We start from the raw sequence: 144179 nt of genomic DNA, 5'->3' as shown, positions 1-144179 counted from the left end.
CATGTGGAAGTATTTTAGATCCCTTAGGACATTTGAAGTGGCTCTGGGTGTCTATGTTCAGGCAACAAAATCTCACCCCAGATTTCTACAGGCTACGATGACCGCTTTAACAACTAGCTAACATACAAACACCTCCATTGCAGATGTCAAAATTTAGATGTGGGAATCTGGAGCTGAATCCCACCCTCAGAGTGATGTGTTACATGGGAACAATAGCCAATAAAAGTGTAGCCTGGATTGAAGTAGATATACTGCTGTCAGGAAAAAGGAAAACAGTTGAAATACAACAATTTAACTAATACGCTGTTGTAGGAATGTAGCTGCCCAGATAAAATGAATTCATTTTCATCAGTATAAATAAGTAGAGCTGTTTGTGTTTGCAGTCTCAGAAGAAACATAACCTAGGATGCAGCCTTAAAGACAAAAAGAATAATCTTGATTGCTAGCATTGGTCATGCTGTGCTGTTGTTAGACTAGCAGGTGTGAATTTCAGAAAATCCGATGTGGATTCAGCTTAGACCTTTACTTCTCGGAAATCTTGAAATTCCTTGAAATTTTTGACCAATGCTTACAATGCATGAGTCAGTGCATGACATTTTAATTTTCATCCTATATGAAGTGCTGTATGTATCTCTACTCATGTCTATATATGTTACTGATAATAATTTTAGAACAGAAACCTGATTTCACTTATAAGGGATTAATCAAGAGAAGGTTATTTGAGGTCAGTGGTGCTGCACCAGTATAAAGCCAATGACAAGTGGAACAAAATTGTTTCCCCAGAATTTTTTCATTGATGTCAAGAATCACACTTATGCTTAAGTGACTGCAATACTAGAGCCTGAGTTGTGCGTTGGGTATTTCTTTCTTACTAGTAAGCGGTCACTTGATAAGGTCCTTCTTGAGTAGGTCACTTAGAGGAATGTGAGGTTATCAGTCTGGTTTCCTCTGATTTTTGCTATGAGAGGATTATGTTTTCTGTTTTATTAGTATTCTTCAATGCAGTTTATAGATCTAAGCCTAAAAACACACATCCTTCAGCATTGTTTGTTGCACAGCAGAGATTAATCTTGCTGTCATTTGGATCACTACTGTAGGTGGAGTGCTGCAGGAGAGCAGTCCTCTCTTTGCGAATGTTATTGCTCAAGATAAGGGTGTAAAAAGCAGAGTAGGAGATGACGTGACGTGTCCTTCCCTCAGTCTGAAAGTACAGGATCATGGGATGAAGTTCACCTGACTGGTTACGCAGAGAGTGTGCTCACATTTGTAGCTCTTACGGACAAGACTGCAAAACAAAAACATAAAATGACTCTCATGAGCTCCTTTCTCAGTCACTGCATATGTGGAGACCCTTTACCTGTGTCTGATTCTGAGGTAAGAACCTTATTTAGCGTGTCATTTTGCTGCTCTGACCTCGGAGGGGCTGGTTTAAGGGACAGCTTTGCTGAAGCTGTGTCGGTGCTCCAGCCAGGGAGTCGCTCTCTACTGAATTGCTTATACTGTTAAACCTGGTCCTGAGCTAAAATCTGCAGAGAAGCTGAAGCATGTTTGAGTGGCAGGTGTGACGCCATAGAAATCAGAATTTATGCAAGTGCTCTATTTAGAATAAATTTAATGCTGTAAGTGAAATAATTGAATGTAGAGCAATGTATGACATCATTGATAATTTTTCATACCTTAATTGCAGTAATCATGTTAAAATGCTGACTTTAATAACTCCGCCTCCTAGCTGAAGTGGCTTCATGTGGTGAAATTTGTCTTAAGCTGCTTTTCAAATAAAAAGAGAAATCTGCCCACTGTATCAGGTGGCCTTCTAAAAAAGGCTCATTGGAGTTGTACTGGCCTGATTGAAAACGGTAAGTGGAAAAGAAGGTGACAGAAGATAAGTCCTCTTTCACAGGCATCATTGTAAAAGGCTGATTCTAGGCTCCATGTTTGCTTTGCATATGCAATACATGTAATGCCTTCATCTGCTCTGAAACAGATGAACAAAATGTAGCCAGAGACAGACAAAATGATGCCTCTCTTTTTTGGAATAGTTATTAGCTTTGAACATCGTCAGAAGTTCACTTGGGTAGTCTAAAGATGTCCTAATAAAGAAGTAGGCTGATTTTTTTACAAAATAGTCAGAATTAGATCATAAATTTGTATGAGAACTTGGGGCAGGGTTCACTTGCTCAGCAGTGCTTTGGAGTTTGCCATTCGCTCCATCATGCACACTGCCACCCAGCCCAGAAACACCCATCTTCCTCTCTCTGTTTCTTTTCTGTTCTTTATAGAGGAGCCAGGAGAAGCCATGGAAATGCTGAGAGTTTGGAAATTTGAGGAAAAAGCGAATACAAATTTTTATGTGCAATATTTTTTCTCAAAATATAAACGGCAGGGGTTTTGCTAGAAAAGTTTATGGCAGTATTACGCCAAATGCATTGAAATTCTTAAAACATTCCCTCTAACAAGTATTTCAGTTGAGGTTATTTTATTTCCAAACTTGCAGTACCAGTGCAATTATGATACCTGTAGGCATTAACCTCCATGAGTCAGACGGGCTGTTAAATAGGAACAACATGCTCATTTTCCAAGCTTCCTCTCCAAAACCATCAGTTTTTCCTGTAGTTGTGTTATAATGTATCTCTGGTTCTACTCCGTATGACTATAACCTTCCTGAGTATATAGAAAATCAGCTCCTCCCTTCCAAACTGGATGAGCTCACTCACCCAATTTGCACATGGCTGCACAATCTCTAGATCTGATCCAAGTGAGAGTGTGGGAGTGAGTGGTAGGAGGGGGTGCAACCGCCTGTTTTGGTATCGGCTTACCGTTACGTGGGATCGGCAAGCTGTCAAACTGCAGCCTTACTGTTTATTTTCATCACTGAATAGAGGTAAAGCAGAGGAATATCATAGAGTCATAGAATGGTTTGGGTTGGAAGGGACCTTTGAAGATCATCTAGTACAACCCCCTTGCCATGGGCAAGGACGTATTTCACTAGATCAGGTCGGTCAAAACGCCATCCAGCCCGCCCTTGAACACTTCCAGGGATGGGGCATCCACAACTTCTCGGGGCTACCTGTTCCAGTGTCTCACCACCTTCATTGTAAAGAATTTCTTCCTTATATCTGATCTAAATCTACCCTCTTACAGTTTGAAAGCATGGCCCCTTGTCCTGTCGCTACAGGCCTTGGTAGAAAGTCCAGAAACACAGTGTGCTGGTTGAATTATTTTTACTGCTGGTACATGTAGCATCCTACTTGTGCATAGGAACAAGTCCTGTGCGTGCCAGAGCTGTCTTTCCATGACATCATTCAGTGGCTTCAGTGTTTATGATAGGGCCTGTCTGTACTGCTGAGGTAACAGGTGAGTTTTTAGTGTTATGTTTGCCTAAGAGGTGCTGATGGTTGGATGTTAACCTTACTCAGCAAAAGCATCATAATGTCTTTCCTTTACAAAGTTACTCTCTTCCTGAATTGTCAGTTGCATTTATTGTATTACTATGGTAATATTTTCTTTTTAGCAATGTTAAGGTGATCTGCCATATGAAAAACTCATAAATTATTAAGTGTCAGAAAATTCTGTGGCTTATTTGACTTGTTCACATTTAAAAAGGTTGTTTCTGATGACCACTGGAAGAGGTCCCCATCCCAAGATGAAGAAAAGACAGACACGCAAAAGGTCACACCCAGGAGATGGGGCTCTGGAAAAAGATCTCGTCCCAGACCTCTCTCAGACTATGGCCAAATGTCGATCAGAAGTTTCTCTATACCAGAAGATGCAGTTGCAGTGGAGTCTCAGAAGACAGACTGCACGGATGAAGAAAATCAGCCAGGACTGGCTTCCGTCGGATCTGTGATCCAAAGCAATACAGTAGGCTACCACAGAGGACGAAAAAAAAGACCCATCTCCGTAATAGGTGGGGTCAATTTCTATGGAAGCGGTCCAGCAGAAGAGATAGAAGGTCTGCTGACACAAGTAAGATAAGAGATGTGCTCTCTGCAAACTGCAAAAGACCCTTTCACTTCCTTGTCTCTGTCTTCAGCCTAGAAAATAGAATGGATGCTTCCTTCTCTTCCTTCCCTTCTGTCAAGTTGACATTGTGTACTTATGATTCTGCTTCCCTGGTCACTAATTACTTTGTCTTGTTGTTAAAAAACAAAACAGCATGGAATAAAACTGATGCTGATTTTGGGATAATATTTTTCATATTTTAAATTAACCGTATGTCTTTCTTGGAATGGTTGTTACGTCTCATATTGGTGTATAAGAGCTGATTTGTGTGTAATACAGCTGTGTGTTTAGTCACCTTACAGGATGTAGGGCCTGAGGAACAACAATATGATAGTAACACATTATTTACTGATCATTTCAAATTCTCGAAGAGCAGGCCTGTTCAAAACCTGTGGCATTAGCTGTGGTGTTCAAAATCTAGGAATTGGCATAGCAACGATACTTAAAATGAATTAGGAAGTAGCTTTAGAAACTTGCTAATAAATTAAGGAATTCATGAAATAAAGAAAGAATCTAAGAAAACTGTGAATATGAAAAAAAACCCCACCCTGTTTATGTACTACTAAATTGACCTGATGGAACGTAGGAAGCCTGTAAGAAAACAGCGACTGGTTGAGTTAGTACTTGAGCAGTATCTATGTACTTACTTGCCATCTCTGTTGGCTTAGGTAAGAGACTGAGAAATAAAAAACTTCTGAAAGATAAAAATAACTCCTTTTTTCCTGGAGATAGTCCTGAGCAGGTACGATGTGTAGAGGAACTTACTGTTCTGATGGTAGTGGTGGCCCCATCTTGTAGTTGGTTACAGAGCTTCAGGCTCATGGGCTTTTGTAATACTGCACCCATCAGGTGTTTCCCACTTTCCGGAAAAGCTGGAGGACTCCTACCTAAAGCAATTATCAAGCTGATAAACCAACAGAAAAAAGAAATAGTATTTATATGCTCAAAAAATGTGATTCCAGTGGTTACTAATGGAATTTGAATCTTCTTAATCCTTCTCATGCTACTTGAGCTCCTGCTGGGAAGGTCAATGCAGTATCATTCATGGGTATGGTACTCCCCCGACTGAAATCAAATGCTGAAACAATGTCAGGATTTTCAGTCTCCTGTGAAAAGCAATTTTTAATATGAACATTGTTATTGTATATTGCACATTTTTTCTTTATAATTCCCTGATGAAAAAATGCGTCTTGAAGCAAAACTCCAACTGAAGCCAATGAACCTTTCACCCAGGCAAAGGCCATAGTTTCAAACCCTACATAACTGGGATATTTTAAAAATAATTTTATCACTACTTAGCTTGGAGGAAAGAGGAAAATTATTGTTATAAATTCTAGGCCATCTTAGTCAAGAATAATAGTTGGATTTCAAGGGATATTAAGTATTGGCAACCCAAATAATCCTTGCTGTACCATGGAAGTGATTTAACACTCTCCAAGCCCTTCATTTACTGCTGAAAACAAATTGATCTGTCTCCAAACCTTGCTCGCATCAGTTTATTAACGAAGGAACATGCATCAAGGCAGCTATTTGAGTTGACTCTTTCCATGCTCCAGTGCTGCCATGAGGGCTGGCTGGGGTTAAACGAGCACATTGCTGGATCACTGTGGTCAAGACCAAAACTATAGAGTGTTCCCAATGGGGACACATTTTTAATCCAAATGATGGCCTTCCCAGGCCTGCCACTGAGTAACAGCACATCCTTGTCTGTCTGGGGAAGGGATCTGGACCGAAGTCTTACAAGAAAAGTTTAGTTGCCCAGAAGTAAATAACTTTGTTGCTTAATCAGCCAGTTACTTGCATATAGTAATTGCCATCACTTCTATTAGCTATTTGATGCAATATATTGGACTTACTCTTTGTAGTGTTATTCAGCGATAGGATCTTGGTATATTGCTAAAGCACTGAAGAAATGAGTTTTAAATATGAGGTTGTAGTTAAATCATATTCAATACACACTGTTTTTTGGCAGTCAGAAAGTAAATTTGTAGCTGGAATATAAAAAAGGACTAATGAAGCAGGAGTATATGTGCTAGAAGTATTTTATGTGGGGCTTTCAAAGGCTGATCTTCACGTTGCTGATTTTTTTTCTTAAAAGGTTTGAAAACCCACGAGAATATTTGAAAAGTGTAATGCTAATTCCTTCTTTGTTGTGTTTTGTTTTGGTCTGACAGCTTAGGTGTAAAAATGTTTTCAAACAATACTAAATCATTGGTTTCATAACAAAGTGTCAAGAGATGATAAAAAAAACAACCCTGATCTTTCAGATTATTTGACAGAAGGGCCTATAAACAGTAACAACTGAAAGATAAGAGAAGATGTAAAGACAAGTTTCTCTGAAGTTCTTATGCTGAGGTCTGGCTAATGTTGAACGTTTATGCAAGGTCATTCAGCCTGGCTAATGGGGAGTTGTTCAGGGACAACATAAAATTAGATGCAATTTGCGAATAAAACAGGAGGAGATTCTCTAATCATAATTAAGCGAATGAATGATTTAACTAAAGAAAATGGCTTTTAGATAAAGTTACAAGTAAACTTAGTATTACCTCTTTTTAATGAGACTCCTGGGATCATCAGAACAGAAGAACATTTAGACAATTGTTGTTTATTTTACTTAAAAGCAATACATTTATTTGAAGAAAGCAAGCATCCCAGGAAATGAACACAACTTCCAACCGCAGCATTTCTGGTCATTCTTTTGCTTTGGGTTTCCCTTCAGATGTGTGTTTACAACACCAGCCAGCATTGTGCAGGCTGTTCTCAAAGCAGTTAAATCCCAGAGCGCTGGGGCACGGAGTATTACAAGATGAAAATTATAGAGCATGTCTGATCATAACAGAAGGCTAAGGAGTTTTTAATGTAACAGAGAACTAACATAATAAAAAAAATACTTTCTGCGATGCTTGTGGATATGGTATGCAGTGTTTAAGCAACGTCACTTCGAAGTAGGGGATTTTACTGCCCCCGTAATTAGCTGGACTATCTAAAGAAACCTTACTTCATACCTGAGTTTTGCTCAGTTGGACTTGCTGGTAGCTTTACTAACACTGGATTTTCCTGTTTTCTCTGTAGCCTGTAACACGGCCACCTGTTCCAGCACACCAGGTACCCCCTTACAAAGCTGTTTCAGCCAGGTTCCGACCACTCACCTTTTCACAAAGTACCCCCATTGGCCTGGACCGGGTTGGACGAAGGCAGCAGATGAGAACATCTAATGGTAAGATGGGCAAGTCTTCTTAACTTTCTAGATCTCAACTTCATACCCCAGCTTGGTCAGGAAGTAGATTATAGTGTGGAACACAAAAGGGTGCAAACCAACTCAGTGACAAAGTAGTACCCAGCTAAGTTGCTTTGTTTTATGACTTTCTCATTAGTAGCTTTTTGTGCTGTGTACACGTAAAGCTTGTTTTTCACATATTCTGCTTGACATTGCTACGGTTTATTCTTCTGTACCTGTTAAACTCCTGTATTTTCCACTCTGTATTCACATACTTGCCTGAAGATAATAACAGAATATGAAGGAAGTAAGGTCTCATATGCTTGAGTTCATACCTGAACAATAGCCACACCACACATGTATTTTTAATTTTCTGTTTGCTATGCATTCAGCTTAACTACCTAGATAGGCAAGCCTTAAATAATTAAGCAGCTTGTTTCAGAGAACTGTATGCAGTTGCAGTTGCTTACTCAGTGGCGAGTGTAGCCCAAGCTGGGTTCTGGGACATGATGGACAGATTCTTGGAAAAGATTGCCTTTTCGGAAGCAGTACCTTTTATCAGACTCTCTGATGTGCCCTGTGTATTTTTTCTGTAATAGTTTACTATTAGCATGCAATGCTATCTTGAGTTAATAGAAAGTCATATCTAGTGTTAGTGGAACATATCTTGGCAGGTGGGACCAGAAGAACCTGGATTTATACCATTTGTGTTCTTTCAGACCACCGTGAGCATAATCTAAACAGTTATTCCTGTTTCACTGGCAAGGATCAGACATAAAAGCAAAATTTTCACTTGATGTGACTTTTATGACTCATTACAATAAATATAGCAGTTGAGCAGGAGAAGCTTCTGAAATCAAAGCCCTGAAGGCAAGTGGGGAATATCATGGACTTTGAGAGCAGTTGCGAAGATCTGTTAAGTAGCTCTAGCAGAAAATAATAAAGTGACCAGTGTCACACATTGTGATCTCTTTCCTTTTTCTCTTAAATTCACAAGGCATTTCCTTGTCTTTGAACATGTGAGAGGTTTTTGTTTGCTCATGTACAGTGAAATTTGATAGCACAAAAGCCCTTTATTACAGAAAGAAATTCTAAACCCAAGCACTGAAAACCAGTGGTATCTTATTTTAGTTACTTGCTAAAGCCTAATACATTGCATGTCTACTTTTATAACAATGGGAGATAGAATTGGAGATGTAAATTTTTAGAAAAACAGCTGTTACAAGACAGTAGATCATGATACTGTAGGAGACAGAATAACAACCAGCCAACACATAAGGGAAAATTCCCTTGAGACTTACATTGCTAATCTTGTGCTTAAAGGGTTACAAGTTTTAAATTGTATTAAAGAGGTTACCTATTTATCACAGTAGAGCAATTTTTATAAGTATGTTAAAAACGAACCCATCTTTTTTGCATATTGTGGTGTGTGACTTGAATTTGGCTAAATGAATTGCTGAACTCCTTTAAATAGGCTCAGCTCTGAGTAGGTGGGGTGGGATTCAGCTCAAGTTTAAGTCACCTAAATGTAGTCTAAATGTAGGTACCTACATTAAGAGTTAAACATTTGAACAGTCATTATGGGCAGTGGAGGTCTAGAGCTTGATTCAGTTACTCACCCCAGGGTCCAGATACGTGTGGGATACCTGAATACCTGCCTGCAGCTGGCAGATGTGACATAGGACCTATGGGAGACCTATTCCTTTCTTCAGTGGCAACTGGAGGCCAGCGGGATATCCAAAATACTTAAAATGGTGCTAAGTATCTACATTTAAACAACTGATCTGAGGCTCTAGCCATTGCAGTCAATGAAGGTTAGAGTAGGAACTGCCTTTGGATGAGGTGGATTGCTCTCTCAGCTGTTTCAATTGTGACCAATACCTGCTGATTTAGGTGGTTTGTTCAAGTATGGATTGCAGCATTTAGATTAAAAAATTTAAATGTCTTTAATTCAAGTAGTATCCTGTCCTGGATGTTTGCCCACAATGTTAAACTACTGTCAAGGTTTTCCCAGTTCATCAAGGTTGTGTAACTGAATAGGTTTCAGCCTGTGTGGAGCACAGCTCAGGAACTGAGGTGCGAAAAAACTGGCTGTTGGGGAGAGGAGATTTTCAGGTTCTCCATCCCTATCACTGATCAAATAAACAAACCCCACCCCAAATAGGTTATTGGCCATGGAAGTGAACAAACAGAAGTTACTAATCACTCCTCAAGAGAAAACAGTTCCCTGCTTGCTACCATCTCCTTGCTACCCTGTCCTTGCTCCCCCGTCTGTGCTCCCCCACCCCAAAAGAGTGAGGATGTAAGTAGGACAATATGCAGAAAACACGAATTCCCGGGTTACTGCACTGAATGCCATATTTGTGATTACCAGGAGGTGGGTGGAATATGCATGATGTTGCATGCATCTCCATGGTGGTTGCTGTATTCTATGGCCAAGTGCCTGAAAAGCTCAGGGAGGCAGAAAGACTGATGGACAGGACCTGAAGGGGCATCATGAAATTCACTACCGCAGGCTAAGCAGTCCCAGTGTTGCTGGGGACCAGAGGATGACGGCTATGTGATACTGTGAAGGATGGGACTCTTAACTGGTGGGAAAAGATAAAAACTATGCTGGTGGCTAATGGGACTGTTAGTCGCATGGATAGCTGGGCTTGATGATGCAAATAGCAGTGTGTTGGGAGCAGCTGGTGCATCAGGTGAAGCATCTAGGCAGTCCTAGGGACTCTGGAGGGCAGGTGATAGCTGTGGGGCAAGTGGATGCCAGGGAGAGTGTGATGGACAGGAGGCAAGCTCTGGAGGCAGACTTGAAGCCATCAGGTAGAAGCTAAAAGACCAGGAGCCCAATGGTAAAATTGTCCGAAGTGCTGCCAATACCACACTCAGTGTCAGAGGTTTTTACCTCCAGGCACCTTCATGCAGAAAGTTGTATTAAAAAGAGGGAGATTTAGATTATTTAGATTATTTAATTTAGATTATTAATTTAGATTATTTATGAACCGAGGAACGTTCGAAATAAAAATATCCTTTGTTTTCTAAACCAAAACAAAAGCAGGCTGCTGACATGCAAATCAAGAAATTATGGAGTAGTTTCTAAACAAAGAATTAGGGAAAAGCTGAAAGGTGAAATAATACACAGTTTAGGACAGCACATCCTTGACAGGCAACGTCAGGAGACCTACAGGAAGGGAAACAATGCTTGAACCATTCCTGAGGTGTGTGTAGGATTCCACGCAAGAGCTACTCTGTAAGGGTGGGATGTGTCTCATCTGACTCTATAGATGTCTAAGCTAAGCTAGGTGACCTTGATTGGAAGAAACAGTCAATTTAGGGTGCTGTTCATTGACCAAATACAGACAGATGATGAATCTTGCCCTCTGTTTCCATAATGCCCTCTGAGCAAATATCCTTGCAGGGGTGAGAAGAGTAAAAAAAATCCAATAAAGTATGCATTTTTGTTTAAAAGAAGGATAGTAAATAAAAGTGAGAAGTCATTTATGTAACAAAGGAATTTAAAGGAGCAGAAAAAGTTGTTGAATGCTTGCAGGCAGCATGGAGAGTGTTCAAGGACAGCATATTAGATGCTTAGAGCAAATTCATGTCACCTGTCAGAACAGAATTTGGAAACACCAGAAAAAGGTTCTGTCATTAAACACAGGGGAAAAGAATCTATCAGAAGAAAAAAAAACCCGCATCCTTCAGATTATTGAATTGTATCCAAATATTAAAAAAACCCCCACTAGCAATTTTGATGTAAACCTACAGGAATGTAGAAACTATTTGCTAAAGATATAAAAACTACATCCTTTTTAAAAAATAAGAATCCGGTAGACTACCAGACAGTTTGTAGTCCTTGTAAGTGACTAAGAAATAAAACCTGAGCTCGAATTAGATAAGGATCTGCCTCAAAATGTCAGTAGAAGTTTTAGAGTAACTAAATGAAGAGTAACAAATTGCCAGAACCAAGACTTCTAAAGGGATTTAAGAATGAAATTGCTGAGCTACTGCCTCAGCATGTAATTAATTCCTCAAAAATTGGCTCAATACGAGGAAGAATCACAGAATCACAGAATCATTAAGGTTGGAAAAGACCTATAAGATCATCAAGTCCAACCATTAACCCAACACCACCATGCCCACTAAACCATGTCCCAAAGTGCCACGTCTACATGTTTTTTGAACACCTCCAGTGATGGTGACTCCACCACCTCCCTGGGCAGCCTGTTCCAGTGCTTCACCACTCTCTCAGTAAAGACATTTTTCCTAATATCCAGTCTAGGCAGGTGGGATAACCATTTAAAAAGAAGTATCAGGAGGGATCCAGCAAGCAGTAGACCAGTGAGTCTGACATAATAATACGTAGAATATGTAAAGAATGTGCTTAGGGCTTAGAAACTGTAACAGAGAGTAACATCAACAGACTGGTGGACCTTTATGATAAAGAAGAGTCCATGTGCCCTATGTAGAGGACAGCTGTGCCCCACAAATGGATTAGGTTTTCTGAAAAAAATCACCGAGGATGTGACCAAGGGGATTCAGTAGGTATAGGCTACTTGGATCTCCAAAAGGCCTCTGACAAGATCTCTTACAAATGTCTCTTAATAGAGGCCTGGGATAAGAGGGAAGATCCTCCCATGCTTTAACAAGTGAGTAAGCACTAAGTAATGGAGAGGAGGAAAGTGGTTGGTTTTCTTAAGGAGAGAGGTCAGGAGTGGAGTCAGATGTTCAGTATCCTCACAAGTAATGCGGGAAGGGAGGTATAGAATAAAATTACAGTTCTTGCTTGTGTGCTAAATTATTCATGGTGGTGAAAGCACAAGCTGCTTGAACAGAGTTGCAGAAGGATTTCACAATACCAAGACACAACGTGCTGCACTGGTGGCAGGTGAATTCGGTGTTGATAAAAGCAAGGGTAGTGCACATGGAGGAACATGATTCCGATATGCTTGCAGAAGAATGGACTTTGAGCTAGATATTGCCATTCAGGAAGAGATCTTGCAATCCTAACAGATAATTAAAGTGTCAGTTCAGTGCATAGTAACAGTCAAAACAGTAAATAAAAGGGCAGGAATTTGTAGGAAGGGAATGGAGAACAAAACAGAAAGCCCAATTGTGCCACTGACGTGGCGTGTGGGGGCCATCTCCCCATTCCTTTCCACCTAAAGGCATTTTTTACAGGGGACGATACAGAGAAAGGCGAAAGAACAAGGAAACCTACTCAGTGTCTCTGTGTGAGGAATGATTAACGCAGCTAGGGCTCTGCACCTTGGAAAAAGGACAATAGGGGAATATTATTGTTTCCAATAATGTAAGAACTAACGGGTACCAAATGAAATCATCAGATAGCAAGTTCAAAATGAAAGATAGTTTTCACACTCTATAAAATTAAACTATGAAACTAATTGCTACACGTGAGATTTCACATCCCAAAAGTTTACAGAAATTGAGAAAGTGGTTTGTGGTTCATTAAATACAAAGATATCACTTCTGCCCCAGGAGGGATCTGACTCTGATCTGCAGATAGCTGGAATTTAGGAAAGTACATCAGAAAAATGCCATTACATGCCTCATCTATTTTTATGTTCTTCCCTGGGCATCTGCTACTGGCTGCTGTCACAGCAGTGGGCTGGGGGGACCTTTGGTCTGCCCCAGGGTGGAGGGGTATCTAGAATCGGATTTTCTTGAGGCGGATCAACTAGCTTTTAGTTTTAGTATTTCAGTATGTGCTACCCACATCCTTTTCAGAGTGTTTGCGCAGTGGGTAAGCCAGCTGAGCGTGCATTTGGGCAGGATCACTGTGGACTGCCGTTACAAAGGACAGCCTGCGCCTCCTCCTGTCCCTGGCTGATCCTGTGAAGAAATAAACCCACCACCAGCTCACCCAAAACAAGTACTTTTGCGGTGGCTCAGTTTGTGGCTGCACAGTTGCTAGATGTACCCATGCAGAGGAGGGAGAACAGATCCACCATCCCTAGCAGCATCCCATGGTGGCACTGGCTTAGTCATTGGGCAAAAGCACTCAGTCCATTCCATTCTGCAAAAATCAAACCAAATGACTGATTTTCAGAGGTCGTTTTTAACGTCTCTTCTGGAAGAACTGTGTGGGGTTTGAGCTCATTTTCCTTTGGCAGTTCAGCTGGTTTTCCCCTGCAGGTAGGGGTTTGACATGGCAGAGAACTTGTGCTCTGGCTGATTAAAAGCGTGAAGCCTTCGCTTGCGGGTCCCAGGATCATCAGCATTTCAGAGTCACTTCTGTTTGCTGGGTTGGTTTTTTTAATGATATGTGCTGAGAAAAACATGTGGGACTCTGTATAAACATCTTATAATATGTAGTAGCTTGGTTTTACTGCACTATCCAAGAAGTGTCCTTGCAGCAGAAAATAATAGGGAAGTTTGGGGATTCAGAAGAGAATTCCTATCAGTCTCCTGTGCAGTGCAGCACAGTCTGGATTTTTGTAGGAAGATGGCATTAATATTGCAGGGCGATGTTTGGCCTTCTCCATCTGAGGCAGCGCTGGGGGAAACCATGTGATTTCAGTGGGTGTTGAGAGTTTGCTGTGTGCAGAAATGCCTCCAGGGTTTTCTGAACATGTCCCTGGTGGAGGCAGTCCCCAGTTAAAAGACAGGCTCAGCTGAGCAACACAGTTTGCAGGTAAAGAATGAGCCGTAAATATTATGGAGCTTTCCAAACTGTAAATGTAGTGCTGTGTACAAGCACAGGTTGCAGCAGGCTTTGCACTCTGCTGATGGGAGCAGCTCCTGCCTTTGCTTCCAGTGCATGAGCTGATCCAGCTTCACTGCAGAACGATGCAGATGTAAGGGTGGTAGATGCTGGCCCATGGTGACTGGATGAGGTTGTGCTCTAGCTGGGTCAGTCCCGGTGAAAGCTGGACTGTTTGGGTGCTTTCCTAATTAATTCCCTATTTTCTGGAGCAGCTGAATTAAGTTTGTAGTTTGAATGAGAAAATGTCTCCATCCTCCCCTCTTTTCCTGGGAGCAGTCTGCTGCAGCCTTAACACTTCGGCTGCTTGTGCCCTAAATAATGATACGGCATTTGCCTGTGAAGCAAGAGAAGTTTTAATAGCCATGCAAAAAATACCTTCATTGTTTACTTCTACAGGAATTTTAACCCGTATAATATAACAAAGATAGACCGATACTCCGAACAGTGTTGTAATACAAGGCACTCCCAGCTCCCATCCAAATAGTCTTTCCTTTTGAATTGCAGTCATTTGAATATAGATTTAAATCGCATTAAGCTGCTTTAATGAAAACCAAATGTACTCCTTGGCTTGCTGCTTTCGAGACATTCAGGCACTTTGGGAACGGTCTGGGAGGCGCAGGCGGCTGCAGGCACAGCGCAGCCGGGACCAGGCAGCCAGGTTTTTGTTTCTTTTCTGGAACTTCCTCCCTAAGGGCACCCCATGATGTCAGCGAGCCGTGAGCTCGCGGCGGCCAGGCTGAGCGCGCGCCGCTGGCAGTTCCCAGCCGGGCTCGGCCTCGGAGGCGCAGCTGGGAGCCGAAGGCAGCGAACAGGCTGTTTCTCTGCGCTGTCGGTAGCTCAGAGCCTTTTGTGATCCTCCGCCAGCCCTTTGGGACCAAGCATCACCTGTTGGAGGTCAAACCGTTGCCCTGGGATCGTGTCTGGCGGCAGCATGGTAGCCAGGGGGGGAATGGCACGATTTTGGAGTCTGGAGAGCCTTCAGATGGGTACGTGTGAGTAGAACACGGTCTCTCTCTCTCTCTCTCTCTCACTATTTTTTACAGTGTTTTTAGATTGAACTGATAAACTGTGGCAGTCGGGGGGCCTGATTCTGATCACGCTTATACCGTGTCATCCACGGGAGCCTGCAGCCTCACACTGGTGACAAAGATGCTAGGAGATCAGAATCAGTCCCAGGCTGTCTTTTAAGTTTTTGCATCCCGTTGGTGGGATCAGGAAAGCCCACCCACCCCTACCTCTGATATTTCTGTCTGTGAACAATAGAGGAATAGATGCAGAATGCAAGCAACTGATTTTCGCTTCAGTCTAACTACGAAGACAATGTAAGCTTGTTGATTTGGTGCACAATAATGAACAGTTATCGGTCCCAAAATTGCAGTCATTTTTCATCTGGAGCCAAATGAATAAGGTTATTTTGATATGCCGTTGTTACTGGAACAAACCAACAGGCAGTACTGATAGTACAGTGGAGATGCATAAAGGATCACAGGGATTAATTTTTTTTGGTGTTGCTTCATAAGCTAAAAATTGATTTAATGAATTATTTATTTGCAGATTTTTTTAATAAAGCAGTTCCAGTAAGTTTCACAAGATGTTTTTTAAAAGTTTATCAGTGCCTAGATTTATGATTCTGTAGGGAAAATAAATCTTGTTTTTTTAAATAGGGATTCTGCATCCTCCCTGGTTAGGCAGATTATACCATTAATGCGAATGTATAGTTAAAATGCTGTGGAGTAGAAGAGAACGGTTGAATAGCCATGTTCTGTTACATCAAGACTATGCCATATTTTTCCACTTTTAAAGGAAAAAAAATCTTCCAAGTTTTTTAGTGAATCTGTGCAGTAATCAGCTTTGATCTCTCTTGCAAATTAATACCCAAATGACCAAAGATGCTCGTGATGGCATGAACGCCCATAAGGAGAGGGTTGAAGTGTTTCTCCCTATGAGGTAAATACCGGATAGGCAGCGGCGTGCCTGTTAGTTGTGTAGGTGTGTGGAGTAAAGCCAGGAGTCATCTCTTTGCGACCCTCACCCATCTGGAGCCCAGAGCTCAGGAGGCAGGCGATACCCAGGCTTGAAGCAGGGCAGAGAAGAGGCAGGGTCAGGGCCCTGCTGCTCAGCCTTGCTGCTGGGTGGACGTGGCAGGTTCAATAACTCCGCTTAAAGGTCCCTTCCCAGGCACTCGGGAGTGAGAGGGACGCTCCGCAGGCTGTGTGGCAACTTATCTGGGACACAGTAGCAATTAGAAAAGGAGTTCAGTGCTAGCAGCCCATTCTGAATTGTATTTTTTTTTCATTTTTTATGTATTATTTTTTATTGGATTTTTGAGCACTGTATGATCTTCAGACTCTCTAGTTATTCACAGCGTGGGCCTGCCATAGGAATAAATCTTCAGGGATAAATTAGCAAGGACCAGAGAGCGCACTCAAGCACTGGGCCACTGGTCATGAACGCTTCTTGATTAGCTCATCCACTGATCTGCTTGAACATTACAGCTGGCTTTCAAAGGCAAACCTACTCTGAACGGGTCTAGCACTGAGCAGCGTGGACGTGAGTCAGTCAGTGTTACTTGGTCCTGAGATCAGTCCCCAGTCCTGTTCATCTGCCGGTACAGAGATGACTGCCAAAAGGATCTACCCCCCAGTGATGTACCCCAAATGGGTTTTACAGTTTATACAGTAACTGCAGATTTACATGTGCATAGTGAAAGTCACTTACATGATGTTTCTCTTCGTTTATGTGTCTGTGTAATAAGATGAAGCCCATCTTAGTTTTGGTCTCTATTTCTTTACAAAGCTGCCTCTTTGGTCAGAAAACATGCAATTGTCAAACCAAGAATTTTTTGTGATTTGGGGCAATTAGAACAAGTTTTTTCTCGGGCAGTTACACTGTGCTCAGTCCAGGCTCCCTGTCCCCTTGGGCCTCCCCGTAGGTATCTCAGTGCTGCCAGAGCCTCCCCTGCCACGCGGGAGAGGTGGCGGCAGCCGGCTCGGAGCAGGGGCTGCTGCGTGGGCTGCCCACCCCTCTCACGGGTGGGTGGGTACGGAGGTCTTGGGTCGTTACATCCCTGCAGCGGACCTGATGACGTGACGGCACCCAGGCTGGGACTGACAGCGGCCCCTCTGACTGCCGGGGGCCCACTGGAGCTCTCTCATCTGCCCTGTGGGGAACAGCATTGAGACCTCCCTTCTGATTCAGGTCATTTGGATTTCCTCTGGATAAAAAATGAATAAATAGTGGTTGTAGTTCTACTTTTTGTGCACAAAAAGGAGAATTTCTCAGTTCTCTCAGGTGCTAAATGAGAAAATTCCGAAGAAGAGTATTTAATGGCGGAAAAGCGGTTTTCCTGAGAGCTCTGCTGCCCTCCTCTTCTGCTGTTATTGTTATATCCGTCACAACAAAGGCAACTTCTCAGCGATTCCTCTTGCATTGTTTTTTTTTGGGGAATCGTAAAAATGATGAAGCAAACAGCTGTCGCACCTTTGTTTTAGTTGCTGCAGATGGTGGGACTGAATCTTCGGCCTTAGTGGATGACAATGGCAGTGAGGAAGATTACAGTTACGAGGAGCTCTGCCAAGCCACACCCAGGTACCTGCAGCCTGGAGGGGAACAGCTAGCAATTAATGAGGTAATGTCCTGGGATTTGCATTGCCGTAATGATGGGGGGGGTGTTGGTGTTTTCCACAGGTCTGAGGTTTCATATCAATAAACAGTGCAATGGCAGTAGCCAGCATAGCGAAGAATCCAGCAGCCATGGTGTCTTGTCTCTGGCAGGGCCCATGACCAGATGCCAAGGGAAGAGCACAGGGACTAGTACTTCACTGGGAGCGTAACTCATTAGCCTGTGTAACTGCTCTGGAGTAGGACTTTAATTGTTCTCACTAATAAATATACGCACAGATTTCTGAAAATCCAGAATTTTATTTTTTTCCTGTAATAGGAGTAATCATGGGCACTCTAGTGAGGTATTTTGATATTTTAGTAATTTATAAACAGTCCATTGTTTATCTTTTATTCTTCACAACCTCATTTTCTTCCCATCTCAGCTGATAAGCGATGGCAGCGTTGTCTATGCAGAAGCTCTCTGGGACCATGTGACTATGGATGATCAAGAGCTGGGCTTCAAAGCTGGAGATGTCATTAGAGTTCTAGAAGCTTCCAACAAAGACTGGTGGTGGGGAAGAAACGAGGACAAGGAAGCCTGGTTTCCAGCTAGCTTTGTCAGGGTCAGTAACTCTTGCTTTTGCACCATTGTCATGAGAGATTCCTAGCAGAGTGCAACAGCAATGGTCATGGCATTACATTTAAGTAAAGGGCCTGATCTTCAGCATCTTTGTATCCGAACATCAGTGGTGTAACTCCTAATGACTTCACAAGGAAAAAAGCGATAGAGAATTGCACACCAAGATCCGTTAGCTGCTCTGACACCTTATATTCTGGCTTCTTCCTTTGTGTGGTCCTTCTGTAACCAAAGGAATTTCTCAAGCAGAAATGAGGGCAGTGGAAAGCTCAACCAGGAGCAATCAGTGTATACAGAGAGGATGAAGCAGTTTTCACGAGGGAGTGGGGAAAGCTATGCTGCAGGGATTTCTTGGTAAAAGAGGGCTTAATTTATTATCACAACGTTGTGTAGGAATCTGGTTCACTGTCTGAACTCCCCAGTCAGAACTCAGCCAGATTAATGACAGTATAACTCTCGAATGGTATAAAATTGAACTATGTTTTAGAAACTAATTTAAAGTACTTTTTGAGAGCCTGTAATGAAGTTTGGGCCACACTGTATGAAGTACTACACAAAGTGCAAGAGATGGTTCCTGCCTTTTCCCTTCCTAGATCTTCAGCCAACATGGGCAATCAGACAAAAGTCAAAAAAAGAGGTGCTGTTATCCACATTGTACAGAGGGGAAACTGGGGCAGAGGGAAACTATTTAAAAGTGTTTGAGTTGTCTACTTTTGTAATTATTACCCATATGCTGGCTTGGCCAAAATAACATATAAAGTATTAGTCAGGGTCAGAAATAAGCTTAAGTCTGAAAAATACACAGGCAACACAACAAGGTATCTCTCAGATACTGTGAGTAGAAAGCCATGTATTTAATCAGACAGAAATCTTAACACTTTATTTGAATATGCAGTGGGTACAATGAGGTAAATCCTCTTGTGGAACCCTCTATGTAAGATAAGAATGGGAACATTTCTGTAGCAAGTCCTCTCTTAATTGTAAGAAGTTTGTAACAGTTTTATCACATCTTGTAAAAGTTTGCTGCTTTACTCTGGTTTGCTTTGTTTGTTCTGGCTGCAGCTGCGAGTTAATCAGGAAGAAGTGCCAGAAAATTGTAGTAGTATCCAGGATGAAGAACAAGATGCAGATATTAGCAAGCATCGTCAGAAAATAGCTGAAAACAAGGATCAGATGAGAACCAACGTTATACAGGAAATTATGAACACAGAACGAGTCTATATCAAGCATCTCAAGGACATCTGTGAGGTACGTGTGTTAACCTGAGGGCATTCTGCTGACCTAATGTGAACAAAACATTCCGTATAAGTTGAGAACCAGAGTGGTTTCTCATATCAAAATATTCCCAATTGCACTTCTGAGGCTGTCAGTCTGACCCTTCTTGTGTCCTCTTATGGCTTTCCTCTCTGCCGACTGCCACAAGGCACCACAAGGCACCACAAGGCACCACTTCCTTTTTTTTAAAAAAACCCATTCTACTTTTGACATGGAAAAAGTGCTTTGCTTATCTGACCGCTATTTCCATAATAATGAGAGGAGGAAGTCCAGTTTATTTAGAACTTCTTACCACTTGGTTTAGATAGAAAACTTTCAGTAACTTTAATAAAATCAATTACAGTTCAGGGACAAAACTTTTTGAAAGTAACTTGCAAAGAGAGTGTTTGCTGGGTGAGATTTTTTTTTTCTCCAACAAAGAGATTTTTCCTGGATGCTTAGGAGCTATGAAGAATTCGTTAAAGGTGTTTTATAACTACCGTGCTTGTTTGAACCATAAAATGTGGGGGGGTTTCTGCTTTTTTTTAAAATTTTGTTGGAGGCCCACACTTGGACAAGAAGCTTCTTAATACTTTTCATTGAAGTTTGCCTCTTCTGACGTGGACTGTGACGCATTTGACCTGTATTTGACTTGTATTTGTGGTTAGCATCTGGAAGGGTGCTAAGCAACCTACCAAAATATTCTTTGTACCCTTAGTTTACTAGGGCTCTCTCTGTATTTGTCATGTTGTCATCCCTTAGTCCACTCATCATTAGATTCTTTCATGGACAACAAAGTAGACAAGACAGCAGTGTTTTTTGATTTTTTTTTTTAGATGAGGCCTTTTTATGCATTTTGAAGAAAGATAAAGGGGAAAACAAAAAGACAAAAACTGGTTGCTAATTGGCTAATTTTAGAACATTAAATGTAAGTTTTGTCATTTAAATTCACTATTTACTTAAGCTAGTAAGCTTGACTGTGTGCCTAAAAGATCAGGGAGGAATTTGTACATGCAGCTGTGTTGCTGCCATGGTAGCTGAGTTCTGGTGCACGACTTTAATATTTTACTGACCTATTAATTCTTAGACAGATATTAATAATTTTGTCTAATACATATATTCTATACCCCTTTTTTTAAATCTGACATGCCTCTGAGTTTAGTACAAGAGAGCAAACACACATTTTCCAAGTAGAGAAGTGATGCTCTATGTTCAACACGTGGGGTAGAGATGGTCTGCTTTCCTCAGAGTTAATCTGTAGGTTGGTGCAAGCAGGACATAAGGCTGAAAAAATACTCAGGTAAGACTAAGCCAGAAAAGCTACTGCAGATAGTAATCCAAATTTGCAAGCTCTGCACTAGAATGAATCACTAGGGCTGGTGCAGTCAGGATCATGAAGCTGGAATATGCCCAGAAAAAGGTTTTACATTCAAGAAGTGTCTGCAGTCCACATTATGAGAGCTGCACAGCAATTAGTTTTCCTTGTTGGAGTTATCCTCCTAATAGTAGTAAATGTGGTAGCTGGCTTGCAGCGTAGCCACTGCACAGCTCTCAGAGCAGATGGCTGTGGAGGAGACAGGAATATTCATAACAGTGCCAGCAATATTCAGGGTTGCTTCCTGGTAAACCTCACCGGAGCAATTGCAAGGCTTTTTACAGTTGTCTCCTCCCAAAGCGATTTGAGGGAAACCTGCCTGAAAGCAGCCAAACGGAGGAGCCTGGCAGATAACCCCTATCATAGCAGTTAACCTTCGCAATCCTCTGTACCCCGGCGCCATAACTGATACGAGAGTGCAAGCACAGCAGCTATTCCTGGATATTCAGCCTCTGCACTGTATCCTCCTCACCACGCTCAGCTTTGTGGAACAGGTACCTGAGGATGTGCTGGCTGTGTGTGGCAGCTGCTGGTGCGTGTTTCAGCCCTAAGAGGCCCCGATCGTACCTTTACCTCCTAGCTATGCGAATGCCGATGTGATCTCATGTTGGTTACTGATGGCAGAGCAGAATTTGTTCTGAGGGTGTTTTAAAACTGGAGGACTCAGTTGTGTATCTACTTAACACTGGATACGAATAAAGTGAACTGGACCCCTGTGATGTTCTTACAAGTAAAGAGAAAAAAAATGGAAAAGTGACTGTATTTTTATGTGCAGTCTTGCCAATATTATTACCTCCTGCCAAAATCCAATCCATATGGATTCTGCCGAACAGCAGCATTCTGAACGCTGCATTATAATATGTTCTTCATTTTGCTTCTCTGGCTTAGATTGTGCCCTACTTACCTCCTACTGGTTAAGGAACCAGTACTTTAACCCTGGTAGAAATTGTCTTTATGTTAATTGTTTTAGGGTTTGTTCTTATCCGCATAGAGAAGAACTCTTATGGCACAGAGAAATTGCTACGAAAAAGCGCGGCAGCTAAAGTAGTAGCATGCATGGGGCCTTACACTGGACTTGCCTCCAGCTTGGCTGGTAGTTGTAACAAGGAGATGCGAATGGGCTTTACACACTCTGCAGGTTTCTGGTTCCCTGATTCATTTACTGTGAGACAGAAGTTGGGCTTCAAGAATTAATGTGTAAACATTTCAGATGCAAATCTGAAATTGCATGTCCATGTGTGTGTGTATGGCTGGGAAACCTCACCTGCCTGTAGATCACAGGGATTTTGGCAGCTCAAATGGGCTTGTTCAGGGTAGAACCCGTTTTCACATCTTCAAACTAAAGATTTTTTTAAATTTAATTTCCAGGGTTATATTCGGCAGTGTCGCAAACATACAGGAATGTTCACCACAGTTCAGTTAAGCACCATTTTTGGAAATATTGAAGATATTTACAAGTTCCAAAGGAAGTTTCTGAAGGATCTTGAGAAACAGTACAACAAAGAGGAACCTCATCTAAGTGAAATAGGGTCATGTTTTCTTCAACACGTACGTTCCAAAAGTTGATTTTATTTATGAAATTAACAAAATATGATCATAAAATGCTAAGTTACCATGTTAGGAGGGGATTTTAGTAACAAGCACTTACCAAATACTAAACTGTGTATAGATAGCATTTTAGAATGTAAAATAATTTACAATTAAAGTTATTTAAATGTTTTAGATTTCTCTTCATCTTTAGCAAGCATGTAACATTGTACACAGTTTTAAGTTTCCTTTTCAATACTGTAATGATCACAGATGAGCTGGACTATTTGCAGTGAACTCATATTGGGCACGCAAAAAAGAGTCTGTGAGTTCATGATAGATACTTGCTAAGCCTATAGCTGTCTTCCCCAAAGAAAAGTACTTCTTAAAGTGGCTTTGATTATCCTGACTCAATGGAGGCCTCTATTTCTGTGTTCTTGCAAAGAAGGTACATAGTTTTGACAGTTACAAAGTAGATTTCTGCATAGTTTCAAGGCTGGTCAGCCTGGAAACAATATAGGAAATGGATTAATTAATCTAGTTAGATATAATATATGTTACAAAAATATCTTTCCTCCTTTATAGACAAATACTTTAGTTAAAGCTTTGACCTTTTTTTTCTTTTTAATAGCAAGAAGGCTTTGCTATTTATTCAGAGTATTGTAACAATCATCCCAGTGCCTGCATTGAACTGTCCAGACTAATGAAACAGGGCAAATACCGTCACTTCTTTGAAGCCTGTCGCTTGCTTCAGCAGATGATTGACATTGCCATTGATGGTTTTCTTCTCACGCCTGTTCAGAAAATCTGCAAATACCCTCTGCAGCTTGCAGAATTGCTCAAATACACAACTCAGGAGCACAGGTGAGACAACGAATAAAACAAATCTTACAATAGTAATAACACCTAATTGCTCAAGCTTTCTGGGTGACACAACACTGAGGCTTTTGAGATCAAGAAGAAAACTCCCATTGACCACTATAGACAGGAGCTCCTTCCTAGATGGAACCGTCACAAATACTAACAAAAACAGTATCTGAAAATGCAGCACAGGGGACTGACAGGATGCAAGACAGAATGAGGAATAAGTGAAAGAGGGAGAAGGAAAGGAAGAAGGTGCTGAAATAGGATGCAGGGAGGGATGTGTAAATCAGAGTGGAAAAAAGCCAATGTGTCAAAGAAATGAAGGAGAAGGAAATCTGCAGAAGAAAGGGGGAAACTGCATAAATGTTGTGGACACAAGAAAAGTTAAAGAGGGCCTTCAGAAAAACCACAATCTGAGCACGTTTGGAGGTAATGTGTTTTAGAAACTTATTAGTAATAAACATTGCCTTTGTTTGCAGTAAAGTCCAGATATTAGATTTTCAGCTGGGATAAATAAGAATTGAAGTTGCAGGTTATTAGCCTTTCCAGTATACCTCTGAGCTGATTAAATCTTTGACTAAATTTAGATTTTATCTTTAAATATCTGCCTTTTTACTTTGTACAACTGCAAGAAAAATGTTCCATTGTGACCCCTGTGTTCAAAGTCCAAATGCAGCCTGAGGCAATGCTTCCTTGGCCAAAGTCTGCACTTCTTTAACCTTGAGAAAACTCGCTTGGAGACCATGGGATTTTTGCCAGGGGCAAAATATAGGGGATGTGAAGTACTGACATTCAGGTGTGAAATGCCTCAATGCAGTTCTGTGGCTACCTGGGAAGTCCTGCAATAACAATTACTAACATGGTATCTCTTTCACTGCTAGTAATTTTAGAAAGATTATTCTGTGAACTATTAAACCTGAAGATAAGTCACAGCAAGGTCTTGCCACCTTCCACCCATAGCACCTGTTTTCCTTTTCTGTGGCACAGCATCCAGAGATGCCTACAAGCACAGACAGGCGCCCAGTGTACAGAGATGCTCACGAACAGGCAGGCCTACATCCACACAGAGCCTTGGTAAAGCTCCAGCCAGCTGTTTTTTTGGTAGCTTTTTGGGTTTTTTTCATAAAAAGTTTGAAGATCTGATGTGCACAGCCTGCTGTGAAGGCCATGGGTTATGCAGCAAGTGTGGAATAATGTACACACCAACAGCCAAAGAAGGAACTGAGATAAGGAAGGGCAACAGTAGCAGCGTGGATATCATGCGGTCACCCTGTGGGACATCTCCCTGGTGTTAGTAGGATCCTGTTATTGTCAGTCTTGCTTTTTGTATACAGTGTGGCAGAACAGTTTCCATAGGTATAGAGAGTGGAGAGTAATGCACAGATTTAGAAGGGAAGCACATTCATCATCAGCAGCTGATGAAAACAGGAACTGAGACAGAAGCAGATAAAAAGGACGGCGAGGCTGACCCCTTTGCAGGATTTATTTCTGGCTCGTGCTGTTTCCTACCTTTGGCTCCCTTTTCTGCAAGAGGCGTTCTGATAAAGGAGGGAAGGCAGCTGCTCTGTTGGGACTCTAAGGCAAGAAATACATCTCTTTCCTTCTGTCTTCTCAGAGACTCCATTTGAGGAAAGTGAAGGCATGAGGGATGCTATTCAAAGGGGAACGAAACCTGCCTACAGGTTGGGGAGATTCATAAGCATGTGGGGAGCTCAGGGAAAGAAGGAGAGGAGCAGAGCAATGGAAGGACAGGAGGCTTGCATTTGACTTGGAGCAGACAGGGGAAGGTGACTGTGTTAGCTCTCGCATACATGTGCCATGAAAACAGGCCACTTTGTCAGCGTTGTCTCCTTTAATTCCTCTCTTCGGTGCCCGTGTGCTTTGGTCCCTCGCTCACCCTGTTAGAGGTTGCTTTCGGTATTTTTTCTGCTCACATAGCATTCTCCATTTGCGTTCGTTGACCCAGCCATTGGGAACAAGAAGGAGAAAATACAGTTGTTAAACACAATTAAAGGAATGACCTTCCTAATAAAATCCCACTAAAATCTTGTTTAAAAACAAATTCCTTTGGTGAAATGTAGGTATCACTGAGGTCAATGGGAATTCTACCATTGTTTTCAGTAGAGACAGTATGGCAATTCATTAATCTACCTCTTCTGCCTCCTTCCACCAGTTCAATAATTTGCTCCTGGAGAAAGCCTAATACTACACCAGCACTGAATTGTGCAGACTACTATGTGAGGTTCAGGATAGCTGAGAATCAGGTTTCTCTTATTCAAGTACCCTGAGTAGAGGGATAAATGGGTAATGCTGTGTAGTACTTCAAGCACTGTGTCACAGTTTGTGATTGCATCATATCCATTGCATAAGTGATCTTTGAAATGTGCCTACATTTCACAGTGATTATAACAACATAAAAGCTGCATATGAGACTATGAAGAATGTAGCGTGCCTGATCAATGAGCGAAAACGAAGACTAGAAAGCATAGACAAGATTGCACGTTGGCAAGTCTCTATCGTAGACTGGGAGGTAAGTGTCAGCCTGTCCCTTTCCTGAGCAAAGGTACTGTGTACAGTACTTCATGTCCTCTACAGGATATGTCTTTCTGTGTAGTAGGTAGTTTATGGTGTCTACTTTTCAACTGGTCATTGCTCAGTTGAAAGTCCAGTTTCTTCATTTGCAGTGATTACCTGTTACTGATTACCTTGTTTATAAATCAGGAAGAGCAGCATGTATTAATGTGGACACTTGTCTTTGAGGTGACACTGGACTGAGATGACAAAATGGATTTTTTTAAAATTCTAGACCTATAGAATCTCCTTTGGATTTTTGTAGTTCTGTCAGAACTTGAACCTGCTTCACTGACTTTAATGAGTTTCCTCCTTTTTTATCTAGAAATAAAGTAGAGCAGAACCACATTCATTGAGTTTGGCTGCATGAGATTATCTACATTCTATGACATTTTCAAATCTAGTAATAAAAATACAAGAAAAACAAATGTACTTAATACTTAATTATAAAATGAGACTGGTTAGGCACATAGTAAGATCTTAAAGTATTATTTACTTACTATATATATTTATCTTCTTAGGGACCAGATGTGTTAGCCAGAAGCTCAGAACTGATCCACTCAGGAGAACTGACCAAAATATCAAAGCAAGGCAGAAGCCAGCAGAGGACTTTCTTCCTTTTTGACCATCAGCTTGTGTTCTGTAAGAAGGACTTACTGAGAAGGGACATCTTATATTATAAGGATCGTATTGACATGGATGAGATGGAAATTGTGGACACTGAAGATGGCAGAGACAAAGACTTTAACATTAATGTCAAGAATGCTTTTAAGATAATAAACAGAGCAACAGAAGAGATTCATTTGTTCTGTGCAAAAAAACAGGAGGATAAAAGGAGATGGATGGAGGCATGCGAAAGTGAAAGGAGAAGAGTTCAGGAAGACAAGGAAATGGGTGAGTGGAAAGATTTGCTCTCTAAAAGGTGCTAAAAACAAAGGGGAATGTTCTTGCTTTTATGCTTTATGCTTTGTGCAGATGTGCACTCTGCCTTCTGGGACTGCTGTCTCTTTCTTACCTGACATGACTGTCATAAGCTGTGTAAGTGAAGCCTATTCAGGTGTGTTTGCCCTGCCATTGTGGGCCTAAGGTCCAGGGCAGTTAGTTATGACATCTGTGTCACAGCGTAACCCATGTGATTCTGGTGCATTATGGAGCAGAGTGAGATATGAGATATGACAAGATGCAATTCATATGGACCAATCAATAATAAAAATGCATCCAAAATCCTAGCACTTTTGCATGAATCATTGGCCCAAACCATCTGTTTGTAAAGGACACTTCATTATAAAGCCAAGGAGCAATAATTGTAGATTTATAGTGTCCATGTCATATAATGGCACCTCCTGTGTCCAGGAGACCTATGCAGTTGCATGGTATTATTAGTTACAGACCCAACAACAGTGGGCAGTTTACAGAGGAATGAAGCCTAACCTTGAATGAGCAGGGAAAAAGGTAGCAGATCTGCTTTAGACCCACAGCCTGTGGGACACTCTAAGGATAGTGTTTTCTGTGTGAATGTACATTTAGGATTGTTACTTAATTTTTTTTTTTGCATACTTTCATGCTTCCTTTAAGATCAGTGACAAAAGCTCCAGCAAAATTTCATTGTCAGAACACACACAAAGAAGACAGAAACACTACTAAGAAAAATAAAACTCTTTTTAATATTCCTAAAGAAGTAATGAAAATATTAGTGCATCTATGTGTGTTGACTGCGTGAGAACTTCTTTTTATAACACTCTTCAGGCTTAGACTTTCAATGATAGCAGGTAAAAATTGGAATTGCAGTGAAGCGGACGATATAACTCAGAAATTATTAAAATTTAAACAAGATGCCAGATCTCATATTCCATGTTCAATTAAAACACCTGGTCAGAAGAACAGCAAGACAAGAATAACCCTAAGGTTACAAATGTAAACCTTTTGATCTTAGTGGCTTTCTCTTGTTTGATACTGTTGTAAATATAAGACCTCCTTACTGTTGTAAATATAAAACAAAAATAAGGCCTCCTCCACATCTATTGTAGATAGTCCATAAGCTGAAGATCATACTTTCAAGTTTACCAGTTCATACTCTAAAACCAGTTTTAACAATTCCCCATTGCACAAACTGTTGCGATTAACCCCAGTCGTCTAGAGTAAACAATGAAGCAGCCACAGCTAAACTTTTCCTCAAACTTCCCAAACTTTTCAAAACCAACTCTTCTCCTGTGCTGAATGTCACCATGTGACATTACGATCCTGTTGGGCACAACACTGTTGGCTTTTGTGAGCTGCTCTGTGTAGAACTGTTCAGTCACCTTGTGCTCAAGGTCATGGGTGGAGGCTGCCTTTCCTAATTCACCTAAACAGAACTCTGAAATAAAGTGGATATTGCAAAAGGGTGAAGGTGATCAGAAGGTAATAAAGCAATGCAGAGGATCTGATGATGAGTGTCCAAACAATCCCTCTTAACAACAAAGTTACAGAAAGCCTCCACACCAGCATATGATGAGAACAGTAGTACAGTCATATGGAAGGACGATACGGAATAAACCACAGCTCCTGCACTTTTGTGAGCAGGACTGAGCAAAAGAAGATAAAATGTGAACATTTTCCATTCCCATCCTTTCTGAGGAGCATTCTTGAGCTCTTCAAATCTATATCTACACTTCCTCCTGCAGTGGTTGCTTTATGGAGCACCGGGAGAGTATGTTGAATGGGCTAAATGTTGCATGTCAGGATGCTTCTGAGGCTCACACTTGCCCTGGGCAGCAGCAGGTCTGTCTTGTGCAGGCAGTGGGGTATTACCATTCCTTCTAGGTTACACTGCTGCAGAAATCCCCAAGCATGAGAAAACTGCAAGGGTATAGCAGCTACAGCCCTAAATGTCATTATTTATTCTAGTGGGACCTAATGAAAATCAACATATGATATTCAAAAGGGTAACCATTCAACAGTGGTGGCAGCAGCAGTGATAACAGTGAGATTTGTTGTAATAGCACTAACCTGTATTTAGGGCTGGGTCACAAGTGGTCCCATGGTGCTGAGCGCAAGGATTGCAAGAGAGAGTCCATCATGCTTGCTGGTCTTCAGGCACTGTGCAATATAGTGAAGAAAATTCAGTATAACAAGAAACTGTTTTTTATAATGGCACATAGGCATATGCAGTCTCTTCTGCCCATGTAACTTGTATTAAAGGACTGAGCAATTTGGCAGAAAATAAACCCCCTTGCGTTCCAGCTTGTCCTCAGATATCAGAGGGGCTGGGGGTGGCTGGGCTTAGATTCTGAGTGAAGCCCAATTTCCTGTATTACAAGTCCGATCATGTTCAATATATATACATATACACGCATATTTGTATATATATGTGTATATATAGAATCCTAATGATTACAGATGCACTTGTAACTCCATACACTCTCAATCCAGCTGCGTTGCATGAACTATCATGGCTACCCTTAAGGAATTTGGTCGTGTTCAATGAGAACTCTTATGGCTAGATTAATGAATAGCGTAGTTTATTAAAGCAACAGGTGCACAAGTTGTTTTGGATTGCTGGTGATAGAACTACTGCCCACAAAGATGGTGCAAATAGCAAGAATATGAATAATATAGCCTGGCTACAAGCGTGCTGGATCACAAAACAACTCTATAGAGGTTCCTAAATCTCCTGGGGAACCACTTGGTATAGCCAAGTGTTAATATGAGAAATATAGCCAGCTACAAGCACATTAAATCACAAAACAACCCTATAGAGGTTGCTAAATCTCCCGGGAGACACACTTGGTATAGCCAAGTGTCTGAATGTTACCCAAAGGTGTCCCTGTTGGGGGGGGAAGAGAGGTTCAGCCCATCGACTGATCCCAGGTGTCAGAGCAGGTCTGTGATGGTATCTTCCCTTACACCCCTCCTCTCTTAAGCCTTTTTATACTATTTTTACTTTACAGGTGGAGTTGGAGTGACTCTAATCATATATTTCTTTGTTGTAATTGATGTAAAAGTTTCTTGCTTTGCTTTTGAAGGTATAGAATAAGAAAAATTCAGAGTGCAGGCTCAGTGAGGGGTGGTCGCACCTTGGAGGTGGGTAGCTTTGAGATGGAGGTGTATTTTTTAGTATTGTAATGAGATGATAATGAGTATTTTGTCAAAAGGTGACAGGCTGTGGGCCCATTCCCAGGTACTCGACTACACACCATTACACACACTAAATAGGTTATTGTATCCTTGTACAATAGCACTGTCTTTGACCAGGTACGCATCCTAGTTATCAAGGTGAGTCTCCATCTCATTGTTCCATACTACCTTCCAGTTCCCGTCTTATCAGAGAGCCTGGCTGCGGTGTCTCCACTCTGCTCCACCCTCCGTAAAGTTTCTCTTAGAGTCAGCACACCAAGCTCCCCTGGTTTTGCCAACACCTAAGGCTGCCTAGGCAACTTTTGTAGGATGGAACTCTTGCGTGACTGCCACACTCCACCCTGAAAATTTCTTCAATGTTGTACCTTTCCTAAAAATGCGAATATAGATTTAATTTCTAAGTCACCTCCAGCAATAATTCCACAAACATCCAGCCTTCTGGCAACTTGCTTTTCAAATGTCTCAACTCATTATTCCGATGTCCCCGCTTTGGCACAGGTATCATGAACCAGAGGAAAGATAGCTGAGTTGTAATAGCTAATGTCAGTCTGGTCTTGCGAGTCACAGTGGCTTGGATGTTTTCTCCATTACCCAGAAGACTGCTTCTTTTCTAAAATTTCATTTTTTTGGCATAATTGAACATTTCCTTTAGCCAAAACCAGTGGAAAGGCACCAGTATTCTCAACCTCAGGTTTAAATTTATATCTTGTTGATTTTGTAAGCTATCTTGCTGGACTTCACACAAAGCCTCTAATCTAACCACTCAGAGAACAAATACATACTCTTCCAATTCAGAACTGCAAATGGCATTTTACTTCTATTTTCAAAGACACTTTGGTGCGAGTCACTGTCTCCCAAACCATATATAGCTTTTCTTAGCTTTTATGAATATATGGGAAGAAAAGGCCACAGCCAGAAAATCCTTCTCCAAACCACTAATAGTAACCCTAAGAAAGTGGTCTGATCTCTGTTGATGAAATTGCTTTCATTTTTTTATCTGTTTCCTTGTTTCTATAAAGGAAAAAAAACATGCAGAATAAAATAAACTTGTGCTACCCCAAAATTATGGCTAACTGCTGTTGTATTGTAAGTTAATAGGTTGATTTGTAATAACTTCTTCGTCAGTTCGGGCTAAAAAAGGAAAGGGAATTTTAAAAGTATAGAGAAATGCAGGAAGATGCAAAATGGAACCAAACCAGACACTTCATTCTGACTTTGAATCACAACTTCTGTGCTCTTTATGTGTGTATGAGTGAAATGAGTGACAGCATGTGCACCCTGTTGTCTCCTTGTGCAAACGTAACATACCCATGTATCTCAACGGTCTTGTACACAGGGAGAGGAAAATGGACTGCCTGTACGTGGACTCCAGACGACACCAGTCACTGGTGTCACCTTTTCATGGCAGATGTCTGGCATCTCTGTACTCAGCACAGATCAGTCATACACCTATCACATGATAGTAAATAGCATAGGGTTGACCACATAGTGTAGCATCATGGAAGTCATGCAAGTATGCAAACAAGTACATGAGAAACCGGAGTGAGGGATCCAGCACCAGCCTGATGCAGCCACAACCACATCACAGCCTGCTTCGGTGTCTGGCAGATTATGTGATACTGTCTCCTTCGAGTGGAGGGAAAGATACCCAAATTTGTACTACTGCAATACCAGTGACTTCAAGTTAGCTCAGAGTGAGTGAAAAAAGAAACAGATTCTTCATTTGTGATCTATTACTTAGTGGCTTGTAGCTTTCAGAAGTGTTAATTTAGACTTCTTTTTAATCTCTTGTTGTCTGGACTTATCTATAAAAAGAATTTTTTGTGTGGTTAACTCCCCAGTGATTGCCATTTGCAGGAACTGGAAAGCAGCTTTTCCCAGTAATCTACAGGCAAATTAATGTTCCTATTGTTATCCCAGTGAAAAACTATCTTTAAATTTATACGACAAAAGTAAAACATACTTCTAAAAACTTCAGGTATATTACTATTAAGATTTACTAAAAATTTTTTAAAATATAGTGTACTTATTTGTTTTAATTGAATGTAATCAATTATTAGATACAGTATTTTTATACCAGTGCCCTAATTTACACTTTGACATAGGAATGGAGATTTCAGAAAACCAGAAGAAACAAGCCATGCAGAATGCTCGTAAGTCAAGGCATGGAAAAATTAAAGGTGGGTGTTCAGAATTGCTTTACATTCTTACTATGTTCCAGTGTTCTTTATGTTAGGAAACAGCACAATCTGGCTATGGTTGAGTTCTTCAATCTTTTAAAAAAATTTTAATGGTTTACATGGAGTTCAAATAATTTCCATTAACCTGTATTTTAATATCAAATTCCAATGCCTTTGCAAACTGTCTACTAAATCAGCTCCCTTGTCTCCTTCAGACAGACAAGTCAGTATTCTCTTTATTAGAGAAGAAACTCAAGAGGTAACGCAAGTGCTTTATTTAAGGATGTAAGAAAGTGCATGAAGAGATTAAATTACAAATGAGGGTTACTGATTCCTTCCTTTGCTTTTGCTGAAACAGCTTGTTCTTCTTAAGCAATTCTGTGCTTTGTTTAAAGTATGCTAAGTTCTTTTTGCAAGCCACGTGTTGCTGTATTTATGATAACACACTCAAAATGGCTTCCTTCTGTCCTAGACTAGAAGGAAGGATGGACTAGAAACATGTTTCTCTGGAAACAGCTTTTTATTCCTTTTCTCTCTCAGAAAATGTGTTGTGATTTTGTCCTTTTCCATCTTAAAGTCAAATTTGGGTAAATCTCTAGTGTGTTGAGAGAATAAATTGAGCAAGTGGGACCAGATTAAGTCTGAATTTAGGAGTGAAGGAGTTGATGTTAGGTAGTCCTCTGCTCCCTGGGATTAATATTACTAAAGCATTTTCTCTTTATCAATCACTAGATACCTATAAAACCTGTCCAGATTTTCAGGGGAGTGGCTGAAAATTGTCATCAGGAGATTCTATTCAGAATGCACAAAGGTCAAAGTCTGAGAAGATCAGCCTGGAAAAATATTTTCCAAATCGAAGGAATAACACTTGGTGGTAGCAATATTTTACCCAGCCTTATTTTGAGAGTTGAAAAAAATACAAGTATCTACTGTGTTAAGTCATTCCTTTGAAATACCAGAATTTACTTGTGCAAACAATATAGCCAAGCTATGTGAAACTGCTGCTTATTTTTGGTAATTCTGTAATGTTATTTTTACTGGTATTACTCTCTTCTTAAGCCAAATCAATGCAGCAATTAGAAAGTCTAACATCAGAAAAGGTAACCTTTAGTAGTGCTTCCATTCAAGATCATGGCAAAATACATACTGGCTTTATTGACCACTGAATTAGTTCCATGGTCCTGTGCTTAAATTTTCCCAGTATTGGTTGCTCTGCTAGCTGACTCGTACGCTTTCTTAAACTGTTCCTTTTGCAGGTGTAAGCTATAACGGGTGTCCTGTGCCTCCTCCACACCAAAGCCTGCATCCTATTCATCAGCGCCACATCACCGTGCCTACCAGCATTCCACAGCAGCAGGTTTTTGCCCTGGCAGAACCCAAGCGGAAGCCGTCCCTCTTCTGGCATACCTTCAACAAACTCACCCCCTTTAAAAAGTGAAAGGCCAAGGACCTGGGAAGGACATCAGCACGGAGGGAGACTTAGTCCTGAGAAGGACCTTGGAGGCACAGTTAAGCTTATTTGAGCTCAGTGAATCTCCAGTTTTGGAGGGAAAACCTTGGGTTCCCTTGAGCCAGAAATACCACCTTTGTCTAGAAGAAGAATGAAGATCCTCAAGACTGCTCTGAAGTCAATGTTGCCAAGTGTCAGCATTGCTGATGAAGAGCAGTCTCCTTTCTGACAAAGACAACTTGTTGTTACTCTGAAGCAGCAGTATTTGATCTCTGTTTCTTAGTTAAGTTGAAGTAGTGATGGAATCATGCAGGTCATTGTAGCATTTCATTTTTCTTAACCTTATATTGATGGCCAAATTTAGGATAGGGAGGAATTTTTCCTTAGAGGTGTATCAGCAAGGAATCTTAGGAGAGTTTTCTCCTTTGTTTTGGAGCACCAAGCAGAGACCACCCATTAAAATCAGGTGAAGACATCCCATGTGATTAACCAGCTGTTGCAGAATTTAGTGGATCCTAATCCTTCCTGTCTTTTTCTACTAAATTGCCAAATGGCAGGAGAACATCCCGCGAGGCCTTATCGTATTCCAGATTGGAACAGAGAAATTTTATTCTGTCATATAGAAACATTAACAAAGTGTGAAATGGATTATAAAGATATGTGCATTTATTGCACACAAGAAACAAGAGGAGCCCAGGGCGTCTCAGATTGATTACTTTCAGTTACAGCAATATACTGCATGCATGTATGCTCTTCAGTACAGAGCTTGTATATCACTTTTTGCACGCTTCTTCGCCTCGGAGATGCTTCTTTATATTTCCAATATGCCTATTTCTCTGTGTAAAAAGTATTTTTTTATTTTCTAATGGAGATAATGTGAATGTACAGAGTCAGAGTTGAGACAGTACATGCTGACTGCTGGCTGTGTTACATAGTTGTCACACTTCGTATTCATACAGCTTGACTTAGAAAATGGATGAATGGTAATGTAAATATATTGAAGCAGTCTGGATCCATGCTTCTTAAACACAGTCAGTTGACAATGGGTTTTGACCAATTATTTCTTCACAACGAGAAATCCTTACTGGAAGGGACAGAAATTGTGTGGACCGGAGATGGATTTTTGTCTCAGAGTCGTCAGTCTGTATTGGAAGGAGAAGAACCTGACTCAGTTAAGGTCAGCTCTGGCCAGCATATGCAATACATGATTTGCATTGCTACGATTTGCCTACGACGTGAAGTTGATTTGGGGGAATAACTTTTAAAAAGCCACCAGAAAGAAACAGGATCTTGATACTTGCAGCACTGATCATTTCTGCTTGATAGCTCTCTTTAAGGATGACAAGACTGTTGGTAATATGGAAGGAAAGAAAGACTCCATATGTTTCAGAACTGATTTGCTATGAATGACTTTACAATATTTTATCCTATGCTGCTGATTAGGGCATTATCTGATGATAAGGATAGATCCAAGGGTATTCTTTGACAATGGACACAATCAGCTTTGTCATGAATCTGTAAAATATGAAGAACAAACAAGGGGCTAGAGGCCAGGCAGCTTAACAACACTGTAAAAAAGCCTTATTTTAAACATGTATTTGTTCCTACTATTATTGTTACCTCTATATTTTTATTCATCCTCAGTGTTGTGAAGCCCCACTAGTCGCTAGGTTTTGTGCTTTGATAAGTTTGTGGCAACTTCTGCAAAGCCCAGGCTTGTGGTTTTGATTTTAAATGACATCTTTTGACAACTGTACATTTCAAATGCCTTGTGTATATAGCTCAGCAATAATGCAAAGTCTGGTGATGCTCAGTTGAATTGTTCACTGCATAGTGAACTTCATTGCTTGTGCTGTCGCATAGCGATGGAAGATGACCTGAAGCAGTTAAGAACTGGAAACATGCACTGACATTTTCAATGATCCAGCTTAAAGAAAATGAACGGGAATGTTAGTGAAAAAAGCTGTCTGGGTTGTATTTTTCTTTTGATGTTTAAAACAAGCCATTTCGGTTCAGTTTTTTTAAAAAGATAATTCTAAATGCTCAATTTAAACACAAGGAGCAGAATTCCAAATGCAGGCATGGATGCATGCTCGTCCCCTTAAATGAGTAACCCTTTTGTGTTTCTTACATACCCATTTTTGTGGGTACTTGCCACGTTGAGGCCTGCAAACCAAAGTGATGCACCTACTGTGGAAGTGGAGATGATGTTTTTCATAATCACATTTTGAAAGACTTGTTCTGGATGCAAAAAAAATGTCTGAAGTTGGATTGCAGTGCTTACCCAGAAACTTTCCCAGCTGGACCTGAAGTCATGATGAGATCCGCACCTACTTACATATGTGTCTTTGCTAAAACCTACTTCCTTCCAGGGCTCAGTTCTGTGGAGTGCTGGAAAAAAAAGGAGGTTTCGGAATGTATCTTCTGACATGTCGGTGCCCATGAAGGTTCTTCCCATGTAGTAGTGCTGGTGCCTTAGCCCTAAAAATGGACAGAAATGTTTGCATATTGTTTTGGATGCAGCAGTTTTTTTCTCAAGAAGTGAATTTCAGAGAGATAAAAAGCAAATGTTTCATGGTGCAGATTACTCAGGACGGTTTTACATATAGTACCCGATATATAGACATGGTTGTTTTATAATATTCTCTGTGTTTTTCTTTGCAACCTGACCTTGCAACAGATTAAGATAAAATATAACAAGACAGGCCAAATTTAGACTACACCATAATCTTTTAAACAAATTATAGTTAAATGAAAACACACGATTACATTATCCAACAATTAAGAGAAATATTTACTTGGGGTTCAGCCTGACTTTGGAGTCTGTGGGAAAAAGGGTTCCAACTAAAATATAAAAGTTTGTATTCTAGCAGCTCTTGCCCTGATCCTCGTTCTGAAGACAAAACTTATATATGATCAGAAAGGTGTGACGGCAACATCTGCTCTTTTCCTCTTGCTGTTAGCATGCTGTAAGTTACTATAAACAGTTCTAGGGCAACTACTAAGCACATTTGTGCCTCATTTAGATAAAGCACAGCCAGAGCCTTCCCAAAGGCCTGAGCAGATAACCTCAGACTTTATGCATGAGATGCAGTAAAATATAATTGTCCTCAAATGTGTTTCCGCTGAGTTAGGAACATGCCAAACCATAATTGCATCCAACTTAGAGCATCTGATGTATAAAATAATACGATTGTTTTACAAGTGGCTCTTGCCATGCTAAATTCACATTGAGTTTTAGTGGTCAATGTAATAACGGAGTTCAAAGACAGCCTACTCAAATGTTCCACATTTTAGTTGTCTTTTGAAAATAATTATAACAGAGTTTTGGAGCCAAAGGTCCTTAGCCATAACTAACACAGTACCTTTCTTTGACTGCCTTTCTGCTTTTTTCTGTATGTGTGGCATTTGTATGTAGGAGATGCCTTCTGAACGATCTCTAATTTAAAACTATTTGTTGTAAATACTAGGGATGACTTGCATATATATTTTATTTTGGCAAGTGTTTTGTAACATTTTATCTTACATACATTGCTTTGTGCATCTTACCATCTGTGTGCTGTTACACGTGTTGTAAATGAAGTGTCCGGGCTACAGAGCAGATGAATTGGCTGTTGACGGCTGAAGTACAATGCATAGGACTGCAGTAGCTGGATGTGCATTTGTTCTGAAGTAAATGCATTACAAGGTTTATTTACTCTTGGAACGTTGTTTGTCAAATGAACCTATTTTCTGGAAATAAGTACAAACTTATATTCCCATTATTTTTCTCTTATTGTACATGTTTGAATTAAATAATGTACAAAGCTGAAGTTCCTCAGCTGTGTCTTATAAAACTTTATTGTGCAGTTTTAAAATTGTTGTGGGTTTTTTTAATTGTTTACAAAATATCCTCTGTGATGCAAAAATGTATCAACTGTCATATTTATTTTATTATTTTAAAGCAAAAAAGGTCACGCCCTCCTCTCTTGGTTTTCCAATAACAGCTACAGTACTTCCCAGCACACGTTCTGGGATTGAAGTCTTCGTTGTTCAGGCAAAACCCATCCTTGTTACTGTCCCAGCCATATGCATCTGCGATCACTGTGCTTTACCTTGTCCTGGCAGACAGCTCCCACAGTACCACTTGGAAGTAAATGTGAAAGCAGCTTCTGTATTAATAAAGGTCCTGCTAACAGAGAATGGTGGCTTAAGTACTGTAGTTTAGGTAAGGAGGATTAAATTGTATTTTCTATGGAACAAAAGCAAAACCTTTTGAAAGGATTCACCCAAAAGGCATGTTCTGTAAATGTGTGTGAAGAGGCTTACCTGCCTGATCCTTAGAGCAATGGGCAACACTGCTGGGGATTCAACTTACTGTTGTGATTCAGGGAAGTTTTTTGTTTCATTATTCTGACAGAGCAGGGGACCACATCTGAAAGACGTGTGTGTGTCCTTCCTGCTCAGGGCTGCATCAAAAATTATGTTTCGCTAACAAAATAACATACTTTGCTGAAGTCTTTTCATCAAAAATGTCTTGGTGAGTTCAGATGCTGGCAGTACAGTTGAGTTTGCCAATTCTTTCCCCCTCCTTCCAGTGTCCAAGCTCTTATCTCTATTTCTTGGTTCACCTCAAAGCTGAGAGTTTCCCAGGCCTCCCAAGTGCTGCTGCTGCAGTGGGATGTGTGCTGAGTGCTCCAGTATCAAAGTGAAAGGCACAGTCTGAACACTTAGTGAGGTAAATCAGATGACCAAAAAGCATACCTTGAGCAAACACTGGAGTAAGACCTTGTGATCCATAGGCTTTCTAAGGAGCCTGCAATTCATCTGGCGATGGTGAGTTCATTTGTGCATTTTATTTCATGCTTGGGCAGTCAGATTAAATCCTGTACATCGTTCCATACCATCAGCTTTTAAGTTCTTTGAGAGCTGATCTACCAGGTGGAGCTTTTAGTTTGTACAGAAATAGCACTGCTTGTCTTGGTTTTTTTGGTTTGGTTTTTTTTTAGAGGCTACATGATGATCTGTGCTTGGTAACAGAGACAAGGATTCGGGCCTTTTTATGTTATTGTACCAAAGCAGAAATGGAAAAGTCGGCAATGGAAAACTGCACATCATGTAGCCTGTAAGGAAAGCACACAAATATTTAGTGTGTTTCTGAGTATTTTTCAAAATTCAGTTATTCTAACTAGCTAGAGAACATGTAATTGTGAGAATATGTCAAAACTGTATAAACTGTCAGCACAACATGGTTTTTTGTAACCTTAGATCTGTGTTAGGTTTTGTTCACTGCAGTCAACTTCTGGTTGTCCAGGTGAGTACCTACGGCTGAGAACTCGCATACTGCCACTCTTAGGTATTTAGGCTCTGGTTTCAAAAAAAAGATGTGTGTGTGTGTGTTTGTATACATATATATTTACACACCCACCCACAGCCACACCCCCTTTATAGACTCCATATGGCATCCCCAGATAATGTCTCTGCTGGCACCTACAGCAGGTTGCACCAGACAAGTGATCCACACCCATCACACCCTCCCTCTGTTTATGTTACCTCTTGTATTTCTGTTGTGCATCTTGGTGGGGGACACACACGACATCTGGGCAAGGTTTTACCCGAGTAATTTTAATGTTTTAAGCATTCAGAGCAGGCCACCAGCAATGACAGACAAACCTCTCCGCAGACAAGCGAAGGTTGGAAGGTGTCTGCATCACTGGGGTCTGGAGTCAGCAAAGTTCCAAAGGGCAAATCTGAGAGGGCAGAGGTTAGCAGAGGAAGGAGTACCACTTCCCTTCAAGGGCTGAGTTTCACTCAGAAGACAAACACAAGATAATGTAGGATTTATCGACTGTTTCTCCCAGTGATTTTTGGAAAGCAGAAACTGCTTCAGGGGGAAGGAAGAGCTCCAGGTGCTCTTGACGGACTTTGCTGGCAGAACCAGGCACATGCCAAATTCCTCCTTGTTTCTGGCACATCATAGGAAATACGAAGGGAGAAGGCCCAATGTATAGACTGAAGTGAACTGTCAGTAGGCAGATTCGCTAGGCACAGTTAACCTTGGCCTCCACCTATGAGCATACCCCAGACTCTGGAGGTACCGACTCATGAAGGACTGAAAAAGTGTCTAGAAAGTGCTCTGCTAATAAGGTTGGGTATATCTTCTTACATTAACCATGCATCTCATGGTCCTTACCACCATATTCAGCTCCTAACAAAGGTAATTAGCACAGCAATCAATCTAAAAACCGCTGCATTGCCTGCCACTCAGATGCAACATTTTTTAAGAGCAAATGATGAACTTTTGCTACTGTGCGATTATTACCAAGGCAGTATTCTGGGATAAGACAAGGCACACTAGAAAGCAACTGACGGTAATGTTTATCTTTAAGGCCATTCCTACAGCAGTTTTCTTGGTTCTCTGCTAAAAAAGCATCAAACCGGACTAACTGCAGAGTCCATTAAGGTAGCTGTAACTAATGAATTATGTCATTCTCACCTCGGGATCGGGATAGCCAGACCGTGACTGTTGTCACTGTAAAATTCACAGCCTCTTTCGGGTCAGTGTAAGGACCCTGCTGGCCCGGGAGGCCCTGCTGCTGCCACGTCCCCGCTGCCCCCGGTGCTGTCCCCCCAGAGCCACCGGCTCTCCCAGCACCCTGCAGCCAGGAAGGTTCGTCAATAAATCCAGGCTTTCTGCATGGCGGGACAGATCACTGAGGGCACAGCACTAAGCTGGCAGGGTGGCCTATTTTTTAATGACTCAAACTTTTGAAGTGTGAGAGGAGGCCGAGGCTAAGCAACCTTAGGAAATTTCAGATGCTGCCTAACGGGTAAAGAGAAAAGGATTGTTTGTCGCCGCTCTCATTTCTTCTTCTCAATTAGCACAGCAGCAAGGCTAATTTGGCTACAGAGGTTCATTCAAGTAGAGCACCTAATTGCTGCACATTGTCCTTCTTTTTCCTTGGAGCACGGTAGATACAACGTCCCAGGTACAAACCAGGGCACCATAACGCTTGCAGTATTTTCTTACAACCACAGGGTGGTGGTGAAGATCTTAGTGAAAGCTATTAATTGCTCGGCTGTGCTGAGGATGTTATTTCATATGCAGACCACACATGTCATATTTTTGCAGTGTGGGAACCCCATCAGACACAGTGTTTTCGGTCATTTGCATGAACAAGGGTGAATTAAGGCCACTTCTTATAACACATTAACTCCTGTTACTATTGGTTTTATCCTTCACTGTTCACGATCAGCATTTAAGGAGTTGATGATACGCTCAGTTGCTTTACTTCCACTAGTCCTTAGACAGCAGCAGTTTCAGTAGTTTCAAGAAGACACAGTTAAGTATCGAGTTATGGCTTCTTCAAATTCAGTTACCAATAATATATAATTTAGTAGCACAATAGCTTTGACTGATGTTTGAATGGCTAGATGGGCAGCCTGCTAATTGCATATGAAAAGCTCTCTTTGCCATTCTATTTATTTACTTTAATTCAACCTTGTTACTTCTGTTCCATAATCACCTAATATTTGTAATGCCACATTCACAGCATTGCTATTTTAAATTTCTATAGTCTTTTGTCCCTAATTCCATTGTAAATTGCTTGATACAGAAACTAAATTTATTACATGTTTTTGCAGTACAATAATGTTATGAGACATGCCTTCCATCCTACAAACGAACCAAACTTTCAAAAGCTAACATTTGTGTAATGTGTTTGTATAATGGAACAGGCAAATCAAAGGCTTATTAACTCATTTTAACAATTTCCTTTCACGTAATAGTGGTAAAAGCCAAAGTACAGAGCACTTCAGCTTAATATTGGAATAAATAGGAAGATTCCAGTTTAAACCTCTGTTTTAATAATTGAACAGCTCTCAGAATTAAATCACTGACCTTTGAGAATTTAGTGACCAAACAAGTGCTTGCCCTCAAGGCACATATTTGAAGTGTGCATTCCTTTACAGGAAGCTTTTATACTCTGCTTAAAGATGCCCAAGAACACTGCAAGTACAAAGTGAATGAGGTAAGACCAAAGATCCTATGTATGTGATGATGGTGGTGATATTGATGTTGTCAGCTTATGGAGAGGAGTGCATGTATGGGGACCAAACTGTCTATTACTTAGGCATGAAACATTCCCTCAGACAACTGGGAATGGGATTTTTCTGTCAGTGGACAAGGACTGTCAGACTTCTCCATGGGGAAGTATATCCTAACAGCGTCATACAGAGCACTTCTTTTGCACACTTCTGGAGTCCTTTGACTAAGGCAGCAAATGTTTATATAGCTCAGAAGTAGCAAATGGTTAATCTATTTTCAACTTTCTTTAGTGCCAACCAGCAGCAGCAGACAAAGCGGGATTTTGCTGGTGGGTGAACAAACACCCCTCTGTCTACCATTGGCAAAGGCACCATAAATCACATTTCCAATAATTGTTGCAAAATGGGGAACTTTTCTGAAGACAGAATAAGAAGATTAAGGAACGTGTCCCAAAATTAAGGTCTTCCTCTATAAATTAAGTTAAAAGAATATTTAGATCGAATATTGCTAACAGGTTGTAATTATTGAGAACATACTAGTCTCTCTGCATGGTATTTTTGTGCATTGTTTCATAAGACTGAGAAATGGTGGTGAAGAGATTAAACAGAAGACATCTTTTTTTTAGTCAATGCTAGTTAATATTTCAAAAGGAATACTGATCTTATTATTAAGTAAGTTCTCATTAATGAAAGAATCAATTCAAAAGCCAATTATGTAAAATTTACTCATTGCATCACCTTTACAAGTACTATATAGCCTATACAGCCCAAGCTTCTGTGCATTAGACATTTATGAATATTAATTCCAAATAAAATGGGCATTAATTTTGTTGCTATTTGATTTTTGTTCCTCAGTCTAATCTCTTCCCATTAATTGCTCTTACACTCAGTAAAACCAGTTGTGTCCAGAATTAAGTATTAATGTATTTCGGTGGGCCTATATTAAAAGACATTATATAGGAGGGACACTCTAATGAAAGGATAAATATAAGCTGGACTTTAAGTAGCATAGTTACATGAAGGGGGAGAACCAGACTAAAGACTTGGTTTTGCCAAAAAACTCTTCTACTTGATCCCTCACATCTTTGCCCTCATCTCACTCTGCTCCAGCTCTGACCCCCTCTGAGGTCATTCAACTTATTAACCCAGTAGATGACTAACTCCAATGGGAAAAAAAAGATAATTGCTTTGCACTGAATTAGAGTGTTGAATTGCCCTAGCTCACCTCCTGTGGCACCAGTACCAGATCCTGGGTGATGAGAGGTACAGCTGTGGAGTCACAAGTAGGTGCAGGGCGAAATGTGGATGAAGAAGTGGGCATTAAGACCTCTGTTTCTTCTTGGTTATGAGCTGTTTGACTGTCTCAACTATATTATTTTTCCCTTAAGAAGCTGTTAGATAAGTACTGGGTTATTAATGGCCAATACTGATAAAAGGTTGGAGATCAGAGAGAAGAACGGTTTCCTTACGGACTCCACATGCATAAGGTGCTATTTGGTAGGAAGTCTTTGAAATAGGAAAAAAAAAGCCAGAAGGTGTAGACAGGCTTCTGCATGGCTCTGAAAGGCATCAATGGCCATTAAATAGCTCCTCTCTGGGCACTGTTCTGGCTAGAGGAGTTTACAAAGAGATCTCCGAACAAGGAGAATGCGTGTATGTTATGTAAGCAAAACTACAGCTCAGAGAAACAGGACATTGTATGAATCCTTGTGTATGAATGCAGGATCACTGGTCCTACCTGAGTCAGCCCCCAGGACTTGAAATTTTGAGTGTCGATTTGGGCTTAGGACAGCAACAACATTATTATTAGCACACTTTCTTGTAGACTTGCCAGACATTGGGGTTTCACAGTTTTGGTTGGAGTGAGACAGCTCACTGGAAGTTCTTTGGCATATAGCAGCTGCTGTAATTGCTGGGGGGGGTGGAGGCGGGGGGGGGGGGGGGAGATCATAACTTTTGCCTGAGCTGCCTTTTTATTATGATCTTGAAATTTGGGTTAAGTTCAGCCAAATCCATGAAACCTGGGTTTTGTCAATGCACTTATGGTTTAAATAGAACAATGTGAAACTCTATGGGATGCACAGAGCTGTTGTTTTCTTGTTTGCTGGCTAGATCCTGAGGATATCAAGGGTAGCTCTAAACCTCCACAGAGCTTTTATGACTTTCAGCTGCTAACCATCTACCTGCATCAAAATTTCCCTTCGCAGAGTCACTTATTTCCACAAGTCATACTGCATAAGAAAATATGAAACAGAACCTGATGCTCCAAATCACAGGGAATTAAGGAATATTTTAAATTGTGTAAAGTTGAGTTAATGTTTCAGATGTATAATGATGCTATGGCTGATATTCCCATTAAATTATTATTTGAAATAGCATGCACTAGTTTCCAGGACTGTACTTAATGCTGTGTAAAGACCTATAAATAAAATAAACCAAACCAACAGACACAGTGAAAACCCATTTCCTTTTTTTCCTCCCTCCCCCACACTGCATCCCCTTCTAAGGTAGACTTAGGCAGATGTACTTTTGCTTTCTTAAATCTTTCAGCCAAAATCATATAACCTATCTAAAGAATGAAAAGCTGGATTATACTGCTGGCTATTGTAGTCAGCACAGCAGAAACACAAAACCAGGACGTCTGTACCCAAGGGTATCCTGGCATCCCCGGCAATCCTGGGCACAATGGCATACCTGGTCGTGATGGACGTGACGGTTCAAAAGGCGACAAGGGAGATACAGGTACTATGTTCAGAATAAATGATTTTATGTATCAAATGCAATGTCATTAGTTCCCAAAGTTGTCTGTAGTCACTCTGCATTAACAGGATTATTATGCCTAGCCTTCAGAAAACATTTCAGACATCTGTCATTTACTTTTTTGAAGAAGGAAATATAAAGAAAGACCTAATAATGAAAGCAAGATAGCCAATACTACGGAGACATCAGGTCCATAGGATAAAAACAAAAGAAGAAAGACTTTACCTTCTATTTTGGGAATATTTTCATGTCTATTTGAAAAATTTAAAGCCTGTAAACCTACTCCTACATCTCTAAGATAGCAACTATATTTCTGTAAAGAGCTTCAAGCCCAGTAAAGAAAACCCCAACAACTGATACTTTGTTTGGTGTAGTATGAAGTGTGCAGTGGTAAAATTTCTCTTTTCTTATCTAAATTTTACATTTGTAGGACTTGCTTCTGAGTGTGCTATCTCAAGAGCCACTAGAGGGAAGTTCAGGAATGGAGACTATTAAAAAACAAGTATAGGATTCATGTCTGCTCTAACAGGCTGTAATAGAGGTTTGTGAAGACAGAGGTAATCTTCTCAGCATCCTAAAGCTAATAATTCCCATAGTACTTTAAGCCTCAGGATAACGATGGCCTTTGCAACCATGCTGGAATATCAAGGCCAGGGCTGCACAAGGTGATAAATCTGTGGGCATGTGGACATATAATACTTCACCTGAAGTGTCACAACCCCAGAATGTAAAGCACAGGACAAGTGCAAATCTGCTGCTTCAAATTTGTTCACAAAATTTGGGCGGGGAACTTTTTCCCAACAGGCTTTATGTTAGGTCAGCTATTGTGTGGCATCATGCAGGTGGCATTATGGCTTAATGCATAAACCTGTCACAAACACTGTTACTGTGGGCCTGGCTAACTCAGCTGCACAAATCAATCCGGATCAAACTTGTACTTATCAGATAAACCCTTCTACCGAGTGCTGATCTTAAGCATTGTGAATCACAGCTCTTTTCAGTGGAGTATATAATCTAGCACATAAACCAAACTGAGGTCAACAGTCTAAAAGAAATTAACTTCAAATGTGCTAAAGTGTTTTACTATGTCTTTCAAGCTAGTGGAAATGTCTGCCTTTAACAGACTGGGTTGCTAAGCTGATGAATCACCTGCTCGACCAGGTGATTCATCCACCAGGTACATGCCTCCGCAGACAGTGTACGCTGCAGAATCAGTGTTGAAGGGGTAGTTCGATGTGCAGTTTTCTGATGGCTATGCTGGCATAGGCAGGATCCTCTACCAGATCCTTTTCCTACCGCTTGACTCTTCTCTCTTATACACCACAACTGTTTGCATGGCTATACAGTAAACTAGATCAGCTGAAAAATGACCAGCACTTATAATTTGGGCAATAAGAGTTAGTCACTGCTTATGGCCTGCCCTGGACCACTGAAAGACAAGTCTACCCACTTACGTATTTACCTCAGTGATTGTTAAAGAGTTATTTTGAACTCTCCTTTTTATAAAATGATTGAGAGTTCACTGTCAAGCAACCATTTATGCGTTCCTCTTGCTTTCAGTGCCCTAGCCTTACTAAACCCCAAACCTTTTAAAATCTAGAAACAAACAAAAAAAATTCCATTAGCTTCTTAATAGGCACATACAATTAACTGCCTTCTTTTTCTATATGCAGGGGTCCAGGAAAGTCTGAAAAATGGAAAAGCTAGAGCTTACTCACTTTCATTCGTCTTATAAAGGTCCTCACTTTACTCCAGTGAGTTACCACATGATATCACTGGTTTCTGATAAAATCCCCAGCTTTTTTTCCTAAATTAAGCTATTATGATGACTGTACTGGCTCTTCTTTGTTTGAACAAGTTGGGGTGATGGTATAATTCTTTATATTGTATGCTTATATTGTATATACATATACCTTTGCAGTTAAATAAATGAGACTTAGTTTTGCTCCTTACCAAGTCAATGAAATTTCAGCAGATGCTGGACTGTGTGCATCATGCAGAAAACTGCTGAACAGTTGTTCACCAGTCCATAAGGCTGGAGAGCTACTCTTGGAATATGGTTACATCCAAACGGCCAACTCTTTTCTTCTGTTGAGTTCTGGATGCAAATCCAGGTATTTGATCACACACCTCCTGGTCACCTGTGATGTTACTACAAAAATGACTTCTATAATTGCTGTCTTTAGAGCAGTGGAAAGTCTGTGTCACGCTAGACACAGGGATCAAGAGTGTGAATACCTTCCTCAGATCTACAGGCAATATTATTCCACTGTAATGTTTCATTACCATTGGCCAAACCCCTGCAGATGTCTCTTCTTGAGAGAGGAGTTTACCATTGTTCCACTATTAGGCTTCCTGCCCCTGCAAAGCTTCATGCCGAATGTGGCTTCCTCACTCCTTTTCCTGCTGGTATCTTCCATGGATGGAGGCAACAACAGGACAAGAGGTTTTCACATTGGTGGTCCTAACCAGGGTATATCTCAATAACCCACCGCTTTATGCCAAGGATTCTCTCTGTCTCAAAAAAGCACCATCCCCAAGCAGAGTCTGTGCTCTCTGTCAATCTCTCCACGAGATAAATGTACCAGCCTGTGGCACCCACTAGAAGACAAGAATAAGACTACTCTACATTACTGTTTAGCCAGGCTTGAAGAGGAAAGATTAGAGAAGGATTCATCCCAAGTTTTCTGGTAATTTAATTGTTTAATGAAAATTTTTTCTCTTTTGTACTAGGTGAAGCAGGACTTCCTGGCAATCCAGGAAAAGATGGTGCAAATGGAGAGAAAGGTGAACAAGGTCAGAGAAGAAGTGTTTCAATTTATTATTTGTCTATCAACTGCTGCCCTTGTGTTTGTGAGCACTAGATGTGCTATACATTCTAGCTGTAGCGAAAGTACCATAAAGGTTAAAAAAAACTTTTTCCAGAAGCAATAGAGGCTGCACACATATGCTGACAATACAGGAGGAATTTGCCACCTCCAATTATCCCGCTGCTTCTGATGCCCTACAACTTGTTCACTCAGCCTGTTAATCCTACCTTTTCCACCTCTGATCCTTTTGTCAGCTGCTGAGGAAGACACTGCATCTGCAGTTACCTCAGAAAAGTGAGGCTCCTGTAGCTATGTATGCAACTTCAGGGAAAGGGACTTTTAAAAGACATTGTAGAAGACATAAGTTATACACCTAAAGATACAGTAGAACCTGTATACTTCATCTGTTTAGCCAACCTATGCATATGCAGCATGTCTCCTGTGCAGATGGATGTACATGTGCAGAGTGACTTGTGCATAAAAGCAGGGAGTCAGGCATTGTGCAAGTGGCATCACATCATTCTGCACAAATTCAGTACCTCTGAGATGCTGCACTTGTGCATCCTTAGAGTAATTGTACACAGACAATATATATATCCAAAAGCATGGAAGCCTGCCAAAGACAGTGTCCAGGCTCTCCAAAATCCTGAAGCTGGCCCCGAGAAAGAACATATAGTATATGCATTGCATGGGAGTAATTACAAGCTGCTCTACACCCCTCAGACTTTTCTCCAGTCTATTAGAAACAACCCCAGTCCTGGAATGAGTGTGAGACATGAGGCCACAAATGTTTAAAATTACCAAAGCTGTCTTCTTTTCCTGTGTCCTTGTCCTGATGGACCCGTGCTGCTTTTCCCAGAGGCTCACCATACAATCTCACCTGAGTCCATTGCTGCTGTTAAATACTCTCAGTTGTAAATTGAGAACAGTAACCTGTAAATACAACATCAGAAGCCAGAGGCTCTTATGCACAAATTATCAGCTTCTTTTCCTGATTGATAGAGTATATGATAATTATGCTATCTTTCGTCTGTCAACTGCTAACATGCCCTTCACATCATGAGACCTTCAACTTCAAACCCTTGTGCAGCAATCAGAGGATTTTCAAAGGCTTTGAGCTTCGGTCCAAGAGTGGATGAAGGATAAATGAGGCATGTGGTAGCAAATAACAAGGACAAAGAGCCTTTAGTTGCACTGCAGTAGCAATCTAGGTAACTCAAGCAAAGTTCCATTACGTAGAAGTTATAGAAACACATGGCAAGCAATTTCTGGGTGTTGTCCAAATAGAACCTTCCTCTGATTAAATTGTGAACCATCTCCCCCATTTTGTATACCAAAAGCTGAAAACAAGTGTTTGGATGGATGCTGCTTGTGCCTGAGATAATGTGAGCTGTCAGTGCTACCATCAGCCTGTAGACAAATCACATCTTCCTTTCTTTGAGCTTATTCTTGCTGCTCTCAGCTAGGGCACCTGTTTTCTAACACAATAGCATGTTCTTCAGCTGTTATGCTTATCCTGCACTTAAATGTATGAGAAACTGTATATATGTACAGTGAGCACAGCATGTACAGTGGTGACACACAACTACACATATATCTTCGTGCTGAAACTCATGTTGTGCCCCACTAATCCAGCGGAAGATCACAAGTGTCTTTTTTTTCTTCTTTTTTTTTTTTATTTAGGAGCCAATGGGGCTGTTGAAGAGAAGGGGAACAAAGGAGATAAAGGAGAAAGAGGACAACCTGGGAAACTGGGACCAAAAGGAATTATAGGGTCAGTGGGTTACAAAGGTCAGAAGGGAGAGCTGGGACTGCAAGGACAAAAGGGGTTAAAAGGAGACATTGGGCCCATAGGTCCAAAAGGGACAAAGGGTGAAATTGGCCATCCTGGAAGAGTTGGTTTCCCAGGGCCAATTGGCTTGACTGGTAATCCAGGTCCTAAAGGTAATACTGGAGATCTGGGGCCACAGGGTAATCCAGGAGTTCAGGGGGAAAGAGGCTTGAAAGGAGAAAGAGGAGATAAGGGGAACGTAGGTGCCCCAGCAGTCCTGCCAAGGAGTGCTTTCAGTGTCGGTCTTACAGTCGCCACCAAATTTCCCCCCCCGAATCGCCCGATCAAGTTTGACAAGGTGCTGTATAATAGTCTGAATGACTACAACTCAGTAACTGGCAAATTCACCTGCAAATACCCCGGTGTTTACTATTTCACCTACCACATCACTGTCTACTCAAGGAACGTCCGAGTAGCTCTAGTTAAAAATGGCATCAAGATGCTGCACACAGTGGACAGGTACCAGAGTGGAGAGGACCAGGCCTCGGGAGCCACCATCCTCGAGCTACAGGGAGGAGACGAGGTGTGGCTGCAGGCTCACCAAGGAGAGACTTTCAACGGGCTGTTTGCAGACGCTGATGATGATACCACCTTCTCTGGGTTTCTCCTGTTCAGCACCTCTGACCCGCTGGGGCCGCTGCCGTTGCCTGCCACGTAACTCCACATTTTCTGTGAATGCTGTATGCCTGTGTCCTGTGTCCTTCAGCCCTCCCTAATAAAGTTCTTATCTGCTGGCCAATTTCTACTGGATTCAACAGAAACAGAAATCATCCAGGGAGGTACACCAAGGGCTGAAAGGGGGACATAGGACTGCAGAGCAGGTTGGGACCTGCTAGGCATCTCCCTAAAAGTTGAATAGTTTGGTTTTTTTTTTTTTTTACTGAATTCATCACAGTGGGAAAGTGTAGGATCACACTGCTTGTATCTGTAGGAAACCAGGCCTCATTATGCACACAACTGCTCATTGCACAACTTACTGTGCTGAAGTTTTCACGACCAGCTGCTAAAACAGAGCTCAAGGCTCCAGAGCCATACTGAGAAGAGTTTGAAATAAACACCTTCTTGTCCCAGTCACAAGGTACCAGGTGTTTATTTATTAAACTGTTCTAACCTACTGTTGTCAGCTTTGTTTCTTAACACCCAAAATAAAAAATTCCTAATGTGCATAAACTGTTTTTATGGCTGCGGTTTCAGGAGAGTTGGTTTCAGGAATGGCTTCTGCACAAGAGAGGACAAGTCTTAAGAATCTACAGTCCTGGGCTTGACACATTACTGGTCTGATGACTTACTGTAGTTATACAAGGGTGCGTGCACTAGTTCTGAAGGACAAATGTTTTACAAGAAAGTGGGACGAAATAGAAGACAAAATTTCAAGTTCCAGAATTATGGCATGTGGGTCCCTGCCATCTTGTATAAACATTAAGCAGCAGACACTTCCAAGCCAGTTTATATTTTTCTAGGTGGCATGCGTAGATGGACTTGCAACTTGGTTAGTTTGCATCCAACCATTTCGAAATAATTTTTAAACTTGGAATTAGCGTAGTTTGATACCTCCACAAGGGTTGCTTGCTCTGTGGCATGAGTGAGTTTCATTGCAGCTGGGTGGATTTTACAGCTTTTAAATATGGTTCTTTGCTCTCTGTTTAGCCGAAGGTCTGAAATAGAGTGAAATGGAGTGCTAGGAGGAAGTGCCATGTGGATTCTCTGATGTGGGCAGATACTCAATACCAGTGCAAAAATACAGCATAATGATGCTGTACTTCAGAAGTAGCTGGTGCAAAACAAATTCTCCCAAATGAAAGCTAATCTTTAATCAACACTGAAGCAGACATACCGGAGAACTGATTGAGAGGTGTTTCCTGTGCCCTAAAACTTTAACTTCAGTAAATTTTCTCACATTTTCTTTTTCTTTTTTCCTTTAACCCCTAAAACAAAAATATAACAAAAGATGCTGGTAGGTCTCACTCCCTCCCCTTAGAAGAGAATAAAGCAGAGATGCCAACCGACACGGGTCAGCATCATGAAATACAGGGCAAATGCAATGTAGGAGCATGAGGCCTGGCTTCCCATCACCCCCAACACTGCCGGGGAGGCAAGGAAATGGGGACATGTCCCACAGCTGTTGAACCCGAGTATGGCTCACAGACCCAAAACAAACACTGCCAGGTGGGTTTCTCCAGGAAAAACAGCTGCACTTGTCATGTCAGCTGCATGAGAGTGAGGGAGATACTAGGGCACTAAGACAGGGAAAGGGTTATGTGAATTTTTCAGTAAGAGGAGATTTTTTTTCCCCGTAAGCCACATGCTGTAAGTTTGTGTCATAGAAGCATCTAGACCAAAAACCGCTTTAAAATGGACATAGGTTTAACTGGAAAACATGTAGGAGGAATTTCGGTCGGCAGAGGCCCCTCCTTTCACCGCGACTCCGGCGCCCGCCGGCCCCCGCAGGCCTGCGGCCGAGCCCGGCCTGCCCGCCGGGCCCTGCCCTTCCCCGTAGCGCCGTGGCAGGCCGGGCCGGGCCGGGCCACAGCCGCTCGCAGAGGGCGCCCCCGCCCCGGGACGGCCGTGGAGCGAGCGAGGCAGCCGGGCGGGCGGGCTCAGGGAGCTCCGCCTCCCTCCGCGCTGTGCCCTCTGGCACTCCTCCTCCTCCCCTCGGCCCGGGCGCGGGGAGGTTGCGGCCGAGCTCGGAGCTGGGAGCGCCTGGGCCTGTGGTCGGGGCCTGCTCCGCGCCGCTCTGCCATGCTGGCCGGCTGCCGGCGGGCGCTGCCGGCAGTGCTGGGCCGGGCACTGCGGGGCAGGGCGGCGGGGCCGGTCCGCCGGTCCGTCAGCACCAGCTGGTGCCCGGTGGGCGCCGCCTTCGATGCGAAGCAGCAGCAGCAGCTGCGCGGCAGCGCGGCGGGCAGGGAGACGGTGAGCCGCGGGAGGGGAAGGGCCTGCTGCGGGCCGGCGGCGGCCCTGGCTGCCGGCAGCCTTGCGCTTTCTTTTCTTGTGTGTAATTTTTGATTTTAAAACTTTTAAATGGCGGGGGCGGGGACAGCCGGGCTGTTACCGGAGGGTTAGGCGATTACTTCTTTGTAAGGGGTTGTTTTGGTTCTAATGAACCAAAACATTCTGTTTTATGGACGCGGAAGAGTTTGGAAATCACGGCCTTGTCTATTGAAACATTTGCTTGGAGCCTCAGTAGAGGCCATGTGTGCGTATGTGTATATATATATGCATTACCTCTTCCACTCCCAGCTCTTACCTGGCAGTGTCTTTTTTAATCTGTCAGCGCCATGCCAATGTGCTTTGGCAGTGCTTAAAAATCAGTTAGACTGATCCTCCTGCTTGTGTATCATTCTTGACATTCAGTTGCTTGTGGCAGAAAAGCATTTGAGTGCTGGATTGGTGACACTTGGGTTTTTTGATTTATTTCTTTTTAGGGTGAGTCGGGTACGTTTGTTAATGAGAGTCCTGGGAATCTAAACAAGTTCCTGGACAGTGTAAGATGTGTACTTTCAGTGGCACAGTGCATGCAGGATACTTAGACCTGCAAAATCCAGGTGTTAGTCTGCTGACTCAGCTACTCCTGCCACGGTGCCCAGGCTGGTGAAGAGGTTGAACTCTGGGACTAGGGGATTCAGTGAGGACAGATCTGACCTCTGTTTATAATCCAGCACTTGTTTGGGAAACAACTTCTGGCTCTTCTGCCTCTGCAAGCACACTTGTGTAAGTCTTGTTCCAGGAAATAATCCACTTAAATACTGTGCATTTGCCTGGTCCAGGGAATGAGTTCTGGATTCGCTTGGTCCACAGAGAAGATGCAGAGTTCTTTGGGAACAGAGATGCATATTTCAGGTTTGCGAAGAGTCTGTGCCAGGTGGGGTGTAAATGCTGAGGCCAAGCAAAGACAATAAAGCTGCAGCTGTGCAGCCACACCGTTAAAGAACACAGAGACCTCCACCAGGCTTCATTTTTTTGTAATTTTTAAATTTTTATGTCAAACTTGGTGTCATATGGAAGAGGCCCTCCATGGCTAATTTATCTGTAAGAGAAGATACCTCCAGTTCACAGAGGACTACCTGCACAGGAGGAGCTCACTTGGGAGGGTGAATGGTGATGTAGGGCAGCAGGAAGGCCAGGAGCTCTGTGGGACGTTGTAGGACACTGCGTTAGCTGTCTGAGGATATGAGTGAAGGGCCAGTCTTGAGTCTCTTACACAGCAAGCGTTACTGAAGGGTGGTGTGATACATGTATGTTTATGTTTGTGTGCATGTGTTTATATACACGTGTATATATATAAAAAGATCTTTTTCAGTGTTCATTTCAGTCCAGTTCCTGTTCCCAAATAATTAATTAAAACATGGGAAATGTGAGGAAAGGCTTTCTGTCTTAGGGTGGCCAGCTTATAGTAAGAGCATTACGGAAAAAAAAAAGGCAGTTTTAGCAACAGTGACAGAAAGCAAATAGGAAATGGCAACTCGGAATATTGGGGATGCTTTTGCTTCAGAATATATACTTTTACAGACGAGCTGTCAATTTGCAGCTTTTCATTTTATTTGGATAAATACTTGTAAGGTACCTGCAAACCTACGTCTGACTGCTATAACACAAAGAGTTTGCAGAAGGTGCAGTGTAAAGTGGCTTGCCTGCAGATTTTCAAATCCAGATTGTGATTTTTAGATGCTGAGGTTAAGTTTGGGAAGGGATGGATGTTGTGTGAAATCAGGTACCTTGTACTGTTAGATGCTGTAGTTAGGAGGTAAGGAGATGCTCATGTTGCAGTCGGGCAGTTGCAAAGGGAGTGTATTGCTTGTAGAGATGCTGTTTTATCTTAAATGAGATTTTTTTACTGTTGTAGGTCTGTATGGTGGAACTTCTCTAGCAGGTAGTGTTAGCAATTTTGTTTGATCTGCAGTAGAACCTCTTTAACTCTTTTCCACAAATGCAGGACATAACTGCTGTCTGTGTCTACCCTGCCCAGGTCAGTGTGTTTACCCCGCCCTGTTGGACTGGGCCAGCCTTGGTAACAACTTCAGGAATAAAACTGTTCATACAGTTCATAAAATTTTTGAGTTGTTGCTGATCATTCCTTTGAGATCTGGTTCTAGTATTTGGGACTCATTTAATGAGCCTGAGACAACTGTCCTATTGCTTGCAGTCTGTTGATATCTAGGGCTGCTGGCCGACTCGTTCAGTGTTTTGACACTCCTGCTTAGTCCTCACATTCCTTGATAACTCTCTTTTGCTTCAGAGGGATGATTTTCCCTCATTTCAGAATGTAAATGGACTTCCTATGATTTGTCTGTTGCCCATGCTTTGGAAGGGAGATAAAAAACGCTTTCAGAAAAGGATGGTATAGGAGGTTATGGGGTGGAAGAGGAAAGTTTGTGAGGATTTGATGCCGAACTCTTAAGGTTTGCTGAGAACAATCCTGGCTAAAAGAACCTCAGTGAGGTTTTGCTCTGGGAAACGAAGATATTTTCGTGTGATACCAGTATCTTTGATGGATTTTGTGACTTCTCTCTACAAAGACGCTCATGTGGGAACGTTTTAGTGAAGTGTCACGATATGTCATTTGGGTAAAGTTTCGTGGTGATAATTCCATCTTGAAACAAAGGGGCAGAAATCGAGGAGGGTAATAATGATGTGTTTTCATTGCATTCTGCACTGCAGGGTCTGTTTGGTGTTCCAGAACTGAGCTGTCCAGAAGGATTTCAAGAAGCACAGGACAAAGCACTGCAAGAATCAGAACAGCTAGTCCAGAAGGCATGTTCAACACCACCTGGGCCAGAGACCGTAATGATCTTTGATCAGCTTTCAGATGCCTTGTGCAGAGTAGCAGACTTGGTAAGTTACCTTTTTTATTAATGCTTGAAGCAATTTCTTTTAAACTGACTGACTTAACAAGCTTACACCATGTTGTTCCATTTTATGATTTTCTGTACTGCAGTAAACAGCAGATCAGCTCTGTGAAATTTTGTGTTAAGACAGAAGATTAAACTGATTGGAAGTTAATTACTAGGGCTTTTATGAATGATAGGTAACTACAAATCCTGTCAAACTGTCCAATTAATTTTAAGACAGATGTAAAAATAGTATAAAGGCCACAACAAGAAAAATAACAGTGAAATCAGAATTGTATTTCTGTTGTAATAGTAATACATAAGCTTTCCATCATCACTTACATTACAGAAAACAGGGGATTGCTCTCAAAGTTAAAGCTGGGGTTGCAATACACATGTTTTTAAGTTATGAAAGTTTATAGGTGAAGGTCCATAAAGAACTTACAGATTAAAAGCAGCAGATAAAATTAAACAGTACCACCTTTTATTAACACAAGAAAAAAATGCAGGTGTTTCCTAGATTGCAGTTTCTTGGTCCACAGAATTAGAGTACTTGGTCTGACATTCTGTATCACAAAATGTTAAGTTTAATGGAGCACTTCATATTGCTGTCTGGAAACTGCCCAAAGTATATCTTTTATCAAAGCATCACTCTGTTTGAAGAAAGCAGACCCAGCCTTCATACTGAAATCAGTTCTTAATAAATAGGTCACTGAATTTTTTGACTTTGGTTTTCACATTTGAATTTCTCTGTGTGTTTTCAGTTCTCAAATCTTGTTTCTTATTCTTTTCTAGATTCAAGACATCTTTTGTGCCAGGCACTTTTTCCTTCTGAAAGGACTTAAATGCTCTGTCAAGTCACTAATTCTCCTTTTATCTCTTATGTTTTATGTAGATTATGCCTAATTCCTCTTAATCAATCAATATCTAACTAACCCATGAACATCAGAATTCAATGGTAATAGTTTTGTATCAGTTTGCTGAGTTAAAATTACCTCCTGTGTACTACTTTCAAGTTTATATATTCAAAGATGCAGACGTTGCAGAGCTCTGTCTAGAAGCAATTTGGTGATTGTTATCTGTTGGCAGGAATTTTGAGATCTGTCATTCAGCACCTATTCTGTCAATATTATATAGCATTTTAAACAGGGATTCTAAGAAGTAAGAATCTTAAGTGTATAGCATTTGTAAGGTTGCCTTTTCAATCAAACTGCAATCATACTGTTAACCAAAGTCAAGCTTGTTTCATGTACTTTCTGTAAAATCATGCTGAGTGTCTTCAATGTATTCCTAATCTTCAATTAAATATATTCCTAATCTTTAATTCTTTATCATATCAATGCTGAACCTGAATTCATGTCAGCAGTCATGGTAGCACCTACCTCCCCAGCCCCCTCTTACAGAATCACAGAATCGCATTCTTCTAGCTTTTTGAACTCCTTTAAGTATTTGGAGACTTACTAAAAATCAGTTAGTCAAGTAAAAACCCTGCTCTGAATCCAAAAGAACTTCTGGATTTTCTCTTTAAACTGATTTCTTCCTACTAGGTAATGATGTCAGAGCATAACTTGATCATCTATACACAACAGTAAAAAGGGTCGGAAAACAAACCTTCTACGCTCATTTGGTGGTGTGCTTTCTTCTTAACTGCGAATTTTGGTTTTAAAATTTTTTGTAATAACATTTAAATACATTGGAGTATCTCTATGTTGTAAGGACTCTGAGATACACACCATACTAAAAATGTTTTTAAGAAGTGTATGGATTAAAGATATTTTTTGGAAAGACACATTCACTGTCTGGTTTAATAGTTTTCCAATAAGCTTTATTTTTTAGAAAAAAAATGCAAATTCTGCAAATAGATTGCACAGAACTGTAAAAATAGATATTAGTGTAAATGGAACTACTTGAGTGCAATTTTTTTTTATAATTCAGGGGGATTTTATTTGTCTTTTTGCCTCACTGTTTTCTTTTACTATGTCAGGCTGATTTTGTGAAGATTGCCCATCCTGACTTTGCATTCAGAGAGGCTGCTGAAGAAGCTTGCAGGAACATTGGTACCGTGGTAGAGAAGTATGTTTTAATTTTTTTTTTTTTTTTTTTTTTTTTTGCTATTTCCACATGCATCTTTAAAAATGACTGTATGATCATCTATGAAAACAGCAATCAACAAAAAAAAATGTAGGAAGGAATTGCATGTGAGAACAAAGCGTCAGTCTTGCTGTTACAGGTATTTAAGGAGTTAGCTTCATTACAGTATCTCATGAAAGGTTATTCTATTTTAGTTTCAATTTATGTTCTGAACAGTTTTTAAGTTATCAACTGACTCCATGTCACTGAAACCTATCAAAGACTCAAAGCTACATTTTTCTAGGACTTGTGACAGTTAAGTAGCTGTTGTAAAGCATATATACAAAATGCTAATTTGTTTTTAAGATTTAAACTGTTATATTTCACAACACTTTTTCTTCTGGTTTGCTGACCCCTTGAATTCCAGCCAGTGAGTGGGATGAGTGAAAGGAAAGGACAGCCTTCCGTTAAAATGAGTGTTTAAGGATTTGTCTGTCTAGGGCTGTGATATATATTTGGTCTATCCTGGCATGCTAGTGCTTTATTTAAAACACCATGTCATAGAACATGTTCTTAAACACTTCTGTTTCTGAAGTTTGGCTCTTCTTCGGGTCCTTTTTTTAATATCTTAAAACCTAAATCCTGAAAGTTACCTCTGTAGTTCTTGACTGAATTGATTTGCTTCTCTTCTGCTCTTGCTGTTGAGAAGGTGGAAAGGGGTGATCTCTAATCTCCAAATACAGTGTCCTTTCAGTATCTTCCCTTCCTGTGGCATTCAGGAGTAACCTTCCTAAGTGAAAGCTTTACCAAGCAGTACTGCAAAGGTGACCCAGAGTCTGCTGCTTCCCTCAGGATTCCTAGTAACAGTGGAGGCAGTGACTGGTTGACCTTGTGTCCCACAATAAGTTGCAGAGGCAGTGAAGCCTTTTGTACTCTGAGGAGGACAGCAGTGCGTCGGTTTGTTTGGTAAGCCTTGTGACTAACATGGCTGGCTAAAAAGAGAATTCAAAGGTTAAATTCAGCAGAAACTGTCGCTTTGGTCTTGCCAGTGTGTTTGCGAAACCTTTCACTTGAAACTGGATTTTTCAAGACTTAAATTGAGCACACCATTTATAACAGTATGACTTTAATATCTGAATGCCACTTCAGATTTAAAATTTGCAGAAAGAAGAAAGTATTCACAAATTAACCTGAGAGGTTCATAAACTATTGTAAATGCTCAAACCTAGCTGTTGTTGAATGTTCGTTTTCATGGGCAAATGGTATCCCTGAGGATCTACTAACAATACATATCTGCTTTTAGCCACTTTTTGACAGAGTGCTGGGCTTCTTATTTAGCACCTTCTGTAAAGAGCCTTTTCTGAAGTACAGGCATGATGCAATGTCTTCTTCTGTCTCTGAATTGGGTATTGGTAATTGTTAAGTTCATTTTACAAATGGGGCTGCAGAGGCTTCCTGCACCTCAGCTTATTTAAGAAGTTAGTACTCAAGACTGTCAGACTGGGGGCTGCTGCCCACCACAGCTATGCTGATGTGTATGCATGTGTTTCATTCCCCACTGTGATTCCCACCCAATAATCCAGGCCGACATACATGCTTGTAGTTAACATGCCAGCAAATCTGATGCACATAGTACTGTCTGGCACAGGGACAGTGATGAGCATCTGGAAATGTTCTGGGAATAGTAAGCTCTTAGTCTACTTCAGTGGCAGTCAGCAGCACATTTAGCTGGTGGCAAACTTGAGCACAGATTTTCCATTAATGGAGTCCTTTCAAAATAAGGATTAGGAAACAGTTCTCCCACCTTTATGCTCTCGCCATGATTATCTTTGTGCATAAAAAATAAGCTGTCAGTCTTAGACTTGCTCATATTTGCCACAAAATGCCATCCAGAAGTATTTTCCTATTGGATGCACAAGACCTGTTTCCATGCTAGTTTGTCCATGCATCCTTTGTATACAAATTTTGTAGTTTTTAAGTGTGGTTGTGAACCAGAAAGCATTTTGAAAATATAGTCCTTGTTTTTTAATGTTGTTTCAGTAAATATTAAGCTCTGCCTTTGCATGAGTAATACCAAGAGACTGAAATATTAGTGTTTGTTGCTAATGCGTGATTCTTTTACTCTGTGTCTTTCCAGATTAAATACAGATGTTGAACTGTGTCAGAGTTTGAGACGTCTGCTAGCTGATGATGATGTTACGAATTCCCTAGATCCAGAAACCAGGTACTTATTAATGCTTATAGATTTAGATTTTTAGATAGTATATATCGTTCCTTATTGTGCTTGTGTTTTGTTAAATTAATTAATACAACTGGAAAACATACCACATGTCTGTTACTAATTTATTAGTCACTACTAAATTATATGCACAGGAGTTAGGAAGTTTGTAGTTGTGTAGTCTTGGAAGATGTCTTTGTGACAAGAGCACAAGATATATTTAAGTTGAATAACTGAGATCTGCAAAAACAACAAAAAAGAAAACTTTAAGATTTTCTTCAATAACACCATTTTGACTAAAATGAGATGCTACACTGTGGTGTATATACCAGTGTTTTTAGCAATAAAAGTAGGGAACAAGCTACATAACTAACTTTCTATAAACTGAAATCAAGTTATGTCTTTCAAAATCAGATTATCAGTATATTTATTTAAAGCTTACTTTATGATTGCTGTAAAATGTTTTATTACCTGTTATTCAGCTATAGTTTTGAATTATTTCTTCTCTGACATGGTTAGACAAGCTTAATGTTTGAGTAAGTTACTTCCTTCTTCTGTAATTCCCCACAATCAAGAATGTTAGATTTGAAAAGGTCTTTTTCTGATCTGTTAGAATAAATGAAGTGTCAGATTAAAATGGTAATTTGCACAAATTGGTTAAACATCTAGATTAATGTAGGGGAATTATTTTGAAGGATATTTTCGATGCAGGTGACTAAAATAACTACAAAGGAAAAATCCTATTTCACTGAGTAAACTGTTAAGGACCTAAAACATAGAAAGTCTGTGTCCATAACAACCCTCATGTAACTGTGTCATCTTTCTCTGTAAAAGACACGAAACCTAAATAACTACTAAGGGCAAAATCTGTTAAGAAATTATCAAATGATAATTTGATTTGCTTGCTATCAAATGAAGCTGTTTTAACGGGGATTTACTGTATTTTTAGGCGAGTGGCAGAACTTTTTATGTTTGATTTTGAGATCAGTGGCATTCATTTGGATGAAGAAAAGGTAATATTTGGCTACAATATATGAACAGAAATTTGCCTGTACCAAAGACTAGACAGTGAAACATGTGGGACATGAATCATGTGATTCTGGGGCAGTTTGTCCTCCAAGATTCCCCTTGTCCTCTGTGGAATTTTGTCTTCTCAGAAGTGAATAATTTTGTCTATTTTAAATCACTAAAGTGTGTCTTTTAATGTTGTTTTAGATATTAGTTGGCTGTTCTTCCCAGTTTGGCCCTCATCATACCTTTGTCTGTTCTGAAGAGTTATAAGCAAGACCTGGGATCCTGCTTTCTTTGATTGGTGTCTGCATCAGATATTTAAAATAGCTGCTTAGCTGTCTGAACAACCTATTGATAGAAGGGGAAAAGCAGCATTCCGGGCACTGTGATGACAGGTTAATCAAGTAGAGTGTTTTAGAAGGGATCAGGTGTGTGCCCAGGCTCTCCTTTGGTGCTCACATAACCAGAAGTTGTAAATCTTGTTGAAAATTGAGTGTCTGGGCACGGTCTGATTACCGCTCTTGGAGCTTTTACATGCTTTTGCAGTAGTTAGTGATGGATTTGCCAAAACCATTAGCTTTCACCATACTTTGTGGTATGGATGCTCTCTGTTGGATGTCTACTCATAGCTCATGTCCCTGTATAAAGTTAATACCGTGTGTACTTGAGCCATCCACTCCAAAAAGATCTGTGCAAAGGCTCTTTTACCAGATTTATGTGGTAAAGTTACTCTGAAGATCATGGTTGTGATGATGTGTTGTGCCTGGAAAATGCTTCTAGAATATATTTTTACAATTACTTTGTACAAAGAACAACTCTGAAACTTGGACTCTGGATTTTATTTCTGATTTGACTATTGGTTCTACGGTGCTTTATCCCCTTTCAGTTACAATTTCACTTGCCTCTTATTTTTGCATGTTTTCCTCTTCCTCCGCTGCCTATTGCACTTTTCTTCTATTGCTTGCCTCTCAATGTTTTCAATTCTCATTTTGGACTTTAGAAATCAGTCACTGTCATAAGTTGAAATTTACTTCTGCTACAAACAATTTCTGCTTTTTAGAATAAAACTCAAAAGATGTGTTTTAAAGAGTATGGGTGGAATGGGAGGACAGATCTGCAGGTTTTGTCATTCTTTGAACATTACAAGTATGTTGTATCTGTACCCTCAGCCTTTTCTTTTGGGCTATGAACCCACAGGCAATAGAGAGCATACTCTAACATGAGCAAGTTCACTGGAACAAATCTTACCATAAGGTTAAATGTGTGAAATACTGTAATGATGTTGATAAAACCCTAAATCAGAAACTCCTCAGGGAAAGGTTGAAATAGCATAAATGCTTTATGGTCTCCAGAAAATACTGCAATACAAACAGTAACAAGAGAACTGTAATTCTATATCTATTTCAGGATGCTAGTAGGATTTATCTGTCTCAGTGATGCTTCTTTTTTCTTCCTCTGTGTTTTACATAGCAATCATATTAGGCATAGTTTTATAAATGCTTTCCAAACAGTTAGCAAAACTTATGTAAATTCTACTTAAACTCCACTGTATGTTTTCTTACTGCAGAAACACAGGCATTTTCTTTCACATTTCAGTCCTGTGTGAAATTATAGATCTGTATGAGCATCTGATTTTGTTGACGTCAGTCCTACATCAGGGTTTTGTTGATGCTGTAGGTCCAATCTTAAATGTTGTATTTTCTGCTTCATTTCTGGAAAAGTCCTGTAAGGTTTTAGAGACTTTGAGTTCTGCTTATATTATGTCTGACGATATTACGTATTTTGTACTTTATTTTTCTTACAGCGTAAAAAGGCAGTCAGCCTCAACGTCAGAATATTGGATTTATGTAATGAATTTCTGACAGGAACTCACCTTCCCAACAAGATTGACAAACATGTTTTGCCAGAGCATATTCGGTATAATTTTACAGCTGAAGGCAATTACTTACAAGTTGCTGGTCTGCATGCTGACTGTCCCGATGATCTGGTGTGTATTCCCCGAGTTCGCTTTGGAATACTCTAACGAAAATGCTATTAGTTATTTTACTTGTTATTAAGGCAAATGCGTATGGCTATGATTATGATGCTATGACTAACAAAGAAGAACTGTTTTAGAACATAATAATCAATGGCAGCCTTGGCTGCAGCAGGTATGAAATAATGGAGGTGGAGATCCTGAATGGATTGAGGAAGAAGAGGGGCAGAATACAGACCCTGGATTTCAGGCAAGCAGACTTCAGCTTATTCAGTAAACTGTGAGGTGGGATCCCATGGGATGCAGCCATGAAGGAGCTGAAGAAAGCTGGTAGTTCTTTAAAGGTAGCATCCTCCAAGCACATGAGGATACTAAGATACTCAGTATCAGCACATCCTGATCTTTAGAAAGCCAAGCAGATGTATCAGGAACCAGGCTTGGCAAGCAGGGAACTCATGACAAACCTTCATCTCCAAAAGGTAGCAGACATGATGTGGAAGCAGGTACAAGATAAAAGGGAGGAATTTAGAAATACTGCCTGTACATGTAGGGATGATGTCAGGAAGGCTCAACTGCAGTTGAGACTTGCAAGGGACATCGAAGGCAACAAGAAGAGCAACTACTGCTGCATTACTACTAAAAGGCTAGACAAGGAAAAGGTGGGCTCAGTGCTGAGTAAGGTGGGTGATTTAGTGGTGGCAGACACAGATAAGGCTGAGATGCTGATCGCTTTCTTTGCCTCAGGGTTCACCTATAAGTTCTCCCAGCCCACTATGGTTAGTGAAAGGGTTCAGAGAGAAGAACAACCAGTAGTAGGTGAGGATCCAGTTTGGGATTACTTGAGAGAACTTAACATGTAGAAGTTCTTGGGACCAGATGGGCTGCATCCAAGGGTCCGGAGAGAACTGGCTATTATCCTTCAAAGGCTTGCTGTCTTTGGTAGGCTGTGAAGATCTGGGAAGAACCTCAATGACTGGTGGAAATAATATGTTCCACCCACCTTCAGAGAGGCCAAAATCCCCCAAATTGGGGAACTACAGGCAACTTAGCTTTGCTGTGATCCCTAGGAAGGTTATGGAGCAATCCAAGTTAGGAGATCACAGTCTGGATTGGTGGACAACCAGATAGATAAAAAACCTCATTTCATGATCAGACTCAGAGAGTAGTGATTGAAGTGTTGTACTCTGCTGGAAGGCTGGTAATGAAAGAAGTGTTGCAGGGGTCTGTCCTAGGACCTCTTCTGTTTAACATCTTTATCAGTGACCTAGAGGAAGTGACAGAGTGCTTGTCTACCAGATTTGCAGGTGATAGCATATTGAGAGGAACAACTGATACACTGAAGAGCAGGGCTGACAGTCAGAGTGGCCTAGAAGCTGAGGGAATGGTCCAATGGGTACCTTACATAATTCAAGAAGGACAAATGCAAAGTCCTCCACCTGGAAAGGGAGAATTCCTGGCAATAGTAGAGTCTGGGACTGCCTGGCTGAGTCTGACCTGGGGAAAAGGCCCAGAGGGTTGGTGAGCAGCAAGTTGAGCATGAGCCAGCAGTGACCCTGGCAGCAAAGAACGCCAACAGCATCCTGGACTGCTTGAACAGTGGCAGAGCCAGAGACTGAGGGAAGAGATCGTAGCCCTTTACTCATCACTCTTTAGGACTGACTTCAATGGAAGCCACCAAGATGTCCAGGAACTGGAGTGCTTGCACTGTGAGGAGAGGCTGAGGGATCTGGGCTTGTTCACCCTGTAGCAGAGGTGGCTTTGGGAGGACCCTGACAGCAGCCTGCCAGTACCTATGAGGATATCATGGAGAACAGAGCCAGGCTCTTGAGGGTGGTGCATGACAAGAGGACAAGTAGCAACAGGCATAAGTTGAAGTGAGAAATGCCAGTTGGAGAATTTTTTCCTGATGACAATACCCAAGCAGTGAAAGAGAGAAGTCATGTTGTCTCTCCCGTCTGTGCAGGGTTTCAGGACCTGACTAGAAAAAGCTTTGTGCAACTTGGTCTTACCTCGTAACTGACCCTGCTTTGTGCAGGAGGTTGGATTAGAGACCTCCTGAGGTGCCATCCGACCTGAATTATCCTGAATAATCTTATTTTAGTTATTGCTAATGATGCTTTTCTAAAAAGAATTAATTTAGAGTTTGTTTATAGATTGGAAATTAATTTAGACTCTTTGAAATGTGACAGTGGTTCCTTAGTCTTTTAGATATGACTCTAGGATCAGGAGTGAATTACAACACTCCAGTGTTCTGTTTTCACTTACTATATAGTTAAATAATCGAGGTGACTTTGAAATCTTGTTTGTCACAAAAAAGAGAAGAGCTTACTGTGGTAGAACCCAAGCTGTAATGTTTATTTTCTGTAAGAAATAAAAATTAATTAAATTATGGCAATGATAGGTTCTAAATAAAGGTATAATACTCATTGCATGTCATCTATAGACTCTTGTCCTGAAAATAGTATGATCAGTAGAATTGCTACTGAAGCTATGAGTAATATATCGATTAAAGAATGCAGTTCTCTCAGTCAGATCTTTGGAGAGGCTCTTTGGAAATCATATAATTTAGGTTGGAAGGGACCTCTGGAGCTTGTCAGTTTGAGTCTGATCCTGTTCGGAGCAGGATCAAGTGGATCAGGTTTCTCAGTGATATGTCCAGTTGAGTTTTGAACACTTGCCAAGGATGGAGATTCCATTAGTTCTCTAGACAGCCTGTTTGACCACCCTCACTATTTTTTTTCCCTGAGATCAAATTGGAATTTTTCATCTTCCAGCCTGTGTCCATTACATCTCCTCCTCTTGCTCTGCACCTCCAGGAACATTCTGGCTGCATGTTCTCTATGCCCTGCTGCTAAGTAGATAAAGATTAAGATCTCCTTTGAGCTTTTTCTTCTTTAGGCTGGACAAACCCAGCTCTCTCAGCCTCCATTCTGTGTTATGTGCTCCAGCCCCTAAACGTCTTGGTGGCCCTACGCTGGACCCACTCCAGTATGTCAGTGTCTTTCTTGTCCCGCGGAACCCAAATCTGGACATTGTACTCCGAAGGTAGTCTGAACAGTATGAAGTAGAGGGAAGCAATCACATCCGTGGACCGGATGGCTGTACTCTTTCTAATAGAGCTCAGTATGCTGCTGGCCTTTGCTGCAAAGACACACTGCTGAACTGTTCAAAGAAGGGGAATCATCTCACTTATTTTATTTGCTTTTTATAAAATAAAAGCCTGGTGGAACAGAACAGGTACGAAATGACTTGTTAAATTATTATAGTCATATTTTTTATAAACCGAATACTTGCATTCTTGTTGACTATATTATCCAAGAGAGAAGCTTATTTCAAATGAAGACAAGCATAAGTTGTTGCTGGATTTCTTAAGCCTATTCCATATGTACAAAATAAAGATTATCTTCAATTGGTTTGTGAAACATAAAAAGCATTTTACCAAATTTTCTGAGGCTTGAGGTGATTTTTTTTTTTTTTTGAGAGTTATGAAAAAAACAAAACAAACCAGAAATAGGAGAAAGACTGACTGTCTGTGGGCAGATGGGCAGACTAATAGCTTGCTACTTCAAAAGAAATAAGGCTTTTCTCTTCTTCTTTTTTTCTCTCCCCTGACCCTGCCTCTGGTTCTTATCAGATCCTTCCATAAGCCAGCTTAACTGACATGCAGAGACCAATCTGGCTTTATTTTGGGTTTATTTTCAGAAGTTTTCGTGAATTAAGGCAGCCCACAGAGTGGTCTGAGAAGCACAGATTTTGGCAGAAGCGGGGAGGCAATGAGCAGAGAGGGGTCTATTGACAGGAGTAGAGAACAGGACCCTTTTTGGCAGTCTTGATCTGTTAGGTTGTCTCATTGCATTTCCTCATTCCACCTTTAATGGATAAGAGAGCCATAATTGTCAGGCAGTCGTAATTACTATTGTTAAAAGGCTTTAGGCCTTTTCCCAACAATATCAGTGAAATACAGCTGTAATGCCAGATCTTCAACTGCATCACTTGTTTCCCTTAAAAATTGCACTGTAGTAATGTGACCTTTTTTATTTTTTTTTTAATTAGGTACGAGAAGCTGCTTACAAGATTTTTCTTTACCCAAATGCTGAGCAGTTGAGCCGTTTAGAAGAATTGCTTGCTAGCCGAAACAGTCTGGCACGGTTGGTTGGGTACGACACCTTTGCACACAGGGCTCTTCAGGGAACAATGGCCAAAAATCCAGGTATAAGGCATGTGTGGAAGGACATGCTGAGAAATCAAGTGCACTGTGTTAGGTGTGAGGTCAAAAGTTGTTAGTTTCTTTTGCTAAGTTTACACCTACTTCTTCCAGTGAAGTTATCTTATTGTGGTTACATTTTGCTATATGTAATACTCATGCTTTCTATAAATGGCAATACTCACTGAGTAGGAACCAGTGTTTTTGCTCAGAATCAATCCTCCTTAGATTATGAAGTTGCCATTATCCCAGCATGTAACAAAGTAAATGTGGTACTAAATTCTCTTGAAATGATGGCACAGTGGTCAATGGAGTAGTTTGTTGTTCTAAAAAGAACTTTGTTGTTCTAAGGGAGCTTGCTTTGTTTGGAATGTTTTGATGTAAACTTAACATCTTTTAAGGGAAGAAATCACTTATTTTTTTTTTTTCCCCCATTTTACTTCCAGAGACAGTAAGACAGTTTCTGGAGAAGCTTTCTGACCAGTTGTCTAAAAGGTATGTCTTTTTCACTAAGTTATTTTTCTAACCATACTCTTTTATTTGAAGAATAGAGGGACTTCTGCACTAATAAGTCAGTCAGTGCTGTTTATTATATGCTCTGATGAAACAAAAAGCAAGACTTTCTCAGAGTTTCGAGGGGAGCTATTGGCTTGGAATAAATTCTGTGTCTATGATCAGAGAACACCCAGGACTGAATGCATCAAGTGATGTGCCAAGAAATGCAGGCAACAGCAAACAAGAAGGCCAAGTTTAAGTGTTGAAGAACACCTCTACTGGTCTTCTCCCCATACGCATGACTCCATATATTTTACATCTATAAGGAAATCCCCCTGTTTGTCCTTCTTGCCTCCCTTGGTTCCACACAGCACAAACCAGTTTCATCACTGTGTATAAATGGGGTGTACTGTAAGAAAGAAAATGCTTTGGAGGTGTACAACCAGTGTAAGAGGGACTTGATTTGAAGGTACCTGAATGACAGAAGCAGAATGGAAAAGTTCTTTTACCATAGCATGTGGGCCTGCCATTTTACAAAGTACTGTCAATCTCTGATGATGGGCATTTTCTTAGGACGGAGTATTATTGTGTACTGTATTCCATTGCTCAAAAATCTTTCATTAACACTTCCATCGTAAAAATATTTTTCAGAACTCAAAAAGATTTTGAAATGATGACAAAGATGAAAATGAAGCTCAACCCCCAGAATTCAGTAAGTTAAATTTTCTAGTGTGCTTTTCTGTTGTTTCTTTTTAAAAATATAGTATAAGCTAACCTTGTTCTACAAGAAAAATTAACTCTATGTTAGTGTACAACAGGTAATATAATTAGAGAAACGTCTGTCTTCTGGCTTCAAATGCTTTTTGACTGCTTAGCTGCTATTTGTATTAAAACCAAGCATTGAGTGCGAGATAGCTGTTGGTTTATACAAAATGATTCTGAGATAACCAAAACACAAAGTGGTAAAAGTGAATATTACTTTTTTTTTTTTTTAATTAATTAATAGACTCATTTGAAAAATAAAGGCTGTACTTTAGGTTAGATGCATGTCCAGTTTGGATACTGTATAGTATGTATCCTAATTCTGTACATAACTAGGTTTATCTCTTTATTTGAATTGAGTGTGTTTCTTGAAATCTGGTATGCAGTCCCAGTATATATTTGAGTAAGAAGTACCATCTTCAGGCAAACGTTAAAAAAAAGGTTTCAAGTTAGGATATATATGCTATTTCTGATGATTTTTTTTAGCACTGAATGTTTCCCATTATGTTTTAAAGTTCTGTGACTTGTCAAAACTGCAACAATATTCAAAGGAAACAAAAATTTTACTTTGGGTTCACTTGTTGTCCATTATTGTAACTATAAGCTGGAATTCTCTTTCAGAAGCTGATGCCATGGGATCACCCTTACTACAGTGGCGTAGTTCGGGCTGAGAGGTAAGCTCCTTATGTTCATGATTGTAATGTAAATGAGTGTCTTTGTTTCATTCCTTGCAATAAGGATAAAGAAAGTCCTCAATGTAAACAGGATTTCCTTCTTTGAAGATGTACTTCAGTATGAAAAAGTAAGGAGTATCTGGTGGGGCGGTTGTTTGTAACAGTTAGTGCTGGAATGCCTGTAGAAGTTTTTGGCTCCTCTGTTTTACGGGGAAGTATTAGCCCTCTTTGAAGATATAAGAAGATGAAACGGTTTCAGAACAGCTAGAAAATCCTTATTCTTCTTTTGCTTTTAGCTCTTAGCTGAGCAGCAGTAATGTTTAAAAATAAATTTTGATCACTGAATACAACCCAACTCCTCTTCATATTTTAACTGTATAGTACTTCTTACTGAACAAGCACCTATAATCCCTTCTACAGACTTGAAATAGCAACTTGAGTAGATCTTCGCTGCTTAAGGATAGAATTCATTCTCGTCTCTCCTGCAAACACTGGGAAATAAATACTCTATACAGACTTAAATAGTGCACAAGACCTTTGCACATAATGAGATGCCAGCCCTGCATGTTGCCTTTATTACATCAGCAGCAGTGACCTTTTAGGTTTGTGTTGGAAAAGATAATTTAAAGTTGTGCTTCTTTCACAAGAGGGGGAGGAAAAATCTTCCTTCACTGCAGATTTGTATGTTTTTGGTTTTTAAACCAACTTAGACTGGATCAGAAAGCTATGGTAGTACAGACATGGCATGGAAGGATTGCTAGCAGTTGGCCTGGCTGTTCTGCTGCTTTCTTGTACTTTGTTACTGAGGCAGTAGTTTTATGAGCAGCAGCTCTAATACTGGCCTTGTCTTAAATCACAGAATCACTAAAGATGGAAAAGACCTGTAAGATCATCAAATCCAACCATCAACTAACACCACCATGCCCATTAAACCATGTCCTACAATGCCTTGTCCACACATTCCTTGAACACCTTAAGCTACTGCATGCTCAGATGAGAACTGAGCTATGTATGCGCAGCAACGTTTGTGTCCTGGGTGCGCAGAACTTGCCGTGCAGGGGAGGGAGAGGGATGTCCAGCTGCTGGGTCTGTTCCCGGTAGCTGATGCCAGAGCACACAGCACTCCACAGTGTATGCGTGGATTGCTTGTTTGTGGCACGGCCTAGGAGCGACTGCTTTTGTTTTAAACCGGACAGGTAGCAGACACGCTTCTGTAAAAGTGCTAATGAAGTAGTGGTTATACTGGAGGAGAGTCAAGGTCCATCTAGTTCCAAATATCACCTTAGCAGTGATCAGTAGCAGTCTGTGGAAGAGCACTGTCATACTCGTTCAAGATACTATCTTGTAGCTTACAGATCTCCTTTACCTTGCCTGCATAGTGTCTTCAAAACAGCAAGAATTACATTCTGATACATAGTGCTTAACAGTACTGTCAAATGTTGATGAAATTTATTGTCTATGTATGCTATTTATTTTCTACATTTCCTAGAGTGTCTGCTTTCCCTGTTTCAGAATTAGTGTGTCCCATAAGGGTTAGAGCATTAGGTGTAGAAGGCTCTGTGTTTGTTTCTTTCTCCTCCTGGAGGAGTGTTTTCTGATACTGTCTGGTTGTCCTTCTTGGATCATCTCATGAAGCTAACCATATTGTAATTGGGTGGCTGATGATCACAAATAGATTATTGTGCTCCTTTTTGGCATTAGGAAGAAAAATATTTCCTTTTCTTGTGGGGCTTTGTAAAAGACCCAATAAAGTTTTTTTAAGAATTGCATGGTAGCTTTATGAAGGGAGAGCTGCAGGTAAAACAGATCAAGACATTGGCACTGTTATCTTTGCTATTTTTTGTTTATTCAGGCACCAAGTCTGGCAGCTGGATCAGTGTGAAGACTCTCCTGAACCTAAGTAGGGCCTCCCTGATTACAATGCAGGATTGGGGCCCAATCTTTTTCTCCCCCCAGGTTGGGCAGGAGTATTTTTTTCTGGCAGGTATACAAGCATCTACAAGACAGGGAAGGAAAAGTAGTTTCCCTCTCCATCGTGTGCAGCAGTGTTTCGCTAAAAACCAAGGGCTTAGGTCTTTCACTGTCCTGTTTTCTGTATAGTGGTCTGTCTTTGGGAAAAGTTTTTGATCTGGCAGTGACTTAACAATGCTTTATGTTCATTCTGCCCATACTGTAGGTATTTAACAGGGTACTGGATACTGGGTAATCATCCCTGAAAAGGAAAACTCACTTCTCCCCTGCATAGTGTCAGTGGCTGTGTGTTATGACTGAAACTAGGCAGGAGTCTGAGAGTATTCATACAACAGCCAGAGGACAGGAATATACCTTGTGTCCTAAAGATGTTCTATTTGCCACTTATTATCTATATAAATGTGAATCCACTATCCTTTATCTTGTATTTGTACTTACCTCTGTTTGACCACATCCTTTCTTGAATGCCCCTTGGATGCTGTGGTATGTTCAGGTCAACACTCTTGTGACTGGAAGATGAGAACCATATCTGTCACAAAGCTTCGCACTGGCAGGAGTTTGACTTTTGGCTATTTGTTGTTACTCTCTTTCTAACTGAGACAATTATCTTGTAGTATTCAATTATGCCTCTAAGGAAAAGTGATGTTGTTTTCCTTGGTTTGGGTTTTTTTTCCCTTGTGAAAATAATATATGCTTTCTTACTTTCTGTTAATCTTTTTTAATTGTATTGTGTTTCATTTTATTTATTTATAATAGAAATAAATGATTTAATTTAATTTTTACTTATTGTATCATTTTTATTTTGTTTTTGCATCATGGAATGACAAAATATGTTTTCAAACAAGGTATGTTTACCTATTATGCATTTCTCCCATTCTTAGTATTCTTTGTTTAGTAGAGTAATTATTTTGTTCTTCAAGGGTTTCTCTTTTTTGGAGGAAATTTACTTTTAGCTTTATGTCTTTTACAGAAATGCCATGGTCATAGTTGTAATAGCGCTGTGTGCAGAGCATGGCTTACATTTTTTTTGTCTGTCGTGTTTTGGGACTCAGTAGTAGTTTGTGTGGTGGATTTCTGTATTGTTAGGAATTTTTTCTGCTTAGTAGAATGTTTGTTTTTGAAAGGGAAGCAAATGTATGCTTTTGAGTATTTCTTTTGGACTACTATTGTCACTGTGGCCCCAGCTGACATACAGAACCATAGTTTCCTAGATACTGTCTAGTACATAAGATGCAGATTATCTTTACAAACCTAGGTATAAAGAGACCACAGGGGTTTAGTTCTTGATTAAGTAACTTAGCAACATTCTGTTATGTCGTACATGTACCACTAAGGGGTGCAAGAAATATTAGATGGAACAGTGTCTGTGTCTGTTAAAAAAGGTTTACTGTTTCCTGTTTTGGTCTATATGACCATATTTGCAAACAGAAGTGTTGTGAGCAAACATTAGACAAAATGATCCTGATAATGATCTTTTACTTGCTCTTTAGTTTTCCAGATTTTGACCAGCTACATCAATTTGTCTCAAATGACACTGAAACTCATGACATATTTTTAATGTGTCTGTTTTATATCTGTATGTTGTGTATTTTAAATGTATTTTATATTCTAAATATATGTTTATTCTATATTAGAACAGGATTAAGGAAACAAATCCTTTGTTAGATTCCTCATAATCAGTTTTAAGAGCTGGATATTTACATCTGAAGAAGTAGGATATACAAATGCGTTTGGACTACTGAATTTTAATGGCATTTGCTGTCATATCAGATTGCCTTTATTTTCACTCTTTGCTTCTACAGTTGTTAGTGACCATTTCTGCTGTTTTGTAAGTTGAACAGCAGGAGGAGCTCCAGACTTAAGTCACAGAGTACATTTTTCTTTCTGTAAATTTGGCCACAATAATTTTGTTTCTGTCAGCTTTCACCAAGTCTTTTCCCTGGAAACTTGATCCTACTTCAGAAGTGTAAGTCTCCCACTGATGGTAACAGGATATTTTACTACTTCTTTTTTTTTTTTTTTTTTTAAATTATGTTAAGTAGCCTCTCTGGCTTTAAACCCACACTTTTGACAGTGTAATGTTTTTGTAGCTATAGTTTAAGTGGCAGAGAAAATAGTTGTCAATATAAATGTAGATTTAAGAGAAACTGGAGACAAAAGTCTGAAATTCATGCTAGTAGTATCTTAAAAGAAGATAGAGTAATTAGGAGAACCTCAAGAATTTTGGCAGGCTAAGGGTAATAAAACAGTGAATGCTAGAACATGCTTCAGCTTCTAACAAGTAAGAAGATGCCTAATATGTGTATTATAAAAATAATACTGTTGAGTTTTAGTGCAGGCAAGTACCATACTATTAATTAAAACCCATTACTTCTCAGTAAGTGCAGCTGCAGTTATAAATAATTCTCAAGGCCCTGATCTTGCAAAGATGTAGTAGCCTTGCTGACTTCTTCTGGGTCATAAAAAACACTGGAGGAGACCTTTCGAGGTCAACTCTTTGCCTTGAAGGTGGGATTGACTGTGCTTAAGCCACTTCTGATGGAGGCACAGAACTGTTCTTGAGAACTGTCAGTGGTGAGCGTAGTGTGTTTGGTGTTGACTCCTGTTTCCCTAACCTTTGGTGCTTACCAGGCTGGGCTGACTTTGCTGGCTGTAATTCACTGTTGGGATTTTTGCCAAAATGTCACAGATTTTATTCAACTTGCAACTGGGATGTGCTTGCAGGATATTGCACTGTGCTGGTCTGTCTCTTTGGGACTGCAGAAATAACTAAGACTGGCCTTGGGGATCAACAAATGAATGCCAAAATAAGCCACTTTCTGCTGTGCAGGAAAGAGAAGCCACCACAGCGACTGCAGGCGTTTTGGATTTTGGGGTAACCAGCTGAGCAGAAATTAGGAATAACTCATCTCCTTTCTTTTTGGGACTATACATAGGCTGCTGGCATCAGGGGAGCGTGGGCAGTGCTTTTGTTTTTTCAGAGGGGTAGGTTCAATGCTGAGGTACCTAAACATGACTGGATGTTTCTCAAGTTGCTAAAAGCTGCAACTAATGTTGAGGTTTGCAAGTTACTTGTAAACAGACTTGTTTATGGCTGCTTTTTGTTAAATTATTTTTACTTTTATGAAAGAATTTTCTCTGTTGGGAACACCATATGGAAAAATAGCCCAGACTCTTTGTGGAGTATGTGAGAAAACTGTCACTCTGTTCAAATTGAAAGCTAAAGTGGAAAAATAATGCAAAATTTAAAAAGAACCAGGAAAACTTTCAACCAGAGTGCTCATAGAGAAAGAAAACTTTCTATAACTATCAGTTTATAAGCAAGGGAAGGCATGCCTTCTATTAAACCAATTAATGTAGGTGCAAAAAGTCCATTTAACTTACCAGTTACTAAGGTAGTGGACTAAGCTTTGTGGAGGAAAACCTGAAAGTTATTGAAAAGGCTTACTGTGAAGCAGAATTCAAGTGTCAAGAATTATTTCTTTATTCAAAACATTGTGGAAGGACAAAGACATTGTTGTTGATTTGAAAACAAAGTTAAATCTAAAAGTTGCGTACAGTGTCGATACCAAACCAATACTCCAAATTACCTCCTGACCTCCCTCAAAATATTCTATGAATTACAATTAACAGAAAGAAAAAAGGAATGTGAGATAGAGGTGCTAGTTTATCGTTGATGAGAGTACAAAGGCTTTCTATTATTATTATTATTATTTTTAAGAAATCCAGAGTTTTCTATAAATCATGGTTAAGAGTCTCCCTTCAGGTAGAGAATTAAATTTCATAGTCTGGCATGTAAATGAAAATTGGAAGGTGTTTTCCTTGTCTTGATCTCTTTAAGTTAACCTGAGGGGTTCATCTCACTTTTATCTTCCACTAACAAGATTTTTTCAAGTTTCTTTGAAAGTTTTGACAGAATCTGTTTTATTAGAGATAGTTAACTTAGTGTTCTATATTTTTATGGACGTCAAAGGGATAATAATTTTTCTAAAAAAAAAAAAAGTCAGGGTATATCAGGGACTACATTTAATAGCCACTGATAAGAATTCTTGCCAAGCAGCTAATTTGTAATTGTTAAGAGTCTGAATGCTCATATTCTGAAGAACAGTGATTCTTACTCAAATATCCCTAATGTCCAAGTTTATAAAAAGCATTCTTAATAGAATAGATGAAAGTCATGCTACACAAACCAGTCTTAGTTTCCTTCCAAATATACAGCTTAAATGAAAGTGATTTTAGAAGTCTGCATTTTATTTAGACTCAGTGAAGTCATACAAGCTTAGAAATAATTATTTATAATCACATACTACATCTTTGTTCTTCACAGGGACACAGCCTTTTTGTTTGAAGCCTGCTGTTCTTGAAGAATAACCAAACCTCATTGTGTCAGTTAACTTCTTTTTAAAATTGGTTTTTAAAATGGTTTGGCTACATTACTTCTTTTAAAAACAGTGCTAGGCTGCATACTGTAAAAGTAAGGTGTCTGGATTTTTTAACATAGTTTATCCTTTAATATAAAGCAGGAATTTACATCAAAGAAACTACTGTTTTCTTTGATATTTCTACTTTCTTTAGGAGGGTACTGAGATTTCTCTTTGTAAAGTTTCTGAGCTCACATTCTGACATGAAGTACATAAGAAAATTTTCATTCTTTCCTGAGCTTTGTTATAAATACAAATGCTTTGGCGTTTGCAATCAGATGTTCGGAATGAATTAAGTTATTGGAATACGTTTTAAGACAAAATGAAAGCAGAACAAACTTCTTTTGTTCATTTTTGTACTTCTCAGTCTTTCACAGTTTTGGACATTTAAGCATGAGAGTTTCGTAATTCTACAGGAACAACAAAATAATTTAAGGTTCATTTTTACAATAAAAGGGACTACTTTTTTTTTTTAAGTCAAAGTAGCTAACTGGAAGCTTGGCACAGAGAAAAATATTCTTTTCCACTGTAGATGAGTTCATGTATATATTTGTTAATGCTGTTACTGGTTTGTTCAGAGTGAGATTTATATACTGGTGTCCTTTATTTTTCTACATAAATGTAATATGATGTTTGCTACATCTAAACTAAAAGCAATCTTTTTTTTTTTTTAATCTAGTCATGTGAAAATGCCTTTTTGATTTCAGGAAGTCATATTTTAGATTAATAATTGTGTTTTCTGGTGTGCATGTCTGTAGCAGATAGAAATTTTGGTATTTCCTTCTCCTGCCCTTCCAGAAGTGCATTCAGATCCTTTAAGCTTCATATAAGGGCTTAAGAAAATTTACGTGCTCAAGTTCAAGGGTAGGTGGGAAAACTTTTTGTAGCACTGCAAGTATCAAAAATCAATCCATACCTGTTTTTTTGAGCTCAGATACCCTAGAAGCAAGTTTCTATGGTAAGAAATCTTTTTGGCTGGAGTATGTAGTTCTCTGCAAAGTTCTGTTGTGATTCATCAGACCACCATTCTTCCATCTCCTTTGCCTGCATTTTCAAAGGCATCTGCCCCTAGAAAAGGCTGTGCTGTTCATCCTCTTGAGATTCAGGTATACAACATGCAGTCTAGTCAGGGAAGCCTAAGTTCCAGAGAGGAGCAAGAGCTCATAGCTGAGCTCAAGACTTCTGCTAGTTAGCTCTAGTTGGTACCTTGCTGAGCCTGAGAGTGGCATTGTATTTGTGTCTGCCTTTCTCTGGTGACATAGGCATCCTAGGTACCTACTGGAAGCAGTCTGAATCACCTTGCTGGGGCCCAGAACTCACAATTTAAGTGAAAGGGTATCCCCACAGGATATTTGATTCTTGCTCTGGCTTGCTTAGCTGACCTGAATGTTTTTTCTTCCTTAGGAAGTACTGTAACCATGTTTCCATGTATTTGCCAGCTTTGGAGACAGCAGCACAATGTTCTGCTAGTGACGTTAGTATGCCATGTGCATCATCCTCCCCATTGAATTCTGCCTGTCTGTTCAGCTGGTGCAGCAAGCAAGCTGCAACTTACAGCATACAAGAAAACCTGTCTTCAGGCACTTTCTGCAGTTGTTCCTGCCAAATGGAGCTCCAGTTCGTTTCCAACGCAGATTTTAGCTGTTTGTCTCCAGAACATTAACCTTTCTTGCTAATAGCAGTAACCTTAGCAGAAATTTTACTGGTAACAGAATGCCTGTTAGCATAGTTCAGTATGGGTCGTAATAACTTCCTTTCTGATTTCTTTTCCCAAAAATACTTGAATGCACTTCCTGTTGGAGATAAAAATTGTAACTTGGCTGAATAAATGTAGAGGCAGCTTGCCAAAGAGTGACCAGAAAGAGTGTGCTCATATGAAAGCAGCTGCTTCTTGCTGATTTATTTTTATTTTTTACTATTTGCTTTAAATAGAAGGAGCAAAGCTAGACAACAATCTAAGCTCACAGTTGATAACAGCTTGAAAATGATGCATAAAGTGATTCTTAAAATGGCTGTTACTTTAACATATAGTGTAATAAAAATAATTATATGTACGTAGGGTCATAAACAGTTATTAACATGTAGATTATGAAGGTTGCTTTGCTCTGACCAGTGAGCAGTTCAGGGGCAGGCTAAGCTGTAGTACTTTGGAAACTCTGCTCCTTTTTATATAGAGTCAGTCGCTATCAGTTAATTCATTAACTAAAGTTTTTCTCCTTGTGCTCTATCAATAGAGAAGTAATGTGCAGTGGAATGCCTTGTTTTGGTAGGGTTTTGTTGGGAGGCTTTTCCGTATATTTTCAAATACACTTGGTTTCACAATTGAAAAAAATGATCAAAGAAACACCATGCACCTGGGATAGAAGATGGTGAACTTTGAGTTTCCTCTTTAGCTTCAGGAGAAATTCATTTTACAGTCTTGGATCAGGTCTCAAAAAGGCTCTGCATCCTACACAGACAAGCTCTATCTTTCTTACAGGGCAGTTTAAAGTGCTAAAGGAGTGTATTGATAGAAGTCTTCATCTTGGAGTTTTATGTGGTCTTGTAGATAATCTGGCCCGGGTCAGAAAGTGTTTTGAAGATACAACCCGAGACCCTTGAACAGCATTAGAAATTTCATTCAAAGGGCTGAAGGAAGAGAAGTTTGGCTTGCTGTCACAATCACAGTCCCCATTGCTGCCGAGAAGTTGTGCTATGGTGTTTTAGATTAGCATGAATTTGAACACTGAAATACTGTGCCTGGGAAATGTTGTGTTCTTGCAGTTTCACTGAGGTGATGAAGCTGTGAAGAACTGAGCTTGGGTAATCAGCAAACAGATGCTTTTTTACTGTCATCTGGAAACAATGAAGTTGCTAATGGCTGCTACCGTTTGAGTGCCTGGAATTAAGCAAAAATCTTCAATAAGGGAGTATGTAGTTTGTAAACTCTTCCAAATGCTTTTCCACCCACACCCTCCAGCCAGACTTCAGTTTTACAGATCTAGTAGAGATTGTAGGATTTCCTGTTCTGCTCATTGGGTATTCTTTTTTTTGGGAAAGATTCAAGTCTTCTAAATTAATTTCTTCCCTTTTCTCCATTGTTCTCTAGTCTTACCTAGCGTCACTCCTTTCATTCTGCAGTGAGTAGCATTCAGTCATGAAGGTGAGGGCTCAGAAAAGAGTGCTTGCTCTTGCCACTGAAAGGCAAGGTCATCTATTAATAATAATTCCAGGAACTGAGTTTTTGGTTATAGGACATGAGCTTCAGATAGCTGAGGTTTTGGCTAATTTCTATTCCTAAATAAGCTCAAAGAGAGTTTTCCTGGAATCAGTGCAAGTTTGGGGTTAGGCTTTCTTCAATGATAGTTGGTCTTCCTTGATTTGTGAAAAGAGAGTTCTTGTATGAGGTAGGACCAAATTAAAAACTTGTGAATTAAATCTGTGTTTTGGTGTCTGGCATGATTACTGCTTAGTGGGTATAGACTGGTATTAGAGAAAGATTTTTGAGAATGTACTATCCAATTCCTGGAGCAGTAGCTTTTTTTCAATACCCCATACTCATTTTGAACTGTTATTGATTATTATAATTGCTTTATAGTATCATATTTTAACCACTTTCTTTGTGACTTCTATGACATTGCAGTGGCTAGCAAACAAACAAACAAACTATGGGTGCCAGATAACTTAAGGTGTAACAATCACCACTGGCTGCTGTCAGGATTGTCCAAAAGTAATTTAAATATCAGTCTTGTGTCATAAGACACTAGTGCTATTTGAGGATTTTTCAGTATCTTTGTCTTTGATCTTTGTTTGTACACTGGTGTAGTAGGCAAGGCAGAAATGGAGAAATAAATGAGATCAGAACTAGAAACATTTTTTTTTAGCATTCTGTATAAAAAAATGTTGGTTTTCAAAACTTTTTTGCAATTTTCCGTTGGCAAGAGGAATATTAACACACATCTTTCATTAAATGTGGGAGAGGTTTGATCCTGACAATGATCTGTTCTACCAGAAGTGACTGACATTAACTTTGTGTAGTTATTATTAAAGTGGTTGTTTAATCAGGACCTCATTGTACTGAAAATGTCAAGATTGTGACATCTTCAAACATTAGCCAGGGCAGGGGACTAGTTCCCTTGGGGAGTCAGCCTTAGGCCTGTATAGTCTGTTACTGCTATTTTCATGTGTGGGTGGTAAGTATTGTGCTTTTCCAAAAGACAAAACTATTACAGACTGTTTTTTTTTTTTCCCCCACTTTGGATAGTGACAGTGTGTTACAAAATACCTATCAGAAAGCCTTCTCCCCATCCTTTTCATCATGGGGTAAGTTCACGGGGACAATGCACATGTTCAAGGAGTGCTGAGAATGAGGAAGAAATATGCATTTACCTTCTCCCTGTAATATGTTAATGTCAGCTCTTCTATCCCTGAAGAAGTATCACTGCTTTCTCCTGCTAGTATGTATCTGCGTTTTCGACAGAAATGAAGTGAAATATAAAGTAGCTTCAGAGTTCTTCCCCTCCACCCCCCAGCAAACACGTTGATCCAGTATTTCAACTGAGTGGGGTAATCCTTTGCAGATAGCATGAAACGTTGTTCTCCTCTGATAAAGCTGAAATCTATCTCATATTGGAGCTGTGTGGTCTTAGTCCTAGGCTCCATATGACGTCTTCACAGAATCACAGAATAGTTGAGGCTGGAAGGGACCTCTGGAGGTCATCTGGTCCAACCCCCTTGCTCAAACAGGGCCACCTGTAGCCAGTTGGCCAAGACCGTGTCCAGGTGGCTTTTGATTATCTCCAAGAATGGAGACTCCATAGCCTCCCTGGGCAACCTGTGCCAGTGCTCAGTCACCCTCACAAGGAAAGAGTGTTTCTTGATGTTCAGAGGGAACCTCCTGTTTTACAGTTTGTACCCATTGCCTCTGGTCCTGTCACTGGGCACCACTGACAAGAGCCTCGCTCCATCTTCTTTGCACCCTTCTTCCAGGTATTTATACACATTAATAAGATCCCCCTGAACCTTCTCTTCTCCAGGCTGAACAGTCCCAGCTCTCTCAGCCTTTCATCACAGGAGAGATGCTGCAGTCCCTCAATCATCTTTGTGGCCCTTTGTTGGATTCTCTCCAGTATGTCCATGTCACTCTTTGTACTGAGGAGCCCAGCACTGGACACAGCACTCCAGGTGTGGCCTCACCAGTGCTGAGTAGAGGGGAAGGATTGCCTTTCTCAGCCTGCAGCACAGGATGCCATTCCCCTTCTTTGCAGCAAGGGCTCACTGCTGGCTCATGTTCAACTTGGTGTCACTAGGATACCCAGGTCCTTTTTGTCCAAACTACTTTCTTGCTGGGTGGCCCCCAGCATATACTGGTGCCTGGGGTTGTTCCTCCCCAGGTGCAGGACTTTGTACTTCTCTTTATTGAACTCTGCCCCATCATCCAGATCATTAATGAAGATGTTAAACAGGACTGGACCCATCATTGACCCCTGGGGAACACTGCTAGTCACTGGCCTCCAAACTAGACTTTGTGGCACTGATCACCTCCCTCTGGGTCTTGCCATTCAGCCAGTTTTTAATCCACCTCCCTGTCTGCTCATCCAGCCCATACATCGACAGCTTCTCTGTGAAGCGCTTCTCTGAAGGAGACAGTGTCAAAGGCCTTGCTGAAGTCCAGGTAGATAATATCCATGGCTCTCCCCTCATCCTCCAGGCCAGTTGTTTCATCACAGAAGTTTATCAAGTTGGTTAAGCATGACTTGTCCTCGGTGAATCCGTGCTGACTACGCCTGATGACTTTCTTGTCTTTCACGGGCTTGGAAATGGTTTCCAGGATTACCTGGTCCATCAGAAAAAAATTCTGCTCTTCAGAAATATTTGCACAGTCTGGTCTCTCTTGATATCACACTTCTTTTGATTTTTCTTGCTTCCTGTGTAAATGTGGCTTAATTTCATGAAGTGTTTTCAAGGGTGCTGTTCTTGACTTTCTTACCATTTTCATATTCTCTTTTCCTGCAGCTGAACTCACTGGTAGGAGTTACATGTTTTAATTTCCTGCAAGTGTGAAAATCTGATGGTTTGTTATGACTGTGAGCTGTTGGTGAAGTTAAATTTTTGTTTACTGAAGTGTGTGTTTGTAGTATTATATCATATGGGTTCTTTCTTGAGGTATCTCATACAATCAGCTCTGTTCTCTCAGTTGACAGAGAGGAAATGGCAGGGAAACCTTGGATGATACTGGATGTCTGGGGGGAGGAGGATGTGAAGGTACTAGATGGGCTTTGCATATGGTCAGCATAGCTTTGGCAGGGCTGATTGAAATGAGGTCTGCAAAAAGTCCTCATGCAACCTCCATATGAAAACCACTTGAGCGTGTCTGTATTACTCCCCTGTTTCTGAGATAGTTTTGTAGGTTGGCTTTGTGCTACACCTGGATTAATAAACCTTTCTGGAACCTAAACCAAGGTAAGGTAAATTTGAGTGGCTCTGTAGAACTGGGGTGGGATGAGCAGGATTGGGGCAGAGCCAGAACTAATAAATGCTGCTCGTCTGAATTGGCTCTGAGGAGATCTAGCTCTAGGTTACTACTCAACTCAAAGCTGAATTAGTACTAAAAATGATGTATAACTTTGTCTTTTTTTCCATGTCATTTTTTAGCTGTATAAAAAGAGTATCATTACCTACTATTTCATACTTAATTTATTTTGAAATAAATGTTGTAATTTTAAAAATAAGGATAATCATGTTTCCCAGCTTGGAGGGGTGTATGTGGAGAAATCCTGCTTCACATTATAGTAAACTTCTATTGAGACAGTACTTTTATAGTGAACTTTTCATTTATGGTCGGTCCTTAGTTAAAGAAGCAATTGTTTGAATTACAAATGGGCAACTCAGCTTAGTATTCATATTAGTATGTAGGATGATGGTATAAGATTTTTAAAGTGATGTGACAAAAAACAGTCCTAAACTATTACAGAGGTTGCTATGACTCACTGCTAAAAGGTGTTCTTTTTCATTTTAATAAAGAAAAGGATCATTTTAACAGGTCTTGCAATCTGTATGCAGGGAAAGCTTCAGAGCGGAATCAGGAGGACTGAGGCACTTAGTGGTGGGTTTAAGTTTTCACGGTAGCAATCTGAGCAGATGGTGGTCACAGGGTGATACTATAAAAGTCTGGAGATGTCTGAGATTTACCTATTACAGCTTTCCAAAAAGTGCCGCTGTTGAAGGAGCCGCAGTTCTTAGGAATTACTGATGGAAAAATCTCAGGATATTCAACACATACACTGTAATTCTGTACTTCTGGGGGGCTCCGGGTATAAAGCAGTGTCCTTCGTACTCCAGATTTCTGTGGTTTATTACATGGAGATTAACTCATCTCTTCTACTTTCTTTTAAAGACTTGCTTCCAGTTTTTTTATCTAACTTGATCTAAAGTGATTTATATCATGCTTATTTTTGTTCTTTTGGTGTAAAGACTCTTTTTGAGTAAGAAGGCAAATGTGTGTATTGCAGCATGAGGAATGTGAATTTAAGTGTTGCTACACATCTTGAAGACATTGTCTTCAAAGACATAAAGCAAAATCTGCTTTATTTTCTATGTTCTAGTATAATTAAAAATAGAACGGAATACATCGGCTTTAGCTTCTTGCATTTGTAGTGTGAAAATAAGGAAAATCCTGTAACTGAGCATACCTGTTTTTTTGACAGATGTTGCTATGGTAGTTGCAAAATGCTGCTAGGGTATGTGATAAAGGTAATATAAAGGATACTAGAAAAATAAAACAAAATACAGTGACATATTCAAGAATGAGTGCTGTGGCTTAGAGAAGTAACCCCACCCTGCTGTGCAATACAGTGCAGTGAAGCTGGTAGTGAGTTGTAGCTGCAGTTGTAAGCAGCATATTGGCAAATGCAGTATCCCCAGTGGACTTCATTTTTAGGTCTTTTGTCTGTGGGAGTGGGAAGGAAGGAAGGGTAGATAAGTGGATAGAGACTAGCTGACTCTTTCACAGCTGGTCTCTAACTAAGCCTTTTGATCATAGGCCTTAAAATACCATGGTTTTCCTCTTTGGTGTTCAGCTATTGGAGTCTAGCTGATGTGTGTGTAAATTTCAGTGACTAGTTACCATTTCATTAAGAAGCAAAAGCACAAGAGCATGAAAGAAGAAAAAAGATAGAAGGGAGGGACTGTGATTCTCTAAACAGTCTTTACTCTGAGATCCCAGAAAATCATATAAGTAACTTCGACTTTGTGTGTGAAATGAGGGAGCAAGAACATTTTTGCCATTTGGGGTGCACACACCACTACAAGCAGGTTCCAGTTCTGATTTTGCTGTCATCTCCAAAGAGTTGTGTGGCCCTGAGCAGTTTATGGAAGGTATAAGCTTGCAAAGCATTTGTTTGCTTGATACACTTGTTTGTTTACTTTTTAGAGTCAGAGTCTCAGGAGGTTTGAGCCCAAGTATAGGCTGCATACGTCTCTGAACTACTTCTATAATTGCTTTTTGTTCATTCTCAGTTTATGTGCGTGCATGCAGATGCATGGTGTCTTCCTCCCCACATGTGTCTTCTGTGCTACGGTGTCTTGAACATACTTAGTTGTTTGATGTTAGGCTCAGGAAGCTTGGCCATGTTTGAATTCCATGATACATACTAAAATTTTCATGTGGCTCAAAGCTGTACGATCCTTTCTGTATGGTTCAGAGAGTCCCCAGAGCCTGAGCTCCTTGGTGTTTCTATTGCTCCAGTGAAAGACAAGACTGCAGTCAGCAGTGCTTACTGGTTGGTTTCCTGCCCTTGCTGAGGATTTGGCTTAGACCACAGCCAAAGCCAGCTCCATTTTCTAATCAGTCACACGGTGCAGCCTTGGCATGGGAATGGCACTTGAGTGTTGGTGGCCTTTTGTGGATCAAAAGCCACAGCCTGGCCACCCATGGTGTTGCCATGGTCTGTTTGAGCTATGCGTTCACCACATCTCTGAAAATCATAGTCAACATCTGCTGAATTTGGTATCCAAATTTAATGTAAGAAAAATTGAGTTACTATGAAGCACTGTGCCATAACTAGTCTGTGACTTAGTTTCACTACTTGAAAAATAAAGCCAAATATGCTTAATAAGGGTCTTGAGGCTTCTCTGGTGTATTTTGTCACATTGTCACATCCTATGACTTGGAGGTGAAGACTGTCGTTTTTGTAGCTCAACTGACTGGTTTGGGTTTCTTTGTATTTCCTTAGGTACAACATTGATCCTAGCTTGTACTGTCCATTTTTCTCCCTTGGCGCGTGCATGGAAGGTTTGAACTCTTTGTTCAGTCAGCTCCTAGGTATCTCCCTTTATGCTGAACAGACACAGAGAGGAGAGGTTTGGTCTGAAGATGTTCGAAAGTTGGTAAGTATTCTTGTTCCCAGCATCTGAAATGATAAAGGGAAGTTAGACAAGACAGTGTGTTCCTCTGAGCCATGGATCAGATTTTGTTTTCAAATTACTTGGGTATCTATCAAAAGCATACACTAGTTGTCTAATTTTAGTTGAAGTTAGATCTCAAGGGCTTTATACTCTAAGTGCCTTTTGTATGCTTGGTATTTTATGGCCTTTTTAATATGTCTCTTTGTGAAGGGTGCCTGAATCGGAAGCAGTTTCTCTGTTCGGAGATTATTGTTGTACCTTTCAAGCCATCCTTCTGAATGAGCCCTGCTAGGTTTTTTAGTTTCAATTTGTAGATGGCTAGAATGCTGTAGGTCCATGTTCTAGCAGTCATGTGTCTGCCTCATTTTTTTAGTCTGTATGTCATCTTTACTTTGAGATTGTTTTTTACGTCTTTATTTTTCTGCCCTCTTTTTAGGGGAGGGTGGAAATAAAAACTTGGGCTATAATTTACTCATGAGGTTCCCAGGTTCCTCTGTTGTCTTCCCTCCATGTATTCACTGCCAGATCTTCTTCACTGTTCTTCCACCTCCAGCCAGAGCTGCTGTTCTTTATATCCTGTGGGTCAATTTATAATTACTCCTTACTCCTTGTATTTTTATTTGCATGGTAAATCAGCTTCTGTTACTGTTGACTTCTCAGAAATCATTTAGGGGCTACAGTGTTACTTTTAATACTAATCTGTGACTAGTTAGTTTTGAGTGAAATGCAGAAATGGCTGTAGTTCGAGGGACAAGTTCTGAATCTTGTATATATTTTTTTCCAGCTAAAATTGCTGACAGGTTTTACATTAATTATTCCCAGTTTATTTTTCATTTATTGATTATAATTCTCTGGGTTAGAATACATGAATAGATAGAATAGATGTGTCTTCAATTTACACATCTTATCAGTGCTTTCACTGTGGAAATGATACTTTTTTTTTCTTCAGGCTGTTGTTCATGAAACTGAAGGTTTGCTGGGATACATCTATTGTGACTTCTTTCAGCGACCTGATAAACCACATCAGGTAACATTTATGATCCGATTCCAGCATGGGTTTTGTTTGAGTAATGACTGTAGCATTAGGGCCATTTGCTTTCAATATAAGTTTAGTAAAAGTTATCTCGATTTAAAATAAATTAAATTTCAACAGGGACAGTCTGTAACTTCAAATGTGGTTTTAGGCAAAATATTGTTGTGAATAACCTTTCATTTAAAAAACATCACCTGATAGGCTGAAGTCAGACTCTTTGTTCTACAGAATGACAGGCACTATGAAATGTCGCAGAACTCTTTAGAGAAGTGGTAGATTTTTAAACACTTCTTTTGTGGCCTACTGTTTACAAGTAAAAACAATCTGAAATTTTGATACTCTCTAAAGGTAAAAGCTCATAATGACAACTAATTTTTATTCAAAATTCTACTTAAAACTGTAGATGCTTCCAACTGTTGTGGCTCACTCATGGTGCCTAGTGCCAGTATATTAACTATACGATGCAGTACAATAGACACTTCACCCTGTAGAAACATCTGCAAATTACCACTTTTAGTGAGGTGCTAAGTGGGCAAACTTTAAATCTACATTAGTTTAATATATTACTCTGTTTTGCTAATATTTCACAATATACTAGGAGTACTGTGCAGTATATTTTATAAAGAAGTTAATGATGAAGAATGAGGAGAGAACTTAATCTATAAATTATGGATTTGCCACATCAGTAAATTTATTTGAGCTCGTGATCTTTTTTAGAAAAATTGAGACATTTTGATAATTCTAAAACAACAACAAAAAATTTTATTTTCTAAAAGCAGCACAGTCTTTTATTTATAGAATAAGGTAGTTTCCTTATGAATATGAAGCAAATAATAAAGGTGGAGAAACAGCGTGCTGCTATTGAACAACACTGTTAATGATCATTGAATTCAACTTGTGTAACTGAGTATATGTTTAGGTTTGATTTAATATTGTAAGTTTAATTTCATAATTTCATCATTTTATCTTGAAAAGGATTGTCACTTTACAGTTCGTGGAGGCAGGCTAAGGGAAAATGGAGAGTACCAGCTGCCTGTAGTTGTTCTTATGCTTAGCCTGCCCCATTCAACAAGGAGTGCACCAACCCTACTAAGTCCTGGCATGATGGAGAATCTCTTCCATGAAATGGGACATGCTATGCATTCTATGCTGGGAAGAACTCGGTACCAACATGTCACTGGTAAGAAAGTTAGAATAGTGATTTTTTTGTTTGTTTGTTTTAGTCAAATATCTAATTTCTAGAAGAAGGGAGTAGATTTAAAAAAAAAAAGGAAAGAAAACCCCCAAAACTAAACAAGAAAAAAGAGCATGAACCAGAAATGGTTGAGTCATGTTGATACTTATACATCTTTGACTTGAAAATACAATATCAGATACCCAGGTATTATCTAAAACCCAACCAAACAACACTTGAATATTCTGTTTCTCCTAATAAGAATTAGGCATTGGTATCTCTTCTTTCTGTACTGCTGATCTTTGTTCTAGTGGTGGTATCCACTCTTGCAGGTTTCCCTTATGTGGAGTTTGTGATAATGGAATAGTGGGAGGACTGAAAATAAATTGAGCTAAACTTGTACCTAGTGTAAAAGCACAATGAATCCTGGGTTGGAAATGATTTAGGAAATTGAATTAAGGAAAATTAGTAAATCAGTTTTTGCAAAGAGCTTACACTGGCAATATGGAAAATCTGTAAAGCCAGGCCTTTTCTAGTTGATTCTGATTAAAGCAAAGTTGATAAATTAAAAACGTATTGTATTTGCAAGCATGATTAGCTGGTAGGCTTTTTTCTCATACGTAAATGAACATGAATGAATATGCAATCACAGTTTAGTGGATACACAGAAAAGGAATATTGCCTTTTCTCATTTAGTCCCTCTTCTCAAGCAGTGGCAATGAGTGTATTGGCTGACAGCTCGCAGGCTGCTGTGGCCTTCTGTGGTTGTGGCAAATGGGGCAAAGACATGTTCTGGCTAAAGCTGCTTGGCATGCTACTTTTCTTACTTGCGGACAGCTTGGTATATCCTCTTCTATAATAGTGTGCTGGAAATCCCATTGGCAGTAGACATTTACTTATAAAAAAACCCAAACACAACCAAACAGATGGAATTGTAGCACCGTTGTCTGAAGGAGTTTTTTAATGTTCTACTGTTTTTATATTATGCTAATGATATAAAGCGGAGTCCATGGTAGAGTTATGTATTTATCAACAGATAATTTGCCCTCTTTTTTAAGTCTTCCACTTAAAATTAAAATAGACTGAGCTATTTGTAAGCATGTCACTAGTGGACGTTGTTAAAACAAATGAACACTGTATATGCTCTTTCAGTATAAGCTCTGCATACTCCTTGGGATGGTTAACTGTTCTCCCCCACCCGTTCCACTCGTATGGCCTTGCTCATCTTGACCTCCAGGAGTACTTATATGCCCAAAGTAACTGCTTTGGTGGGGCTCTCCTCTTGTGGTGAATTGTATGCATCCGTATGTCAGAGTCTTTAAGGGGCTAATTTTGAGGCTCAGACTTTCTGTGAGCCCCTGTGTGTGGTTTCAGCGTTGCCTTAGCTCCAGGCAGTCATGCGTCCCAGGGGATTTCACTCCAGATCTGGCATTGCAAAAGCAGTGTTGGAGGTCAGTCGTGTTGTTTTTGCAGAAAAACCTTTTTTTTTTAGGGTTTGGAATGTGTGACAATCAAATGGCTCATCCCAGGGATGTCTGTTAGGGGTTGTCTGCTCTCATGAGACACTAGGGTGGCAAAGTGTGGAAACAAGATAACTACAGGCTACTATGAGAACAGAAAATTTAACTTTCTAGTTGAGAGGCACTGAGTGTTTGACATCTTCCCTACTCTCCCCTGTCTCCCTTTTCTGATTAATGTTCCCAAATATTCAGGAATCCATTTTGCTGCTAGTGGGTCCAAAACTTGGATAATACTGTACGTTTTTGACTGAAGATGTGCTTCTTTTTAAGTTAATCTGTCATTTTACTATATACATTTATTGATTATTTAATGCATGTGTGTGTATAAGATTTTTTTAAAACCTAGCTTGTATTCCATTTTGGTTTATCATGCAGTAGAGAATATATACATTTGTTTTACAGGAGGACTAACTTATCCCAGATAACTGCCCAACCTTTTACCTTTCTAACTTTCTGATAATGTAATTTTTCAGGAGTCTCTTTAATGGTTATGAAAAGAATTCTGTCACTTTACTAAGGAGCACTGAGAAAGCATAAATGGCTAGGGGAACATCAGCGTAGTTCTGCAGGCATTTGTTTTGGGACCTGCCTTGTTTTGGGACCTGCCTTGTTTTGGGACCTGCCTTGTTTTGGGACCTGCCTTGTTTTAGGCTTTTGTAAAATGATTTTCAAACAACAACAAAAAAAGACTCTACTAATGAAATGTGATGGCACAAAACAAGGATTGGCGTATTGTATAAGGACTGAATGACTGGATACTGCAATGTTAGAAGTAAAATGCAATTCAGAACTACACAGTGTAGATCGTGTATTTAAAGAGTACAAAGAGAATTTATGCTATCAAATGGATATTTCAATAGTGGTGGAGGAACAGAAGAACACTTTTATGTGTTAATGCAGAACTGCAGATAGCTAATGTGTCTGTGAAAGGGGGAAATGTGATTTGGAATTGCATCAGAGGTGTGTCTAACAGCAATAAGAATGATTAAGAATGATACTGGTGAAACCTCTTACAATGCTTGGGCGTGGTTTTGTGTCTCTGGTCTGAGGTGAATTCAAACTGAAGCAAGTGCAGAGAAAAGCTACAATGGATAGTCTTTTGGACTTTATCTTGCTTTCACATAATGACGGCTGAGAGAGAATGTAGTTTCTCTCAATTTAGGAGGGTAAAAACTGTGGGAAATGCTATTTGTACTGAAGGGCAGTATTGGTCTGAAAACATTGAGTATAAACAGATTATTAATTCAGATTAAAAATTAGGGAAAGATTTGTAAAGATCAGAGAAGTGATTTTAAAAAATAGTTATCAAGAAAGACTAGTAGAAGCGAAAACTGGACTTACATTTAAGACTAGTTTTGAATGTTGACATTGTCTTTAGCAGACAAGGATAGAGGTGATGACCCAGTGGGTCCATTAATTAAACCAATAACTTTGTACATCCCTAACTTTAATATAGAAATTAGAAATGCAGCTTTGATTTGGTGATGTGTTATACTTCTTAATAACTTCCATTGTGTAAGGTGATGATAAAGATTAGAGTAAATAAATTTTTTGGGAATGTGCTTCTTGAAAATACTAACTGCTAAGATATTACCTCGTTGGACTTACTTAGAACATGTCTTTTATCTGCAAGAGTGTTCCTTGGATGAATGACTTGGTATTACAAAGCAAGGTTTATATAAAGCATAAGTAAGCTCAGCAAACAGATGGAAGCTAAAAATTGTAACTGTGAATGGGATTAAGGCAGAGTTTTATTTACATTGTAGTTTGATTTAGATTTAGGGTACTTAAATAGATTTGGTGTTTCATGTGGGGCCAGTGAGCTGCAGTCTGGTTTAGTTTAAAAAGGGTGTGATCCAGAGCTTTATAAGGTGCCTCACCCAGCTGTTCAAATATTTTGTTTTACTTTGTGATTTATAGTAAAATGTGTAGGATTATAATGAAGCTTTTCTGGCAATATGTACAATAATGCTATGGAAATAAAATATTGACTTAATAAACGAAAGAACTTTAAAGTTCACCAAAAGTCCAAACTGAAAGTTGCAAAACCTTTTGGGAAAGTTAACTATTTGTGTTAATGAAAATAGCAAATGCTAATGTGTACAATTATTATACCTCTAGGAACCAGATGTCCTACTGATTTTGCTGAAGTTCCGTCAATTCTGATGGAGTACTTTGCAAATGACTATCGAGTGGTTAACCAGTTTGCAAGGCATTATAAAACAGGACAGGTAAGGAAAATTGATATATAAAATATAGAAAATAGGAATAAATGTATTCAGGGGAAGAATCACACTTTCATGTGTTACTTGTTAATAATGTTCCAAGTAGAAATAAACAATGCATACAAATTATTTTAAAATTATCATTGCAGAAAAGATAAATGTGATCTGTAAAAGAATACTAGATCCTTCTATCCAAGGTTCCAATTACATATTTAAAACTGTCAACCTTTTTTTCCTACAAAGGTTTTGTAGTTTCTACACTACACAGACTTAGTGTAGTAGGTGAACAACTTCCTGTGTGAATCAAGTTATGTGGAATGTTTTAATTTAATTACAGGTAAGCTATGACAAAACTAGTGATTCATCATTGAACTAACTAAAGTCTGTCTTAAAGCTTGGGTACCAAATCATGCAAATAAATGGAAATGATTTGCAGTGTTTAAAAACTCTGATTTTTAGCACAGTGTAGGGTAGTGATTGAAATATTTTGTGATGAAAAGTATACTGCTTTATTTAGGATTAGATTAGGATTAGTTAGATTCTGGCAGTCATGAATCTCTTCATTAAAACTCTGGTCCTTTTTTACCTAAAGCTGATCTGTACCAATCTACTGCAAGGATCTACTTTCTATGGGAAATTTAGAAAACAGTGCTTGTTGGAACAAGGTGACTTTCAGTGGTTGCTTTAACACATGGCAGCAGAACATGATTTATATTTGTACAGCCATTTCAAAAATACAAACCAGTAAACAATAACCACAGATCTTTTTCTAGCGCTTTTGACTGAGGCAAATTTCAGTGTACTCAAATGTGATGATTGAAGAATAGACTACCCATCAATGCAAAAACAAGAAAGCCTCTTAAGTTGTTGAAGCTTTTTATCCAATACTAAGCATTCAGTATATTTCAGTATTATGAAAGTGGAATTATGTTTGCCTCCATTGAACAGTTAGAAAAAATACGTTGCTTAACTTCTATTTTAATAGATACTGTCTGAGAAATTTGCTCTCTAAATCTTTCTTTTTTTTACAGAGCAATCATTTCTGCAGAATTGATTGCACTAAGAAAGTCTCCTTGAAACCTGTGAGTTAGAAGTACTCTGTTCAGGAGTGTTCATCATTTATATGTTTTGAGTCCACATACTGAAATACTGCTTTGTAGTGTTCTCTATAAAATTCATGTAGTGTTTAAACATAGTGGAGTTAATCTGATTGCATATGAGTTCAGAGAATGAGCTTGACTAAAACATCTGAAAGAGATTTGTGGAACATTATTTATGGCTTTGTATTTTCAAAATGGCTTAACAAATCTAAACCATGTTTAGTTGCGGTGCAAAAGCTAAGAACCAGACACTGTGTCCCACTTGGCATTTCCATAAACAACTTCTGTTTATTGGTGGTGAAATCTTGCCCTTTCAGAGAGCAATTGAGAGAGGTTTAATGTAGAAATTCAGTCTTGAAGGGGGCAAGAATGGATTATGCTGGAAGATGAGAAAAAGAGCCTGAAACTGCTGTGTGGCTTTTGAGGACTTTAGGTGGCTTCCTTTTAATTGTTTTTTTTTTTAAATTTAGAAAGTATTTTTAAGCCATTTATCTAACATATATAAATCTGCTTTTGCTTATGTTGGTTCATCTAAGCTAGTTTTAAGGATCTGATATCAGATTTCTGTATCTGTCATTTAAATACAAATAGATTGAAGTAATCTTTTCTGTTCTTGAAACTTAGTGATTGTTGATTGAAGTCATCTTTTCTGTTCTTGAAATTTAGTGATTGTGACAGCAATTACTTTTATCTGTTGTGTATATGTTACAAAGTATTTTGAATAGAAATCCCAGCTGTCTTACATTTACAACTTCACAAAAATCCTTTTGGGGCTTATATTTTCTGTGCTTGTTCCCTGACTAATTTTTTTGGTGTGCCAATAGAAATTTGTATCAACATTTTCTTGTCCAGTTTTTTATTTATTTGAAAGAAAAATGAGTCTACTTTACCCCCTTTCCAAGGGGAAGTAAGGAAGGTGGGTGAAACATTTAAAATGTGGAATTTGTAAAACCATTTCATTCAAATGTTGTTCCATATGAGAACTTCCATTAAGTTTCTTCTTATGAATAAAGAGACTGAGCTTTTCTGTGCGAGAAGGATCTTTCCTGCAACAACTGCAGAAGGAGGGTTTCTACTGACCTAGCTTGTTGAGGAGGCAGTGCAGATAATTTGAAAAAGCATCCTTTCGGCATTGCTGCATCTGTGCTGTAGTTTTTGCATGTAAATTTTAGGTGGTGTCATTTTTAACCCTCCTACTTAACATAATTACATCAGAAAAACTTGGTAGCATAGTCTCAGCTTATGATTGCCCTTACCATAAAAGCCAATTGTAGAAGGACTGGTCCTGAGGGTCCTCACTTAGAATCAGTGCTTATGCTTATGGGAAAGAAGGCGAAAGAGATGTTGTTCTGATTATTAAAACATATGAACTGTTGAAAACTGCTTTTTAGTAGCATTGCAGAAAAAAGATTTGGTGGACAGGCTTTCAAAGATGAGAATGCATTATGCATATAGATGTGGATCATGAGGAACTGGTCCAGAGTATCTTGAAGTTTATAGAAAGCTTGTCTTTGTTTTCTGTGCAATTTGGATGGTTGTGCTGTTGAGTACTGAGGAGGGAAAAAGTTTGCAAGCTCGTCTGGCAAAAGGAGTACGTCTTGTGAATTTAGTTCGAAAAACTGGCCAGCCCAAAAATCTTTGTTCCAAGAAGGTAGCAAGCCTAGTTTTCCTTTCATCTTGAAGATAACTCAAACCAGAAAATCCTTGAGGAAAAAAAAAAAGGAATAGAGAGGACTGTGTTAATTAGTTACTAAAATTGAATTATTCAGGTAAGCTCATGAAGTCACGCCATACCAAAATGAGGTCATAAGAGTGCTTAAGCAGACAATCTGGTGCATGCGTACCATTCTGTATCACTGTGTTTGTTTGTTTAATTTTGTTTGTTAAGTGCACAGATATGTGGTAGGTCTGTCGAGCTAAATCATTTTAAGCTTGTGTGTCTTTGGAGGCTCTGTTGAACAAAGACCAGTATTTCAGCTGTTCAAATTTGAACTGACTTCATTTTTCACAGAGATGGAATTACAAAGGCAGTATTGTATTAGCATGATTACAAGAATAAGCCCACAGATAGTAAACAGTCATAATGTGTTGCGGTTACTACACAGCAGTAAGGAGTTAAGCATGCTTTCGGACACAGGGAATTTTGTTCTTTCAGCCACCATGGCAAACATGCTGAAAAATTCATGCCAAGATCCTACAGTTACTTAATATAGAAGGATGGAAAAGTGGAACCTGAAGTAAAGCATGTAGTGTTTAAATTTTAAAAATTGAATGGTTATTCAATTAACATAGTTTTAGCCCAAAGCTCTGTGAAGTCTTTCTTTTAGAAGGAGGATGACTGCTTGGTTCTGGTTTTATCAGAGAGCTCATCTTTCAGGATAAGTAAAATAATCATGCTGATGCATTTTTTTCTTCACTCAGCTGCTTATTAAGGGACTGTATGAGATTGTAATGGAGCAAGGAGAAATAGTTTCTGTTGCCTGAAACAGTACATCTTCCTCAGTGCATTCAAGACCTCAGCATGTCTGTATGTCTGACATTCACAGAAATAAAGTTTGGAGAGGAGTGGTGATCTTTAAAAAACCCTCTGGAGGCTAATTTGAGTTCCTTGAAATCTTAAATTTTAAAATTCCAAAGGTGCTTTGGGAAAAATAGGTGATTTCCTTTTTATCATTCTTTCAACTTAATCTAATTTTGGCAATGTTTCTCTGGTGCCAAATTCTGCTTGGCTCGTGAATTATGATCACAACACAATCTTTGAGCCGGATCAGTAGTACTGATAGATTTAAACAAAAGAACATTTATGTCTTTCTCCTGTGCCTTTTTGTAAATAGGTGTTGTCATAAGAAAGATTTATAATTTCCTGTTGATTTTAATCTGCTCAAAGAGTAGATCTTGATCCTTGGAGCAGAGTAGATCTACCTTGGTTTTTTGATATTCATATGGCTACAAAAAGAAAAAAATATTTTCTTGGAGGCTCTTGGTATTACCTACGTTTTACTTGGTTTCTAGAAGGTGGTGCTAAGCCATCTCCTGTGCGAAGAGATTTTAGTGCACTATTAATGATCATTCTGTGTCTCCCCTCAGGAGTTCGATTTAAAATAGGATAGATGCTTGTAGCAGAACATAAGGAAGAAATGGGCGAATGCAGAGGCTGCCTTTTCAGCAGTCTTCTCTGGCTTGAGGTCAGCTATTTGCAGTATAGTCAAAAGGCGGCAAGACTGTCTTGGGTGGAGAGTCTGTAAGAAATGCTTAGCTCTGAACTGAGAATTAGACCTGCTTCAGTTGTTTCTTGAGCAGGGCTGGATGTGACCATCTGTCCCAGGGAGCGTACAAAGTCTGCCCGCATCACTGAACCTTGCTGCTCTGTGCCCCAGTGAACTGCAAACTTGGATTTCCCAACTCAGTTGAGGATCTGGGGGACTGTGGTTTATCAAAATGCCAATTAGAAAAGTCTTAGTGCCTTTTGTTCTATTTATTTTGTGTACCAGCTGAAAGCCTGGACGCTTAACTTCCTCTTACCATCATTTAATACAGCCAAAATATAAAATTGAAACCCCATTATGTTGAAAGAGCTGGTTTGACCTTACTGGTAGGAGTGCTCTTGGCTTTAACACTCTTAAATTATAACTGTGTAAAATACATATATTTGCTGTTGCCAAGCTTTTGGATGTTCAGCTTTTTTAACACTGACAAATAAATTACGATTTAAGAATTCCTATCCAGTTTTCTCATACTTTACTGTATCTAAAAAACAAGTGCCCCTAGAATAAATCAGTTTTGTTTAATTCCGTACTGCACTACTTTATTAGGAAATGAAAGCCTAAAGCCAAAACTTGCTGATAGGTTTGGTGCTTAATAACAAAATCTGTTCAAAATTCTATAGGTTTACTTACACAAGGGTTTCTTGCATGACAACAGAAACTGTGTTATTGCAAACCCACAGGTGCTTTAGTTCCAGGATGAAAAGTCATTGAAGCACCTCACTCTGTGGAAGAGGATGAGACAAGAGATGTTCATAGAACCAGGAGAAAAACCGTCCAACCAAAATACTTCTTACCATTTACAATTTTTTTCTACTTTGCTTCTTGCCTTAATAACTTTTCCACATAATTAAGTGGTATTTTGAACAATACTAAATCCAGTATGGAACCTCAAGGTAGTCAGCTACTAACATATTTACTACTATGGATAATTGCCCATTTACTCTTAGTTAAGTAGTCCAAAATCATCATGTAATTTGAAACAGAATTTTTGTATTTGGGAAGGGTAAATACTGGCCTAACAAGGATATACTGTAGGAGAGACTTCATATTCATGGGTTCATTTTTCTGTGTTGAAATTTAACAGCTGTGCACATTTATGACAGGCAAAATAGTGAGTGTTGTTCTATCCCATTGTTGACCCAGCTAACATTTGTCTTGGAGAAGAGGTTACAAGCTTTGGCAAGCTACTGCATAAAACAGCTGTGCAACTTATCTGCTTTAACTTCCAGATTCCACAGAATTAATTGATATCATTTTCCTTACTTATGTGTAACTTCTCTGGAGTTGGGTTTTTATTCTGTGAATGTTAACATTGTTTGTTTTGAAGTCATATCATTTGCATAGAATCTAAACATATGACTCTGCCATCACAATCTGTAGACTTTCATGTATTATTTCATAAACGCTTCAACACACTGTAAAAGTGTAGGTACGCTTTTAGAGTTCAGTGTAATACCAAACGTCTGTATTACATGGTACAACTTGTAGTAACTTTCTCAGTATTTTAGCAAGAACTCCGTTATTTTAACCATATTTAATATATTTGGTTAATAAAACTGCTAGCAAAAAAAGAATATGCTTACTAGCAAAAACATCTATTGAAAAGATTCAGGAAGCAGTGGAAGAAGTGTAAGGTCAAGCATTCATATACAGATATTCTTAAAAATCTGGCATTAAAAACTCTTTGGATGTACTTGTAGATGTCTGGATAGAAAGTCAAATTGCTTAATGACTTGAAAAATGTCTCTGACTTTCAGTCTGTGGTGGCATGAATAATTTTATTGCCATAGATGTGGAATAAATTCAACTTTGTTAAAAAATCCAAAGGGTAGAGATTTACTGTTCAGTATGACCAAACATTTTTCTGTGGGTTAGGGTAGAAGGCCTGATGCTGTCCCAATTGAAGTTATGAAAACCCCACCAGCTCAGTGGGAGTTATGTGGGCCTCTGTGTAAATCTAAGTGAGCTATGCTCAAAGACCAACAGGAGAATCTATTATAATATCTGCTTTTGAAGATTAGTCAGGATGACCTGGGAGGACTTTAACTGCCCCATCTGTTCTTTATCTCTAAAGATAGTCATAATATTTTTAACAGGCATGTAAGGGGACATAGGATCAATTTATAGAAAAACAAGCACTGAGACATAGTGATTTCTTGATTGCTATGTAAATTACTGCCGATATCTTAACTGCCCATTTAATGTTAATGCTTTGTTTAGCAAGTGAGATTTCCTTCCTCAATGCAAAGCAATTCAAATATGTTTTTATTACCACCAGGAGTCTTTTTTTTTTAATCTTCATCCTTTTCTAGTAGCAAGCATCCTATTTACAAATATACATCAATTCTAAATATGTTCTGACATTTTTTTTTTTTTTTTATTCAAGCCACTACCAAAAAACATGGTGTCAAGACTATGTGAGTCCAAAAAGGTGTGTGCTGCAGCTGATATGCAACTCCAGGTATGTTCTTTGCATTCTAGTCTCTACTCTTTATCCAGAACTTACAGAACATATTTTAATTCTTAGAATTTTACAAAATTTTCATTTTAATGTAGACACATTAAAATGACTATACACAAATTAGTAAAAATTAGTTCATTTTTATATTAATTTTCATTTTTGTTTTGGGGAACGTATTCTGTGCTGTCTGCTTAAAGCTAAATGTCTAAATCCGTAGGAAAATATTGTGAAAACCACAGGTTTTGAAAATGGTTGGATTGTCAGAATTCCCAAATGTGGTTTAAGATCGAGTTCTGAAATTAATGGAATCATTTAAGGAGAACTTGCAGTAGAGGAAGTATTGTGTACCTTTAGATCATTAAAGTGTAGCAGGACTGAGAGATACAGGCCACCTTAGTAAAATCAAACCAGCTCGTTTATTTACCAGAATGTGATTTGAGCTCCTTGTCTTCTGCAGCTCCAGTATGAAAGTGGCAACTTGTTACTGCCATCAAAACTGGTGGCTGAGCTATAAGGCTGTAAGACTTCTCTCTCTCAGTGTTAGGAGCAGTAATTAAATACATAAACCTTTATTTTCTGTGGGTAGATGTGATTGATCAGTCATTCCCATAAACAAACTATCAGTGTTGCTTTTCTTCAAAGGAAGTGAAGGAAATTAGGGTTCTATCTAAAATAGGTATGTAGGTTTTTTCAGTCTTGCAACAGCAGTTCTCAGATGTGAACAGTAGCATTAGCATCCAGTCAAGTTTCTTTACAGTGAGAGTTTGGCTGCATTTAGTATTCTACAAGCTTCTACTGTGGGATTTTTGTGATTTCGTTTTCTTCTTTGTTTTGCCTTAAGCCAGAAGCATATAATTTTTCTTTTTACAGTTGACCTGGTGTTTAGGTGAGATAACTGCTAGTACCTTAATAAAGGGTAGTTGTTATTTTTGAGATCTGGAAAGAAACAAATTTAAAGATCAGATCTTTGAAATTCTTCACTTTGAAAAGTGCCCAAATGATTGCAATCCTGTCTACAAACATGAGTTGTGCTGGTTAACTGAAGTTGATTTAAAAGAAAAACTTAGTTAAATATTTGCAGTTTGCTCTGTGCAGTTATTTATAGTAATTTAAAATGAATCAGAATACTGGAGTGTGGACCTGTAAATGTATATGTGTCAGTTACACTAATCAAAACCAGATTTAACACTGTTTTCAGTGTATACATGTATTTTTCATTGGTTAAACTTAACGTATTTTTGAATTATGCTTTCAGTGCAGTGCTGGCTGTCAGTGGCCAGTGTTGGCTATGCAGGTGTGAACAAGGACGGTACTACCTATGGCTATACCTCTGTGACATGAAAATAGCTGCACTCTCTCTGCAGGTCTGATTTTGAAATGCACAGTCCTGGCTTTGAAAGGTTCTCCTATAGAGATAGTTGAGAGTCCAGAAAGAATGTGGGCAAGAATATAATTAATTCATATAGGAGTTTTTTTGGGAAATAAACAATTCTGCATTGAAATACAATTCACACTGAGAATGGTTAGTGGTGGACCTCTTCATGAAGTCCACCAACATGGAATAATTTGCCAATGTACAGGCTAGTAACCACCAAAGTGATGATCAAGTGCTTTCACGTGCACCCGTTCTTTTCTGGTGTGTCCATAACAGCTATATATAGATCTGACAGATTTCCTTTTGACTTTTAGTATGTATTAGCTATATAATCTTGTCAAGGTTTGAGACCAAATTGACAGTGTGGGGGCTATATGGGCTTGGATACCAAGAACACTTTAAGTTACAGATACATTAACAAGTGACATGGCCTCCCTGTCCTGTGGCAGAGGAGATGGCGTGCTCCAGAAGTAAGTCAAGTCATTGCTTTGGTCCCGTGGGGTGGGCTGCGCAATCCCCCTGCTCCTGTTGGCCTTCAGCTGCTCCTGGGGTCTGTGTAGGGTCTGTCCTGGAGTGACTCCAGACCCCATAGCTTTAGAACTGGGAAAGAGAACACCCACTTCTGGTGGGCTGAAATTCCTGCGGCTGCCTAACGATTGACTGGTGCTGGCAATGAGGCAGTGATTAAGCAGGCTGCTTGCCCTCAAATTACTCTTGTGTAACTAATGTTCAACCAGTCTTAACCCATGCCAAATGACTACAGTGCCACACTGAATAATATTATTCATTGTCTACTTTCAGCACCATGTTTTTGGAGATTCTAAATTTAATACCCACAGAAGTATGCACTCATTTCAAAGAGACAGACTGGCAGAGCCATTCCGTGTATTGATTCAGAAAAAATGTCCCAGAGAAGATGACTGCATGGCAAATATAAAGTTCATACATTCCTTTGTAGAAGTGTGTATTGTTACTCATGCAGGTTTAAAAGTATAATAATTCATTGAAGAAAACCATAGATTTCAATCTGCAGATGCCAAAGTATGTATGTCCTACTAATGTATATACCGAAAAAAACTGTGACTTATGACTCTAATACCTCTCCTTCAGACTTTGCGAAGAGTATATTCTATATTGACGACTAGATGCTATGTAAGCCATATTTGACCTTTAAAAGAAAGAGAAATGCTTACAAATTTTCCAGCAGTGGGGAAAATGCTTAAAAGTTCTTTTGTGGTCTGTTCAGAAAATAAGTCTACTGGCATGTGAAAATAAGAAATTATGCTGGTTTTTCATCATAACTATAATACCTCTGCATTTTCTTCCAGCTCATGTTATCGATTACTCAAGAGGAAAGATAGGAGAATCCATGCATCTTCTCACAAGGCTTTTGCAATGCAGATTGAGTCCCAGAGTCTTTCAGTTAGCAGTAACTTCACTGAAAAATGCATAACTGTTTACATATTAATGCTATTAAGCAGAAAAGTAGCTAGAAAGAACTGTAATCAAGTGAAACTAATAAATACCAATGTCAGTGCAAAATAGGAGACAGTGTGAAGATAGATAACTATTTGATGGCCTTTTTATATTTTTAGGTCTTTTGGGAAATGTGTTTTACTGAAATTAGAAATCATTTTCTAGCTACTGCTTAATATTAAGTGTTAGCATGCTCCTCAGCAGTATCACCTAAAATCCTGTGGTCCTGGGATGTGTCTCCCTTTCCCATTTCAAAGGCCTGTGTAAACATACAGAACTGTGGTTTGTAGATGGGAATGCTTATGGGCTATAAAGTTCATCCAAGTTTATTTTCAGGGATGGATTTTTTTTTTCCAACTGTTCTGTCCAGGTGGCCTGGCTCATAGCTTTCTTCCCACGCTTTACATGTGCCAGGATTGGGGGAAAGCTTATAGCTGGCTTGAGTGACTCATTTCCCTATCACCACATTGTTCTTTAGGCAGTCCATTTCACTGGCCTTCAGCTGACATTTCCCCACTGCCTAGCTGTGAGTTGAGCTTTTGCTCCAGCTCCCTGACCACAAACTACTGGACTCCAAATTTTACCTTAGAGAAGGTCCACTGCAGTACAGTGCGCTCCATCTTGTGAGGAACACTGAAGAGGAACTGCAAACAGGTCCTAACAAAGCTGGGAGATAGAAAAAAGAGAATCAAGGCTGGGCTGAAGCAGGGTGCTAAAGTCTATTGTCAGATGCTGAAGTTCCTCATGTTTGGTTTGGTTTTTTTGGAGAGGAGAGGGAAGTTAGTATGAAATGACTCCTGCAGAGTTGCAAAGGCCTAGGGTGACAGGAGAAAGTGAGTTTTCTTGGACTGTTACATCAGGTAATTTTCAGATCTATTCATGGTACTTGCTCTTGGCCGTATTCTCAGTCACACTTGCTACCATAAAAAATTAACTGGGTTTCTAGAGACGAGTTCTGAGGATGACAAGTACAAGCAAAGGCATTACAAAGCCTCTTTCTCCTCTAAGATAAGAGTAAAAAATATTGTAGTTTTTACAATCTAGTCTAAGTTTTTCTGTAGATTTTTAGTTTTTCATGCTATCAGTATAATCATGGAAAATTTAAAATACCCCTGCAAAGTCTGGTTTTAAAAAATAAAGTACTCATTATTGTTTGCCATTTGGTTCAGTGTCTTCATGGAGTTATCCTCTGAACAGATATTTGCTGCCTAGTCTGGGTTTGTAGATGGGCAATGTTAAGCGCTTGTATCACTTATTCAGTGTTGCTATCTGGGACACAAAACCTGCAATGTCATTAATGGTTGATTGTGCAAGTTTAGGTCTTACTAACCTCTTTTCTCCTCATTAGCCATGTATGAAGCAAGCAGGAAGTTCAGGAGTAGCTCCTGCAAGTCATGGCTTCTTCACCCCTCTCCTTATAATCCTTAATTTTTGTTGAAAAAAATAAATTTTTACATTTATCATTTGTCAACAAACACTGTCAAAGGATGTATCAAAATTCTGTATGTTAGAAGACAGCTTAGTCAAACAAAAGGAATATGGTCCTTTAGAAACAGTCACAATTTAGTGACAGTATGTGTTGTATCCAGCCCAAATAAAATAAATGCTGAATTCTGATAAACTGTTAGAGAATTCAGAATGGTTTTGTGCCCAAATTCCATAATAAAGAATCTTTTCACAGGTTGGGGGGGGTTGTGTTATTCAGATTGCATAAAACATCCATTCTCCATGGATGGAGAATGCCTCCAAACAGCCTTTTCTCCATAAAATTTCTGCATTTCGTGGTTGTAATTCCTAGAACAGTGTGTTTATCTCATTGGGAATGGTATTGCAGTGTCCCTGGGAGTGTAACTGGGCCTGAACCTCTAGCTGAATTATTTGCTTCATCCCTTACACAAAAGCTTGTTGAGGCTCCGTACCATCAGTTTTCCTATGAAATGTGCCTACCACAAGATGGCCTGACCTGAAGTCTTTGGCTTAAATATCTGGATCCACCAAACTTCTCAAAAATATCTGGTGTTGCACAGCAGTGGGTGTCCTCTTCTTCTGTCTTTCCTGCACTTACACAGAGTAGGAAATCTTCATATTAAAAAAAATAAGTGCTGCAATTTTTTTCAGTGGTGGCACACACTGAGCCTTAGCACTGTCTTCTATCCATGCCTATTTCATATTTGCTATTAAAATGCCAGATATTCTGCTTTGCTATCTTTCCTTGAAAACTTTTTTTATTGGTGCTGCTTTCCTGATCTTCAAACACCTCACTAATTTAGTCATGCACCTGTATTCTGCCGTAGTTCACATGCTTCTGCACAAAAATTGCCTAGGACCCAGCTCTTACCTCTGGCAAAGTACCCTCCTGGTGCAGTGTGATCTCAGGCTAAGCTTACAGTGCAGCAATTTATTGCTCTGATTGTGAGAGCTAAAATAAAAGAAGCATCTGCCTTAGTACTACACTGTTCGAGTGCTCCAGCAGAAGCTCAGGGGCATCAGCAGCTCCATGTGCAGGCCTGGGCCGTAACTTGCCCCTGCAGGTGTGATGTGTTCTCATGGTTGCATGCACATGTCTTGGAATAGCTTATTTTGCTGTGTCCACTCAAATAACTTAAGTCTTTTTATTAGATCTATTTGAAAATATTCTTTGTGAAAAGGGGTATCGCCGGAGCGGTTTAGGGACAGATCTTAATTTTATTTAAAAATGCAGGCGATTTAGTACTGCCAGTGTTCTCAGTGACCTGAACATGGAATCATGATAGGTCATGATAGTGGTGGTTGGTGTACTCCAAAAACCTGTTTCTCTCCTTGTGTGTTATACTAAAAATAGAAGATTTACAAAACCGTATATATTTAAACTCTTCCCTCTCCCTATTATCTCTCTCCCCTTCTTTTCTATTTGTCTTTTTTGGTTGTTAAATGTCAATGCCATGTGCCAAAGACAAACGTATTTTCTCTCTTCAGGTATTTTATGCTGCCTTGGACCAAATCTACCATGGGAAACATCCTCTAAAAAAGTCAACCACAGAAATTTTAAAGGAAACACAGGAGAAAGTTTATGGATTGCCATATGTACCTAATACAGTGAGTAGAAACATACAGACTGTATAAGATACACCTTTTCTTTGATAGCATATTAATACTGCTACCTTTCCCTGCCTCTTGCCACTCATGCTCACATGCTTATTGTTGTGTTGTTCTGTTGAAAGAGTTTTCTTTCTTTCAGCCACTTTATCCAGAGAGTAGGGTGTTGGAAATTTTCAGCTAAAAATCAAAATTTAATTAATGTACCTGTTTTTAGACAGGTGTGGTCTTGTCATGCTGAACTTGATTACTTTTTCTTTTATTTTCTTATTAAGGAAGGCACTGGAAACAATACCTTGTAAAGAGGGTTTATTCTAGCTTTGCGAAGGACTGTTTGTAAAAGGCTACAAAACACTGTGCTGCGTGTTGGTGTTTGTACGCTGTCAGTGTCAGCATGTGAGAGCAAGTGAGTGTGAAGTAGGACTTGGACGTGAGTTTTTCTCACTGTACTGCTATGACCTTTGGCACAGTATTTACTTATCCTTTCATGTCGTATCTGAAAGTGTTAAAGCCTTGAGTTCTACTGAGCTATGTAATTTTGATCTTCAACATGACTAATCGTGCATTTGTTTTGTACTTCATGTGACATCCAAAGGTGCAGTTTGCATAGATGACAGTCATGGGATTTCCTGGGCTGTCTGGAGCTGAATTCCCAGCCAGAGCATGGCCTGAATCACTGTTTAATGCTTTGGTCAGAATACCCAGATCCTTTCTCTGCTTTCTGCTTCTCAGGAAATGTACTTTTCTTCTTACCAAATATGTGACTTTCGTTCTCTGAGAAGGGTATTAGGAGGTCCATGCTTCAGCCCTTTCCTCATCGAAACTGTACGGCCTCTGCTGGCCTGGCAAAGCCAGAGAAGTGGAAGCAAGATGTCTTCAGAGTACGATGTCTGACTTCTTAGCATTTTTATGAGTGGTGTTTTACACCGTTCCTCTGCAGGTGTTAGTTATCCAGTGAAGGGAACAGTTCCCTGCTTTGAAAGCTAGCCTGTGTTTTTTGGTCCATTTAAAATATTTTTTATTTAGTTGTTACCTTCAAAACAGTGTAACATCTTGTAATGAGCGTAGCCTCGATATGAATAGAGACAGCAAGTTTTGGCCTGGAACTTTATTCCAGCAAAATGCACTGTGAACTTTTGAATTGTCAGAAAGCCTATGTTCTTTACATTTATTTAATGTAGAATTAGTGTGTCTAGTCAAGAACTGTAACACAATTTAAATTTCAGTAAAACTTAGTGAAAAATTACATTAGAAGAACGTTTGCATTCTGTAGAGTAATTAATGTCTGTACTTTGGCTTGCTGTACTTTGCTGCTCTTTCTTCCGAACTTAAGGTATGTTTTCAGTTTAATTTGTAGTCCAGATAAAAAAAAAAAATGTCTTAAAAGTAAAAGTTGTTTTGGTTTGGTTTTTTTTAAGTACTTCCAGAGCTAGACATTAAAATATAGTAAGAGAGACCAGCTTTTATTTTCATCTGTCATTTGGCTAGGTACATATAGGGCTGGCAGAATTGCTAAGTCAGGCTTGTATATCTTAAGTTAGTGGTGGTGTTGGGTAAAAGTAATTCTTCCTTAGTGAAGATCTTAACTGCTTTAATGTGATTTTCTGCAGTAGCATTGTCTGTCAGGGCTGCACAAGCATCCATTATTATCTCCTCCTGATAAAGCTTAATTCCCTCTAACTGCTCTTGATAGGCAAGTAAACTTAGTAAATATCCTCTGAATGTACTTGGGCTTCAATCTCACTGTGCGGACTCATTTTCTGAAGTAGAGCCACAGCATCTATCTTCAGCAGATGAATTTCTGTCTTTCTCAGGCACAGTTCAGGTAACAGGACAATTTTTATGCATCTTTTTGTTATAGTACTTTCAAAATGAGGCACATAAGCTACACCTAATAAGTAAATGCTGCTGTACCTATGTGGTGATACCTATTTTAAGGTAAACCAAAGCATCATCCTTGGGAAATACCATGTCTTATGTGCCAACAAACAGTAGGAGGGATAGTGGGAAGAAAATCCTGTCGAAGTCTGTATTTGCCATTCAGATAGGTTTTACAGGCATTGGGGCAGTTGGCACTGCATGCAGTAGTGTTTACATTGGCTGCATTGACACAGACGGTCATAGAAGCTAGTGCCACATGCAAGGCAGAAAGTAAGAATGGAGCAGGCTGTAGACAGACGGAAGCACAGAGATACAGCACTCCATGAGACTTTGTTTTCCTGAAGAATGCAAATCTTGATTTCTGGCTGGCCATTGCTTATCTGTTCAAAAGTACACAGCTGGCTCCTGGAGGATGAAATTCCACTGGGATTTTTTTGCTGTATTACTGAATCCAGAAGCTGACAACTGCCAGGCAGGGGGCAAGGAAATATATCTGCCTGTTTCCGTAGTGTTTGGTGGTTTTGTTGCCAGAGGAGATTTGTTTTACTGAGTTTGGAAAATGAATAGAAATTTTGCACAGGCTGGATTCTTGAGAACTTGTGATGCCTTTAAAAAGCAATCAGTCTTCTTTTTGACTGTTCCAAGAAAGCAAGATAAACCAAATAATAATGACCACATATTTTCCTGCTGTTTCTTCCTGAATGTACTTGGTGTCAAAATCTGTGCACTGTGGCAAATTCAGTACTCTGCTTTTGCTCCAAACTTTTCTTCAAATCATAGCTTATTTCTCATCTCTTGTGAAACCAGTTTCCATTTACTGTGGCCTGCCTTGCAATTGATAACACTGTCTGCTTTTAGAGTACCTCCCCTTGTCTCTTCTACCTTTGTCTCCAGGATGCCCAGAGAGACTCTTTAAAAGTATTAAGTGACCCTTTGATCAACCTGAGACATGATCAAAGTTTCTCCCCATGATCTGTTGCTTAGTCCCCTGCCTGTCCCCAAGTTCAGACTTGAAAACTACTTTCCTTTGAGACAGTCATCAAAACTTAATGATATGCCATTGTTAGTCCTGCGCCAAGCATAATAATTCCTATCTCCTGCTGTGGGTTTCGGTTCAGTATCGTAACAAAAAATGAGACACATGGTAAACAGGCTCTGCAGTGATAGTGGAGATTCTAGCCTCCTGCAGTTACAGGAAAGAGCTCCCAGTAATGAAGTGGTTTTACAATAAACACCAGCTGCCCAAATCATTATACCTGAATTTTCTTTGTGAAATATTGAATTAGTTTGAATTATTGATTCTTATTTTCAAAAAATTATTATAGACTTGCATTTTAATTGTCTGTCCGTCATAGTAACCTTTCTTCATTGTAATCTGGAAGTTTGGTGGGAGAGGCTGTTTTGACTTGTGACTGTGAGGAAAAATGGTTTTGAAGAGTGAGGCACAGTGAACCTGGGTTCTATTTTAGATTGCTGCCAAATAGTCCCTTTTGCATTTTTTTTTAAAATTACGTGGCCTTCCGGTAAGCTTTTCTTCCAGAAATAGAAGAATTTCTTGTGTGGTACTTGAATACAAAATGCCATGTTGGAATTAACTCACACACATCATTATAATTACATTTGATAGGAGGGAACATGTTGTTATGTAGGGAGCCTTTTAGTATTTTCTGGAACACTAAATAATTTGCTGTATACCTTTTTGCTTTAGCATGTTAAGTACATATTAATTCAGAAGGGCCACCTCTACTGGTGGCCTAAAATTTAAGTCAAGTTACAGGTTTAATTATGCTTATATACTTTTGTCCAGAGTGCAGGTTTCTTTGGCAGTATGAGAACTTCGTAATGGCTTATGGTTGCTAGTGATTTGGAGAGATCAAAACACCTGTGAGACCAAATACGTTAGCCAGCCAAGTTTGCCAACAGAAAACAAGGCAGGTATTGTTATAGATACCCTAGAGGGAAGAAAAATGAAAAATGGTGTATCACCAATGTGGTGGTTAGTCTTTCTTCTTCTTGCAGCTGGGGGGGACTCTGCCCAGACAGGGATCCTGACCTTGGAAGGCTCCACCTAGGTCCTTGTACTAACTTGCTGGGATTGTGTCTGTCATGTTCCTGACAAAGGAAGTCAGTGGATGAGATGCAACCTAACAGTTGGAGTGCTTGTTCAGGGAGGCTGCCAGGCACTACAGGAAGACGTGGCTTGCCATGGGTGCTGAGAACACAAGGATTTCATTAACAGGGCACATATAAAGGCATCTGGGAGATTGGTTACCTGAAGAGGAGTTGGTGTCACTACACAGACAGAACTAGCTTCTCTGCAGAGAGAAAGTAGTTTCTGCATCACACGTTGTCACCATGTGCCCAAGCCCCCTATTTATTTTGTTGAAGAACACCTGAGAGCAAAAAAGCAGCAGCTCTATGCCCATTTTCCTTCTTAGGAGCCTTTTCTTAGGAGTTGGAAGGTGACCTGACATTATGCTTAGTTGTGTTAGGTAAGCTAGAGGCCAAAAATGGAGACAACGTGGTTTCTGAAGTTCTGTATCGTAGTCTTGTACTCATCGTGATCGCTGTTAGTAGCGGTGCCGCAGTGAAGAGGAGAGTATCGGTTTAAAGAGGCCTGTTCCTCATCCTACTGAGGGCTGGCTGGCAGTTTGAGTGAAGTATCTTGTTATTGAGCCTGCCAACGGTGCTGCTGTGGCATCTGTTGTCGTAGGATTTCTTGTTAGGCCTTTGGAGTGACTACTGATATGTAGTTATAACGTCGGTCCTGTGTAGCATTTCATGTGCATATCAGGAACACCATATAAAAAGAAAAAATAGTCAGACTGGGCAAGCGATGAGGCAGCTGTCTTTAAATAAATAAGCGATAACCCTTAACCTCTGAAGGTAAAAGTGGGTTTGAATTCTGAAAACTTTACTCAAGTGGTGAACATAAATCTTGAAGTTATTGGTAAGGAAGGCTCAGTAGTGGCTGCCTATTAAATTTTAAACTGTGATTTCAATTCATACTTATTTTATCTAAAACATTCCCAAATTTGTCTTAGATTTATTAAGTTAAACTAATGTAACCTTACAACCTAAGCAAAACTGAAAGCTAGGTTAAAGGAAATTAAAAAGAACAGCTAAAAGGTAGAATTGGTGCTGTTGGCAAAGAGCTTTTAAATGACCAGTACTGGGTTGAGAGTGAGGGAATATAATTTATGGTGCTAAACAATTAAGATGCTGAGAAGAACTGAGTGGGAGAAAAAGCCTGTACGTTTGAATATCTGAGAAAAGGAGGTTATTAGTAAAGTAGAAGCCATATAAAAGTGTGAAAAACAGAAGACAGGATAAGCTCTAATGAGCCAAAAGTAAAATTGTGGAAGTTTTGAGCAGCTTAAAAACCAAAAATGTCAATAATGATTAAAAACAATGCATCAGAAAGAGGAAGGCTGCCAGATATGTGCTGGAACTGGAAAGTAGCTAAGTATGATGATTCAAAAGACATGATGTAGTTATCAGAGAGACTGAACCGAAGACGCTGAACCAAAGACACAAACTATCCTGATGCAAAAAAGATTTGGTAATAAGGGACAAAGCCCTTTAAAGACCTTATTAAGATCATAAAAAATAAAAATCATGGTATGAGTAGAGATAATTACTGAAGGAATACAAGAAATCAGAATGAAAAAGTCTAGAAGTGCCAAGTTGCAAAATGCGAGTAGCGAAGGTAATGAGGTTCCATAACTACTGAAGAAATAAGAGGTTGGGGGAGAGAAGAACAACAAATGTCAGAGAAAGCAGAAATGTTCCATGCCTTTGCCTCAGTGTTTTTTAAAAAATAAGTGAATTTTGATTAGGTAAGTAATGCATATAATTTTTGAGATGGCTAGAAACACAACTGAGATTAAGGAATGAAAGAGGGAGAATAATTAGGTTGGATGTAGTCAGAGTGTCAGAATATTTAAGTTTGTCAAAGCAGTCACTGACCTGGAGGAATTATCACTCAAACTCATGAAGAAGTGGTAGTGCTATTATGATAACTACTCTCATGAAGGGAAGGGAACTTGGGAACTGTAGACTAATTGTTCAGATTTTGTCACTCAAGACGTAGTAGAACAAATTACTAAGCAGCTCATAAGTACCTTGAGAACAATCAAGTGAGCAAAATAATCATGGTTTTGTTAAGAACCATCTAAGATGGAAAAATCCACTTTTCTTCTTAAGAAATTGATTGACCTTGGGAATAGGATGGAAGTGGTTGATAGCCCAACTCTAGACTTAGCAAGCTTTCTGACACTTGCAAACCGTAATTCTACACGCAAACTGTGGAGTTACGGCCGAGGCAACGTGTAGAAAACATGCTGACAGAGCAGGTGAAAGCTTAGTTTCAGACTGAGACATTTTAAGTGGAAGTCACCAGGGGTCTGTCCAGGAATTACTGCAGTTCTGTGTTTTTGTTAACGATTTGAATGAGAATGTATTTATGATATTTATAGAAGCTCCTTCAATTGACAAAGATTGCAGGAATCATGAAAAGTAGAATTTAAATGATCCAGAGAATTTGGATCCAAAATAGTTGGATCACTGTGTCGTAAGTCAAGCAAGCGGGGCAGAAGACCGGCTTGGCTGAACAGGGAACTCCTTGTGGAGATCAGGAGGAAAAATAAACTGTATGATCTCTGGAAGCAAGGTCAGGCTTCGCAGGAAAAGTACAGAGCTGTGGTTCATTTATATAGGGAGAAGACATGAAAGGCCAAAGCTCAATTAGAGTTGAAAGTGGCCAGTGTTGTTTCAAATAACTAGAAGGGCTTTTTAAAGTATGTTCATGGCAAGAGGAGGTCTAAAGAAAACATTGGACCGATACCTGTTGAAGATGGTCATCTGACTAATAGGGATGAAGAAAAAGCAGAGGCATCCAATGCATTTTTTGCCTCAGTCTTTAATAATATTGATCTACAAAAAGGGCATGAGGGAAGACCCAGGGAACTACAGACCTGTTCATCTAACCTCAGTTCCTGGAAAAATTATGTACAAGATTATACTGGGTACTATTGAAAGGCGTTTAAAGAGTAATGCGGTCATTAGGCACAGTCAACATGGGTTCACAAAAGGAAAGTCCTGTTTAACTGATTTGATATCCTTTGATAAGGTCACCTGCCTAGTGCATGAAGAGAAGGCAGTGGATGTAGTTTTTCTGGATTTAGTAAGGCTTTTGATTCTGTCTCTCACAGCATCCTTCTGGACAAGTTGTCCAACTGTGGGATGAGCAGGTTCATGGTGTGCTGGGTGAAGAGCTGGCTGAAGGGCAGGGCTCAAAGGGCTGTAGTGAATGGGGCTACATCTGGCTGGCAACCGGTCACCAGCGGTGTTCATCAGAGATCAATTCTACGGCCAGTTCTGTTCAAGATATTTATCAATGATCTGCATGCAAGAGTTGAATGCACCATTAGCAAGTTTGCTGATGATACCAAACTGGGAGGTGCTGTTGATTCTCTTGAGGGACAGGAGGGCTGGCAGAGGGATCTAGACAGATTGGAGCATTGGGCTATGATTAACGGGATGAAATTTAACAAGTCAAAGTGCTGGATTCTGCATCTAGGATGGAGTAATACCGGTCACAAGTATAAATTGGGAGAGGAGTGGCTGGAGAGCAGCCCTGCAGAAAGGGATCTGGGGGTGCTGGTCAGCAGGAGGCTTAATATGAGTCAGCAGCATCCTGGGGTGCATCACAGTATGACCAGCCAGTCAAAAGAGGTGATTATCCCGCTGTATTCAGCATTGCTGTGTCATCACCTTGAATACTGTGTGCAGTTCTGGACCCCACAATTTAAGAAGGATGTGAAGGTACTCGAATGCATCCAGAGGAGGGCAACAGAAGGAAGAAATGTCCTGTGAGGAGCGGCTAAGGACTGTGGGCTTGTCTAGTTTGGAGAAAAGTAGGCTGAGGGGCAACCTCATTGCTCTCCACAGCTTCCTGAGGAGGGGAACTGGAGAGGGAGGTGCTGATCTCTTCTCCCTGATATCCAGTGATAGGACGCATGGGAATGGTTCAAAGCTGCGCCAGGGGAGGTTCAGACTGGACATCAGGAGGCATTTCTTTACCGTGAGGGTGGTCAAATACTGGAACAGGCATCCTAGGGAGGTGCCTGTCAGTGTTTAAGAGGCATTTGGACAATGCCGTTAATAATGTGTTGTAACTTTTGGTCTGCCCTGAAGTGGTCAGGCAGTTGGACTAGATTATCACTGTAGGTCCCTTCTAACTGAAATAGTCTATTCTATTCTAGTTTGCATTAGGAAGGCAATTAAATACCTAAGTATTTAAAGAACAAGAAATGCCAAGAGAGTGTGCTTTTTATTCATGAGATGCTGTTAAAGAAAATCATACCTGTTTTTTTATATATGTTCATATTTGGTGTTGGGGACTTCACAGTGGATAGTGTTGTGTCCTGTAGTAGGTGTCTACCTCTTAAAAAATGTAGAAAAACTGGAAGAAATACAGAGAAGCAGTTTTGGAAAGGTAGTCGGTTTGGAAACGTGACCTATGAGGAAAATTGAGGAAATGGAGTTTATTTGGCTAGCAAACAGAAAACTATGTGGGCACACATGAGTATGTTCTGGTATTGAAAACCTTTATGAAAAAAAATACAATTGGAATTGAGACTGTGATCATTTGTTTCTTATGAGTGAGCAGATAGTAGGAGGGAAAAAATGGTTTAATTTTCAGCAAATGTGATTATGGTTACTACCTAATCTTTTAAACTCTTGTCAATCTCTTCCCTTGTTTGTGGAAGAGGGAAGCAGACACCCATTAGGTGTAGGGTCTCCTTTATAGGGAGTTTTAAAGAAACCATTGTTGTTGATCACAGAGGCATAAAGTTCATGGTAAAGGCGGAGAGTCTTCACAGAAGATTGCTTTTTCTACTTCTTCTCTCTCTTCAGTTACTTGAAGAGGCACTGATGTTGCTCATATTCCACTTCTTGAAGTGTTTTGAGGAGAGATGAAGTCATATGTCGTTACTCCTCTTGACGTTTTTGTAACCCTTTCAAAGTAATTTTTTACCTTGCCATGTTGGAAACCAAAGTTGTTTACCCAAAGTGCAAATCCCTGGATTAGTTTTCATGTGAGCCTTCTTAAAAGTATACTATAAAATCAAGGCGAAGAGTCTGGGTCTGAGGAAAAGATTAATAAACGAGTGCACAGTGAACTCTGGGGAAGTGATAGTTCTATAAATAATTAATAGCTAAAAGCCATTTCAAAAACATTGGTGCCCTGCTGAGGTCAGTATTAAAGTAGATGCTAGGATTTTCAAAAGCTCCTAAAGTCACCCTTCAAGGTTTGTTTAGGTTTCTGTGTTTCTGGAGTTGAGTTCATTTTATGATAAAGAAAATGCTGATAGCAAATACTGTGAAGATTTGTTTTCTGGTGGTAATATGACACTATTCACTGGGCAACTATCTACAGCAGCAGAGTGTTTACAGATGTAAGATATGAAGCACTTCTAAGGAAATTCTTTTTGCAAGTGTTAGCCCCATGAAACTCAAACATACTTTAGCGATAATATTTACCATGTAGTAGAGCATTTTAAGGAATAGTGCAGGAAGTAGTTGCATGCATCTCCTGGTAACATTTTGAAATAGCTATATGTGCTTTGGATGTATCTTTTATATATTTATAAATTATATATTTATAAAATAAAAACGCAGATTGCTTTGTTTAGTTTTATATAATTCTGTTCTCACAGCTCACATGTCCTTTTTTCCCCCCAGGATTGTGGTACTGGAGCTATATTTGATAGTGATAGATATAACTAAATATATCATAGCCATAAACACAGGCTAGAGGGCCTGAAGTGAAATGCTCTTCAAATGTAGTGGGAGATTGTCCTTTCTATGAGGAGCTTGCAGTCAAAACAGAAAAAAACAAGAAAGAGAAGCTATTACCACCCTCGCTTAAAAGGAGGTGGCAATTAGACTGAGAGGGGAAACAAAGTAGTTTCTTCAAGTTCATACTGCAGTTTGTGGCAGATTCAGGATTAGAATCATGATCCCCTAAATCCCTATCCGGAATGGCTCTGGCAAAAGATAGTAAATGAGCATTACTGTAAAATAGTAGCTATTTCATCTTCCAGTTTAGGTACAGATACTTTACATGGCCAAGTATGTTTTGCAGTTACAACGTTGCTTAAGGTATTTCTTGGTTTTTGTAAGAGCTTATCTTATGCAGCATTCATTATGTTTGTCTTAAAAGAATAGGTCAATACTTAAAATTAGATTTAATTGGTAAAGTAGAATAAAAAACTTGGGCGTCAGTGTGAGTCTGTACCCAAAGGAAACCATGATGATGTGATTCTAGTTATCTTGGGCTTACGAATTTTTAAAGCGTAGACAGTAATATAAATTATTAATTGGTAATAGAGTGGTGTGTCTGTGTTGCATATGTATGTATATGTGTGTAGAGTTACATGTTACAACATGAAGGACTTGTTTGGAAATTGTCTGATTGCATATTTCTTATATTGTACTTTAAATACTAGTTATAATGTTTACAAGTAACACTGTCTCTCAACTTGTCCAAATAAGGTCAGTCAAAGGACACACTATAGAATCAATTTTCATATCTCTGTGTCTTTTAATCCAAGTTTTAAGGATTGTGGAGCAATGCAGATCGTACATACAGCTTTTTGATGTTGGTATTCTTTGTTATCTCCCTTGTCCCCCTTCCCCCAGTCCCTTTGTGAGGAGGAGAGATGAGGGTGAAGAGTAAATAGTTTTAAATGATTTTGCTGTAAGCAGCTCAAATGCATTAATAGTTTATAAATAAAAATGAAATATTTTTCTTTAATTTAAGTAATTCAAAGACCATATGGTACATATTTAGAATCACCTAAGTGGTTAATTGCATGTTAAATTCCTTTCCTCTTCCCTAGTGTAAACAACTGCAAAAATATTTACGTTCCCTGCCTTGCTAGATTTATTTATCATTTTATAAAAAAACCACAGAAGTGTTACAAATTGAAATCTTAATCTCTTGCTTGACTTGCTTTCTAAAATGTCAGCGATGTCTCTGCGTTGGTTTATTTTCTGCGCCCTGCCACTCTTAACACAGAAATGTGCAACATTGAAAAACTGAAGAGTATTGACATTAAGGAAGTTAGGGGTACAGTGCAAGATGTGGTTTCTTGAAATTAGCTTTCTGTTATTCTAAACAAGCTTAGAAACTGCAGCAAAGGAAGTGGCTTTAAAGCTCTTTATTGGATTTTTTATTATTGTGAAACTCCAGAATGATGATGATGTAATTCTATAAAACTTAGAGGGGCTCAGGCCAAAAATACAGAAAGTAAGTTGACCAAGCAAGCTGCTGCACACCTGTGGAGAGAGTTGTTTCTGCCAGTCAGTGAGTGCTCCAGCCTTTCCCCAGAGGTAGCTACTGGCACAAACAGTTTGCAAACTCTGCACACCAAAACTCATTATACTGTTTCTGCAAGTGAGAATGAGTTGAGGACGTCTGCAAAGCACGCTGTAAACTTATGTAACAAACTAATACAATAAGGAAAAAAGTCTGTGATTTGTTTCAAAACAAAAGAGTGAATTCTTTAAGCTGCAAAGCATATGTGAAAATCCTTTTCTCATTTCGTAAAGTAAATGAGTAGTTTAAATAGAGAAGTGGGAGAATAAATTCTGCTATGTTACAATTTGGCCTCCCTTAAATAAGGGCACCCAGCAGCAGAGCTTGAGCTTCGGAGCCTGGCAGCCACAGCCCGCGCTTCTATTAGCAGTGCTGGGCTGCTCGCTCACGTTCCTGTGCGGGGGGAAGAAAAAAAGAGGAGCCTTACCAGGAAGCTTCTCAGCTTGTCTAATCGCAAGCTCAGTTCTTTTAGGAATGGGAGGATAGAAGAGGTTCAGAGAAGGGCATTTAGTTCAAGTAGGTTAGCACACCAATTCTGGGGGTCACTGTAATGAATGAATGAGACTGAAATTTTCTGTGCGTGATGACTGGATGTTGTTGCAGTTCTGTGCTGTGAAATCTCTTGAGTATCTTCCTTGAATTTTGAGAAAAGTGATCTTGAACTTCCATCTGGGACAGAATATGGGTGTGAAGAGAATAAAAATGCAAAATGGAGTCAAAGGAGGAAAGTGAGACTGGATCTCCTGGTCATCAGATAATACAGTTTTTTCTTTTGCTAAAAGCACTTTTTCCCTCTGATACTTTAAAATGATGCCTGCGCAGCTAGTACATCAGAACGGGAAACTTGCTAAGCTAAATGTGGAGCATCCTTCCAATCTGCACCCCATAGTAAATTTACCACTTTTCTCTGCTGAAAAGTAGCCTCATAGTTCTTGATCTGTAACTTGCAGCTCTTTACATCCCACCTGTGGCTCCTGCTGTATGAGCGGCTGACACAGTACCAAGAAAACACTGCCTGTGCTAACTTTCAGTGTGCTTGTTTGCATGCCAGAGCGGTGTTGTCCTGGAGTACCACTAGCCCTGATAAACCTTGGTCTCAGCAGAGGCAAATAACCTGTACTGATTTCTATGCTAATCGCCGTTCTCTTCAGGCTCCCAAGTTACCAGAGCCTGGAGCTTCTTCCTGACTCTCAGGAGTTTTCCACCCATTCTGACAGTTAAATTCAAGGGCATTAGGAGCAATAATATCAAGTTAGTGCCAGACTCAGTGGTTCTCCACCCAGTAGCCCCTGAAGGAGATAAGTTGGCTGCTCCTCTATTGGGTTTCCTGCCAGAATAAGAATTTAATTAAGAAGGGGGAGGGGGAGGGCACCAAATATCATCTCCATCAAATATTGTTCCTCGTGGAAACTATTCAACAACTTGCTCATTGATGTAATTACTGTAGCACACATTTTGTAATTAGAAGACTTAAATGACGAAAATATTTCTCTTAATTTAGTGTTGGGTCTTTTCAGGTTCTCCCTTGTGTTTTTTGTCTTAAGATGCAAAGCAAAATGGACTTAAATATATATTGAAGTAACTGAAGTCACAGCAGAAACTGTTGGAAGAACATTTTGAAAAGGCCAAGCACTAGTCAGGAATTTCTGTAGGTTTTTTTTTTCTTTCAGAAAGATGTGGTAGGATTTCATAGCACTGATTCCATGTAATTAGTGGAGTTCCATGGAGCAATGATTACCCACACTCAAACAAAAGCAAGGTTAGTATATATTAAGCTACCTGTAGTTTTTTTCTTTTGTTTTTGTCTTTTTAGAATCACATCTAAATTTTTATATCAGATTATTTTTGTGATGATCTTAACAGTTTGAAATTTAGAATTCAAACAATTGAGTCCTATATTAGTTTCTGTAGTCTTCAAAACAGTTTAGTTTAACTGATCCTACCATATTATTAAAATGAATGAAGTGGCTTAACTTTTAAATAGAAGATAGAAGTTGTAGGAAATTGTTCAAGTTTCTCCTAGAGCAGTAGTCCTATCCTCTCCAAAGATAACAGGATAAATATATCACTCCTCTGACTACAGTGGAAGCCTATGTGACTAGTTTGGGCAAGACAGCTAGTTTAAGGCAGCTAAAGTAAAAGGAACCGAAGTTTACCCTAAGAATGTATCCTACAAGAACTTTTAAAAATATTCCTGATAAGGTGTAAGAATACGGAAGTATCAGTGAGGTAATTTTGTTGGTTACAGGATGGGATGGAAAGCACATGGGATTTTGGAAATATTTCAGACATGGTTATAAGAGAAGATTGATAATGTTGGTGGAAAAAACACCCCTTTAATAACTGCAGTGGATCAGTTGCACACCTTTATTTCAGTCTGTTGTGTTGGATAAAAAGCAGGCATGAACATGACCTGTGAATGGCATATCATCATAACCCATGGGCTATGCTGTAAAATGCACTGTTTTATAAACTCCTGGAATGGGTTCATGGAGCTTTTTGAAGTAGGTGATTACTCGGAGTCTTCATTAACTTTCTAGCCGCTTACCAAAAATATAACATTTAGTAAGGAGAGTGCCCTAGTTCTACATGTCTAGCCTTTGCCCCTTCCAAAAGGGAAATTGATATGCCTTTTTTTTTTTTAATATATGTGGAGAAATCATTCAGCATTGGAAATAACACAAGAAATCAAGTCATTTTGCATCTGTAGCTGATTTCATTAAAATGGAGTTTTATGTAAAAAGGTGAACCATTTAGTTTTAAATACATTTACAGTGATATGTTTATTTTTTTATTGATCATAGAACTTTTTAAAGGAGTATTAGCCTATATATTCTTGGGCTTTTTGAACGTTTTATTGCCTAGATCATAATCTCATTTGTATGAAGTAGGAAGAGTTTTTTTTAATGCAGGCAGGTAGCTCCCTGTGAATTAAGGTAGAGGATGTGTCTTAATGTTTGAATATTTGTTTACAGGTAGCAAAGTCCGGTTTTGGAAAGTTAATTGCTAGAACAGCATAGAATCAGAAAATGTACTAGAGTAACGTATTAGGTACTGGGTAATGGTGAAATATTGAAGACTGGGAGTTCCTGATCAGAAACTTCGAGTGAGCACTGAGAAAAAAGTAGTGACAGGGAATGATGACATGCTAGAGTTATTCATAGTCTAGAGTGGGGAAAGTCTGTACTGGTTAAAAAAAAAATTAAAATCGAATATAGGCTTCAAACTTCACTAGGGCATAGCAGTGTTTATGATCAGATTTCCTTGACTGCTGTTTGCAATATGAAAACAATCTTAGTTGCAGTATGCCTTTGAGGATGGTAGTCATCTTATATAAATTGAGCTATCTAAAAGTATGTTCCTTATGTATTCTAATGAAGGAAGAGTAATCTATACCTTATCTGTCTTAGGCATCTATCTTAAGGTGGATTGACTCATCCTCTGGTTTTGTTTCCTTTTTTGGAGATTGTCCTGTTGCCAACAGATTTTTGAATTTTCAACTTAATCATATTTGAGAGCCTTCCCAAATGTAGGGAGAGGGACGAGCAGTGTCTTCCCTAGGTCTTTCTATATCCTTTCCTTTTCTCTTTTGAAAGGAAGCAGTGTGAAGTTTCTTCCTTAAGTATATTAGCAAAGACGAGGTCAAACAAAATGTCTTATATTTGAACAGAGGGTACTGAGGCCTGTTTTAGATGCAGGCTCTGAAACAAGCTTTTGGTCTTGGACAGGTTGCTGAGAAGGTGTTCTTTTCGCCTCTCTTACTTGTGAAAGAGTTTCAGCAAACCTCATGAATGGAATAGCTGATCATCCTGGAAGTGCAGACGAGCTGTTTTAGGTGCAGACCATTAAATGCAAGAGCATTTGATGTGAACAATGTAATCTGAGCTGTTGAGGAAAACATACTGTCCTAGTTACAGCTTATATGACGCATTGAAATAATTCCTTTCTGATGGGAGAGGTGGAAATGTTCTTCCCTATGTCAAGCTCATAGAAATTATTTTTGTTTGTAGCAGAAAAAGCAACTTGGATTTTTCACTGAAATGATCTGTTTGGAAATAGTTTAAATTTCTGAGTATGTGAAACCAATTAATCAGTAAACCTTTCCACATTCCTGAGAGAGTTGTACTTTCAGGTTGAAACTTTTAATCCTAACTTTGAAAACTTACTGTACAATAAAATAAAAACAGAGATGTTTTCCTGCTCAGTCTTCTAAAAATGTAGGCTCTCTGGTCTGTTTCAAAATGTGCTTTTAGTTCAGTGATTATGGTTATAATTAAGGGACTAGTTAGAAAAACTGTAGCTATAAAGTATAAACATGGCAACCACAATACTTTTCAGAGCAAACCGAAGAATCTGTGTCCAAGCTGAATGTTTTTACATACTTGCATTACAATGAGATACGGTACTGTTGGTGTTTACTTTAATGAAAAGAAAAAAAAAGTTAATCATTCCTAAGAATTTGCATCATGCATCAAGACCCACAGGAAAATTGAAGACTGGAGACATTTTTTCATCTCCTCTAACTTTGCTGCTCCTATTTTTAAACTAGTTGGGTAGGCTACCAGTAGAGGCTAGATTGCTCACCCATGGCAAATTCCATCTGTTTTGGACACCTGTCTTAGGGTGGAGATAACCATCTTGTTAAAAGTAGCTTTTGAATGGCTGAATTACAGCTAACTGTGAGAACTTTATTTGTAGGTGTTGCTCAGAAAAGGGTGCTAACAACTGATTAAAAGCCAAATACTTTCTTTTTCCATCTTCTCAGTTGGTCATATTTTTTAACATACACATACATCTTTGACTTGGCTAATGGAGAATAAGATGATGATCAGCACTTTCTTGAATAAAGAAACATAGCTTATTTCAGCTGTGAAAAATCAGGAGATTGTTACTTACAGTGTGATAAAGGATCACAGTCAAAGAGAAATAGTTCTGGAAAATTGCTAATGCTCCCTCACTTTTCTGTTTGGCTGCCTCAGAATTTCAGCCATTGACTCTAGGATAAGAACAAGCATCTGACAGCCCATGGATTTAAATTTAAAGCATCTATTATGCTACTTTATTGTTTATCTTCTAGTTCCTCTTTAAAACTCTGTTTTCTATACTACCTACAAAAGTCTTGACAACAGTCATATCACAAGAATGTTAAGAGCTTCTACTTTTGGATAGGAGGACAAATAAGACTTGTCTCCTCTTTGGTTTCCTCAGAGAGCTGAAAGGGCAGAGTAAGTTTATCACTCCTTCATCCATACATTCATCCATCTTCACTTCAAAAAATATGCCCAAATCTGTTGAGAAACAGTGTCTTTTCAGCTTGGATCTGCTTGCCTTTCCTCATTGCACCAGAGAGGTGATGAAATCTTCATCCTTGGAGATAACTGAGACTTCAGACAGAGCCCTGAGAAACGTCATCAAAGTTGGCTCTGCTTTGAGCAAGGGTTGGACCAGATGACCTTTGGAGGTCTCTCCCACTTTAAATTACTCTGTTACAGTCAGGGAAATTTAAAAAAAAAAGTATTTTTATTTCTGTGAAAGTAAGGCTCATACTTCTGATTTTCTCTGCTAAGAAAACAGAAGTAAACAGTCAACACCAAACAGCATTAAAAGAGTCCACCATCACTGGACTGAGTCATAAAGCCAAGTAACAATACATAAATTAATAACAACATAATTACGGATGATAATCTGCTATATGTATGCATTTAAAGATGTGCAAACAAATCTGTGAACAATGACATTGCATGTGGATGCAATTTGTCTACCTCTGAGTTTTTTGGCATATGGGAAGCTGTATTTTTTATAGTATTAAATGTAAGTCCTTATTATAATTTTGTTTGTGGCAAAAATTTACAGATTGAGCTTTTCCAAGTGTGACACTGCACTTAGCCACATGGAAAATGATAAAATGTGGTGTTACTTGTAATAAGGTAATTGTGATTTTCTTTCAAGACCAGTAGAACAACACAGCTATTATCAAATATGAATACTTTTTTTTTAAATGGTTGGTTTTCTCTCCTTCTGATACTATTTATGTATAATTTCAATTGTCATGATGAGTATATTGGATATACAGTATTTAGGTTGAAAAATGCTTCTTATAATAAAGGATGTGTTCATTCTGGGATTTCTGGTGGTGTTTGGTTTTTTTTTCTTTTTTAACTGTTTGTCATTAATAGTATCAGTTTTCTTGCATCATACTTCAGAAAATGCCAAAAAATTTAAAGTATTTAAAAGATGACTTCTGTTCTGTTTTTTGTTTGTTTCCTCCTTACAGGCCTGGCATCTGCGATTCAGTCATCTTGTGGGCTATGGTGCCAAATACTACTCCTACCTCATGTCTAGGGCTGTTGCCTCCATGGTGTGGAAACAGTGTTTTTCTCAGGACCCATTTGATAGGTAACCGCAGAAAATATTAAGTAGAATGAAGTGTCATGCTACTTGCTTCTGGAAAACATGAAACAAATGAGGCCACGTAGGTTGATGGGCTTTTTAATGACAATTAGGTTTTAGCCTTTTTCTTGATTTTAAGAAGATTACAAAACAGGAAATAACCACAGGTATAAAGTGTACTTTGGGACATGTTCATTGGTGCAAAAAAATTCGTGTCGATGTTTTAAAATTAAGGTGTGCCACTTGGGAGGCACTGAAATCCATATTTAGATGTAATTAGAGAGCTTGATTTTCATAGATGCCTAATTACTTGTAATTTTCTATTGAAATCAAAGCAACTGTGGGTATTAAACAAGCTTCATGTCACCAACTTCAAAGCTAAGTATAGCTATCCTACTCATTTAGCTTTGTGAAATTAAAAAGTAAATTGTGAGATCACAAATTGTAAGTGTTGTTATACCGTAGGTCAATGTTCAGAGCATTGTAACAGCGCAGCTTTTGCCCTTGGAGCAATGAAGGCTGAAATGTTGTTCGCAAATTAACTTCTGTAAACACCAACACATATTCATATGTACAAAATTTGTCTAGTTCAGTTACTCATAATTTTAAATGTAATTTGAATTTGAGGAGTCAACATGGAATCAAGGCAGTCATTGTTTCAGGGTGGAAGATTTCATTTGATCTCTGTCTCTGAGTTCTGTAGAGATCCTAGAAGCAAATCTGACTGAAAGCTGAACAGGTTGTGTTTGCAGATGGCTCTAACATCTGTGTTTCTCCAGGGCAATGGGTGAGCGTTATCGTAGAGAGATGCTGGCACACGGCGGTGGAAAAGAGCCCATACTTATGGTTCAAGGTAGAAAAAAATTAGAACTGTTTTATTCCCTTGCTCAAGGAAGAAATAATTTTACTGTATTTCCCAATTTGGTCTTTTTATTTTAATTATGATTTTCACTGGATTTATGAAAGAAAACTTGTTAATTTATTTAGTTAAGTGGACTGGTCATCAGCTTTGTGTCATGGTCAGTACAACTCCTTGTGATACACAGAATAAAAAACACACAGATAGTTGGGGTGGAATGTCAGAAGGGGTTGTATTACAAGGCTGTCTAAAGAATTCAGAGTAAAAGTATCATATACTTGAAGGAAGATAGATGACACCATTTTTGGATACAAAAAATGAGTAACTTTTACGTACATGGAATTCATAATAGGTCTGGTTATTTTGTATACAAGAATTTGAACTTGTTTTGGCCACATCATTTTAGCATCATCAAAATAGCTTTGGTTGTATCAGTACATGGAAATCTGAAGACTGTAATAAAGAAACATGGTTCATTATTCCTCTCAATACCATATTTGCCTTTTGAATCTGGAAAATAACTTTTAAAAATGATTCATAGTGATACCAAAAATACTATACTTCATGTATTAAAAAAATAATGTCAGGAGAATGAAACAAGTTTGAAAAACTGCTGACTATCTCAAATCTGTCAATGAGATCAGGATAAAGACTTTCCTCTGTAATGCTGCAGTATTCAAACCAAACGTTTTTGCATTAGTGTCGCTGTTCCTGATATGAACACTTGGCAAATACTTTATCTAATGGGGCATCTTTCAATTCGCTCTGAAATTCTGAATATTAAGGATGAATATTAATTAATTGGCCTCTGTTCACTCCGGTTTGGTAGACTGGAAGTTGTGGGATTTTTTTTTCTACAGATGACGAAGACAGTGATAACGTGTCTGTATTTCATCATGAGATAGGCATAGTTTCATAACTACAACATTTCAGTTCTTTGACCCATCTGTTTGTATTTGAGGCCATAACCTCTGCTCTCCTTAGACTCATCATACATTAAGCAACTATACATTCTTTAGATTAGTATATTTATATTTCTGATCTACAGGGTAACTTTTCATTCAGTGCGACTTTGCAAACTTGCCTTTCTTTACTGTTCTTGAAGAGTCTGTGTTTGTCACCTTGAAAAACTAGCCCAAAACTGTAGATTAAGTAGTTGCAAGACAGGAACGTACATCTTCACACGAAAATCCAATTATTATATTGTAAGTCATATGGTAGAGAAAGAAAGAATGTTTTTAAACACCAGTTATGCCTATCATATCTTCTATTTCTGGGATGTATTTTTAATTTTGCTGAGCATGGAATCTTCCTGGAATGCCATAGAGGCTATGTTGAAGTTGCAGGCAGTACGCTCCCTTGAATCAGACATTATTTGAATGAAGTTTGCAAAATTCGTCTCTGGATGGACTTATATAAAATCTATGGAAGTACAACTGGCTTTCCCCCTTGCATGTGAGAGAACACAGTGGAACATGGTAAAATCAGTTTGGGGTTGAGGGTATGCATCCATTATTTTGGATAAAACTTGCTACTGAAATTAATCTGAAAATGTGGCATCATAGGAAATTCAAAGTTTATTTTAAGTTTAAAGGAAATCCAAATTTGATGAAGTCTGGCAAGGCACAGTGAAAGCACACAAACAAGTTTAACTCTTGTAATGCAGTGATTAGATGTTTTAGGCATTTCAGTATTCATAGTCCTCATGCTTATAGTCCTCAATTCATTTAGTGCAGATAGTTCATCAGTGAGTCGTCAGGACCAATGGTGAATGATGAAGAGGCGATAACTGTGCAGCCTGGGGTTTGAGGAGGAGAGCAAGCTATGTTTAAGGAGTAGTTGTGCATACTGCAGGGCAGTGAACTTGACCTTAATGGTAGAATAATGGGATCTTTCATGACGTGACCAAAAAATCTATGTATAAAAGATACGCAGTTTGATTTTTGATTTTTTTCTTTAAATCAGTAAATCCATAAACCACTAAACAGAACTGTGTGTCACTTTAAGGTCAGTAACTGTAGTGCAGCTGCTGGTGTGTTGGTTCATGTGTAATAGTAGAACCAGACAGCAGTAACTCCTCTGTGTCAGCATTAGCATAAGTGATACTGGTGATACAAGCACAGACTATGACTTACAAAAAGTGGCAGAAGTTTTCAAGATGTTTTCACAGAATTACAGTATCATAGAATAGTTGAGGTTGGAAGGGACCTCTGGAGGTCATCTGGTCCAAGCCCCTTGCTCAAGCAGGGCCACTTAGAGCTGGGTGCCCAGGACTGTGTCCAGGTGGCTATTGAGTATCTCCAAGGAGCGAGACTCCACAGCCTCCCTGGGCAACCTGTGCCAGTGCTCAGTCACCCTCACAAGGAAAGAGTGTTTCTTGATGTTCAGAGGGAACCTCCTGTTTTACAGTTTGTACCCATTGCCTCTGGTCCCGTCACTGGGCACCACTGACAAGAGCCTCGCTCCGTCTTCTTTGCACCCTTCTTCAGGTATTTATACACATTAATAAGATCCCCCTGAACCTTCTCTTCTCCAGGCTGAACAGTCCCAGCTCTCTCAGCCTTTCATCACAGGAGAGATGCTGCAGTCCCTCAATCATCTTTGTGGCCCTTTGTTGGATTCTCTCCAGTATGTCCATGTCACTCTTTGTACTGAGGAGCCCAGCACTGGACACAGCACTCCAGGTGTGGCCTCACCAGTGCTGAGTAGAGGGGAAGGATTGCCTTCCTCAGCCTGCAGCCCAGGATGCCATTCCCCTTCTTTGCAGCAAGGGCTCACTGCTGGCTCATGTTCAAGTTGGTGTCCACTAGGATACCCAAGTCCTTTTTGTCCAAACTACTTTCTTGCTGGGTGGCCCCCAGCATATACTGGTGCCTGGGGTTGTTCCTCCCCAGGTGCAGGACTTTGTACTTCTCTTTATTGAACTCTGCCCCATCATCCAGATCATTAATGAAGATGTTAAACAGGACTGGACCCAGCATTGACCCCTGGGGAGCACTGCTAGTCACTGGCCTCCAAACTAGACTTTGTGGCACTGATCACCTCCCTCTGGGTCTTGCCATTCAGCCAGTTTTTAATCCACCTCCCTGTCTGCTCATCCAGCCCATACATCGACAGCTTCTCTGTGAGGATCTTATGCGAGACAGTGTCAAAGGCCTTGCTGAAGTCCAGGTAGATAATAGCCATGGCTCTCCCCTCATCCTCCAGGCCAGTTGTTTCATCACAGAAGTTTATCAAGTTGGTTAAGCGTGATTTGCCCTCGGTGAATCCGTGCTGACTATTTTTTGTCTTTCACGGGCTTGGAAATGGTTTCCAGGATTAGCTGTTCCACCACCTTCCTAGGGATTGAGATGAGACTAACCAGCCTGTAGTTCCCTGGGTTCTCCTTCTTGCCCTTCTTGAAGATAGGAGTGACATTTGCTTTTCTTCAGTCTTTTGGCACTTCTCCCAGTGGCCATGATTGATCAAAGATTACTGAGAGTCACCTTGCAATTCCATCTGCCAGCTGCCTCAGCACTCAGCATCCCTTCAGGCCCTGTGGGCTTGTGTATGTCCAGATTGCTTAAGTATTCCTTGATCTGATCCCTCTTTCACCAAGGGTACATCCTCCTTGCTTCAGATTATCCCATTGCCCACTTTTATGTTCCTAATTTCACTTTTATACTCTGAATTTAATATTACTTTAAACAGAAATTTTAGAAGATACTCAAGATAATAAAAATAACCAGAATTCATCAGCAGATTCCTTGCCTGTGCATATTGTGATGTTCATCTGCAGACAGTGCAAAACTTAAACAACCGTGCTTCAATGACTCCCTGAAAAATGAAATTGAGGTGACTGAGGTCTTTTGACAGGTTAATAATTTGATTGTTTGTTTGGGTTTATTTGAGGTTAAATCATAGAACACACATGATGGAAAAGCTTATTATATGTTTATACTTAGTTGCACTGTATTTATTACAAAAATTGAAATTTAAGTACAAAAGTAAGAACAGTTACTTGTTCTTTAATTTGTTTAGGTTCAATCAGCTTCTGACTCCTTCTGCTGCATTTTTTCCTTTTCATTACGAATGTTCCAGAATACTTGATCTCCATCTTTTGTTGGTTTTCATCAGTTGCAAAACTGAGCTCCCATAGCAGATGACCACAGATTCCTGATTAAAGACAGATTCCACCAAACTGAAAAGCTTGTTGATTTTACTCTTCTTCAGGGAAACAGTCCAGATTCTGTGTTCACTAGTGCCATATTTCAAAAACCTTAAGTTCCGTAGGCTGTTATTTAAGGCATTTTTTTATATGTAAAGAAATGTGCTTGTACAAGTCTGACTTCTGGATGCACGTATGTAGCCTCACCCTTGAAGCACTTCCGTATCCCATTGTGAAGTTAGCCATATCCATTGACTGTTTGATAACAGATAACTTCACAAGCACATTTCATTTTTACAGTTTCTTTGTTATGATTTTCTTCTCAGAAGCTATCTATTGTCTCTCTTTTGTGTTTGGATAGGACCCTAGCTTTTAATCTTTCTCTCACATGATTCCATAGATGTACTGATTAGGGAAGATAAAGGATCTGACCTGCCATCCAGTGGAGTTACTGACAAGATTCCTGTTTGGACTAGTCTTTAATTACAAAACACAATATACTTTGTTGTTGTTGTTGTTTGGATTTGATTCTGTTGGCATTTGTTTCCATTTAAAAAAAAAACCACAAAGGCTTTATGAAACCTTTTTTAACATTGTCTGAAGTGACTCTTTCTACCCCTTTGATAGTCTCCAAAATACAGAAATAGTCACAAATATGGATAGCAGGAGCAATTAAAAAATAAGTGAACAATGCTTTGTCCAAGAGACTTGCTTTTTTTTTTTCCTTAGAGGAAATACAGTTTGAGTAGAACTTTTTTCTCTGTCATTTTGGGTTGGCCACAAGGCTCCTTCAGACCCTCTCCTTTCCAGGACTACATGGCATTAGGGATTCCAAATTCCTTTAAAGATATGTAAGCCAGGTGTCCCTTCCAGGTCCAGTTGTGTGCTGGTTGCAGGTCTGAACAAGATTCAGGTGTGCACCATCCCTCCCTCTCTCCCTTGGCACTCCCTGACTGGAAGGAAACCCAGGTGCACAGGCAGAAAGTGAATTGCAGTATGAAAAGTACTGGGTTGGATGACGTGGGAACTGAGAGCATGGAACATGTCCTGGAGTGCGCTTCTCCTGCAGTTTTGCTGCAGTCACATTGCCCTTTGGGTCTCTGGAGAAGTCCTCATGCAAAATCCGTGAAGTTGTGTTCTTTATTTGTTAATGCTATATTATATTGCAGACAGATGTACTCAGCTATGTGCATGCATGGTAATCAAACCAACTGAATCTGTAAATAAACATGCATTTGCTCCAATGCAGTTTGAATATTTGTTTTTCCATGCATCAAATTGTACTTTGCGGAATAATTATGATTTGAAGAGGCTGTAAAAATCTTCAGATAATGATTGTATGTCTCTTTGAAAGCATAAGAAATAAGCATAAATCCTAAAAGGTGATGTGAATGGCAACATATGTTAACTCAAACTACATGGACACAAAATAATTAGTGTTCCAAAGGGGTAGAGGCCAAATTTTGCCACAGGCTTTGTTCTTCTCCTAATTTTCAGTGATTGTAGGTTATAGCTAGGCATCTCTCAAAAGGGTGTGGTTAACCACAGTGCTGTAATGTGAAAGAAAGCTTCAAAGCAAAGAAGATAAGCTATGCAGTTGCCTTAGGCTTGGGAGAGACTGAGCTGAAACAGGAGTTGGGCTGAACGTATAAAATACACTCCTAGATTTTAAAACTGCAACCATCAGACCTTGTGGACATCCTACTTAATCATTTCGACTGAAGTGCTGAGTACTTACAATATATCAAAGCTGATCTTGCTTTGATGTATTTTAATGGAGTTTAAAGGGAGACACGACCGTTCTTAACACATCTGTGTAGAGTAAGAGGTTAAAACACGGAAATACCGTCCGTGTCTTTCTTTTGGAGTTGTCTACTCTAAATCTGTAGTTATGTATTTCATAAGGGCATGATCATTTTACTACAGTAGTTCTTCAGCAATGACCTCAGTTACTCTTCATCCTTGCCGTGCAAAAGCAAATTCTGCTAGTGTTTGCTTTTGATGTCAGTGATGGGAAAATAGCAATGCAGTAGACCACTAATGCAAGAAATCTGAAATCTGTTTGCATTATCAAAAGTTGGAACTACTGGGTAGGAGGTCATTTGACATCACTATTGCCAGAACAATTTTGAATTCTCTTACATATTTAAAACAAACCATGTGGAGTCTAAATGAATGCAATTTTTAACAAGTTTTGAGTGACATTTGGTAAGACTGTATTCAGCTGCACTAAAATACAACCAAGTGTACTGTAGTTAATTATGTTTTCTTTTTTGTTGTTTCTTTTATTCATTTTGTAATATCCAGGGTTGGAATTGTTTTGTTATGATTTGCCATTTTTGTGTAAGAGGAAAATTGAATCTACTTGAAGATAATTCCAAGTCTCTTCTCTTCCCCCTAATCATTATATTGTTAGCTTTTCTTTTGCAATGTATTGATAATCATAGTTTTAAGAACTGTCTACAGCAGACTAAATTTTAGTGTGTCAGAAGAATTGCCTAAACATCATCTAGGCTGGCTGTTTTTTACAAAGTCAGTATTGGAAGGGCTTTTTTTGTATTTTGGGGCTTGGGGAGTGGTGGTTATGTCTGTTATGGCCATCTTTATATACTGTCTATGCAACATTACAATCATCCCTCCATATTGATACCTGATAGAAAAGGGCATATTGGCTATACAAAATTTTTTTTTATAGAGTCAGATATTAAACATTGGAAGGAAGAAATAATTTCAGCAACTTGAGATTTTTCAACCTGAGCTGGTCATCCAGGTTTCCTTTCTGGGATACAGAGAAAAGCAGGTTCTTCATAGGCACAACTCATCATAAAGTAGACCTCTGGAAAAGCTCTGATGAGTGGCACCCATGAAGGTCTTCCTACTGTTCAGTCTGTAGAAGTAGAGCCAGTTAGTTCAGCTGTAAATGTCTGAGGCAAAATGAGGCCAAAAAAAGGCATAATGAACTGCACTGTTGGGACTGTACCGCTCCAACTGAGTTTAAGATGAAGCTCCAGTAGTCATGCATGACAGTACATGTTGCAGTGGGCTGCCATCCATGTCGCCTTCTTAAGGCATTCTCTCCACTTCTGAGAAAACTGCAGGAAAATAATGAGTTTAAACTGGAATTTTTCAAGGTTGTTAGGGAGCAAATACGCACGTCACCCAGCCAGCCCACTCAGCAACCTGAGAGAGGGAGTCTGCAAGAGGCCGTAGCTCTCTGGGGAGGTTAGATTAGTAGCTGGTATCTCGATGCGTCTGTTTCTCAGGCCAGCATATAGCAAGCCATTTTTCATTGTGAACTAGAAGTAATTCCACAGCAATTTTACTAACATTAGGTGACAAGCTGACCAAGTATTTGGAAATATTAATTCTGTTCTCTTTCATTTTGAAAATAGCTTGACGCAAACTTCATTTAACAGCATTTCAGTCAACCTATATATAGTGCTATTTGGTGCTGTGTGGTGTTGGGTGGGTTGGTTTTTGGTGTGTTGTGGGTGGGTGGTGGTGTTTTGTTTTGTTGTTTTTTTTTTTTTTTTTAGGTTGGACTTGATGATCTTACAGGTCTTTTCCAACCTTAGTGATTCAGTGATTCTGTGATAGTACGAGATTTGTTTTCCTTTTAGTGCTCAGTATTAATCCACTAGGTCATGGCAGTTTGTGTTGACACCTGCAACATGTGTTTAAATCAGATTGAAATGGGATTCTGTGATGTCTTAGCAAGAAAATTCTTTTTGGTTGCTCACAGAAAATTACCTCGAGCTGGTCTGTTTCCTGGTGGGTTTTGAATCATTGTGTTATAGTAAAAGATTCCAGTCTTTTAGCAGCATGTAATTATAATTTCCACTGAAAGCAAATATTGTTGAGGATGTGAAAGAATATAAAATTATGTTCAGTAGGTACACCGATCAGAAAGGGTAGAGCAAGGTTATATTTACATTGGCAGTTGTCAGAAAGAACAGATCACTTCAAAGAAGTACAAAGATTAAATTTTACATTATTTGGCAGCTATACTGGGTTTTTTTCTGGTACAAGTAATGCAGTAAATTTCCATATATAATCTTGAAAATGTTAATAACAGAGAAAAGACCAATATTAATGCAATGTTTAGTACAAAGAAACATCTGAAAATAATTTACAGGATATCTTCTCATGCTTTCTAAAAATCGGGGTTCTGGGAAGGAAGGTGTGAGACTTTTAGTGGTCTGCTTATAGAATTAGCCGACAAAGTACTTGAGCGTGATTTTTCATTGTGCTAATTTCCCTGTCTGTTATTCTCTAGCCATATGCTACAGCTAACATATGCACTAATTAAAATTCTTAATAAAAGGTAAGTCCTGGTACTGTAAAAAAGCAAAACTAGAAGTGCAGTGCACTGAAAGTGCATTTGTTTGGGTATGTTTCATGCCTTGTGATACATTTTAGAGGTATTTGTACTTTAAGTACTAATTTAAATGCTTTTAAGCTATGTAACACTTTGAGAAAATACGTTGTTTTTTTCTGGCTCTGTCATACCTGAGACTCGGCAGATAAGGCTTTAGATACCTGCTCAATCGCTGATTTATTCCAGTCATTTGGAAATTACTGAGTCTATGGTTACATTGCTTTAAAATGAATTTAACTCCCTACTTAAGCAAGACTGTAATGATAAAAATCAGTTCACAGTCTCAAAACTTGTCAATTCAGTGATAACATGTAACAGGTAGCTTGAAGAAATTAAATAATCCCTATACACTGTAACTGCATTTATTTCTTGACAAAGAAACCTGATAGCTCTTTGTGTCATATTGTGACATTAAAAGTTAGTTAGCAATAAGCACTATTATTGACAAAGCTTTCAAGGTCATAGTATTCTTGCTAAGAGTCTGTTGTCTTGGTTTTATAGGTATGCTCCAGAAATCACCTTCAGTTGAAGATTTTGTGGATGCCCTTGTTTCAGACTTAGACCAGGACTTCGAAACTTTTATCACGGACTCATAAAAATGTTCAACAGAACTGAATTCTTTTATGGAAGATTGCATACATCATAATAATTGTGGATAAAATATTGTTGTGACTGGTTTTGCTTCTTGGTGAACACTTGTAAAAGTTTGAATATCCATGTTGGTGGAACAGTAGTAAATAATTTCATTGGATCATCTGGTTTCATTTATGAAGATGATGGGTTTCTGTTGCATAGGAGCTTAAGCATGGAATTTGAGAGAACAAATCCTCTAGCATGTACTGTTAGAAAATTTGATCCTGTAGGAACAGCTGGTTAAGCGGGAATTGAACTCATCCTCAGGGTGAGTGGAGTGGTATGAATGGTCTTTTGGTATGCACACTGGATTCAGATTTAGGACATACCTGTCAAATGTCATGCCCCAGAACTGTTCGCATGGGTCTTTCTCAAATGCTCAGGGATATTCTTTAAACTTGTTTAAACCTATTCTTGCAGGATTTCTACATTGGGAAAAAGCAAATTGCGTTGGCAGCTGAGGGTGGAAGTTGGAAATAAAGATGAAGTGGAAAACTAAGAACTGTATTTGAGATAGGGAACAAAAAGACAGATGGGAGAAGAAAAACTGTAGTCATGCAAGTAGGTGATGGAAAACGTTAAGGTGTGGAGGAAAGAGGTATCTTGCAACAGAAAAAGAGACAAAGGAGTAGAATAGGTATCCCACAAGTGTTTCCTAGTGGAGGGTAACGTGGAAGGTAGTCATGCTGCTGTAGCTGCGATGATCCAGTGGGTGTATGTGTGGCCACATTTGTAAGTAAAAGTAGTATCTTTTGTTATACAAAGCCATTGAGCGGGTCTTCTTCAGGTTTGGAACAGAAATAGCAAACTTTAAAGCTAAATACAAAAGACGGACAGTTCATTTTATCAGGTGCATAAAATGGTTGGGAGGAGGAATGGAATTTACAAGGTGCCATAAAACTGGTATTGCTATTGAATTAGTAGTTTTTATCCAACAGTGTTAGAATTCTAGTTCTGAGGCTTGTATTTTGGAGGTCTTTCACTGAGCTTCAGTACTCATAGGTCAGGAACAGAGCACTTGTTTTCTGAGGAGTATTCTCCCATTAACTGGGCCCTTTTGTCCTTTTATGTTATCTGGGTGTGTTTGGTTTGTTGTGTAGTGGTAGTTTAGTTTTGTCCATGTTACTTCAAGGACTTTACTGGATGAAGTATATCATGTTTTGGTGAATATGGATTTGCAGGCATTCCACAATTATTATGGAAATATGTTGACAAACTTTGCTGCCTAGGGACAGCCTGAATCTGTTCCCTGCATGTTTGCTCACATAGTTTCCTTTCAACAATGAGTGGATGAGTGTTGGGGAGCTGTTTAAAGTACAGGAGGGCAGGTCTGGGGGGGGCAAAAATAATTCAAAACAAAGAGTTTATCCAGGATAGGCTGGAGCAGTTTAAGGTTGCACATTATATAGTGGGTGATAAACAGAGGAAACATTATCAGTGGGTTTTTATTTTTCTCTTGAAGTAAATTATGAAATGGTATTTTAGTGCCTATTTAAAAAAAAAAGTGATGAATTTTTCTCTAGCATAATGGCCTTGTCTTTTAGAGGTCCTCTGTAGGTTGTTGCAAAAGGTATCATAAGTGTCCTGCTCAGTGCAAGTGCAGTGAAAAAAGCAAGAGAGGAAGAAAACCAAGGCTGAGAGATGAGGGCAAATAGCTGGGAGGGAAGTACGTGAAGACTAAAGATAAAAAAAACTCAACCAGAGGAAGTGGATGTTTAGGAAGGGATAAATAAGAGTAAGAGCTGATTGGATGATTTGGCCCTGTTTTTTTAGCAGAATTTGTGCTATCGGGTATCGTTTGATATTTTACCATATTTTTTCACTTTGTCTGTTTTTGCACGGTGGGAATTTGTCTTGTATGAATAGCATTGCCATTCTATTAGAACTGGGTTTAGCCATTTTTAGATACAAAATGTTTTGATTAAACAATAGTAGGCATATTTTCAGACATGTACCACAACCAGGCTTCTGTGTTGTAGATCTGAGTGGCTACATTCTGTATCTGCAGTTGGTCCCTATGAGGAAAGAATGAATGGTTTCGCTTAACTAGGTGGGTATTTTGCTATAAGTTAAGTGATTAAAAAACCCACAAAAGGAAACAAAATTAAATTTAGGTGTCAGTAAAAACACATTGTGAAGATGGGAAGTTCTCGAAAGGATACAGTAGCTCATGAACATAAATTTAACAGCCCCTTGTAGAGTATTTAATGGAATTCTGTTATAAAGGGAATTCAAGGGTGTTGCTAAGGGAGCCTTGCTGGGTCTTGCTGTCTGTTTTTTGTACTGGAGCAAGCTACCAATAATGTTTATCTGGAGTTGGCACATGTTGAAAGATTCATTGTGACAAAAAGAACTTGGCAAAAGGAAATCCTAGTGCTGACATGGCCCTGGGAGCACTACGGTAAAGGAAATAAAGTGTCATAATTGGTGGAATGAGCAGAGCATTTAAAATTAAGAGATTGCCTCTTGATTTTAATTTGAAGGAAATTCAAGTGGTGATGTTGGTTCTAGAATGTAGATACTTTATCAAAGTACATGTAGTAGTCGCTGGTTTATGCCCATGGCTGCTATTACTTCCTTAATTCACTGTCTCATTTGATCCTTCTGTAAACAACAGTCTTTTCCAGTTTTTATCAGGGTGGCATCAAACAATATTTTCCTAATACTAAAATCAAATATAGACAAAGACAGGAAGAAAATCCTGTCTTTTGCCAGAGCACAGTGGACTTTAGCTTATTGTCACAGAGTCATAGCTCTTGGGACATTTGAAAAAGATGGTAGCTGGTGGAAAAATAAATAGAACAACAACTTCAGCTTTTTTGTGATGAAACTCTGTTGACTCCACTGATTTTTGTTTTATGAAATAACCTTTGAGGATTGAACAGTAGACATGATTAAGCCTCCTGAGAATGTATTATATCACCACTACGATACTTACTACAGAAAGAGAAATATTATTTTAAATTATTTTTTTCTCTTTTTTAGTAGTTTCTAAAAATGCTTCCAGCTGTTCAAATGTCTTATGTGTTTTCCTTTCTTTTTTTCTTTTTGAGAGACTTTTATTTTCCAGCAAATATGTGTACTTTCGGTAATGTGAGACCTCTCTTGTGACCAGCAGTGTAACTCTTCTTAAATGTAAAAACCACTGTAATCCTTTTCCAGCATTCCATATTTTCCCACTGGGGCTGGTGAACCAGCTATCCAAAAGTTGGGTTTATAATACTGTAACTCAGCATCATGCCTTTAATCTGAAATTGTAGTATGTTTTGGATTTTAGCTGCTATAGAAAATAAGTAGTGAACAGCTTCAGAAGAAATTATACCCTTATGCAATCCTGAAATAATAACACATAATTAAGACATATCAGAAAAAAACACACATGGATTATGTTTGATAGTTTGAGGTGTCAGCTCTGCTTTTTTTCATGTTTGATGTGACTGTTTTACTGATTCACTTAAGACAGACTAAAATGTTGCTTAATAATTGCTTTCTGGTGACATAAATGCAGCTGGTGCTGCACGGAGTTCTCTAAACACCTTCCCAACAAAGATAAAGAGGAGCAGAGGGCAGCAGTTAAGTGAAGAAGGCAGGGAAGAGAAGGGAAATAGGGCAAGGAAGAATTGAATGTAGATTAGAAACCAGGCATGAAAAAGGGTTGTTAGAGAAGCAAAATGACCTCTTGAGTTAAAAACTTGGGGAGAGTAAAAGAGGGTTTTCTTTCCAAAGCAGTAAGTCTAAAATGGAAATTACAGCACTGTCAGTAATGGAAAAGGTAGAGGTGTTCAAAAATATTTTGCTTTGTCTTCAGTGGAAAGCCAGATGGAAGAATTCATATCATATGTTGATAAAATACTTTCCTTTCTACAGATGTTAAATAGCAGCTTGTACAGTGGGTCAGACTTAAATTGTGTGCAAAAATTTAAAATGAAAATATATCAAAGTAATGGATACTAAGATGGAAATGAAGGCACTAGATCATTTGTAACACAGCAATATTGATGGCTCAGAAAATACGCATTTCAGTTTATCATAAGATTAAAATATCTTAATTGTGATACAGAAGCAGAAATTTGAAAGGTTGAACACTGGTCTGAAAACAAGTGTTTAACAGGAGCCGGTAGCTGAAAGTTGAAACTTGACAAATTTGCCCCTAATTTTTAAGTTAATTTTTTTGAACAGCAGAGACAACTGAGCACTGGAACGCACGTGAAGGACGGTGCTGGGGTTGACTGATCAACACTAGAAGTGTACATCAAAACCGGACTATTTTCTCAAAAATATGCCCTAGCTCAGATTAATTCAGAGAAGCCCCGTAGCCTTAGTTACACTAGGGGACAGCTGTCTTTTCTGGTCTTACGAGCTATGAATGAATAGAGTGTGTTTGGAAGGAGGTTTTGCCAGGAGGGTAGCAAGTCCACGCTCTCTGGGTAACTGTCCTGCTGACGGCTTCATGGCTAGGGAGGAATTCATGAGTGGAGAGCTGGAAAAGCGGTGTGAGCCAAAGCACCTCTGCTGCTTGCTGTTAAGTGGGAGGCACTGGGCATCTGCTATTTGAGATTGCTTCTGGGCAAAGTATTGGGGATTTTCTGTTCCCAGAGCCAGGGAGTAATTTACGTGGTGTTGGGAACGAGTTCAAGTGAGTGCTTTGCCCTGGCAGATCTGCAGTATACCAAAAGGGGAATATTACATTAAAATTAGAAGACTTAAAGAACTTGAGAATTGAAAATGCACAATTGCAGAAAGCAAGCACATGGATTTACCTGGGAGGACCGTGGGAGAACAGCTAGTGTGCTCGGGGAGGAGAGGGAAGGAGATAAAAGATAAGGAAGTATAAATCAGCACCAGCAGGACTGCCTGTCGGCCCTTCTGATCTTCCCCAGGCTGAGATTTGTTTACCTTTTAAGTCCGCTGCGGCTGCTCTTCAACAGATGGCTCTCTAAACGGAGTGCCACGGCACGCCGGGGCTGCGCGGTTGTAGGAAATCGTTATGGCTTGTTGTTCGGAGGAAGTATCCAAAAAATCTGTTGAAGACAAAATACTTAAACCAGAAGCAAAGTGCTGATAAAGATCTGACAGGATGACTAGTCGGTGCTCTGCTGGTGTGTAGATTTAAAAACACAGAGGTAAGGGAGTGGGATGCCTCTTGCCAAGCAGTTGCCTACGAGCCTGGAGCCTCTAAGGCAACTTGTAGATGGCTAAAGCTTGCCATTCCGGCTGCCTTCGCTCTTGATGAGAAGAAACAGGCGCCTTCAAAAAGGGATATATCCTACCTGTCTTAGGATGGGATGAACCAGCTCTTGCATATGCCTTCTGTTGCTCCAGTAACTATAGAGGGAGCACAGATGGCTGGAACAGAAGTGTCAGGAATCCTGCTTTAAATTCAGAACACCTCAAAGCACCAAATTTACTCTTTTTTTTGATGTTACCATTTTTCAATTGTCAAATACCACCATCGTTTGCTTTTACTGCCTGTCATATATGACTGAGTTTATACATTAATGACTATGACGTAGTACAATATTAAAATAGTTGCAGATGATGCTTTTCATTAATCTTCAGGACACCTTGGGTTTTATGAGGTGGCTTTTGGCAGTTTTCCCTCCGACTCCTTACAGCCCCCTCACTTCACTCCTTAGACACCTCCAAATGCCCCCCCTTCTCCCTCTGCTTTTACAGCTGCAGTGGGGCATGACCCAAGGGGGGAGGAAGCGAGGGGTGATTTGGACTGTGATGCTGACCTGGTGGTTGTGATCAAGTCAGAGGAAAAGCAAAAGGGCAGCATGGTAGGTTCTTCCCACTCTGCCCACAGCTGCTACTGGCATGTGCCCGTATAGCCTGAAGTACATCTCATGCTTGAACAGCGTTTCTCACCCGCCCTCCCTGCACGGTGGGAGATGAGTGTGGGGAGAGCTGGGCCTCGGGGAAATGCCCCGAACATGACCCACTGAGAAGGCGAAGCATTGCCAAGCCGGGGCAAGTCAGGATGGACCTTTAGGTTGTACGCCACGGGACAGCAACTCTCAATACACTTCAGGCAGCTGCACCTCATGAATAATAGTGATTTATCAAGTAGGTGTTTGCATATTGGCTTGCTTATAAAGTCAGAAGGGGTTGCTGGTGTCACATAGTGCACACTCCTACCAACCCCACTTTTCTTCCTCGTGAAACTGGAATCCAGTTAACTCAATTTTAACCCCTCCGTACAGAGCCAAATCCTCATCCAGGGTAAATTTCCGTAGCCCAAATGAAGTTATTAAAGTCCTACATTATTTATACCTGTTGAACATTTTCCCCCAAGGTCATTTGACAGGCATCCCAGCTCCTGGTAGCTGAGCCCCAGCATCTGTTCTGGGCAGCTATGAGCTGTGCAGAGGCAGCTTACTGACGGCCTGGGAGGAAATGAGTATCTTCAGCTTCGAACAGCTGATAATGCTGGAGTCCAGAAGTGATTGCATTTCTTCACATGGATTTTAGAAATGAAAAAGGCAGCAAAATTGCCTTGAATGTTTTGGCTTACAGTGCTTCTCTTGACATACAGAAATACTCAGTTGTGTACACTTCAGTTCCAAGAAGAATATAGTTGTAACAAAATGATTTTATAAGAGAGCCCTGGGGGAATACAAGTGATATAGCAACTTTTATAACATACTAAAACTTCCATAAAACTAATTGTATGTGTTATCAAAATGATTCATGCTAGCCATAGTAAATCCCATTCATTACAAATGAGAGTTGAAATTACGTTTCACCGTTGCTTAATATTTGCACAAATAGCACGCACTGTCGCGATGGGGTTGAAAAAGGAATTCCCTAAGAACTGGAGATGTAATTGCATGCTGCAAGAAAGAGGCAGTGCTATTAGGATCTGTAATCCAACTCAGCTGTCAGAGACCAGATAAGTTCTGATCAGACCTGATTCCTCACCATCCTGGCAAATTTTCTTCATATTTTCTTGTAAGTTTAATTTGTTGTCTTGCCCTGATGCCTGCCCAACAAACGTGTCCTTCATGCACTGGAAGTGCCGTGTGTCTGTAGGTACTGCTCTTGCTGAAAGTATTTAACATTGAAGGCCTTTTGCAAAACAGTGCTGAGTTGCTGCTGGTGTTTTCCCTAAATAGGGATTTAGATAACTTGTTCTATTTAATCAAATTAGTTATCTTTGATTCAGTCTGGTGTTTAAACCAATTCCCAAGACAAGGTGGTTTTAGTTGTTTGTTCAGTTTGTAATTCTGTTTTCCAAGAAAATCTGCATTTATTTTTTTCTTTCTTTGGTTCCTGACAGTCTCAAATGTGTGTGAAAAACTGATGTAGACTGGCTGAGTAGAGGGAAATAGCTAATTTGACATTCAATTTCTTACTTTGTGAGCTATGCTGTTTTCCATGCCTTTCCCTTGGTCTGTCAGAAGCATCTGTTTAGCTGGTCTGAAGCCTGTGCCTCGCTGGCTTTACTCTGACTTTTTTTCTTCTTCCCTGCTTCATGTTTGTTTCTCATCCTATCTTGCATCTCCAGCTCTGTCTGTTTCATTTGGCAAAAAAGACATTACACAAACTAAAATGGTCAGTAAAAGCGAAACTCTTTTTATAACTCGTTCTCTGTGTGTTGGGACCCTTTGTGCCAACTGAAAACACTTCACATCTAAATCACTGCACCCTACGTAACAGGTCACTCGGTGTAACCTGTTTAGAAGTGCAGGACTTGATTAAATAAACCAGACCCTTGAGCTTTTCTTTTACTTTTTCATTATTCACCTCGGGTTTTAGGCTGGAGAAGTGAGGCTGCGCGCCTTGTATCGACATCAGGACCGGGGAAGGTGATAGTCTGCACTCACATTACCCTCGACCAGAGGCCCCTTTGGTGCTCCAGCTCTGGGTAGAAGATCCGTCAGTGCTCTCGGTCAACCAAGGGGCACACACGTGTATGTTTTATTAGCTCTGGTCCTCAGACAAAGTGTTTAAGGGCCAAAGTTAGCGTGATGCTTCTGTGATTTCCTGAGAAGCTTTGTTAAAAGTGAGAGCTGCACAGATAACTTATTTATGAAGACCTGAAACAACAGTCGCAATATGTATGTGGAAATGGCAGACATACGAAGTTGGAGCTGGTGGTTTGGCTGATGTCCCAGAATTTTATTTTACCTCCCCCTAAACGTTGGGGCAAATGATGGCGTGGGTGAAAAGTTTTGGTTTTCTGCATATTGGAGAAAAGTCCTCATTATGTCAAATCACCTGAGCCAGCTTTGGGCCCTCCTTTTTATACTGCTGCTGCTTCTCGCCACCCTCCACTGACCTGAAACCTATATTTTATTGATCTTTTAGGTAAGATTTGAATGTGTTTTCTTTGTTTCAGAACCCATTCAGAGGATCTGAATCCTCTCCACCCAAGTGCAGGAAATGCCCCGGGTAAATTAACCCCATGTACGCTGACTTACCCTACAGAGGAATCCGATCAGGGTTCAGGGTGCTGCTCTCCAGCCCTGTCATCCTGTCGGTGAAGTTAACACTGTGAGAGACAAACTCTGTCTCTGCGGGCAACTCATTCTCCCACCTTTTATTTGCCTTTTTCTGCCTACATCATAAAACCTGCACCTTCCTATGCATTGCTATTTGTACAAATACTAAGAGAAAGGTAGGCAAGTGTCGGCAGGGCCAATGTGCATCTGTCTGTAATCTCTCTCTTGGTTAGTAGTGCCCTAATGCTGTAAACGCTATTAAACAAATTAAACAAGCAATGTACAGAATATCAAAGAAATTTTAACTGGTATTCTGACTTCCAGAAATGCTGGGGACATTCACTTCAGAAGAACTCCAGAAAAACAGGAGGTTGGTGTCTTAGGCATCGTAACGGGGCTTTGCACTTGAAAATGTTCGGATTTTAATAGTGAGGATGACAACTATTTGATGTGTATTAAGTTCAGTGCTTGATGGAGCAAGATGCAGTCCCATTTTTATGAAAGCATGTGGGACTATGTGTGTTAAAATTTCACTTCAGAGGATGTATGACTGCATTATCCTTGTATGTGTGTAGAAGCATTTGCAGCCAAAACCTGTGAGGATGGGTGACATTCACTGGAATTATTTCCATCTGGGTAATGCAAAAGGTACTGTAATATCAGTATTTGTACTTCTGTAAAATATGAGAGTTTCTTAAAATTAAATTTTTAATAATAGTTTTTGTAATAACGATAGAGCAATTAATTCTTTTCTTTTTCCCCTTTTTTTTTTCCTGAAACGTACCCTAACTCTTTGTTGGCACTTAACATTTTTTGCAGATCTCCTACTGCAGCCAAAGCCCACCCGAAGCTACGGAAAGGGAAACTCAGCAGCATTACAGTGACCGAGCTGCACTGTATCTACCTGCTGCAGGGCTAGACGATAGGCTACACCTGCGGATGGCCTGTTTATGCGAGTGGGTATTTCCGAGTCCCAGCAGAAGGGTGCGATGGACCAGGTGAAGGTGTGCTGCAAGCCAGACTCGCCCCGCAGGCTGTGCGGACCTCGGCGCGGCTCCCGAGCAGTGCCCTGCGGCCTCTTGGGAGCTGCTGCACCTCGTCTGCTGCATCACTGCCGTGGTTTAACCCCGGCCCGCAACGAGGCTGCCACAGCGGTTCCCGGCCCTGGGAGCTCACTCAAGCAGCTGCTGCAGAACGGGGATGACAGAGTTGCAGGATTTAAACTCACTCAAGGTTTCTTGTTCACGGCGAGTCATTTATCTGAGCACGCACCTCAAGAGGAGCCCCTTCTTACCTTGCGCTCACTTGGGAGCCTGAAGAGCTGCTAATGCCCGAGTCGCTTCTGCAAGTGGGACTTTGAAAATGCTGCCCAAGGTGATGAGCTTGAGTATGTCTTTACAAGTCAAAGTATATAACCATTTGCTCCTTGGGACAGAACCATTGTAGATACAGCTGCATTATTTTAGCTGCTCCCGTAGCACCTCCCTGTGTCTTGTTGACAGTCCAAGGGATTCCTGAACTCAAAACTTGTCTTGATATTTGCTTGCCCTTCCCACGCTTTGCCTGGCTGTTGCATACGTGGGAATCTCCTAAATATAGAAAAGAATGCAAAGGATAAGGAGTCACAGACACGCTTTGCATTTGTCGCCAGGGTGAGCGGCTCGGCTGGCTGCAGTATGCTGCAAGCATGCTGTGGTTCACATTAGACCATCCCAGAACAGGCTGGGAGTAGGACACGTCCCACCGATTAGACGACGCACACAGCAGATGACTACGAATGTGTCTAGTAGGTCTGTTTCTATAGCGGCAACATACTCGGGCGATGAAGTGAGGTGGCTGATCCAAGTTTCTCCTTCCTGAATCCCCAAGAAGGCAGTATTTTGCTGCAGACCTACGTCGCTTGTAGAAGGGCTGGCTGCCAGCATGCTGCCAACAGGCTGCCGGCGCCTGCTAGGGAGATTGAGAAGATGTGGTTTCAGCTGTGGAGGCAGCCGACAAATTACCGTCCATAGATGAATCTCTGAGCAATTGAAATGTGAATAAAACAGCTCACAGTGGAAGGAGGCACTGGATCTGGCAGTGACCACTGTTTGGAAAAGAGTAGGTGTTAATATGCCCAGAGGCCATTTGGGGCAATTAATAGTCCCGTAACATCCCTTGGCAGGGCACGTGGCAGCCAAACTGGTATTTTCTTACTGTTCAGGAGGGCTGGGGTGTTTGGCAGCAGCTGTGGCCTCCACATCTCGCTCCACTTTCAGGGTCGTCACCAGTGGGGCTGCTGAAATGCCATCCCTCCTGCAGGGGCTGGAAGGTGTTCATAAGAAGCTGGGCACTGGAAACACAGAGGGGATGAAGACATCAATAATCGGTGGCTTTTCAAGGAGAGAGCTGTACCTGGTGGGTTGACTTGGCTGCTGCGTGGTGGAGGCTGGACCTGCTGTCACTGCTCAGCGGTGCAGCCATAGCGTTAATGCCCCAAGTGCGTTTACATCTTCCATGGCTTTTCCTGTTGGCCTGAGTCTGGTCTGCTGCTTCTCTGTCTCCCAAACCCCACACACAGGTCCCACAGGAGGGATGCCCAGTGCAGGGCCCCCTCACCTCCTGTGTCCTGACCCGTGGCATCAGGTGGTCCTCCAAAACAGCCTTTCCCTCATTCCGTCTTCAGGGTGTGCACAGATGCTTTTGGTGGTCGCATTGCTTGTCAATCCAACATGACAGAAACCCAGGGGACAAAATGGTGAAAGTCAGGTGTGGAAAAGCAGCTGCCGGGGAGCTGGAGGGTAAATGGCTGGAGCAGTGCCGTGCCGAAAGCCCAGGGCGTGGTGGGGTAAGGGAAGAGGAGAACTAAAACACAGGGATGTTTAGGACCAAATGGGCTAAATTAGGATGAGGGGTTGGTTTTGCAGATGCCAGGCTCAGAAAGTTTCAAGTCGGTGTGGCAGGGAGGGAGGCTGTGGGCTGGAGTATGGACAGAAAAGGGAGAAGAGTGCATGAAATGCCTGTGTCATGACATGGCCTTGAAATGAGAGCTCGAGAGGTGGGATGAGTGCTGGAAACAAAACTAAGTACTGAGGGCAGGAGATTTGCAGGATTCCCAGAATTAGTAAGGACTTTTGGAAATTACCCTCAGAGGAGGAAATGAGCATTACGGTCCTGCGCCACTGCTCCCAGTTGCTGGCAGGCCTCTATCTTTTAATGGGTTGACGTTGCACGTGAAATCTTCTATACAGGGCAGTGTCCAACAAAATGTATACATTTAAAGATAGCGTCTTTTCTTCTGGGTAAAGCACAGTTTAGGTGGCTCAAGGGCCAAAGAACAACTGTCCAGGGACAGGTAAGATCTGTCTAGGAAAGTCCCTATCCCAGCTTTTTATTTCAATGTGTCATATCACAGCTTCATTACCTTCAAGCTGAATCTGCAAAATGCTTCTGTGAAGTCCCACTCAAAGTCCATGTGTATCTTTAATTTATATGGCCACGGCTGGCTGTTGGAAACCTGGCTTAATTCACTAAAAGGAGTGTGTCTTTGGGGGTTTTCCTAGTCTCTGGATATGCTCTTGAGATGGTCAAAGGCGTAGGGAAGACATCCAAACATTTCTAGCAGGAGAGATAATAAATGAAATTGATTTATACATTTATTATAGTGTCAGATAAAAATATATCTGGTTAGTGCAAAAAAGCATAGTGAAAATGTTGAAGGATTCTGAAGCGAGCATCCTTCTTCACAGAAATTATGACATACCAAATGATAAATGTTGTTGGCTTTCTCAGCTGGAAGTTTACAGTATTTCAATTATGATTACAGGTCTGAACTGTTTGCTACAGGCTGGTACATTGGGATCAGCCAGCAAAGGAGCAGGTAATTAAAGGTCTGTTAGAGCAAGCTGGTCCCGGTGGAGACACAGTGGTCACTGCCAACATGCTTGCTGCAGGCAAGTGCACTCAGGCGCACTCACTCAGCCGCCTTTCTGAATTCAGGGGTCATGAAGGGTGTTCTTACGAGTCGGTTTGAACTAAAACGTGTACGGCACAGCTGTGTTCATTCAAAAAGACAAAGTATCTTAAGCTCTAAGGAGGGAGTTAAAACTTGCTGAGGCCAACCAAGAAAATGTTGAGATCTTTTACTTTGGCTGGAAACATGTAAATCACCTGCATACCTGAGTCAGACTTACTTAAAAACTGCTTTCAGAAGCATTTTTACAGAGACAGCCTGTGGTCGCTGTCCCCATACGTTCCTAGCTGGCATGATACACATTTTACTCTCTTCTAGGATCCGTTCACCTTCTTTAGCTGATCTCTGTGCAGTTTTGTACATTCTGCATTGCATCTTGTCCTCTCCTCCCCTTTGGCCTTGCTGATGCATCTGTTTCGCCTTCCCACGGCTTCCGCCCCTCGGTGCTGCGCCGAGTTGGCCACCGGCTCCGAGGCTGCACCAGCCGAGCTTTCCCTGCTCTCTGCTCTGCTGGGAATCCCCACCCCTGGTTCAGGTCTGCCTGAGACTTCCCTCTTGCTTAATTAAAGCGGAAGAGTAGCATAGTTGTAACATATTGGTGTCAAGGGACCAAGCCCCCTCCCCAATATCTGCTTTTCTGCATCTCTGCAGACCTTGGTGGGGGACTATTCTAGCAGCCTCCCAAATGCAGAGCGGCATCTCCTGCCACAAGCCGCCTCAGGTGCCCGAAGCTGCTGGGCTGAGCCATGGCACAACTCCCGGTGGGCTAATTCAGCCGGTGAACAAATGCCATAGAGCTGTGTGGGGAAAAGGGGATCAGTTTTGCGACAGTGGAAAGCAGCAGCTTAGCCCTGCTGGGGGCTTCACAGCCCCCCCCGTGCGCTGCTGGACCCTGCACTGCCAGCGGGGCTGTGGCACACGTGGTGGGTGGCTGCTGCCCACCCCACGCTGCCCACGTCTGTCTGCAGCCCCCGTCAACCACGTCGTGAATCAGCGAGGGGCTGCGTTTTAACCTAGAGGATGAAATTAAAAATACCATCTTCTGTCTCCACCAGTGGATGTACTCAGTGTGCTTTACACGCCGTGTACCTCGCAAGGTCTGTGATGTACCCAGCAAGGCCATCGGTGCTGACACCGCTGTCAAAGGACGGATACAGAGCAGAGGAGTGTGATTTCTAACCGGACGCGCAGTGCTAAAGGTCACTTCTCGCAGAGCACTGTTTTTGCTGCTGAAGCCAAGTGTGCGACGAAACAGAAGCGGGGGCAGCCTTTGGCCTTGGGTTTCACGCACAGTGATGCCGCACGCAGCTGTGCCTGCGCAGGTGGGAGGTAAGGCTGTATTTTGCACTCAGACCTGCATGCAGGAAAAAAAATGAAGAGAGGACCAAGGCATGAGGATCTGCAGATCGCACCCAGGACGTGCTGCAGTCAGTGAGGCTGCAG

At 39.9% G+C, this 144179-nt stretch overlaps 3 protein-coding genes across 6 annotated transcripts in view; all 3 read left to right on the top strand.

Moving 5' to 3' along the window:
* The window catches only part of SPATA13 (spermatogenesis associated 13), a 45181-nt gene extending 11455 nt beyond the window's left edge, over window positions 1-33726 (top strand). The window contains exons 2-12 of one of the 4 annotated variants that reach the window (XM_059816009.1): window positions 3604-3966; window positions 7075-7219; window positions 17435-17571; window positions 17990-18169; window positions 19246-19431; window positions 22181-22360; window positions 22971-23203; window positions 25604-25733; window positions 26296-26668; window positions 31996-32074; window positions 33334-33726. In XM_059816009.1, coding sequence (XP_059671992.1) covers window positions 3604-3966; window positions 7075-7219; window positions 17435-17571; window positions 17990-18169; window positions 19246-19431; window positions 22181-22360; window positions 22971-23203; window positions 25604-25733; window positions 26296-26668; window positions 31996-32074; window positions 33334-33508 — 2181 coding nt within the window. In that variant the 3' untranslated portion in view covers window positions 33509-33726. Of the gene's footprint in view, window positions 1-3603; window positions 3967-7074; window positions 7220-14874; window positions 14930-17434; window positions 17572-17989; window positions 18170-19245; window positions 19432-22180; window positions 22361-22970; window positions 23204-25603; window positions 25734-26295; window positions 26669-31995; window positions 32075-33333 lie in introns of those variants that run through there. The other 3 variants (XM_059816015.1, XM_059816021.1, XM_059816026.1) reach the window with 3 other exon arrangements.
* Window positions 33727-44066: 10340 nt separating this feature from the next.
* Window positions 44067-49604, top strand: LOC104260968 (complement C1q and tumor necrosis factor-related protein 9A). Its single transcript, XM_009816868.2, has 3 exons — window positions 44067-44287; window positions 47039-47101; window positions 48799-49604. The coding sequence occupies exons 1-3, from the start codon at window positions 44122-44124 to the stop codon at window positions 49602-49604; spliced, it is 1035 nt and encodes a 344-aa protein (XP_009815170.2). The 5' UTR covers window positions 44067-44121.
* A 2081-nt stretch (window positions 49605-51685) lies between these two features.
* Window positions 51686-130455, top strand: MIPEP (mitochondrial intermediate peptidase). Its single transcript, XM_059825231.1, has 19 exons — window positions 51686-51856; window positions 54602-54775; window positions 56756-56844; window positions 58979-59065; window positions 60009-60072; window positions 61875-62057; window positions 66099-66255; window positions 66696-66744; window positions 67396-67456; window positions 68128-68180; window positions 83785-83938; window positions 84906-84983; window positions 85965-86169; window positions 89805-89914; window positions 96661-96735; window positions 102542-102661; window positions 120205-120326; window positions 121100-121173; window positions 130206-130455. The coding sequence occupies exons 1-19, from the start codon at window positions 51686-51688 to the stop codon at window positions 130298-130300; spliced, it is 2121 nt and encodes a 706-aa protein (XP_059681214.1). The 3' UTR covers window positions 130301-130455.
* The last annotated feature ends 13724 nt before the right edge of the window (window positions 130456-144179 follow it).

The sequence above is a fragment of the Gavia stellata genome, chromosome 1 (assembly GCF_030936135.1).
Source record: "Gavia stellata isolate bGavSte3 chromosome 1, bGavSte3.hap2, whole genome shotgun sequence".
NCBI lineage: Eukaryota > Metazoa > Chordata > Aves > Gaviiformes > Gaviidae > Gavia > Gavia stellata.
This window is presented reverse-complemented; position numbering and strand designations above follow the sequence as displayed.

Coding starts and splice junctions, on each gene's coding strand:
- MIPEP (XM_059825231.1), top strand. CDS start 51,686: ATGCTGGCCGGCTGCCGGCGGGCGCTGCCGGCAGTGCTGGGCCGGGCA. Junction 56,845..58,978: donor ATTGGTACCGTGGTAGAGAA/GTATGTTTTAAT, acceptor GTGTCTTTCCAG/ATTAAATACAGATGTTGAAC. Junction 62,058..66,098: donor CTGACTGTCCCGATGATCTG/GTGTGTATTCCC, acceptor TTTTTTAATTAG/GTACGAGAAGCTGCTTACAA.
- LOC104260968 (XM_009816868.2), top strand. CDS start 44,122: ATGAAAAGCTGGATTATACTGCTGGCTATTGTAGTCAGCACAGCAGAA. Junction 44,288..47,038: donor AGGCGACAAGGGAGATACAG/GTACTATGTTCA, acceptor CTTTTGTACTAG/GTGAAGCAGGACTTCCTGGC. Junction 47,102..48,798: donor TGGAGAGAAAGGTGAACAAG/GTCAGAGAAGAA, acceptor TTTTTTATTTAG/GAGCCAATGGGGCTGTTGAA.